The sequence below is a fragment of the Poecilia reticulata genome, chromosome 2 (genome assembly GCF_904066995.2).
Source record: "Poecilia reticulata chromosome 2, P_reticulata-male-v2, whole genome shotgun sequence".
Classification (NCBI taxonomy): domain Eukaryota; kingdom Metazoa; phylum Chordata; class Actinopteri; order Cyprinodontiformes; family Poeciliidae; genus Poecilia; species Poecilia reticulata.
This window is the reverse complement of record NC_088831.1, coordinates 2832057-2976235: the sequence shown is the minus strand read 5'-3', so window position 1 is coordinate 2976235 and position 144179 is coordinate 2832057. Positions and strand designations below refer to the sequence as shown.

General features: G+C 38.9%; 4 protein-coding genes across 8 annotated transcripts in view; 3 read left to right on the top strand and 1 right to left on the bottom strand.

Annotated features, from left to right (window-relative positions):
* Window positions 1-5642, top strand: part of LOC103473381 (cyclic AMP-responsive element-binding protein 1-like) — a 6283-nt gene extending 641 nt beyond the window's left edge. For both annotated transcript variants that reach the window (XM_008423603.3, XM_008423594.3), the window contains 7 exons: window positions 2088-2174; window positions 2279-2425; window positions 2499-2596; window positions 2673-2812; window positions 2898-3080; window positions 3219-3372; window positions 3469-5642. In XM_008423603.3, the coding sequence (XP_008421825.1) occupies window positions 2088-2174; window positions 2279-2425; window positions 2499-2596; window positions 2673-2812; window positions 2898-3080; window positions 3219-3372; window positions 3469-3613 (954 nt within the window). In that variant the 3' untranslated portion in view covers window positions 3614-5642. The remainder of the gene's footprint in view (window positions 1-2087; window positions 2175-2278; window positions 2426-2498; window positions 2597-2672; window positions 2813-2897; window positions 3081-3218; window positions 3373-3468) is intronic.
* On the bottom strand, window positions 5611-6958 carry mettl21a (methyltransferase 21A, HSPA lysine). The gene is made up of 3 exons (XM_008423617.3): window positions 6575-6958; window positions 6381-6492; window positions 5611-6080 (listed from the first exon to the last, which is right to left on the bottom strand). The coding sequence occupies exons 1-3, from the start codon at window positions 6719-6721 to the stop codon at window positions 5683-5685; spliced, it is 657 nt and encodes a 218-aa protein (XP_008421839.2). The 5' UTR covers window positions 6722-6958; the 3' UTR covers window positions 5611-5682.
* A 469-nt stretch (window positions 6959-7427) lies between these two features.
* LOC103473380 (cyclin-Y-like protein 1) lies at window positions 7428-11251 on the top strand. The gene is made up of 10 exons (XM_008423578.3): window positions 7428-8279; window positions 8363-8437; window positions 8510-8544; window positions 9255-9355; window positions 9468-9503; window positions 9826-9877; window positions 9949-10068; window positions 10160-10326; window positions 10408-10570; window positions 10659-11251. Exons 1-10 carry the CDS (start codon window positions 8120-8122, stop codon window positions 10773-10775), a joined length of 1026 nt encoding a protein of 341 aa, XP_008421800.1. The 5' UTR covers window positions 7428-8119; the 3' UTR covers window positions 10776-11251.
* A 22736-nt stretch (window positions 11252-33987) lies between these two features.
* tns1a (tensin 1a) lies at window positions 33988-114091 on the top strand. 4 transcript variants are annotated; one of them, XM_017309996.2, is made up of 36 exons: window positions 33988-34444; window positions 34572-34786; window positions 55777-55891; window positions 59913-59950; window positions 78410-78448; window positions 79412-79453; window positions 81343-81392; window positions 82679-82841; window positions 82923-82973; window positions 83088-83210; window positions 84054-84118; window positions 84566-84649; window positions 86400-86512; window positions 86594-86654; window positions 86766-86841; window positions 86917-87046; window positions 88484-88549; window positions 88643-88768; window positions 98362-100032; window positions 101116-101196; window positions 101456-101619; window positions 102650-102731; window positions 103659-103733; window positions 104149-104175; window positions 104305-104386; window positions 105192-105730; window positions 105815-105901; window positions 106684-106812; window positions 106898-106993; window positions 107080-107157; window positions 107288-107359; window positions 107731-107757; window positions 108748-108916; window positions 109406-109474; window positions 109566-109595; window positions 109670-114091. In XM_017309996.2, the coding sequence occupies exons 2-36, from the start codon at window positions 34691-34693 to the stop codon at window positions 109797-109799; spliced, it is 5046 nt and encodes a 1681-aa protein (XP_017165485.2). In that variant the 5' UTR covers window positions 33988-34444; window positions 34572-34690; the 3' UTR covers window positions 109800-114091. The 4 variants fall into 4 exon arrangements, with proteins under 4 accessions (XP_017165485.2, XP_008421768.2, XP_008421755.2 ...); XM_008423533.3 differs by lacking the exons at window positions 33988-34444; window positions 34572-34786 and adding an exon at window positions 40332-40549; XM_008423546.3 differs by lacking the exon at window positions 101116-101196 and having other exon boundaries at window positions 33989-34786.
* The last annotated feature ends 30088 nt before the right edge of the window (window positions 114092-144179 follow it).

Here is a 144179-nt window from a genome sequence, read left to right as displayed (position 1 = left end):
GCAAGCTTCCAGCTAGCAAAATAGCGGTATCGGCTAACACGGCTTCAGGGAAAGCTACATTGAAACGATAACACCAGGCTCTAAACATTGAGATATAGATTAACATTAAGGCTAAGTAACTGGAGTATTAATGTATCATAAATGAACTTTTGCTAGACTCTAGCGTCATTCATTGCAGTGATGTTAGCCACATAGCATGCTAACATTAATAGCAATGCTATCCCAAGTTGTTCATTTAGCTGCAGGCTAGAAATAAAATAATGCATAGTTTTTAAAACGCCATTCAGCAGTTTTTGCCAAGTTTTCATGTAGCTCAGGTGAACTTTGGTGCAAATGTTTTAACTGTGTTTTTCTGCAGTCCGCAAAGCTAAACCACACCCTCCGTCAGAGCCAGAACTCAACATTTCCAAACTGCTGGGCAGTTTACTGTACAGTAGGACAGAGCAATGTGGACGCAACTTTATCACCGGGTTTTCCTGATTGTTTCAAGCTGTGTTGTGTTTATAAAAGCTTTGAGGGAAAATCCCAAATGCGCTAACGATTGTTCTTACTGCCGCCAACATAGAATGTTAAAATTGTAACACAGGTATCAATGACGTCATTGCTATTATGATTTTTGAACCGGACGAGATGGAAATATGTAATAAACACCCATCAAATGAAGTACCAGTTTTGGAGCGACTGAAAAGTGCAGAATTATTCAGGTTTTCAGCCTATTATTAGCCTTCTATTGTAGACGTGCTATTTATTTCTTGCCAATTGTAGTTTTATGTATATATTTAACCTTTTTAAGTTTTCACCACGACAAGATTTGTCCACCAGATGGCATCACATTTTTCCCGAGTAAAAGCATGCTCACAACTGGCTTTTTCACTTTTCCGCCTGCCTTACTTAAATATTGAGTCATGTTCTTACTTATTGTATATAAATAATGGATAGAGAAGGAGGAATCAACATATTGCAGCAAACCATTGGGCTATCTTAGTGCTTCATAGTAGCAATGAAACGACAATAAAAATAATACTAGCAAAATACTTTAAAATGATTATTGAAAAAGTAGGTCTATATGATCTGCCTGTAGAGTTTCTATAATTATATTAATTTTAATAATATTTTAGGCTAAAGTAGTTTTGGAAGATTTATTTGTGATTGTATAAAATAGTAATAGCAGCTTTTTTTGGAAGTTGATATTATGGTCTTGATATATTATGATCTTGTTAGCTTGTAGTGTGTGTCATAATGTGGGGAAAAATATGATTAAAAAGTATAAGTAATCATTCCTATATATATTTCATTGATGTTATTGACAGATTTCCTGATTAAAACTAAGCACTTGATTTCCTTAAAGATTTCAGGACGTTATGAATTAATGATAATATCTCAAATATCTCACTTAGTAATACATTGATGATTAAAACCCACGTACAGGATTGTTTTATTAATAATAATAATAATAATGTAAATACTTCAGTTATAGTGGCACCAATTGGCGTATTGTTGATTTTTCAAGCTTACCTTTTATTATTATTTACATTTTCTGTACAGCATATAACTCCACTAATAATATCAGCCGACTGTCCCAAAAGAGTTTTATTTTGAAGGGTCTGTGGAATATGCCAAACTTCTTTCAGTTTTAAAAAGATCTTGATTCGGTTTCAGAGCTGTACCGCCGTGAAACTGGACTTAAACCAAATTAAAATCAAGGTTTGTTGGTGGAAACACACCAGATTTATTCACGAACCCATAAATTTTCAGTTTGTGAAACAAACTGAAAATTCGCAGAAAATGTCTTTTCTGCCATTTTTCTGCTGAGGAGAATTCATAGTGAAGCAAAGCAGTCCCAGAGCACCACACTGCCACCACCATGTTGAATCCTCAGTAGTTTTCTTCTACCTGTAAGAGGGTGAATCATGGGGAGGTTTTGGTTTTGATCAGCAGTAGTTTGCATTTTAAACTCAGGTTGGTTTGGAGCGCTTCTTTCTCTGAACTCTTCCTGGTACACAAACCAAACATGTAAGGGGGGAGCGAATACTTTCTCACTGCTCTGTAGGACCTGATGTAATGTTTCTGTTCGCTGCTGATTCCAGATGAAGATGGAAGCCAGTTCAGAGGTGCAGCAGAGCGGCGAAGCAGCAGTCTCTGAGTCCGAGGCGCAACAGATCACCCTCGCCCAGGTAATCCCCTCCTGCCTTCCCTCTGTCCATCATGGCCGACTTCCAGACCACTGCTCTTGTTGGTTTGTTAAAGCCGAGCCGTTGGCATGCCACTCTGTCTGCAGGCGTCCATTACAGCAGGCCAGCTGACCTCCAGCAGCCCAGGGGTCACCATCGTGCAGCTCCCCAACGGTCAGACGGTGCAGGTACACGGCGTGATCCAGGCGGCTCAGCCCTCCGTCATCCAGTCGCCTCAAGTCCAGGCCGTTCAGGTACGCCGCTAACTCGCCTCGCCTCGCCACACCTGACCAGGCCTCTGCCACTCAAAGCCCTCTGCTCTTCCAGATCTCCACTGTGGAGAGCGAGGACTCCCAGGAGTCTGTGGACAGCGTCACGGATTCTCAGAAAAGGAGAGAGATTCTGTCCAGACGGCCGTCCTACAGGTCAGAGAGGAAGAGGAAGACTTCTCTGATGTTTCAGCACCAAACCTTCATCGTCTGCTCTGATCCTCCCAAACAGGAAGATTCTCAACGACCTGTCGTCTGACGCTCCCGCCGTGCCTCGCATCGAGGAGGAGAAATCTGAAGACGACTCCGGTCCAGCCATCACCACGGTTACCATGCCCACCCCCATCTATCAGACCAGCAGTGGGCAGTACAGTAAGTTTAATCGTGAGATGGTGGGGTGTGTGTGGGGTGGTTCAGGTGTGATCTGTGGAAGCTGAAGCGGTGGTTCCCCCTACAGTTGCCATCACGCAGGGAGGGGCCATCCAGCTGGCCAGCAACGGCACAGACGGGGTCCAGGGCCTGCAAACCCTCACCATGGCCAACGCCGCCGCCTCGCAGCCTGGCACCACCATCCTGCAGTACGCCCAGACTAGCGATGGCCAGCAGATCCTCGTCCCCAGCAACCAGGTCGTCGTTCAAGGTGAAACCAAGGACACCCTCTGCTAGTTTACCCAGCAACTTCACTGTGTTTCACTGACTCGATCCGTCGTCACGGCGCTGCGCCACTTCCTGTTTGTTTCAAACGTATCCAGCATGTCTGTCGGTTTCCTCCAATCAGCTGCTTCTGGTGACGTCCAGGCCTATCAGATCCGGACAGCTCCAACCAGCACCATCACGCCGGGCGTCGTCATGGCAGCGTCTCCTGCGTTGGGAACAGGAGGTGGTACAGAGGAAGTCACACGGAAAAGGGAGGTCCGGTTAATGAAAAACAGGTGCTGGTTACCGTTTTGAAGTGATAACATTTTTTTTTGTTTTGTTGTTTTTTTTTAAGTAATACAAAACTTTATTGGGCTGTGTGTGTGACACAGGGAGGCAGCCCGGGAGTGTCGCAGGAAGAAGAAGGAGTATGTGAAGTGTTTGGAGAACCGCGTGGCTGTACTGGAGAACCAGAACAAAACCCTCATCGAGGAGCTCAAAGCCCTCAAAGACTTGTACTGCCACAAATCAGAGTAGAGCGCCCCCCATGTACAGAGACTCCGCTCAGAGCCGCACCCAGAAGCCACTCCTCCTTTTCTACGTTTCCTGCTTTCTTACAAAAAAAAAAAAAACTGCTGATAAATCTGACAGTGGGAATTACTGAGACATAAAACACACCTGTCCCTCTTTACGCATTGCTTTTCCTTCATAAGAGGACAGGGAACGTTTCAGAGCTCATGGAAAGCATTCCAGTCACTGGGGCCCAATCAAGCTGGGCTGAATCACCAGCAAGGAGAAAGTGACATCAGCCACCTCCCAAAATGCCGGTCACTCGGATAACTCAGAGGTTACGTTTGTATTCCTAACTTGCATTAATCTGTTACCTAATCACGCTATGAACTGTAGGTGGGTCGTTTTGTCTCTGACTTGTATTTGTTTATTCTCAGTTTATTTGCTTCTGTGACGCCATGTTTTAATTTTTTTTTTCTACATATGCCTTTTTAGGACAAACAGCTAAATATGAACTGTAAAATGCAGCTTTAAAATTACAGTATTGAAATTGGGAAACATTTGAGACACCATTTGTCTTTTTTCTAGAACATAAAAATATTAAAGCTAAATCATTTTGATGATAGCGCAATGTTTTTTTTCTTTTTTGTTAAGTGAATTTAAAAAACTCATGAACATTTATTTTTAAAACTTTTAACTTTTTTTTTCACTTAAAAGACCTTTTGCAATAAAAATGAATATCTGCATATAGTAAAGTTAAAGGTACACCTGTAAATTAGTTTTTTTTTTCTGTATTCAGACATAATTGGTAGGGCTTTTTTTATCAGGTTCAAAAGTTATTTAAATTAATCTAATTTGAAAAAGTCATAATTTAATGCAGAAAAATGGATAAATAATGAGGAAATGTAGCCCAATGACAGTTCCGACAGGTGACCTCGCATGTCAGCAGGCCCAAATAATCACCCCTCCACCACCGTGCTTAACAGTTGGTGTACTTGGTTTTTAACTCAACTTTTAAAATTGGGCCCTAACTTTGATAAATGACATTGTTTTTTAAGTATATGACTATTAGGGTCAGTCTAAGAGAATACTTTTTTAATTACAAGAATAAACTCATAATATGAGAATAGACACAGTTAAAATGAAAAGTCATCTAACTTGCCAGTTTTTTTTCCTCTTCTACATAGACTGTTCAAAGTCCTGCTAATAATTTTATGCTTTTTAAAATGATGCAATTCCGTATTTGTTAAAAAGATACCAAAGCATAACTTCACAAAATGCTCAACATTCCTCATTTTAATACATATTTCATGTAGTTCTCAGATTTGCATCATCTTCCTAATATTACAGTTTTACCTTTATTTTTTTTTTTTGTAATTAAAAAGTTTACTTTTTCTGGTCTTAATCTGTATAAATACTATTAGAACCTGGTAAAAAAAATACCTGAAGATTTAGCGGGTGTACTTTATTCATAACTTTATTTGTAAGCTCCCTGGATAATCTGTTTGCTCGTTTTATAATGTACAACATGCCTGGTTCCTTATTTGGATAGTTTGGGAGGGAAGATGAGGCTCTGCAGTTTAACGTTCCATTTTATCCTGGACAGGAACTTTTTAATAAAGGCCCCCATGTCTCCCCCTCTCACCTGAGGGGTCTGTAAGAAAACAAAGCAGTGTGTGCACTTTCCTTGCTTTTACAATCCTGAGACATTTCAAAATAAAATTTGAAAGGCTCGGAGCTAACTGCTCCCTGAACCAAACGCAGATGGGTGTTTGGTTAAAGACGGGATTTGGTCCAAATTTCATGAAACCCTGAAAACGCAATGTAAAGTGAGACCAAATCAGAACAAAGCTGTTATTTTCATGAAACAGAATGCCATATTGTACTCTTATGTATGGTCATAAATTGTTTTTTTTATGTTGCTTTTAAATTTTTTTATTCACATTTTCTAAATGTTAACATTAACATGTATAACAGTGCGTTTATGTTAGAGCCATATAAATGAGAGTTTTGGCAGCTGAAAATAAATGTTCTTGCTCTTTTTTTTATTCTCTTAAACCCTCCTGGATTGCTTTGTAAAATATAAATTTGACTTGTCATAAATCCCTTCTTCTAGGGAGTCTGGACGCCTTGTACAGACGGATGTCCCTGTCTTTGTCGTAGTGGACCTCCTCCACAGTGAAGCTGTGCCTCAGCATGCTCAGGAAGCGCGCATCCCGTTCGTAGCGGATCTTGCAGGCCAGCAAAACAACGGTGCTGTCCGAGCATAAATGCTCCAGGGTCTGCAGCAGGGAGGAAAAGGTCTCCTCCAGGTAAATGATGTCCGCTCCCAGAACCACGTCAAATCCTCCTTCTGGGAAACGCTCCAGGCCCTGACCCCAGGTCAGCTCCGAGACCACCACCAAGTCACCGGCTGGTGGGGGAAGGTTGGCTGCAACGTTGGCGGACAGGAACTCCAGGGCAGGCTTCCTGTCTGTGATGGTCACATGAGCACCTGGGAAAAAATGGATGTTTTATGAATTATTAAGTCATTTTTTAATAATCATCAGACAAATGCTATGAGGTACACTTTAAATACCTTCATTTTTAAAAACATGAACACTGCCACAACCCCTAAGCAATTATCTTGTATTTGTATTCTAATATATATAGCAGCATTTTGAAAAATAATATTTATCTGCTTTTAAAGACATAACATAAGACTTTGTTAGGTGTAAACCTAAACTAACAAAGTGCTAAATATCGGCTTGGGTACTGGCATTGGAAAACGCCAATCAGTCAGCTATGAACTTGCCCAGCAGAGCTGCCACAATCCCCACCAGTCCAGTCCCAGCTCCCAGTTCAACGACCTTCTTCCCCTGTAGCTCCACTGCTCCCAGCTCCAGATACACACACATAACAACCGCCTGGAAGGGAGGAGAGGTGGGGGGGATATTATTGCAGATTTCTCCCGAACCCCATGGAGTTGCGGCGCAGTGAGTCACTTACTGCATCCCAGACAACTGCAGCCACCCCGAGCCTCTTCCAGTCCTGAGCCAGACGGAGCTCCTGGTTTGCAAAACGGAAATGTGCTGAGGAGTTATGGAGTTTGGAAAGTGCAGGAAGTGGGTTTTCTTCATAAGGAACAAGAGCCATGTTTCAAACAAATAACAAAGCCAGTGTGAAAACTCTTCTTCTCGCATCTTGATAGCTTACTGACTCAGTAGTGCCATCTTCTGTTACTTTTTAACATCAGCACCTGTCCACTTTTAGGTGTAAACTTGTTTAGTTTTACTGATGTTTCGGTACCGGTCCACTACAAATACGGACTTCGGTTCACACCGAACATATATCACAATAAAATGTCTCTTGTTAGATTAAACATGTACTATCACTGCACAAAGCCGTCCGAATGTAGTCCCATTGATGAACGAGTCGACCAATTACGTTACACCTTAAATAATATTATCCAATGAGACAGCGTGTTTTTCTGAAGGCCGTTCGAGAGGCGTGGTCTCTTCATTAAATCAAACATAAATCAATTAGCTTTGAAACGTTGTCGCTTCCGTTTCATTGACACTGCGTATTCAGAATAAAATCATAGTAATTAAGTCGATATAAGATGACTAAAGCTGAATATAGTGATTGATATTTTGTCAGACAGCAAGTTTTACCAAATTTCATGTTAAAGATTCATTCAAAAAGTGATTTTAATTCTGAAAGCATCACTTTTTTCTCATTGCTGATTCACAATGTGTGATATCCAGCTGCTTGCACATTGTATCTCCAATAAAATGACCTTTGAGTGAACACATTAGGCACACGGCATTTTATTTTGAAATCCAAAATTCGGAAGCTGCTTCTGAACGCAGCTGCTACGCTACCACCGCTGTGACGTAGAGGACGTGTCTCCTGCAAATGCGACGAGATGGACGTTCTGTGTATTATTAATAGGCGCTTCCTTCCTGTGCTCCCCGTTATGTTTGGATATTTTTCCAGCTGCTGAGTCCGTGTTCTCTTCCGGTGGATCAGCCCGGTACTGAGGCAGGTCCTGCGGCTGCAGCGGACATGGATTGATCCATTATTCCTGGGAAGGGGGAGCAGCCGAGCTGGGTAGAACTAAGCGTTAGCCGGATAGCCATGGAGGCAGACAGAAGTGCCTGGGACTGCTGTATCACTAGAAACTCCGCTTTGTTCAATCAGATTGTATTATAAATAGTTATTGTTGGGAAACTGGTGGTTTCATCCATGCAAATCCAGGGAAAAGCATGCAGACGCCCTGAATATGTCAGCTGTCTGTGCAGAAACCTTAGTGGTTCCATGCTCCCCATTCTGCAGCTAGAGAGTCAAATTTTCACTAAGCTGAATGTTTGGTGCCATGAAACTGATATAAAACCCATCTAAAGGTGTTATGTGTTTTTAAGCGACCCCCCTTCCTTCCTAAAAGGTTTAGGTTGAACTTTGAGCCCTGCAGTGCAACGTTGTCAGCAGGAGGCCCAGCTTTAGTTATATGGGAACCAGCTCTGGCTGCAGCAGGACAGCTGTAGGTCAGCAATGGGAGGCTCTGTGTCCTGCTGCTTCTCTCCAGGAGAGAGTCCAAAACTCCACCGGAGACATGTGGACCTGGACGAGTGTCCCATCACCACCACAGAGGACGTGAGTGAGGACACGGGCACCTACCTGCAGCACATCAGCGACAGGGAGCTCCCTGATGGTTGGTTTGGGTCGTGGGCAGGAGAATACCCTCTGATGTTAACGTGTCACCATTTGTTCAATGAAATGTTTTCTTTGCAACAGAATTGGCCCAGGAGGCGAACCCATCAGACCATCCCAGAGCCAGCACCCTCTTCCTCAACAAGTCCCAGACGGATGGTCGGTATTCCTCTGTGTATAGTGTTTGGTTATTATCTACTTGCCTGTCTGACTCGTTTTGTCTTATTCTAGTGCGGGAAAAAAGGAAAAGCAACTACATGAACCATGTAAGTGCATCAATTTAACCTTCGGAAACCCCCAAAATAAACCTGAGGCAAATTTTTTTATCAAATGTATAATTTCTTTCTTACCATAAGCATGATTCAAAAACTGATTTCAGTTGTTCGTCTTATGTCTAAATATTTCAGATGATCATAACATAACATCAAAATTGGGTGCACCGATTGCAGTGATTGGTCGATCACCAGATCTCTTGACCTGATGATTCAGATTTTGTCCGTTAATGATTTTTGCTTTTTTTTTTCTGAAAAATGACTAAATATAGCGACATAGTCTCTATGTTGGTAACAGTGGGGTGACTGCTATTAACCGTGCATGTGCAGGCATGACCCGCTGGGCGGGCATCTCAGTCGGCCCTCTCCCATGGTACAGCTGAAGGGGACTGTGGCTGATTTTCAGATATTTGCAGAGGTAGAAAAGATCGGTGGATAAGATCGGTTTGACATGCAGGTGGATCTCCCTAAATTCAGGACCATTTGAATTTTCTCCCCAACACAAATGGTAGCCCAGTTTTATCTAATGCTTAGGACTAGTTGATGTGCATTAAATCACAGTATCATCAGCATAAAGCAGAAAGTAAGCATTTGATAATGCTTGATGGAGATGTTTGGTAAAGGGAAATACGCATGTAAATAAGCTAGGACTTTGTCAACTTGAAAAATCCTTGTTTAAATGCTGATTGTTGTTAACGTTTCAGATGTCCCCAGGACTCCTGACTAAAAAATACAGCTCTTGTTCAACAATTTTTATCGACGACAGCACAGTCAGCCAGCCGAACCTTAAGAGCACCATCAGATGGTGAGCATTCTCACCCCTTTCGTTCAAAAAGTTACTAATAGATGCAGAGATATGATGGAAGCTTTTTTTTTTTCTCCTCATGTTTTATTTTTATTAATTCTGTCTTTTCCAGTGTTGCTTTGGCCATATACTATCACATCAAAAACAGGTAGGAAAAGTTTGGAATGCTGTCATGTATTCCTCTTCTTACAACAAGCTGAAAGCTAAAAATACTCCCACAAAATGCTACTTGACATGCTGGCGTTTGCAAAGCAGCCAATCCAGGAAGCACCGTATATTTTGCTTGGTGCTGATTGGCTAGGCAGTTATAAATATTCTTAGTGAGGATCTTTAACCACCACAAGTACAGTTGGTTTATGGTATTTCTTGTTTGTCCCATTTTTAAAGACAACTCTTGACATTTAAAAGTTTAGCTCTTTGTGGTTCTGGATATATTGTACCATTTAGTCATCATACTGCTGTTTCTGCAGAGATTCCAACCGCTCGCTGGATATATTCGATGAGAAGAAGCACCCTCTGTCGGTAAGTCTCTAACCAAATGTTAGTTTACTTGTTCAGTGGGATCTGATGAAAATGAGTCTCCCTCCCAACAGAGAGAAAAGGTTCCAGATGATTATTCTGTGGTTGATCCCGAACACAAACTCATCTACCGCTTCATCAGAACGCTCTTCAGCTCGGCGCAGCTCACCGCCGAGTGCGCCATTGTTACTCTGGTAAGCACGTCTTGTATTTCTATATGTAAGATGGAAGGTTTCACAGTTTGGGACAGTGATATTCCCATTTGGATGATTTGTCTCCTTTCAGGTGTACCTTGAAAGGCTTTTGACCTATGCTGAGATAGACATTTGTCCCTCCAACTGGAAGCGGATTGTTCTTGGCGCCATCTTGCTAGCATCCAAAGTCTGGGACGACCAGGCCGTCTGGAACGTCGATTATTGCCAGATCCTAAAGGATATCACAGTAGAGGACATGTGAGTGCTGCTCCTCATCTGGCTTTCTTTTAAGAAGGACTTTAGTTCTGAAACAACTGATGAGATCTTTGCGTTGGTCAGGAATGAGATGGAGCGTCACTTCTTGGAGCTGCTGCAGTTTAACATCAACGTTCCGGCTAGCGTCTATGCCAAGTATTACTTTGACCTGCGCTCTCTGGCCGATGACAACAACCTCAGCTTCCCTCTGGAGCCACTCAGCAACAAGCGAGCCCAGAAACTGGAGGTGTGTAAAGTGTTTCTTTTTTTTTCTTTGCTGTCCCTTTTGGCCTTGTTTCCGGGTACTGAAAGTTTTGTGCTTACACTTTCCGTAGGCCATATCCAGGCTGTGTGAAGACAAGTACAAGGACTTGAGCAAATCTTCCATGAGGAGGTCAATGAGTGCAGATAATATGATCGGTATCAAGAACTCTCAGGCGGTGCTTTCCTGAATCGGTCGATCATTGATCTTCCTAACTGGATGGAACTACTGAGAAACGATTTTAGAGAAGACAAACATCCTTGAGAGATTAATTGTTAATTTTAGAGGCTAAATATACAACACTATAACATTAATTAATCATGTCGTTGTGTTAATTAAAAAAAAACTTCAGTGGTTTTCTTTTCAAAGCATGACGATTTGGTGACGTATATTGGAGGACAACAGTATAAATGCTTCCTAAAGTCGCACAAGTTTCTTTGTATCTCCTTTTTCTTATTATTATTATTATGTAATGGGGAGCAATATCTGGCTGCTGCCATCATGTCCCCGGCAGTATTTATGCGACAAAAACTGTCACGGACTACCCTGTGGCGTAGTTCTGCATACGGACAACAAGACATTCTGCTTACTGTGTAGGCTCCTATAGCTGTGAAATGTACCAGACTTTATTTAATTCAAATAAATTTCACTCGCTGTTTCAAGTTAGGTGGAAAAGTGTGTTCAGGTGTTTTGGTTTTTTTTATATTCAAAACGTAGATGACTGAAAGAAGAGCCACAACAATGGATTGTGGATATATTGTGAAATTAATTTTACTTTAATAAGTAAATAAATTCTGCAATGTATGAAGTTTAAATTTTTTATAAATATTAATAACCTTGTCTTGAATAGTGTGTTGTAATTAGGTACAATTGACTAAAGTGTTTGCGTTCCCTAAGGATCCAGGTGGGTGCAGTTCTGCTAATGAGCTAATAGCAGAGTTACTTCTTTAGCAGTTTAGAATTTTTGCTAACTTTTAAAACATTTAGCACACTAAGTTAATTGTTCTGGATCAATTCCAAATCACTAGTTTTGCAAACTTTGAGCTGAATAAAGTTTGACATCTGTGTTGAAGTTTTATCAATTTCAAGTAGTCAGATGCTCTTAATTTGAAAGTTGAAGACGTTTACACAGAAGTTGCTTTTTTCTTTCTTTCTTTTTTGTACCCAGGAACTTTAAAACATACAGACAAAAGAAAGCAAGACATAAACATAAAGACAATATATTTTAGGGTGTTGTAAGACGTAACTTAAGTTAAAATTAATTTGTTGCTTTATTTTTCAAGGGCAGATATAATTTGAATGAAGCTAGCACTTTAGCATTAGGTTCTAAATACCTGAGTAGTAGGGCACCTTAGTGTTAGTGTAGCATTTCAAAGTTCTTCTCGGATTAGTACTTTAGGGTTAGCACAACTAACGTTTTAGCTAGAGGTGCCCATCATTGACAAAGGTAAATGAGATATTTTCTGGATCATCTGAGATTAACCTGTGTTATAAAGGAAAAAAGAAGACATGAATCGTTGACTCGAGGTCAGACATTCTTCTTGGTTCTGGTTCTGCGTTTGATGGTCATCAAGAAAAATAAATTCTACAATTTTTTTTCAAAACCTGCTTACATTTCAGGAAGAGAGGCAGCACCCAAGCAATCTGAAAAAGATGTAAGTGGTTGGGGGAGAAACATGCTTTAGTTTTTTGAATGTTTAAAACACCACAATGGGAGGTTAACAAATTAAATATTTACACATCAATTAAACATCAGAATCAACGGTTCATTTTTTTATCCTGTTGTGTGTGTTATTCTGGTCCAGATAGTTCCTAAAGTGCATTTTACCATTCGGATAAATACTTGACCGCAAAGCCAGGTAAGGTTGTAGTACATATGATCACCCACAGGGGGTCAGTGTTGTTCTGCAAAACCAGATGACCTGATCCCAGGCAGCAGATAAGTCCATGTGTTAATGCGACATCCTTCTGACTCGCTGAGATGTGGTGCAGCTCGCTTATATCATCACTGTACTCGCATTGCTAAAAGACATCCTCAAAATGTCGCTGAGGATGTTTTGTTTCTGACTTGACAATGACAAATGCATAGAACTGAAAGGATGTGTCGAGTTTTATCGGTGGAAGGAGAAAAAAGAAAACCCTTCTCGGATGTAAAATTGCTGAAGTGAGGTAGATGAGAGCTGTGATAATCTAGAATGAATAGTCCTTGTATGCCTGTGACTGTGTGTCCTGTAGGGATCACAGTGCCAGAGCAGCTTCATTAATCTCCTATCATCATGGGACTTGTCTGAACTCTAAAAAGAGGGCCAGGGAGAACAAGCATGACCCCCATCCTCCCCCCATCTCTGAGGGACTCTCTCCGTTTACCCTCCACACACTCGGGTCACTCCTCATATCACACACTGCTCAGCTTCACAATGTCAGACTGCTGCTGCTGATCTGGCACAGAATGAGTGTGATGTACCGCTGGCGCAGATTTTCAGATCTTTTACATTTTGACTTAGACACTGAATGTGTTGCGTCATTTCTATAAATTAGCAAAGGCAGAGGTGAGGAAAAACTGCACCATAAATATTGATTTCACTTCTGGAATCTTGAGGGAAGGAACTTTATAGACCCTTTATAAAATAATCTTAAGACGCAAAAAGTTAGTGTTGAGGTTGCTTGGAAAGCTACTTTTTGCAGACGATGTTATGTTTGATTGTTTAAAGGGGATACATCATGTAAAATCTACCTTTTTAGCCCTTAAATATATATTTTTTATACTATGAGTGTCAAGGAGTGGGGGAAAAAAGTTTTCTCTCCCGGTGCTGCGTAGATGTCTTTATGTTCTTTTCTATTATGGCGAATCACAAGTGCCGCCTACTGTACATGAGTTTGTAGCAACACTACATGCATTAAATTTTATTTCTTTTATTTGGTATTAATAAACTGCCTTTTTTGGGTTGTATTTTACAGTATATTATTTCTCTACTGCCTAAGTTTCCTTGGCTATGATATATCACCGCTGTAGAACATGACTCCTGGCTAACGAGTTTTGTGAATCCACCATTTTTTCTTCCTCACAGTAATTTTGTAGTCCAAGTTCAGTTATGCAGAAGTTACAAGTGGACAAGTCAAAATGTTCGGTTCCTTAAATGGCCCTCCGGCATCGGAGCCTCTTCGAAGTGTCTGGTTAAATGTTACTTCTCTCGGGAAGGTTCCCACATCACGGAGCGCTTTAAGGACATGTCTTCAGCAACCTCCACCAGTATCAAGAGACACTTTCCGAAAGACCAAATCTGGGCGAGGGTCAGTTCCTTTTCTCTATGGTAGCGGAGGAAATGGCAAAGCGGGAAGGTGCTAATAACGCTAAAATGACAGCAAAGCTAATTTTAGATATGAATTTTGTGTGTTGATAACATTTGACTAGAAAGGGGTAATGTACCCAGATAGCACAGAATGATTGAAACAACATTGAATCAATGTCAGCCAGAAACATTGAATCAACGTTGAACGCTGACATTCAAACAACATTAAAAGTGGTCGGTGACTTGTATGTCAATTTACATGCATATTTCTGTTGATTTTACATTGAATCTGGAATCAACATTGATTCAACCTTCATCTGAATGTGGATCTACATGCAGATTTGGGATGATTTCATATTGAATGAAAGCTAAGGATTTATGTACATTTTTAGGTCTGATAGGTCTACATAACATACCACTAAAAGTTTCTTCATTGGTGTTAAACACTATATTATTGGCAGATCATATCTAAACTGTGTACAAAAGTTTAAAAATGACAACATAGGTTTGATATAACATTTTATTTAAGAAAAGAGGGACAGATCTTTAAACATATTTGACTCCCTTTTGACTGTCAGAATAACAGTCTATTGTCCACAGAAGAACAGAGTCCACGAGGTTAAGCTTTGTACTGTATGAACCAGGGAAACGGTACAAGTTGTGGTAACCCCAGTTAAACTCTGGTTGGTGTCACTTTGATTCCTTGTGATGTCTTCCTCTCATTCTGGCGTGTAATGAAGCCACTTCTTAACAGTTTTACTGCAGTCCTCAAGAGTCAGCTTTCAGTCAAACTGCAGAGCAACGGCTGAAAAACAAAAATAAAAGTGAGGAAGGTGCCTGTTAGAAAGATGATAAACATTTAAAAAGTTCTGAAAGTCATTGAAAGATTAATGGTTACAGGTCTGAGAACAAATACTAACCATATAGTTCCCCATGTACACCCACTGTTAAGTTAATTTTTATCTTATTTGTTCATTAATATTTATCTTAATGTTTACATATACAACTACATTTACCTATCAAGCTGTAGTCTAGTGTAGGATTTATGATGCTGCACTCATGTTAAAATGAGGGAATCAATATTTAAAATAAAGGTTATTTATCAGAAAACCTAAAGATAAAACTCAGGGAGGATCAGGGTTTATTTAACACACCAGAGACAGATAAATAGAGCAAAAGGTGATTTATACTGTAGTTGGAAAAATTATAATTTATACAGAATAAACTTCCATCAAATAGCTGGTTTAATCTTCAATCAACTACAAATATTTCCAAATAAGTTTATTAAATTCATTACAAAATGTCCACATGCTGATAAAGATCCAACACCAGTAATAATAGACCAATTCAGTTTAACCAGTTACCAACCCAAGAATCAAAAGACTGAATCAGTCATTAGCAGGTTTAGTTCAGTGTTTCACCTGCCTTACATGTTTTAAGTGTTTCCTTTCTGTCTCACCTGGATTTAATCTGTGGATGATTAACAATCTTCTGCACTTCTTGATGGCTGCAGACTGTCATGCAATCATCTAACTCAGTTGTTCTGGAACAGAGACACATCTAAGCATGTCCCTAAGCACATCATAATAAAAAATGAAAAACAAGTGATTACTATCACAATGATTTAAAGCCCACCTGGAGCAGCCAGCCTCACTCTTCCTTGTCCACCACATGCTCTCCAAGACCAAACAATAGGCCCCGCCCTATTTTAAAAACTCAAATCTCACACAATCTTGCAGGATTTCATACTTAGGCCTGGAGCGGTGGGCAGGATGAAAATAGTACAAAATGAGACATGACCTCAATTATTAAAAATATCTGTTTTGCCCCAAAATAACCAGGATTACTATGGGCACAAAACAATGCCCTTATTTTTCAATAAACACATTTAATACCAAAGTAATATTGAAAAACTTACCATAAAACTGCTCAGAGGAGAATTCAACTCAGAAGCCAGTTGCAAACAAGCCAGCAGCAAAGTGGCTGTTTGGTTGGGACAAACCACTAGTGTAAAAACGGAGGAGTCAGACTGTACAACTAATAGTAGAGACTTGTAGATGTTTTTGTTTCAACACATTATGCACAGTCAGTAATCATATTTACAGACAAGTAAGAAAATGTACATAAAGGAATCACAACCCAATGTTCTCAACATGTAGTGCTTAATTTGAAACATGATTAACCCCCACTTAGTAATAAAATGTTCTGACCCAGAGCTCAAGGATGGGGGGAGGGAAGAAGGGAAGAGAGGGAGTAAAGAGGTGAAGGCTGGGAGGAGCAGGTGGGTGTGGGGAGTTTTGGGAGGGAGTAGGGGGAGATGAGGAGGTGATGAGGGGTGCAACAAACTGCACAGATTGCACACATGGAGGCCTTAGGGGTGGGCAATCCTGGTCCTTCTCGAACTTGGCAACCTTTGCTGCATGTCTTCCCCCTTTCTTGTCAATTAATTATCAAATAAAGGCCACTAGAGCCAAAAAATCTTTAACAAAATAAAATGTGAAAATTTAAAACCCTCACCTAAAATTAAAATTGTTTCACCTGGAGCCCAAGGAGGAGGGGAGGAGAGTGGAAAAGGAGAGGAGATTGAGGGGTAGATGGGCCCAGGTGAGGGGTGGGTAGTGGGGGGAAAGGGGTGTGTGTAGAGGGGTGTGAAGAACAGCTTACATTGATTGAACATTAAGATCACGAGTTCTTCCCCAAACCTTGTCCTCAAGGCAAACTGACCTGCGTGTTTTCATTTCAGCAAAATCTCGTTAATCAGACATCAATTAAAATCATGTGTGCTGAATTAGAGAAATGCCTAAAACTTGCAGAGCTTGGAGGACCAGTGCTGAAACACACTGGATTCACTTTGACTTTACTTGAAATAATTAAGTTCGATACCACATTTGTATCCCTCGTCTGACACAATGACTAAAGTTAACCAGGGACAGATTCCCTGGTAAGCCACCGTGGCTCTGTGGGTAGAGCAGTTGTCTTGTGATCAGAAGGTTGACGGTTCAATTCCAGCTCCCTCCTGCCACATGTCAATATGACCCCTGGGCACCTAACCCCAACTGATCTGTGCATTAAATAAATGTGTGAATGTGACTCTAGTGTAAAGCACTTTCAGTGGTCAAAATAACTGGAAAAGTGCTATGTAATACCATTTTTGAAGTAAACTAAATGATTTGAGTAAGACTGACTTAAATCTGTTATCTTAAACATACTTAATAAATTTGTTAAAAATAAATTAACAAATTCAGTTGGATGATTATAATATATTGAATTGGTTAAACTTAATAAATTAAGTTGGATAAATTAAATTCAGTTGGATAAACTTAATTGAATCGCTTGTTACCTACAGAAGCAATTCAATTAAGTTGGTTCAACTATTTTCTTTTTAGAGTGTGTTTTATAGTTGATCCACCGTCATTTGTCGACTTCAACCAAAAATCAACCATTAATCAGACCTCGGCATTTCAGTCATCAGATTTCAACCACAAAACAACATTGATTCAAGACACAGTTTCAACGGTTTGATTGGATGGTTGTTTGATGGTTGATCCACCGTCATTTGTCAACTTCAACCAAAAATCAACGATTCTAACTATTTTTCAACGTTGATTTAACATTGTGTGCTATCTGGGTAGTCCTGCTGTTGGTGAGTCTTTGACATCTTTGTGAATGGAGTGGAAGATTGAGATGGTGAACTTGTGTGAAAAAATAGCTGAGCCAAGCAAAGCTTTCTTTTTTTCTTCTTTACATCTTAAAGTTGGAGTATGCTCAAATCTATATCTGACCTTTTTTCTGATAAAAACATTTAATACGCTTTTTCTGTCATTCAACACAGCTTTCTGATCCAAACTTCCACTGACTCATGGCAATGCTTCCACCTCTACTCTGGCCTCTTCCTCCCTCTCCACTGCTGAGCCAACTTCTGATGGTTCATCTCTTCCCCAATGAGCGCAACGTACAATTTAAATCTTGCTTTGCGCCAGTGTCTTCCGGCACTGGAGAAAAAGCAAATACCAGGACGACCAATCTGTCACCACCACAAATGTCATTAGCCAGATGCCAACAGTCGGCCAGATCCAGAAAAATGCTAAATGGACCTGGGTCTGTATGGGAGCAGAAGGGAAGGTGAGGAGACTGTATGATTTCTCTGTTTTTACTTCGACGAATCAGAGTATCTGAGATGTAACAGGGGTCTGAACTATTGAAACGTCTCACGTGACTGCACTGCAGTGCTGTGCTGGCTGCTGAGAGTAAACAGTTCGTTTTACAACTGCTCTGTCATCACAAAACCACTAATCTATAGACATGTTTTCATGCGCACAGCAAATAAGAAATGTTGGCTGGGCTCTTTTGCTTTATATGTTGCCATAAAGACAGAATTCCCCCGTGCATTACCCTCTAGAGCATGCAGTGCGGCTTGTTGTGGTCACAGTTTGGTTTTTACATAGTTGAAGATCTATGAGGTCAAGTCAAAGTGGACAGAATTCATAAAGAGGCCCTTATTCCCTCAGGATCTGGGTTTAATGCTCCTCTGTGTGCTGGGATAAGCGGGTGCATTAAAGTGTTGATGACCTGCTGAGCTAAAAAAAAAAGAGGTTTTCTAGTGCTTATTTCTGCACAGTTCAACTGATTTCCTTTTTAAAGTATGTAAAGGAAAAAACTTCAGATTTCATTATTGTTTGGTGCAATTCTAGCAGCATGCTACAGCTTACCATGGCCTCCGAAGTTAGATTGTGAGTAGGGCTGCACTGATTGCGGTTCTCTGGCTGATTGAAAATTTCCGATCTTTTAACAGCTTGACCGGCCGAGTCTTTTGGCTAAATATAGCCAAAATCCACTAAGTCAGTAATAATGGGGTGACCACTGTTAACTGCAAAGGTTCAGACATGACCTGGTGGGGCATCTATCAGTCAAACCTTTCTCACAGGAGAGCAAAAGACGACAAGTGGTTGATTTTTAGACTTTTACTGAGGTAGAGAAGATCGGGAGGTAAGATCGACTTCACAGGTAAGTATTGACTGAACACAGTTCTCCCAAAATTAACTAAATCAGAGCCGATAAATCGGTGCACCCCTAATTGTGAGGACATCTCTTGCCCACAGCCATCTTGTCAACTGGTTTGAATCTTACATAAAGAACAGGGATTTCTTTGTTTCAATCGGAAACTTCTCATCAGAGAGATCAAAGGTCACATATGGGGTACCCCAAGGTTCAATCTTAGGACCCCTTCTTTTCAATATTTATATGCTCCCACTGGCTCAGGTTATAACAGGAAATAAGATTAGCTACCATAACTACGCGGATGATGCACAACTCTACATCACAATGTCACCAGGTGACTCTGAACCCAGATGCTTAGAACAGATAAATGTGTGGATGTGCCAAAACTTTCTCCAGCTGAACAGAAACAAAACTGAAGTTATTATCCTGGGACCTAAAGAGGAGCGAACTAGAATCAATGCACAGCTTCAGTTATTACAACTGAAAACCAGCGATCAGACACAAAACCTGGGAGTAGTGATGGACTCTGACCTGAACCTTCAGAGCCACATTAAGACAGTCTCAAAGTCGGCCTTCTATCACCTGAAGAACATCTCCAGGATTGGAGGACTTACGTCTCAGCACGATCTAGAGAAACTCATCCATGCGTTTATCTTTAACCGCATTGAATACTGCAACAGCATCTTCACAGGTCTGACTGTGAAGATGCAATCAAACAGTTGCAGCTGATCCAGAACGCTGCTGCTCATGTTCTCACTAAACCAGGAAGATACAGCACGTAACACCAGTTTTAAAGTCCCTACACTGGCTCCCTGTAGCTCAAAGAATAGACTTTAAAATACTGTTGTTAGTTTATAAATCACTGAACGGTTTAGCACCACAATATATTAAAGATCTGTTATTGCTGTACCAACCCTCTAGACCCCTCAGATCTTCTGGTTCTGGTCTGCTCTGCATCCCCAGAACCAGAACCAAACGAGGAGATGCAGCATTCAGCTTCTATGCACCACAAATTTGGAACAAACTGCCAGAAAACTGTAAAACAGCTGAAACACTGGGTGCCTTTAAATCTCAACTTAAAACCCACCTGTTTCAGTTACTTATGGCTAAATTAGGATTAGAGTGTGGGTTTTGATGTCTTCGATGTTTTTAATGTTTTTAAAACATTAAAAACATGTTTTAAAAACATGTTTTTAAACAAAAGTATGTTTTTATCTTTTTTAATCTTTTTTTTTAAATCTCTTTCTCTTTCTTACTGTTTATTCAATGTCACATGCTGTTTGTATTTTTTCTTTAATTATGTAAAGCACCTTGAAATGCATTGCTGCTGAAATGTGCTATACAAATAAAATGTGATTGATTGATTGATCTTCAGGTGAACAAACAGACTTTGGAGATGTGTGTCCAAAGTCTGTTTTATTCTATTAGAAAGAAAGTCTATTAGAAAGAATAGATAGAGAACCCATATCTATCCACCACAATGTTTCATTGCTGTGAATCCACCACATCCCTAAGTTCCTCAACTGGACTAGAATCTAGTGACCATGGAGACCTTTGGGGTACAGTGAATTCAAAGTCTTGTTCCAAAAACCAGTTACATTATTGTGCTGGAAGACGCCAGTAGAAGATGTGTATACTGGTGATCAGAGATGGTCAGAGAGTCATTGACTCCGCAACATGTTTTCATGAGACATTGTCAAATTTTGGTGAGAATTATCCTCAGTTCTTGTTCCTTGTGGTCTAAGTTCCTGTTGTTTTCCACTGGTGGGCATATTAACAAGTCATTTTCTGTTTCCGTAAACCTGAGAGATCCTTGTGCATCAAAATCTCAAAAGATTGTGAGGTTTCTGATTGTGAGTACTTGGTTTCTGATTGTGAGTACTCAGACCATTCTGATGCTGAGTTTGAACTTTGGCAATTTGCCTTCACAAAATCTAGATACATAGAACCACAGGGTTCCTGCCATGTAATATGCTTATGAGCTGCTTCTGTAAAGAAGCAATTGATCAGGTGTACCTAATGAAGTGGCTGGTGAGTGGATCTTTATGAGACCTAAACGCTCCATCGAGAACTCTCATCGTTCACGTCTGCCTCTACTTTAGTCATTTTGTTCCACTCCCACTCTCTCCCCTTTCATTCTGTATAATCCTCTTTTGTGTGACTCTTTTAAACACTCTGCTTGCTTACTGTAACAATCGGACCTGCATCTATGCCCTTCACAGAGGAAATAGCCAGATACTTTCATTTACCAATGCCTGTCATGAAAGAGGCTAAATGTGCAGGTTGTCTTTTCCTGACGTTGACGATGGTGAAGAGTTTGCTATAAGAGAGAAAAGCTGGGATGTCTTTCTTTTTGGCCTGTGTGTACACTTGTGCATCTCTGCAGCCTAAGTAACAGCTAACAGGATTAGACATGGCTTACATAAACGTCTCCCATGGCAACGGTGCACAGACACCAGGAAAAGATGAATTTGTTACCGGAAAGCGTCATCCTCACTTTTGGTCCGCTGACTAACGGTCAGTTTTCACACATCTGAAAATTTCTATCATTCTATCATCCCATAAGCAAAACGACTGTAATAAATATACATTGTTCATGCAGAAATTGAATGGAAAAGAGCTTGAATGTGTTCCTCCTAGCTCTGTGTGCAGCTTGTTTCTGCCTGCCTGTGTACACGAGTGTGTTGTGACACTCTGACAGTGCTGCCTCAGGTTCTGTCCCATTGGATAAACCAAGCGGTTAGAACGCTTCATTTACTAGAATTTCCTCAGGGAAGATGCATCGCTCACTGACTCTCCTAGGCTCAGTCTTTGAAGGACAATCTCTTTTCTCTTTCTTTTGATCACTTTCACTGTTACTGGTATCAAAGTCCCTGCTACTTTCTTTAAATTACAAAGTCTTCATTCATTCCCTTTAATATTTGGCAGAATCACTTTATTTAATGGCTTGGGTCAAATGTTTTAGGTATGGATTTAAAGGTTTTGTATTTGTATTTAAATAATTTAATATATATTTTTTGTTTAATTCAATGCTCAATTCAGATTTTTTTCCCCCCTGAAATTACATTGTTGTTCATACTACTAAATAAGTGTGGCCGCAATCAGACTTCATACTCAAAAGAGTGTAGAGGTCAGACACACACAGTCAGGCACACCGTTTACCGAAGGAATAGTGGATGGCGCTTTGTAATGATCAGTTTTAAAGTTGTTTAACACTAGAAATCACAAGATCATAAGATAAAGTTAGCTAAGAAAAAAAAATCACTGCTTGTTTAACCAGTTTGTGTCCAGATTTACTGGAGACAGATGCAGTAAATCTGGCTTCTTCATTGATGTCAGACTACTATCAGATATGTATTTGATTTAGTATGACATATGGAAGCACAAATCTGATTCTTCAGGGGATGTAAAGATTGGAATTGGGCCATGAAAAACTTGGATATGTGTCACAAATGGGCAAAAAAATTGGATATGGGTAGCATTTGCCTGGTGTGTGAACTTAGCCTTTAGTGTTAATTATTCACCTTCCCTCAACCTGCTCCCTTCCACAGCTATTAACAATCACCTGATTACCCTCAACTGTATCTAATGTAATTTTCCACTCATCCCTCCCATTATTGTCCTTGTTTTCCTTCACGGCAGCCTTGCATGTCTTTGTTTTTCTCAGTTATTCAGTACTCTCACTTCACCATCTGCCTGCATCTGGGGCCTTCTAAAACACCAATATGACATCCTCCTTTCTCTTCCACCTTGACAATTTTGCTATTCTTTCATTTTAGTTTCATCAAACCACAAGTTTATATCAGTAATTGTACCTTTAAAGTAACCATGTGGTCTTCAAGTATTAAAAGTGGGAAACAGCTCTTCTTGTGTCTGGTTCTCAAACTCCTTTAGAAAGGGAAATTAATATGTGCATAAGGGCCTCTATATATGGGAATAATGTTCATATTAAAATGGAATCTATCTGGTCAAATAGTTGTGCTTTTAGGAAAACCTAAAACCGTTATTACTGAGAGATTGTAAGGAAGTGTCTTGAGCTACGGAACATACACACTGAAAATGGAGATCAAACCAAAAATGTCATTGTAATGGTGATTGTAAACAGGAAAATTAAAACAAATTATCATTTTGTTGTTTTTAATGACTGAATTCCACCATAAAGGGGTCAAGGTGGGGCTTCGACAACTAACTGCCAAGCATGGTGCAGCAAAATCTGTCACAAATAATAACATCATCAGCACAAGTGACCAACCCAAGTTTGTGTCACACTGGTTGAGGGATTTCATCCCATAGTGTTGTGTGACCAAACTAGTGACCAGCTTAAGGACAATGTGTCAGGCTGTTTTGGTTGTGTACGGTTGTATACATACCACCGAGCCTCCTGTTTCTTAAATAAATAAATTATGATATTATAATATGTCTTTCTTCTTCTAACTTTCATCTCCTGATCCAATAAACAAAACCAAACGTTAGTCAGTAGCAGAATGAGCTGTTTGGCATTGGTAGAGCCAACGACTGAACTGTTCTACCACTTAAATGATGTGGCTATGTTTAAATAGCTTTCCAACAGAGTAAAACCTATTTTTCCTAAGAAGCAATCAACCAAACTCAAAATAAGTTCTTTATTTTTGTGTTCAGTTCTTCAGACCAAATAGTAAACACTTTAAAGAGCTCTCTACCGTCTCTCACAGAATCCTAAATACCAGCTTTTTGATTAACCAGAAGAAAATCAGTGCTGGCCAATGTTCTCTCCCTCTCTGGCTTTATGGGTATTTCCTCTAATCTTTATCTCCAGCACTGCAAATTGCCCTTATCCCGATATCACTCTGCTGAGTCTTTCTTTACGCATGAACTGCATTGCGCTGATCTGTCACTTTGCCTCACAGTATAACAGAGTCTCTGCATCCAGTATTCAAATACAAGGCTGTGATCGGTGATAAATGTGTATAATTACACAGAGTAAAAGCCTGTGGTCTTCCTATTGATTTCTTTGCTCATTTTGGGAATTAAGGAGTCTGAAAATTCCTAAGCACAGCAGACAGAGTCAGGGGATTTCAATGTAGAGTCTGTCTTTCAAGGTGCATTCCTACATACGACAGAAATTCTTTCTCTGATTGAAATGAGAATTCAGATTTATTACTCTAACTTTGGAAATGACGTTGAATGTTTCCTTTGTCCTTTCCCTCTCTGAATAAATCAACAGCAGCTGAAATGTGTCTCTCTGACATTGTCTTTCCTGTCCTGCTCAGTGTTGACAGTACCTCTGAAAGGGAAGTGTATGATCGGAGCACCGTGTTCACCTTGAGATGTCTCCCCTGGCACTAGTGTTTTTGTTGACCACAAGGGGGTCTTTAACCTACATAGGTAGCTACATTAGTGGGGCTAAAAGCATCCTGGATAACGGCCAAGTCAGCAGCGGGATGTGTGCTATGAGCTGAATCCTTTGACATGGAGGTGTGTGTGTGTATTTCTGTTGGTGGGTTGTAGAAAATCTTCCCTCAGGCTTTTTCCAATCTTGCTCCACATGGAAATGGCTTGGATTCAATGTCCTGCTTTGCTGCAGAAGGCTAACACCATGTGATGAACAGAAGGTCTGTAAGAATGCAGCATTTTAAGAATTCAGAGTTGTCTTTTGTTTCAGTCTCAGAACAATCGTGATAAGTTGCAACTACCCTGACATCTCCTGTAGTCTGAACAGTTACACCAACCTTCCCCAACTTGCTCAGCTGAAAACGGCAGAACATGGATCACTGAAAGACAGAGAGCTGAGACTCTGGTCAATTCTAATTTGGCTTTGGCCTGCAGCTGATGGCGACGATAACGGATCTGTTGAGTTGCATTGTGCTACTTTCGTCTGGCTGATACCTGATTGCTGCTTATCGGGGATGTTTGCATCGTTGATGACCACATAGGAAACACTGCTGAGCTAATATGGGTCGCCCTCTGATGAGGAAAAGGACTACAAGTAAGAAAAAAGAAGAAAGTTTCTTGTCAGAGCAGGACTGCTTTAGAAACTTTAACAATATCTATGTTAATAAGGCTATGACCATGTAGCATAACAAACTGTTATAAGTTGAAAAGAAAGTCTGGTTTTTACCTTTGTTGGAAATTATTTAGGGTGAAAAAGGATTACATAATTGAAGAGATTAAAAGGCAGCAATTATCGTCAGTATCTTGGGTTTGAGTTTGTTTTGGGATTTGTTAGTTATTAGTTCGGCCTTGTTTCTACTTTTAGTTCAGCCCCTTATTGATTTTAGTTATGTTTCTTTTTTCTTCTTTGTGGTCCTTTTCTTAGTAACTCTTGTTTTTATTATGTTTCTTATTTCTACTTATTTTGTTAGATTTGTTTTCTGGTCCCCAGTGTACTCTCCCTTGTTCCTATGTAACTTCCTCTCTCCTCACACCTGCAACCCATTAGCTAATCAAGCCAGGTCTTTCGTTCAGCCTCACAGTACTTAAGCACCTCATTATCAGTCACTCCTCCCTGGTTTCTCCCATTTTTTCCCCCTGATTCCCCTGCATTCTCCCTGTGTCTCCTTGCTGGCTTTTCATTGTTGATTACTTTTTGTTGAACTCTATCTTCCCATGTTTTTTGTAAGTTATTTTTTCCTTTTTAACTTTTCTTTAAATCTTCAAAACTACTTCCAGTTCCGTCTCTCTGCAGTTGGGTCCAACATCAGCCGTTGAGAACATGACAATTATAAAATGTGATCACCTTTGTTATTTCTGGTGATATTCAAAGCAAGTGCCAAGATGCCCATGTTTGGGAAATCCCACGTTTTAACAACCTAACCACAACTTAGCGACTGCCTCAGTATCCTCCATCATGCCTCAATACAAAAATTATGACGTAGTTCAAAGATCAAATGCTTGAGACTTTATCTGTAGTCAATGAACTCCATGTACCTTAGTATTAATACCTTATCAATGAATCCTCTAAGGCTAGTTTTGTTAGTTTGGTAGAAAATGTGGATTGGTGACAAAACAAGAGCAACATTTTATAGCAGAAGAATGCATTGTACTATCGCTCCATCTGTTGTTTATACAAACCAGCACCTCAAGGGTTGTGAGGTAAATTCAAGACCACAACCGATCCAGTACACTGAGATCAGCAGCTTACCTGCTAATGTTGAGACTTCCTGCGGTTTTGTATCTCTGGGTGATCCTGGAAAGGCTGGTAAGGGTCACGTGTGTGTATGTGTGTTGGTGGAGAGGGTAGGTGCGGGAGGGGAGTAGATGTTTCTAGATAACTGAGTTTCCTTTGGCAGCCAGCCCCAGAAGTGTCACCGCCCATAGACCTCCACTCTAAGTGCACTCAGGTGCCTCCCTGTCCCTCAGCATGATTTGCTCTCGCTAAAAATGAACCTGTCACCTGGAGGATTTTCCAAGAGCAGACCACAAAATAAGACTGTATGAGAACTGAAGACCCTAATCCTAGCCTTCTTTTTAATTATGAAAAATCATACTTACATGTAGGATATTATGATGATTTAGACAAACGTATAGTATCTGCTACTACAATGCTCATGTGCCACTGAGATTGACTGAATAGGGCACCTTCACTTAATAGACTGAGTCATTGATTACAGGCCAAAAAGGGGTCACCTCTGTCTCTGTGGTGCTTTTTGCTGGATTAGATCTAATGAAGCAAGACATTTCAGAAAAAAGTACCGTGTTATTTATATTATTATTATATATTTTTACACATGACCTGGGAGTCTGGACTGACTTCATTTTCATACAATGTTAAAGTAGGATGTTGAATTTGAGTTTGATCCTTTTATACACCAACTAGATACATTTTTAAAACCTAAATATAGTGATTCTGTATGACGAAGAAAAGTAGAAAAACTGCATATTTCTGAGCTTAGTCTGTGTTAGAGAGAAACCTGAAAAAAGGAGAGGAATGGAAAGCATATTAGTGTGCATGTTGGTGAATGATGAGGTGTGCAGTGGGGCCTAATCTGCTATCTGCCCTGTACAGTGCACACTCTGTGCACTGAATGTGAATGGGCTGCTGGTGCACAAAACTAAACCCTCCACCTCCTTCTGTCTCCTGTTTGTCTTGCAGCCACCATTCAAAGTTGCCTGGCTGTTTTCAGAAAACCTATACCTTCCAGTCTAAAATGAAACCTTTTTCATATCAGTTTTACTGTCAACATGGGTCAGTGCTATTCTTTACATTTAGAGATCTCACAGATTTCTGGAATAATCTTGTCTTTATATCTCATGGCTAATGCTAACAACAACACCTAGCCTAATTATTGGGATCGTTTTCTGAAGAGTTTTTGCAATGGTAATTTATTTTAAAAATGCTTGAGGTGAGATCTAAGATGATCATCTTTTCCTGAACTGGAACATTTGAAAAACTACCATGTGTATATATGTTAAGTTTATGCTTAGTTATTACTTATTTTTTCCTTTCTGCTATAAATTACATTTCTCTACCTACCTTTGTTTAAAAATGAAGATCTATGACACTGTCATGCAGATAAACGTAAAATCACCATAGATCTTTTACTAATTGTCAAAGATTTTGACTGTCAGACCTCTAAAACTGAATGCTGATGTTTTTATAGTTGATTTTATTGATTGCCAGAATTTTCCTAAATGCAATACTTGCTTTGCCAATTTAATGTGAAGTCACAGTACAGAATTGGGAGAATCATTGCTGTTAGAAGGTTTTATTGTGAGACTTTTCAAAAACACCTAAGCATAATTCTTCATCAGTTTGTCCCTTTCTACCTCAGTGTGTTTATGAATGACAGGCTCAAAACAAGCCACTCATCTGTGAACCTTCTGTAAATGTGGCTGAATTAAAACAATTCTGCACAGAAGAGTTGGCCAAAATCTCACACAGTGGAGACACTGATTAAAGAGCCACTGTAACCAGTTTGTTTAGGGCACAATTTTTTTTTTCCCATAGGCGCACTGTATGTGTTGCAACAATCATTATCCCATACTAGATGTGCTCTTGTAAGGTTTGCATGTAATGGAAAATTAAGTCGTCATTACACAGAAGACATTAATAATCACAATTAATAATAATATTAGGAGGTTTTAATCTGTGACCTGAAACTTAAATTAATGTCATAACAAATTTTGAAAAAAATAAAGGTAGAGCTCTTTTCTGCACTTGTTGGAAAATTCCCATGTTTCCAAAGATGACAATAAAAAGTCACTTAGATGGAGTACTGGCAACTGGCACTTTTTCACAGGCTTTCCAGTCAAAGGCATAGACAGCGTGACAAGCCAGTCAATAGAAGTCAGCAGTGATTATGCAAGTTGCTTATGCCTAATGGGTAAGGTCAGCACATTGCCAGAAATGGGACACATGCCCAGTCTCACATAGGGCAGAACATGTTCCTCGTTCATTCCTCCTGCAGAGAGAGAAACGGCACTGGTGAAAACAGAAAGGAGGTTTAGTTTGCATAACACCCGTGGAGACCAATCTTAGAAATATATTTTAATTTCAATACATGGCATAGGGTTTCATAGCTGTAGTTAAATATCACTTAACTTTTGCAAAGGAAGGTAAGTAGATTATCTGTCATCAAGGACATGACAATCGAAAGGCAAAGTAAAATAAGTTAACCATAGGCTGGGGTTTCCGGGATTGGACAATTGCACTTATAGGACTGTTAAGATCCCATAGGTCTCCATTAGTCGTTTGGGCGATTGCTACTTATGAAGGGCTTTCTAATGAGGACATCGTATGAGGTGGTACAGTCACATGTCGAAAGTGTGAATTGTTATGAAACCTCCCTGAGGAGAAATATCGAGGCTGTTTGATAGACACCTGAGGCCAGCTCCTCTCTTCCTGCACTGTAAAAAAGTCAGTAAATTTATGGTAACAAACGGTAAAAGACCAACAGTTTTTGACCGTCATATCCAAAAACATTTCATTACCGTAGAAATTACATGGAACTACCGTAAGTCGAAACTACAAAAAAAGTCAGTAAATTTACGGTAGAAAATTGTAAAATACCAACAGTTACTGACCATAATATCCAAAACATTTTGTTACCGTAGAAAATACATGGAATTATCATAACTCAATAAACATATATCCTAAGTAATTTTGACAGTCATGAATGTAGAAAATACAGTATATTGTAAAAATATAAGTAATTGTAAAGTTCATAAAAAAATATTGTAATATTGCCAGCAGTTAATTACCCTAAACTTAACAGTACTAATCAGCCAAAATTACAAATTTTGCTGATATTTATATCTACAATGTAAAACCGTAAACAAGACTGCAAAAGTAATTTTTACAAACAACAGAATGCTGGTGTGATACTTTGGTTTCTTTTTTAATAATGCCTTTAACTGAAGTTAGCTAACTTTAACCAACTGATAAAGAAATGTGTCATTTCTGAGCCATGCTGTTTATGTGCATGCACTGCAACTAGATATTTTTACTATATGGAACATTTAATTTTCTCAGATGCAACACTTCCATTAATGTTTCTGTAGGAACGACTGCATAGATTATATTTCTGGTCTACTTTAGACTGCATGTGCTTAAAGTTATTGTTAATGGCAAGAGCAACTTTTTCCAAGTTTGGTTCAGTAATTAATTTGAATTACTTTGAGTGTGAAATGTTCATGCATGCAAATTAAATCTGTGAAGCTTTTGTTTCAATACTTAGGTAATACTTGGAAGTATAAAGCTTGGCATCAGACTCAGAGCTAATATTTAATATTTTCCTTTAATATTTTCACACCCAAAATACTTGCACTAAAGTCACTGGGTCCATGACAATTGAAGAATTTTAAGACAAGCGAATTTAAATATTAATATTTTACAGTTTTTCTCAGTTTTGGTGCATTTCTCAGAACAGAATTGAAATTCTTAAAGCTACCTGAGTCAGAAGAAGCTGAGGACATCTTCCAGTTTCCATCAGTCCAACATCAGGATATGGTTTGCAACCCACAACATGATGCTGATGGAGGTTCTCCCACTCTACTGTTCATTCCTTAATCCCACCTTAACCCACCTTTGTCAGCATGACGATGGAAATTAAAATGTAATGTAATTTCTACAGCTCTGTACAGTTTTCCATGAGGAGATTGTCCTGTGGTTCCTTTTCTACTTTTTTTTGTTCTCTGCATTTCTGTCTTTCTTTCTGAATCACCATGGAATGGTCCATCAATAAATTACAGCAAAAGCGTAAATGTGAATTTTGTAGTCTCTTCCCATGATTAATCAATTTGACCGTCTTATCTGTACATAGAGAAACTATAACTTATTATTTTGAGTCACTGATATGTTAACTGACAGAATTTTGAGAGCTGAACTAAGGATTTTTCAAGCAAACAAATGATATTTTTGCTGTTTCTACAAATTGTTTTGAGAAATGCGCTTACTGTTTTGTAAATGCCAACAATGACTTGAGAAATGCACCAAAAGTGACTGAGAAAAACTAACATAGCATAAATCGTCTCAGGTGTATCTATTTGTTTGCCTGTATGAAAAGTGTACACATTTACAGCTTTGTTTCTGCTGGCTTGCAGGAATTGTAACTTACATAAATGTTTGAAGACAACTTATTGGCCCTCATGAGACTCAGATAAATGGTGAGTATCTATTTCATAAATTGCCTAAAACAGTTATATTTGTTTTTATTTATGTTTTTTGTTTGCGTATTTTGGGTATTTTGACTGGTGGCTGCACAGTGGCGCAGTTGGTAGAGCTGTTGCCTTGCAGCAAGAAGGTTCTGGGTTCAATTCCTGGCCTGGGGTCTTTCTGCATGGAGTTTGCATGTTCTCCCTGTGCATGCGTGGGTTTTCTCCGGGTACTCCGGTTTCCTCCCACAATCCAAAAACATGACTGTTAGGTTAATTGGTCTGTCTAAATTGCCCCTAGGTGTGAGTATGTGTGTGCATGGTTGTGTGTCCTATGTGTCTCTGTGTTGCCCTGCGACAGACTGGCGACCTGTCCAGGGTGACCCCGCCTCTCGCCTGGAACGTTAGCTGAAGATGGGCACCAGCACCCCTCCCGACCCCACTGAGATACAAGGGTGAAAGAAAATGGATGGATGGATGGATGGATGGGTATTTTGACTGACAACATGTGAGTCTCAATTTCAACCTGTGACTGGGAAGACTACAACCATCCTGAGCAAAATCTGAACTCGGTGTCTTGTTACTCCCAACCCAGAACAAGAATCCTTTTATCACCGGTTTTTCTTCTACAGTAAGTTATCTCTTATGTGGACACATGCTGTTTTTTTGTTTGTTTTGTTTTCCAGATCTCAGTAATACCGTGAGGAAACTGAACAGAAAATAGAATTGTTTCTTTTTTAACTAAATTTTTAAATAGAAATTGTTTCTTTAAGTGGATTACTCGTAATCTGTATTTTTGTTTAATTTGAATTTATTTTCTTTATAACTTTCTGTATAGAAATGCTGACAAGTTACACTTCCTTGTGTGTTGTACTATAATTTTTATGGTAAAATTCTGGTAAGAACAGTGACCAGTAATTTACCATATAAGGTTTTTGGTTTTCTTTACAATAAAATGTCAATATATCATACAGTCTGGCTGTGTTTTCACTTATGTAGATACTATGCCTCAGGGAGTATGACCATAATTACTACAGCAAAACCACATTTTAATTTTTTATTTAACATATTTTAGGAAATACGGTATTTTACCGTATTTGTGAAATACGGTAAAATACTGGCAGTTTTGGTTGCCAGAATTTTACCGTATTTTTAAAATACGGTAAAATATTGCCTTTCCAAAATACGGTAAAAAACTGGCAGTTTTGGTTGCCAGAATGTTACCGTATAAAGACGGTTAAATTCTGGCAACTCAGCTGCCAGTTTTTTACGGTAAATTGAGGCCGTTTTTTTTTAGTGTGGTTTATGGCCTCCTTAACTTTTCTTTTGAAACACTTGTCTTCCTTGTTTAGCAAGTCTGCATTACTGTTCCCAGAGGAGTGTCTGTCATTTTAGAGACCTAACCTGAATCACCTGAATCTAGACCTGATTAACTGGGCAAAGTTAATCTGCTACACCACAAAACCTGAATAACGGCCCGATGCTTAAGACCCCCTCTAAAAATGCTTATAACTGCCTATTTAAACAGTTCAAACATCAAATATACCTGAATATACTCCAAGTGGAAGTGGAAATCATCTTGTCACTTCCACAGAAGCCAGCATCTTCAGGCTTCCTTATCACCGCTCTTGGGTTACAGAGAGTCAGCAGCAAGGCGGTTCTCAGATCCTTGCACCTGGAGTGCATTGTAATAATTCCAGTAAAAACTTGGAAAAAACTAAAAAGAACAAAAGCATTGGTTGCATCCAGCAAGAAAGGACTTTTTTTTATTTATTTTTTTTACATTTTTATGTGTTTGCCCACAATGACTTGTATTGTTTCCAGAATGGAGCGCACTGCATCAGGAAATTGTACAAAGACCAAACTTGTTCTCTGTTTGATAATCAAAAATTGTTTGCAAAATCCTGGAAAAATAAGAACTCGTTTTGAATCTTTCTTAAAAGTTTACGTACATTTCCTTATTAGCTAGTGAATTGACTTTTAGACTGTATTATTCGGGTCAAGTGTTCTGGGTATTCTTTGATAAGAGCGAAGTAGAAATATGGCTCATTCCTAGTGTGTCAGGTTTGAACTTCACTTTGCTCGCATCTGTTTTGTGAAGTGCGCCACTTCCTCCTGTAGAAAACGTGATGCTGCCACCACCGTGCTCCCTAATTGGAACAGTGATATGGCTTGTAAGGTTACTTCCCAAGTGTAGTGATGGTCATTGTGATCAAAGACAAATTCTCCGACAGTGAAGGTATTTTTTTCTTATGTTTTCAAGCTATAATTGTCTTTTTATGTTGGTTATGAAATAATGGCTTCTTCCTCACTGAGCGACCTTTAAGCCCATTTTGGTACAGAACTCACTTCCCTGATGATAATGACACACTCCTACTGACTTCAGCCAATATCTTGTTTCTTTCAATTATGGTTTGAAAGAAACAAGATATTTCTTTCAAACAAGGTTTGAAAGAAATAAGATATTTCTTTCAAACCATAGTTTTGCAGATTTGCAGAGGCCACAGCTAGTAATGGTTCTGTTGAATGCTTCATCTACCTGAGCTGTAGGAGTCTGCAGCTCCTGCAGAGTTACCACTGGCCTCCTGGCTGCCTCTCTGATTAAATCTCCACACATTCATTAGGAGGCTTCTGCATTTCAGGATATTAGAGTAAAATCAAAAGGATTTTAACTTATTTTTCTAGGATCAAAGAAGGAACCATTTGTGTTCCCCCATCGACCCTGTAGGCTAAGCAAGCTTTGGTTGACAGAAAAGCCTCCTCTTCACAGTTTATCTCCTTTGCTCATTGCTTTGATGTGTTGTGATTGCATTAGTGTGGCAGTGGTGTGCTGCATGGAAAGGGGTTTGAAGATTGGATGGAGGGGGCGGGGGTGTAGCAGAGGAAAGCGTTCTGCAGTGAGAATGTGCTCCCACTGAAGCGTAGAGAGACTGCAGCAGAGTGAATGAGGCTGTGCACCACCTGCAGTAGTGTGTGTATGTGTGTGTGTGCGTGCGTGTGTGTGTATGGAAGAGAGAAAGTGGGAGAGATAGTGGGAAATAATCACCCAAGACACAATGATTCAACACCCTGCCCCTCTCCTCCGTCCTTTCTCCCTCTCCTTCTTTCTGCGACCCAGTTCTTCTCAGACTACAATCACCAACCTGCGCCTGCATCGCATCAGCTTCAGCTTTCATCCATCCGTCTGTGTGTGTGCTCAGTTTTCTAAAACACACTCCCCTCTCTTGCTTCTCTTCCAGCGACCTGCTGCTTCCCATTTTGTCATTCCCTTCCTTTCCTGTCCTCTCGCATTCATCTATATTTTCTCCTGTGAGCCGTTTTCCATCCCGTCCGTTGCTACTTGATGCACACTTTTGTTTATGTCATCATTTTTAACTCCAAAATATCCCTGCAAATGCGGGCAACCACCCCCCCCCCCCCCGCCCCTCGCCCCCTTGTAATCCATCCTTTCTTCCTTGCTCCCCATCATTCCCCCACCCCCCACCCCTCCTGACTCTTTTGCTCCCCTCCTCCCACTCTGACTGAGTAAATGCTGCAGCATCACTGCATGTATGTGTGTGAGAGCGTGTGCTGAGCAGCACGGAGCGAAAGAGATGGACAAGTGTGTGTAAGCCGAGTGTGTGAATGCGAAGCACCGGCGATCCTGAGCCTGGAGGGGTAGCCGTGTGATGAGAGAGGAGGAAGGGGCGGAGGGTGGGGGCTGTTCTGCCTGCGAACACATTTGCCAGGACAGCGTTGCATGCAGGCGAGCGTATGTATGTGTGTGTGAGGGGGAAAAGTGAGTGAGGGTATGCCAGCGTAGGTGTAGCAGTGTCGTCGATCAGCAGCGGGTTCTTCGCATTATGCACCCGACGGTACTGATCACACTTTGAGGACTGACTCATCCAGACTAGACTGAGAAGACGAATGGATGAACAGACAGGGAGACATTTTTTAGCTCAAGAAAGGCTCCAGGTCCTCCAAGATCGTTGAAAGGTCTAGTCCTTTTCGGGGATTGCTGGTAGCCCCTCTTGTTTCCTTACAAATTGGAATTGCAGACACACAGACATTCAAAATTTCCAAAACCTCCTGAAAGGAACATAAATCCTCAATCATTGTCTGACTCAGACACTTCATATTTGCTCCAGGGACTAGGACAAGAGGATCTCCTGTCTTTCCATAGTCTTGAGGACGGTTGTAGGATCCTTTCCCAGTGCCGGGAGTGGGAGATAAGAAGGCTGGCAGACAAGACGGGACAGACACAGGCATGGCTCGCCTCAACTGGTGCCTGGCTGCTGTCATTAGCTGGGGCAAGTTCCTCTTTGCCTGTTTCTTTCCTCTGCGAGGAGCCAAGCGAAACAAGGTAAGACCTCGATGAATGTGCAAGAAGGGTAGTAGGAAATGACTGACTATAAGGACTGTTCTCCAACTGCCTCTCTGCTGCTTTAGCATCTAATTGAACTAATCAATCTGCATGGAGTCTACTTCAGGATTGGTTCTGTTTTCAATCAAATTACCCAACCGTGACTTGCATTCAACTGGCCTTGCCTAAACCACCGAAATGACGTAGCTGCAAAATATGAGCTTGGCAATGGACCATTGTCTCTAGAAAACCATTGTCAAAGTGCTCCAAGTGTTGATTCAAGGTCAGTGTTATATGTTCAAGAGGTCTTCAGACGGCTAACTTTAGGTGAATGGAGAACTTTAGTGCTCGGATTTAAAGATTTGCCATTTAAACTTCTGGCCAATCCTGCTGCCAAGGAGGGTCACCTTGATTTGAAACCAGCAGAACTGAGATGCACCATTATGGGAGCATTTAATAGAAAATAACTTGCGGTATTCCCTCATTTTTATCCTGTTTAACCTGGTCTTAGTTGGTGATTGCAAGTCTGTCATGCTTACAACATACTTAATCAGTCATGTGTCGTATTTGTAAGGCCAAGCAGAATTTATTGAACTCTAACCAACAAGCCAACATGCTTTAGAGGCAGCTTAACTGGCAATCTATGCATTTTTCATTTATTTGATAAATCAGATAATCAGTCATGTAGCAACTATTGTTCTGGTAACTTTTCCAGTAACATCAAGAAGAGTGTGCCAGGTGTTACTCAGAAAAAAGGAATAAAATCACCATATTGCAAAACGCCCTTAGCAGAATATAATCACAAGCAAATCGTCAATTTTGGAAACTTTCCTATAGGATTCTGAACATGACGGTTTAAACTTGCTGTGATCCTCCCGTAGTGTCGTTACAAAGTCTGCTGGTGACGCTGTAGCTTGCAATGCTGCAGGCACACGTCTCTTCCAGCACCAGCACCAAGAGAAAACCCACTCCCCTCCGTGGCACCACCACCACCCTCACCCAATTGCCGCAGCTCCTTATCTTTTTGCCCGCACTCATTCCCACCACTCTGCCCCTCCTTTCGACGCATTCTTGTGTAGCGTTTGTGTGTGGAAATCCACTCATAGGTCCTTTTTTCCTCAGTTCAATTTCCATAATTTCCATGTTTTTACTTGCCTTGCAGTAATGACGCATAATTCAGCAAAAATGTTGATTGCTTTACTGAAAATACCATTGCATGTTCTCAAAAGCATAACCCTAACACTCCAATCTTTAGTCTTTTGAGAGAATATTCATGCAGCCTTCATGTTCTGTTTGCATGTCTGAACCCTTATATTGTTAAGTAAGGGCAGTGTGAGCTTCTGTCAGATGTATTGATATGTGATAGCTACTTTGTCAGTAAGAATTTGTTTTACTTAGAAAAAAATAATATAAATTAAACAGTTTATTAATAAGTTTGGGTCTCGGCAAGAGACTGCTTTATCTGGATATTTTTCTTCACCATAAATGCAGATGGATCAGGACACAACAGGTCCAAGGGTACAATGACCATTTCATCTCTAGTTTAGCTTCTCTCAACTTGTTTTGGGTTTTCATAAGTCTTGTTTGCATTTAAATCGACATTTTCCACATTTTCTTCATTTTCTTCATTTGTCTCCTGGTTGTAATTTAGTATTTAATTTACATGTAATTTTGGTCATTTTTTTTGTCAGCCAGTGTCTTTGTACTTCAAATTTATGTCTCCTTTGGGGTTCATTTATTAATTTTTGATCTTTTTGTGGTTCAGTTGTATGTCATTATCACATTCTTGAATTTTTTTTCTCAGTTTTAGTCATCATTTTTTTTGGTTATTTCACTTCCATCTAGTCCCTTCTGTGATATTTGACTTCCAGTTCAATACTCAAGCAAGTTGCTGCATGACAAATGGATTTCTGTAGCGTCTGCTGTTGCCCTGTTGAGCCGAAAAGCCGACTGGGAGGTGAAAGTGGAGAGGTATGGTGGCTCCACATCTTCCCTCTGAGGACTGCTGTGAGGTGTTCAGTTTCCATGGCAACGCGGCTCAAGCAGTCCCCACATGACGGGGCCGGGTTACTACAGGAGATGGGAATGCGTGTTTGGCCGTGGATGTGCGGTGGTTTTCTAAGAGGCAGACGAGGGGGTGGCGGGGTGGACGAGAGAGGGAAGTGGAAGTGATGCTGGGTGAAGCTTTCCTCCATATGTGTTACTAAGGCGACACTGCTGCAGCTTTATGAAGGAAGCTGCACAGAATGATGTCTTCTTCGACATCATTCTGTGGCGTTTTAAGCTTGTTTTTCCCTTCCCTTTCATATGCTCTTTAGCTTGATTTACTCAGTTTTTACCAGCATCTGTATTAGTTTAATAAATGCATCCTTGCCCTCTACAGTTTCTCCAGACAGCAGAAAGGGAATTTCCAGGCCCACAGAGCTTGATGGATTCTTTATTATTTTAGCATGAATGTTTAAAATGTGATGGATTCTTCAGCAACAGCAGGAGATTCCTTTACTCAAATAGATTTTTTTCTAACACATTTTTGGTTATTAATGAATCTATCCATGTATATGTATGCAAGCTTGAGTTTTCCCATGCTTTAAACAGGTAGCATAGATTGTTAATGACGTTTTCTGGGTCAGAATCGAGAGGAGAGTTGTGTTGGTTCAAATGCATTTGTAAAAGAAAGCTTACTCAGCAGCTTTGGAATCGGTGAGTTTTGCTGTTGAAGTATCCTTCATAGTGATTATATGAGGAATAAATATGGAAGCAAAAATGCAGTCAATCTGCTGTTGACTATTTGGAGGCCACTAGGGGCTGCTAGCAACCCAGTTTAGAGAAGGAAAAAAAAAAACATGGCTGTAATGCATCAAACATGCACCAAAAATCTATCTGAACAAAGCTTCCTAGCAGTTAAGTGACTTCTCCGGCATTTCCCTAATGCCGTCCTGTTATGTAAATACACAGGCAGAGGCCGCCTCGCTCATAAACACACACACAGAGATAATGTGTCAGGTGAGCCTATAGATTGAGGTAACTGTTACAGTGGAAGTGATGGAAAGCAGCGTGGATCAATAGGGGGTGTTTTCTCAAAATGAATTGGCTCTTAGCCCTTTATGGATCTGACTGTGGAGTGATGTAATGTCCCTGTGCAGCTGGGGTAATGTTGATTCAGTGCTGCGGTTTGTGCACACAAACACATGCATTCTGCAATTCTTTTCAATGTGCAATGCAGTATATGGATGAATATTTGGTGCTCTAGCCTTTCTGCAAGGATTTTAGCTGTTCTGTTTTAGTAATTATAAAGCCTGCAGAATGCTAACAGAGACTCAATATTCTGCATAAAAACTGATTTAAATGTGTTTTCAAACAGAGTAAGAAGGCATTGTTAAGTGCTCTGTAGTCGAGGAGTGACCCTGATCATCCACTGGGTTGGCACACTTCAGCAGATCAAATTATGTTCAACTTTGAAAAAAAAGCTGCTGAAAAACTATGAATAATTCACTAATTTAAATGACTATTCTAAAAGTTATATCTCTTATGGAATTTTATTCTTTTTAATACCTTCATGTTTTATAGTTTGATTTTGCAAAAAACAAAATCCCTAAAAATACATTACACGGCATAAAAGTTAAGGCTGACTTACATTTGTCATTTCAGCAGAAAGGCTCAGCTCCAGAAAAACAGTGTTAAGTGTGAAATTTGACAGGATTCTTTAGATGAAACAAAGTAGCACCTTCTATAATTTGTCAAAACTGAAATTGTAACATAAAAATGTTTCCTTTTAAGATAAATGTGAGATCTAAAATGGAAGTTTTCTTTCTCTTTTTTTAAACATCCTGTCCTGGCATTTCTAGAAAATCAGATATCAGTTCATATTATTCCAGTTCTTGTTGGTTCTTGTCATAATCTTGTGTAATAAAGATAGCACTTTGCAAATGTAGAATCCGTCCTTCATATCTAGTTTGATTAGTTATAAACATAGCTTAATATCACTCAATGAAGAACCAATTAAGAACCACCTGAAGAGCAGTTTCAGTTAGAAAAGGTTCTTGCACTTCTTCTTGTTCAATGTTTAGGGCTGCTGTGCATAGTCCTGGCCTATAGATCTTGCAGTAGATGGTGGTATAACAGGTTATACATGGTTGTGTATTCATTGACACATGGAATCCTGTCACCCAAGATGCATGATCATCTCTGAGCAGTTGTCTAACCTGCCTGTAATAGTGGACAATATCAGAAGTTCATCACTGAATTTTTGTCGTCTTATATATTTAAAAGAAACAATCACCTTTCATTGGTAGTTGCTTGTAAGGTTTGTTGAGGCAGTTGGCGGTCCTTGCTGTGACATCATCCTGACTCCCTACTGGGGACAAACCCTATCGAGTGCCAGAGTGGGAGCGGGAAGTCCAGAAGCCACATGAGTCCTGCATTGTTTGATGAATGAATGTCCTCTTTCATTAGAGGGCTGAATATTTTTAAAGGTTTGGACCAACCAACTCTGAGATCCTGAAGTCCAAAGCCTTTACTCTCGCAATTGCCATTCCTTTCCAGCTGGTGCATGAACAAAGAAAATCTGTCCATGTTTATTCTGGTTCGTGAATGTAGTTTGTGTTTACTGTCATAAGGGTTAAGAGTCAAGCTAACAGTAGGGTTTAGGAGTCGGGATGTTGGAGCAAATAATCAGGCAAACATATCAACCATAACAGAAAGAGAGTTTTGGGGCCCTTAGCACAACTGTCTCTATGGCTCTTTGTTTTGAGGGCTTGATGAAGGTTGAAGGAATGGATATGATGATGTGGTGATAAATTAACCGAAGCATGGCAACTCCTTTACACCACAGACTTGGTAGGATTTTTCTCCATATGCAAGAAATCCTAGTAAAGGTTTTTTTTACCTATAGTAGCATAACAATTCCTGGCATTACTGTAAAACATTTGTTAGTAATCTAATTTTAGACTCTTTGCACAATAATAACTAAATTCAAGATAAACAAAGGCATATAGGGGTATGATATCACATACAAATTCGCATATCTGTTGCAAGGAACTATTCTGATGTATTGTGTAGGCAATTGGACTCGGCCTTGGCAGAGTCACAGCAGCCAGTTTGTCCTGCAGATATTTCACAGGAGGAGAGACAATTTGGAAACAGGAAGGGGCTGCCGATGAAAAATTGAAGTGACATTAGCACAGACATGAGTGAGCATGCTTCCAGGAGAAAAATGGAGGGAAGGAGAGGTGAGGTATGCGATGCAAGAAAGCTAAAAGTGGGGGTGGAGGGTTGGTCAGTGAATAGAGTTTGTATGTGCATGTGTGTAAAGAGAGGGAAGGGGAAAGGAGGGGCTAACAAGGATCATTTGAGGAGAGGGAGTTTTTGGAGAGAAAAGTAAAGGTTAGCACTCACCTCCTTCCCCCCAAAAATGGAATAAAGTTACCACACTTCAAGAGGAAAGGACTGCCAGGCAGAAGTGAGCTAGAGAACAAGAGGGACAGCTTAAAGAAGTAGGAGAAGGGAGGGCGCTCACATGAGGGAGACTGACTAAAGCCAAGCAGCACTGGGTTTGTTACTCCTCTGTGCATCTGAAACGGCTGGCATGGATCTGTGTAACCAGGGTTTGGGTGGAAACGCTCCGAATTTTTGGGAACACTGTGGATTCTGGCTGTGAGCTTGGATAGGTCTTTTTTTTAAAGGATGCCTTCTGTCTCTCTGTCATTGCCCTCTGCTCTGGCCGGAAGGGCCAGGACCTGGGTCTGCCTCTCCTGCATGTTCTGGGTAAGAGATCTGCATTTTGTGTAAAACATTATCAGAAAGACAAACAAACCTACACTAGAAAGGGACAGTTGGCTTCCATGTTCAGTTAAGAGGGTGATTGTGTTTAAATGTAAACTCCGAGAAAGTGAACAGTTCAAGATGAAAAGTTGTTTTAGAAATCCCAACAGAGTGCCCACTGATGAGTTCACTTGAAGCATGAAAGTTTTTTTTTTCCCCCACAAATCTGGTTCCATATTTGCTTTGGAAGTTCAAGGACCCGTACATCCCTTCTCATTCATCCCATCGCACGTCAAATTTATAGTAGACTGCTCCGTTCGGTGGTCCGGGCAGCACTAATCCAGTTGACTGTTCCTGTGGCGACTTGCAATGCCGTGTTCTCGCATCTGGAGTCCACACGGCCTCGGCACTTGAGCTATTTCTGGGCTCTCCTGTATAATTTAATCTCCTTCTTCTATCTGGGACTGACTGAGTGCTTCAGGAACCGGGGGCTTTCCACAGAAACACGCCAAACAAACCCCTTGAAATTTATGATACACATGAACTTGGGCAAAAGACCTTTAACTCCTGTCTGTCTTTTTAGACCTTCTTTATGTTTTTGATTGCATTTTACAAGGTCAAGACTTTGCATCATCTCTTTACCTTAAGTGTCTACCAGTAGCTTTAGAGTTGAATTAATGGTTTCTTTAGATTGCAGAATGTGCACACACAGTATGCAATGACGGGACACACACATGTACATGAGGCATCTGCCCTACTTTTCTCCAGCTTGCAGTGGAGCACAGAGCTATTTAGATGCAAGTGGAAAGAGGCAGGGTGGAAGGAAAACACTCCCATGCAAAGCAGAGCATTGAGTCGTCCAGATGGAAGCCTTCAATAGCGCATCAAGAGCCTTTACACCGACAGCAGAAAGGAGTTGAACGCTGAGCAGGAAAGGGATGTTAGGAGTTGTGACATCATCAACAGAGAGGAAGAAGAGTGGAGAGGCTGAGTGACGTGTGAGAAGCTGCTTCTCAGAAAGCTCCTCAAATACATGCTATTAATAATTTATCAGCCCCACACACTGAGAGGGAATATTAGATTTGACAGAAGAAGCTACAAATGCCTGCTAGTTCCTACAGCGCTGGTCAAATACATCCGTGAGCTCATTACTGTTGTATAAAATGCAAAGCAGCTTAACAAAACTTACTTGACATGTGCTAAAGAATTTTGGGGAAAAAAACCCCAAAAACTACTCAACAGTTTGCTTCTCGTGTTCACCTGAGTTCAGTTTGCAGGAGTGGGTTTCTAAACCGGTCATCCTAGTAAATAAAATCTACTTATACCAAGAAAACAATGTAACATAATGTCAGACTTGGATTGATTGCAACATTTGTAGGTAGGTGATTAACTTGACTGAAATGACAACGAGGTGTACTCTATTTTTCTTTTTCAGGTGATTCACCAGGGAGTGAAATTTGTTAAACTTATGAAGTAATGTCACAGCTTTGAGAAGAAACTGTCCTTATAGTCCATTTGTTAACTTTATTGTGTCCTACTGAAATCTCCATTTTCCAATTTGTTTTCTGGAATTTTTTATTCATTATTAGAACACTAGAAAGTTGTCAAAGGGTACATAAAAGTATGGATTCTGCACTGGTTCTATTAAAACAGACCAAAATCAACTGTAGTTTCTGTGAGCCAATCATGCCAATTGTTAGCAGGCTAACCCTCCTGGCATTTCTCTAAATACCACATTCATCCAGCTACTTCTTTGCAAAATTATTTTAAGATCATCAGTAACTAACAAAATGGATTACTGGATAGCAAAATAATAAATAAAGAAGACCGCTGAATTTTCACTTTATTACTTCATTACCAATATCTGCTTTAGCACGTTAGTACTTCCATGCTAAAAACATATGTCTCCAAGTAATACATAAATATTACTGTACATATATGTTATGGATTTATCAGTTGACAGTGGTCATTATTAAAAAAGCTGCACAATAATTCAGCAAAATAGACCTGGCATAATGATAGCCTGCTTACATAAATGTTACCATGCTAATTCTAACATTACTCTGAATAATACATTGTCATAATGATGAAAGCAATTGTTTATGTTAATTCTAAAGTAATCAAGTAACATTGGCTGTTATCAAAGAACAAATTATGGAATATGAAAACACCAGCTTGAGCATTAAATACAACTACATAATCAACCACAATTGAGGAAACACTTGTGCTGAGCTCTGCAAAAAGAAGCTGAGTAAATGCTTGGATACCCACAGCTGAACAATTACAACTCTAATCACAACTATTCCAGACAGACATTTTAAGGAATAGGATTTTCTCTGTGACGTGCGGTGAGGTTCATTGCTGGTGAGGCACTGACTTGTCAAAGTCAGTGCCTCACCAGCAATGGATGGTGTCCATGTTATTGGATGGTGTCCAATCACATGGACACCATCCATGTGATTGGACCTACGGAAATTTCGCGCATGCATTCAACGCTAGGGGGCAAAAAGACAAATCTTTTACATGTCATCCATAGCCGCGTTAAACTCAGTGAAACTTATAAATGTAGGTATTAATTTCGTGCTATGATCCACAACAAAGTAATCTGTATTCGCCAAGCTACACAGACTCGTTGCCATAGCAACTGACAACAAAGCCACTTCATGTTTTAGGATTTAACCAAAAAATATTCAAGAATTTTGCACACGGAACATTTAGTTTTGTTGTAGTACGTTTTAGGCTTAATGTTTTATTAATAAATAATTGCTGTGGTAGATTAGCTACCGCTTCTACTTTACTGAATTATTTAAACATTAACTGTAGCCGACAAAACGCACATTTAATTAAAAAACTAAACAAAAACATCTTATTGCTGTCTTACCTTTACATATCAATGAAATCCATGCACCCCTAATTCTGCACAAAAATATCAGTTCATCCTCTGCATGTCTTTTCTACTTCGTTTGAGAATCATCAAACTGTCTTGAAGTAAAACTTTCAGCTCCGGTGTTGGTCTTCCTTTAGTTATTATCTCCTGCTTCAATTGAAAATCCACTTTAGAAAACCGTTTAAGTGTAGAAATGTAGTCTTTCATGTTGACGTCGGAAGATAGAAGAAAACAAATATATCGCTGTACTTTACTTATTTACTGTGTGGCTAGCTCCATGGCTAGCTCACTGCGTCTTACTCTGCAGTTGTGCAGTCACAACATCTGGGAACATGAGCGCCCCCAGCGGGCCTCACCTCGAGTCTGTTCTCTGCCGTTTCTTATCGCTCCTCTGCACACAAAACACGGTACACACACAGTGACAAAAAACACTGTACATTATATACATAAGCAAAATTATGGAAGATCAGTCCATATATGAAATGTTTCTTAGGCATTTTATTGCCGGCGTACAGACAGGACAAACATGCTGTGATATAATGGCAGCCAGTGCAGTTAGCGAGAGGTTTCGTAATCCCAGGTGAGGCTCAGCTCGCTGCTGCCTCACCGGCTTCACTTCTGAGCATTTGAATTGGAAAATGCGAAAATCAAGCGATTTTGTAGAAAAACTCATCAGAATTGGTTAAGCTAAGTAAAAAATAGATACTTTATAGTACATGAAAATAGCAATGTGAGGGTTCTTGCATAAACCAGCTAGAGAGACGCTGAATGGAATCCAAAAATAATCTTAATTTATTACAAAAAAGTTCAAAAATAATTAAACAATGAAGAACTGAGCCCAAAAACTGAGGTCAACATAACAAACTCCAACTCAGGTAGTAACACAAAGAACTCAAGCACAAAACTGACCTAACAAACAAGACATGAGGGGAGCTTAAATAGTGGCTGATCAGACCACAGCTGATACACAAGGGGTAATTTAAACATACAAAAACTTAAACAAATACTAATCAATACAACACCAAATCTTTAAATTTAACAAACATTGGACTGAAACTACCAAATAGAAGAGACATTAAAGAACTGGTCAAATTAAATGAAAGAAAACCAAATTTCCCCGTCCCCTGGCAAACAAATGGAACGGCCCGCTGAGGAGGTTTGCCAGCCATAAATGGATGTCAATTAGCTGGAGCTCTTCTGTGACCCTCCAGCAGCAGCTCCAAAGGAAACTGGTAACTCAAAACAAATAAATTAATTTGTTGCTTTTAACAAAAATATAAAGAACTGACAAATAAAGTTAACTAAATGTGTGCACTTCAAATAGTTAACTAAAAAGTCAAGCTAATGAAAATTTTCAAAAATAAAAATCAAAACTATTCACTAATTAATGTCTAAATTAATATTAAGGATGAACAAAACAAACAGTTACCATTCAGGTCTGTGTGACAGTAGGGTCGGCTGTCACAAGCAATATAAATGATTTTATATTATTTTTCCATGATGACAGGTGAGGCTCTGCCTCACCTGCCTCCCCTGACCGCACGTCACTGGATTTTCTCTTTTGAAATATCCTGGTTTAAGATTAGAAATGTTTTGTAAAGGTCCCGAACAAGCACCAAATCTAGGGAGTTTTATGAGGTAAGCTTTAGATAACCGCATAGCCATACAGGGCCCTAATTCCAGCATGTTATTTCAACCTTTACTGAGCTCCATGGTGGAACAGTTGTTAACACTGATCACTTCCAACAAGAAGGTTCTGGGTTCAAATCCCAGTCCTGGGACTCTCCAGGTGGACCTATGGATAGTTGGGTATGGATAATGAATGTAAGGATACTTTAATATTTAAAACATTTTCTGGGGTAACAAAATTAAACAAACTTTCAAATCCCCATTATATGAGCTTTTCCCTGAATGGACAGTAAGTTGTTACTTTTACATTGTGGTTTCTCCTCAATTCTTTTCACCTTCACTTAACTCAAGCCTCACAATTTCAAGGCAGCTCAAATAAATATTTCTATTCTCTGCTCTAGTCAAGTTCACAGCAGCTGCAATGCTGTCAGGCAAGACGTATGGCAGATCCATCATGTCCTGAGTTGTCTAACAGAGTCCCTTATTGACCGACCAGAATCCCCAGAGAGCTCTGAAAATCAATCAGGCTTTGATCGGACAGTTACTGCCTGCCATGCCTCTCCTTGTGACACCTCTGTTTGAGTTTGTGCACGTTATGTCTTCTAGAAATTCCATTTTCCTCTTGTAATCATGCTAGCCCTGCCTTGTAATCAGCTTGTGTTGAGTGAAGAGATTATTGATTGATAAATTTACTATGGATCCTCCTTGTGTGGCCGTGGGCGTAAGAGTTCCATAAAAATACCACAGAAACCACATTAATCATTTTCTTTTAAAGTTAAAAGGCAAAGCTTGGAGGTTTTCTGATGATGTTGTTCATCTATCAATCTATTGTGTTCTGCTTTCTAAGATAAAGTTGTAAACATAGTGGGTACAGGAGAAAATCCCAGACATTCCTCTCCGCAGTGTCACCCTGTTGCTTTGAAGGGATTTAGAGATCCTGCAATTCGGATCTGACCTGAAAGCCTTCAAGGAGGTTTCAGACACACAGCCACCTCGGCTGACTATCATCCTGCCTGCTTTACATTCAGTCACCAACATCTCCAATGAATGTTGAACATCATGGCTTGAAGGCGACAACAGAACCACATTATCCACAAAAAAGCAAAGGTGAGAACCTGAAGAGACCCTCCACTCCATGATCAATTTCAAATTTTGCTCATGAACACCATAAACAGTATCAGCTCTTGTTCTTGATAGCCTAAGAGGTAATCACATTTGACCTATTGATCAATTTGTCTTTTTCCAAACTTTTGGTGACACGTTATCTTGGCCATTGCCTTCTTATGTAGTTGCACTTGATTATCATCTCCCTTTAGTGCGCCATCCGGGATTTTTCCCATTGAACTGAATTTCTAAGGATCAATTTCAACTGAACCAGTCAATGAACTGTAGGAACAGTTGTGAACAGTTTTAGAACTGTAAAATACTTATAGTTTGACAATGGCAGCAGAGGAATTGAACAAAACCATTTAGTCCGCTTTTAGCCAAGCTTAAGAATAGTCAGTCGAATAAGAAAAATACTTACAGCATTTTATTGCTTGCAATGACATTGTGGCCTACTCTTCACAGAATTCAGCAAAAGTATTTTCAGTGGCTGATGGTTGTTTACAGCGTAGAACGAGGAGCTAGTTTTTACCAAGCTAGTCACGCATTGGTTCAGCCTATAGAGTTTGTTTGCACAGTTTCTGTTGCTCATTCTAATGATGTTATGAAGTTGACAGCTGAATGTTGGCTTTGTGATGCTGATGTCCTCTCAGTGACAGAATTGTACTCAGACCCAGTTCTGGTCATGAGCCTCCAATGGGACGTCATGTCCTGTCTTGGTTCCAGTTCTCACTAGAGCTTCTTCCTTGCTCCAGTTTTTTTTTATCTGTGTAACTGTGCATGAATGCATGGCCAACATGGAGTGAAGACTTTCCTCAGAGACTTTTTGCTGTCACTCTGGCTAAACAATGCTCTGTGTATTCATGACCAGATGATTTATATCCATTGTGACTGAACACCTCCCTCCAGACCCCCAGGCCACCATCAGCTAGCCCTCAACCCAGCTTTAGCACCCTTCCCGTGGGCACTGTGAGATGCTCTGCCCCCATTTCTCATACTGCAGTTTGAATTTCAGCCCACATACCTCAGTAGCTGCCAGATGAGATGGTTTCTCTTTGCCTTTAGAAGTCTTAAATGTCAAAAACTGTGAAGCTTTAACATGGGGATGACCACAGGAAATACACAGCTAGTAGATCAAGACAGAATCACTCTTCTGATCTGTATTTTCAGCGTTTTTCTTTCCAAAACAACTGTATTGCCTGTATGTTTTGAGAAGTACTCATAGAAGTTCCAAGCTAAATGCACATTCCCAAGGGGAAATATTTCATGAACTGTCATTGGCTGGAGCAATTAACCTGATTAATCTTGATGAATTAGTCTTTAAAATAATCACTAAGTACTTTAGTAATTGATTGTTAACTACAGTCTCAAAAAGGTCATTTGCTGATAAAAAAATGTTTTGATTTAAAAACTGAAGAAATCAGAAAGGGTTCATTTTTCATAACCTTAAATTATACTACACTTCAGATAGAACAAGGTAATTCTTCTACCGTCTCAGATAGGAATCAGTAGTGCACCAACAAGTTGATTTGTAAATGCCTGTTTAGAATAATACTCATTGTTTTAATCGATTTATTGCCACAGATTTCCTTAATTTTGGGAGATTGCATGTTGCATTAAAACACAAATTTTTATTTCAGACAGTGAAAATAAGTTTTTTTAAATATATGCAGTAATTACAAATATCTGCCTTCAACTGAATGTGACCCATGTATCCTTAAATCTTAACGAAGACATTTAAAAAGTTAGAAGTACCTGCTTCCCAAGATCAAACAATGTAAAAAGCTGCAGTGTGTGTTAGAACATCAGCTGTAACACTTCCTAATGAATAATTCAAACACTACATCTTTGTGTTCTTTTTAAAAGTTTCTCTCTTTTTTTTTCCTGAAACAAGAGTCAGAAACAGCAGAGCTCATTAGCCAGTATGCAAGTCCAGGTTCATTAGCTGCACAGCAATGATCATAAGCAGGCCAGACTTGATGATCACAGCACATTGATCTTTGGCTCTCTCTGTCTAAACCTGATATCGATCACACTGCACACATGCACAAACAGGACAAACAGCTGCAGTCAGGCTTTCACACTCAAAGGTAAGTGCTTTCATGTAAAATGACACTCAGCTGAGTAAAAAAAGCTTTCCAAAGCAATTTGGCCCAGTGTGAAAAAGTAATTACGCCCTTTAAATCATGAATTGTCTGTCCATCTAGAATTAAGTACTTAATGTCACAAGTTTGGACCCATTGAGATTACTTTATCTCATGCTATGCTATGCACACGCTCTGTCTGCACTGATGAACATTCACTCACCTTTGCAAAACTGAATGCTTGAAGTGGCTCAAACTGAGGGCATCCTAGCCTATTTTCTGATTAATTCACCTATTAATTATTTGACCACTTGGGGGCACTAACAAAATCACATAAATAAAGGAAGTAGGCTAAAGATCTGGGCGTGACTTTGTTTTGTGTACAACAGGAACAGCGCCATCAATATTTATCATCATGAAAAAGGTTTGGGATGTTAGTGAACCATGAGAGTCGATATCCAATATATAGAAACATGGAATAGTATCTCCCAAAATCAATGACAACTCATCCCAAAGGGATGCTGATGGTAGTGCTTCACTGTTTCAGTATTTGCAGGATTAGCTGTGATGAAGGGAACCATGAATTTAGCTCTCTAGCAGGAAGTCCTGGAAGTCAATCCCAAACACACTTGGGTTATGTGGCAGAACAGTGATGCCAAGTACCTCTGGAAGCAAAGAGCAGATGTCTGGAGTGGCTTTGTCAAAGTTTGAACTTTAGCTTGATGGAAACACCCTTTAATGGGCCATCCATTTAGAATAATTCTGCAAATATGATTGGGTTACGATTGGCAGCAGTCACTTAATGAAAGTTGTTCCTGTGACTAAGAAAGTTATCAGATTTCGAGGCTAGCTTACCTTAGATAGCATTTTATACTTGATTTTACATTGAACCTGATGATCTGAAACTTTTAATGTGACAATAAAACCTAAACAGAGGAGATCTGTAAGCGGTAGCCTGTGGTCCTTCTTAACTTACAGTAATGATGATGGGTAATTCTTTTACCCATCATTAATGTGTCATAATCACAATGAAGAAGGTCTCCTAAGGGCTTATAAACAGAATTATTAAGCTTTCCTTCTGTCTTTATGTTCTTGTTGAAAACGAGTAAGGATTCCCTGAATTGTTCCTTAGTGATTTTGGGATTCAAGTGTGTGTGGGTTTTTTTTTAAAGCTGGATCTTTAATTTGTGGCTTTGTTTCAGTAGAAATCTACTTTCTACTAGCTTCTGATGAGCTTTTCCTCCATGTCCCACAACTTATTTCTCAGCCGTCCAATTTCCTGATCACATGTCTAATTGCTGTCTAATCTTCCTGGATTAATCAGTAACCTCTCCAAAGTCTTTCAGTCTTGAATGTGCCTCTCCACATATAATTTGTTTTCCTTTCTTGATTGCTTGACCTGCCTGAAGTGCTAACTTTCCAGTTAAAGTCTCAGAAGCTCTTAGGAAACTGCACACGTTTCTTTCCGCTTTGGCTTCCTTTCAACAGCCAACTTAAGGCACAGAAACAAGCAGGGAAGGGACTCACACTCCCATGTTTTCTCTGCCATCTCATTTTTTCACAGCCTAACTTTTTAAAACTGTGATGAAGTTTTGTTGTCGCCATTTCCCAGATTAGACTTTAATGTCATGTTCTCTCGTCTTTCCGATTTTGAGGAGGAGAAAAACTGCTGTCCAGTTAGAGGGAAATATGCCTTAGATGTAAATTTGAAAATGAATGTATAAATGATTGGAATGCTTTTACATGTAAAGGAATGAAGAACAATGATTTTCGAAGATAAAATTGAGCAACAGCAGTGACATATTTATATGTATTTATGTAAAGAACTGTTCTACAATTGTTTACCCCGGTAGGCTACCTTTTATGAAATCTGGTTTCTTCATTCTCTCCTTCTAGTATCTCTCCATGGCTATTCCTGTTTTCTGCTGCTCGCTGTCTCACAAAGCCCAGCATTGTTCCCAATAGAATTTCAATTCGCTCCAAATTGAAAGCAGGTGTTGCGCTGCAGTTTCATCCAGTAAGAGGGGGTGACCGGCGGGTTGTGTGGGGTCCGGACTCCTCTCTTTTGGTGGCGTGTCCCTCATGCCATCATAATCTCCAGCCTTTTCTCTACACGACTCAACCATCCGCTAACAGTGACTCAAGTGACTGAAATTATCTCCTTTTTTTTTGTTGTTGCATTTTCTAGAGTTGAGTACAGCTGAACAGCCACACATGGCTCTGAAAAACATAATCAAGCTCAAACAAATCACTTCAGTGTCGTATTTTATTCTGAAATGTGCTTGATTTACAGCGCTCTGTTTGAGAATTCTGCTTGAGTGGTTGAAGGGCTGCACGGTTTGTGCCAAATGTGCTCATAATGCAAGACGATATGATATATCTTTACTTCAACATGTCCCGCATTGTGTGCTTAAGACCCATTCTCCCAGTTCATGCAGAAAGACTTCCCCATTACTGGGCAATAAACTGAACCATATGTGGAAGTCTTGGAATAGAAAAGGTTTGCCGGCTTTAAATATGGAAATGAAAATGGATGTGGGTTAGCTTGCGTTCATGGATGTACATTATTGTTGGGCATCAGGGATTTGGCTCCAGACGGAGCACCTCAAAGTGGTGCTCTTCTGGATGATGATGATTTACTGTCATGTTTACATCTTCCTCCAATGACAGCTTGCTTTATCTGAGGATGGAGTTTGGTTCAGCTCAAAATGAACAGAAAATAGATTTGAAAAAAAATTGACTAAACTGATATAATGTCAGACAGAAATAAGGAAAAAGGCTTTTTGCAGGGTTCATATCAGTCCGTGTCCAGGCAGAGGGACAGAAGCTTGCCTTTGAGACTTCCCTCCCGTCTCTTCGGCTCTAAGTGGGGTCGCGGTCGAGTTAGCGTAGCGATGCTTTTCATTAGCTAAGTGCAACTACACGAGAAGAGCAGCGAGCCTTGATTTACTGGTTCTTCTCTTTACGTGCACATACGTACACAATCATACTCTCTTCTTGTTCCGTCTTCCTCTCCTTCCTTTCCTTTAAACCATCTTTTTTTTTTTTTTCGTCATCTACATCCATTTCTGCCTCGGCTTCCTTGCCACTCAGCATGACTCTCCTGTACATTGTTCCTCCTGGGAATCTCCTGCAGCCTGCAGGGGAGAAGCGTATGGGTTTCCAGTTAAATTTGGAAACGTGAAATGACTTTTGCAGCAAGATTATTACTGGTAATTACAGGAAAAGAGTTGTAGTTTGCTTTTGTTAGTGGCTAAATTTAAGATAATCAGCTACATATTTACCTTCAGACAAAAGAAAAGTTTAACCCCTTCTCCCAACGCAACTCACTTCTATTGTTTTACTCTTTTTTTATTATTTATTTTATTTTTTTTACTGAAATCTAATCAACTCTTATTTAAACAGTGACAGTAAATTCCAGATGTGGCTTTGCCCACACACAGCTTCTATTTGTCCCCCGGTTTTCTCGATACTTCCTTGCCTGTGTGTGTCTGCAAACTTCTGGATGGTTTTGTTCTCCAGTTCTTCCCGTCACGCCTCATCCATTCTGGTGCGACAGGGCACGTTGACCCCGGTTGCCACAGCAGTCAGGTAACCATGGCACCTGGCTGTGACACAGCTGGCTGCGTGTGATTGGTTCAGCTTTCTGGTGGCTTTCTGCCAGGTCATCTTTAACATCGGGGCTGTGGAGTGGCATCGAGGAACTTTGAGTTCTATTTATAAACCCGGACTGGACCTGCACTGTAAAAACACTCTGTGTGGACGAGTTGGTAAAAGCACTTGGATATTTATTATTCATTTTTAACAATATCGACTAATTTGAAGGATATGAAGAAACAATAAAGCCTGAAGAAAAAACTTTTAAAATTTCTGTAAAATAGAAGACGAAGAAGGGAGTTTCTGGTGTGAGACACCCAGAATTATTCCTATCTAGAATTTCTACAATGTCACAGTCATGTTAAATGAAGTTCTCAGAATTAGATGAAGATTAATATAGTTTAAAGTGAGATTGTTTTATTGGTTTATGTGTCAATTGTGAAGATTTAAAGCAAATCTAATGAAGGATTGTTAAAGGTGGAACTCCAAAATTTTTCGCCATACTTCGTTTGTAAGATGAACAAAGTTCTTTCTCTTGGCTAGAAATATTTATTTTTAATTCAGACACTTAGGGGGTTTTCATTTCTGGTAGGCGGATTCAGTTTGATTGAACATTTGTTCCATTTTCAGCTGCTGTGGTTCACTTTCACACTGCACTGTGTCAAACTAATCAAACTAATTGAAGAACCTCTTCACCTCCATGCCTGTGGTGGTGCTACACCAAAACCTACTGAAGGGAAACGCATGAAAACCTCTGAAGAAGACCAGTGGAACTTCATTCAAAATGTAAACAAAAATGGAGTGGCATAAGATAATGTCATTGCTCAGATGAATAGAAATGAATAGAAAAGAAAAATAGTTTATTTTTTGAAAAATGTTGGATTCATGAAGAGAATGTGAGGCCAGAAAATGATGAGTAGTAAAATCCAAGAGATAGCAGTAGTGCAACATTGATGGATGCAAGCTGCCATTAAAAACTAAAAAAGAAAAAGAAGTAGTGTCAGATTTTAGAGGATTTTGGAGGATTTCTCTTTTGTCTCTGGTAAAAAGTACTGAGCTTGTGCTTTTATATTGCTTGTATTTATCCAGAATGCCCTGCGATGTATCCGGTTCCTGCTTTTGTAGCCGCATCCTCATGCATTCGAAACATATCAGAGTTCACTTCAACTGAACCGACACCGAGTTTTCTTAGAGGGAACCAGAGTTCATATTTTTGGTCCACATTACAGTTCGATTACACATTCACACCTCCCCAAACAAACCGGGCTTTCTAGACAAACATGGAGTCATCTTCATCAATCAATCAAAAAAAAATTTTTTTTATTAATTTTGCAATCCCTAAAGTTTTTACTGGCCTTGTTTAGCCACCCCTATGAAAAGGGTCAGGGGGAGATATTGACTTAGGACAATATGTACGGCATGAATAACAGAGGACCGTAAAATGGTTCCCTGAGGAAAAGATGAAAGAAAAACTTTACTTTCATCTAAATTTTAGTCAAAAAGACCCTAACCTTATCCTTTCTTACTGCACGTTTCGTTTACTTGCCAGTTTAAGTCCTTCAGTTTTCACAAGAGACAACAGTCAGCTCTGATTGTTCAAAAACAGCTCAAAATCACCAATAATTAAAGATGAATTTCTTCTAGCATGCTGTTTTCTTTAACATGCTCTGTCCAACTCAATGTAGCCAAAGTCAGGATTTCTCTCCGGAGCTTTGGTGAGAGTGTCACAGTGTGACAAAACCCATTAAGATGTGGGCAGATAAGCAAGTAAAACGATGAGAAGCAGATTTTTGAAGAAAAAAAAAAAAGAAGCTTTGAGCCAAATTAGATGTGGGACATGGAGGGGGGAAAACATAAAAGGCTAAAAGGAAAATGAGCTCAAATATGATGGCGCAATAACTTTTATCAAGAAGTGCGCTTGCTGAAGAGTTTCAGCTGTTTTCTCAACGGTAAAGATGATGTGGATGAAGAATAATGGTGCATACTGTAGCAATGGGTGAATTTAAGCTGGAAACAGAGCTGAGTATTTTTTATGAGTGTTTTCAAAGGCAAAGTGCTAATAGTATTGAAGACTGAAACTCTTCCTTCATCTTTATGAGTGTATAACTTGGGCAAAAAGCGAAATACACAATAGAAAGTTTTAAATCAACTTGATTTAAAATGAAATGGACGACCTCAGAATTTTGAGTTTAAAGTCAGAATTTAAAAAATCTCATTTAGACAATCCAATTGTTGGTCAGAAATCCTAGAAGTGATATCTATAGACCTTCAGTATCCATTCAGCTTTAATATTTAATGAACCTTGTAATGGTTAGCTTGTTGTTGTCTGAGGCCATTTAACACTTGGAGGAAGTACAAATATTGCTTCTTCATGTTTCCAAAACCCTTGTCAGTGTTTCCTGTAAGGTTACGGTATTTATTAGAATATGTAGCTTTAGTCCTTTATATTTAACATTAGTTTGTTTCAGTGAAGCAGTAGTTAGTTTTTCATTCAGCTGAACGCAAAAGGCGCGAGTCTATTTGAGGTTTAGATCTATCTTAAATTCTGGAGGTTTACTCCCCTAAATATGATCAGCTGTTAACTCCTGCTGTTTGGTAACTTTAAATCATGGAATCTGCTGAAAGAGAAGCTGGAGTCACCGCTGACTGACCACATGTTACATATCCCAGCTTTTCTCCCCGTCAGCAGTGGCTCACTGAATCAGTTTGGCTTGCGCATGGAGGGAATCCTTCCTTCATTTAACCTGTCAAGGTGACAGCTGGAACAAGATGCTGGCTCCTAGAGCCCAGAGCGGCACAGCTGCACAAATACACACAGGAAATGGCATCATTACTATGAGTCATGAGAAGGCTGCTCAGACACAAGAGAAGAGAGAAGGAGATCTAAACGGGTTGAATGTGCTCTGATTTTTTTGTTGAGGAACGAAACACTTTGAACAAATCAGAGCAGATTAATATGCAGCTGTTTGGCAGGAAGGACTACACTTTAAAACAGTTCTTCTTTGATAGTGAATGAGATAAGTCATGGAATGGACTTGTTTAGTGTCTCTGGGGGATTCTCTCTGATGGATAAAAAGAAAAACACCAAACACACCACAGCTGCAGTCACCACCTCCGTTTGTGTCAGCGTTATTGTCTTTTATTGCCAGATTGCCTCTGAAGCTGGCATCCTCTGGTTGCACTGCAAGCACTTATTGGGAGTATAAAGATGCAAAGCATGTTTCCATTTTTTTTTGAGTATTTTTCAATGAATCCTGCGACAAAGTTCCCTCTGAAGTCCTCATCCTGAATCAGTCGTTCAATTCGACGAATAAAATCCAATGTAAGACTCCCGGTTCACTTTTTAAAAATTATTTATTAGATTCAGTTGTACTTAAAACAACAAAAATAATCATTTTTAATGAAAAAAATTCCACAAAAATGTGTTTCTTTGTCATTGTCATGAAATCCTTTTAAAATTTGATCAGTAGCAGTAGATTATCAGTAAACAATAAGTTATGGAATAATCTGACTATTTCATCTATTTCATTTTCAAATTGTGTTAATTTACTTGTTGACAATGACAACAAGCATGTTTGAGTAGACATTGGAATAACTCTAAGGTGAGTTATCGCTTCCTAAGAGACAGTTAGCCAAAGATTAGCATGGTGTAAGTGTGGAAATCCTAAAAATCACTGTTGTTGTTTGCTGTAGCATCATTCCACTTAAGAAAATGCATCATTTAAAGCCTAAAATCAATGAGAATGTGTGCATGTAAATCCTCTCTGTCAAATGCTACATTAGTGACAGTAGAGATCTGGTTCACTGGAATCCAGCGACGTCAAAGGCCCAATCCGTCCAGTGAATAAATGCGTGAAATTATCAGTGAATTTCTTGTTCCGTTTTGTAGACTGAATTCTGATATTTTCCTTTTTGTTGTTTTCCTGCAGCCCGACGAGTTGGAGGGCGTCCACACACACACCTTCAAGCTGAAGCCGTTCAAGAAGGCAAAGAGTTGTGATATTTGCAAGCAGGCTATCACCAAGGAGGGTCTCATCTGTAAAGGTGAGTGTCTGGGATTCAGCCAATTTATTTTGTCTGTCACTTTTTGGCAACAACTCTTGAAACTGTTTAGAGTCCTGTGTTGTTTGATTTAGGACTTCCAGACAGGTTTGGGGCCAAAACATTTCATGGTAACACTTTATTTGAAGGGGTTGAATAAGACTGTCATGACACTTTCATAAACATGACATAACATATGTCATGAACATGAATAAGTCTTCATGAATATTTATGACTGTTGTCGTAAAGCGTCATTCTGTAAATTATGACACTTTTAATACAAAGTTGACATTATTCAAAATGTCTTTATGACAACTTGACATTAACCAAGAAATCATTACTATTTAAACTTTACCTTTAATAACATAAAGTTACCTAATTTTTAAAGTGCAATCAGTAATACTTTTATAACAAATTTATATCAGTAATTTATTGGTAATTTACTGAATGACACTTTATGACAACAGTCATAAATATTCATGAAGGCTTATTCATGTTCATGACAGGTGTTTATGACAGTGTCATGTCAGTCTTATTCACCCCCCTTCAAATAAAGTGTTACCCATTTCATTCCTTCATCTATGTTGACAAAAACCTCACATCCATCTGAAGAAAAATAACCTCAAATCACGAAGCTGCCACCACCATGTTACACAGAGGACAGCATGTTCTTTTAGTGACATTGATTTGAATTTAGAATTAAAAAGGAGACTTTCAGTAAGTTTTGGTTTTTAGCGGTTGCTTACACAAAAAAATCAATGATTAACATTTATATACTTCATGAGTTAGTAAGATTAGTAAGATGCAATCAAATATTGAGTTGTGGAGAAGTTTCTTGTTTCATTATTAGTAAGCATGGAGAAAATGCCCCACTATAACGTGATTAGGTGACATAGTTGCAAGGGATCAATATCAAAGTCAGTCAGCCGAAATGGTTCAGGGATCTGATTAAGTTTCTTCTGTCCTGGGAACACCTTAAAATCACCTAGCATACTTTTATAGAGACACCAAGCAGAAAGATATGCTGGCTGGCTGGCTGGCTGGCTGGCTGGCTGGCAACATCCTACTAGAACAGCTGATCTTGACTAACCTGAATCAATAGGTTCTCCGATGATCTATTTTTCCTAATCTTTACATCAGACACTTTGACTGTTTGGAAGCCAGTGTATGTGTCAAATTTAAACAAAGTTTTAGCTAATATTGCTTCTCTGAACAAGCAGAAATAGGACTAAACTCCTGCATGCAAGTGTTACCAACATGCTTTGATAACCCACATTTTTCATTGTCCCTCCAAGAGAAATATTTGCCTTCCTCATTTTCTCCCTTTATCGCCTTTCACACATCTTAAGTCGATCTCTCTGTCACTTTCCAACGGCGTCACAAAGACAGCGGCTTTAACTGAGGCTGAGATGAAGAGTGTAGAGAAAGGAGAAAGAGGATGGGGCTTGTGAAGGGCTTTGGCTGAGGATTTGGTGTTTAAAATTAGCATGGCTGCTGCTGCATTAGCCTAGATAAGAGGCAAAAGAGAGGGAAAAAGGGGGTGATGGGTGGGGTGTGGGGCAGAGGCAGGCAAAGGAGCTAAAAAATGGGGAGAAGAGAGGAAATAAGGAGTTAGACCTGGAAGAGCAAAAGAAAATGAGGGCACAAGAGAATTATGTTCTCTTTCATCTTCTTTTTTTAATCATTATGCACCCTAAAATGTAGAAAAAAACAAGCTAAAACCCAACATAAACTGAATCCAGAAAGTAGCAGGTAGCTTGGAGATTTTACCTCCTGCATGTTGTATGCATAGGTTTTCCATTCAAGATGACAAAAAGAGCGAGAAAAACGTTGTTACATTCAACTTCCAGATATTTTATTGTTAATTGACTGATTTTGTTCTTTTGTTGGCTAAACTTGTGGCAATAAAATTCGCTCTTCAAAACCAAACAGCTTTTAGTGTAGGCAGTGTGATGGAGTGGGGCAGGAAAAGCGAGGCTTATGATGACTGGATGCAGTGAGGTCGTTTGAGGGTCAGCAGGGGCAAAGCAGAACTAAGAAACAGCTAGCCAAAAAACTAGCTATGCTAGCCATAAAGCACGGATCATAACCATTAGTTAGAGCACATAACACCAGTTTTAAAGTCTTTACACTGGCTCCCTCAAAGAACAGACTTTAAAATACTGTTGTTAGTTTATAAATCACTGAACGGTTTAGCACCACAATACATTAAAGATCTGTTGTTGTTGTATCAACCTTCCAGACCCCTTAGGTCTTCTGGTTCTGGTCTGTTCTGCATCCCCAGAACCAGAACCAGAACCAAACGAGGAAAAGCAGCATTCAGCTTCTATGCACCACAGATTTTTAACAAACTTCAAGAAAACTGTAAAACAGCTGAAACACTGACTTCCTTTAAATCTCGACTAAAACCCAGCTGTTTAGAGTTGTATTTGAAACATAATCAATTACGAATTTCATGATGGCACTTGACTTAATGTAATGTTTTGATTGTTGAGTGGTGTTTTTGTGTTTGTTATGATGTAAAGCACTTTGAAATGCCTTGCTGCTGAAATGTACTATACAAATAAAATTTGATTTGCTTGATTGATTAGTTTGATTAATGCTAGTGCGCTAATTTCAACCATGTTGATACCCAACGTGCCACTAACATGTGTTACGACATGTATCATGTATCGCCCTTTCACTCATGCTATCAGTTTTATAGATGTTGATGTCATTGCTAACTCTGTTGCTAATTTTGCCTACTTGACCATGATAGAGTTTTTGTCAAAAAGGCTAATTTTAAATAGTTTACTGTAATTCTACAGCAGTGCATTGTGGGTACAGAATGAATGTCTATTGTTGCTCAGCATCACGGATGGAAAGTGAGAGGGGAGGAAATGAAACTGCTCGGTTAAGTTTTCATCCACTTCAAAATAAGAGCATGAATTTAGACCTCTAATCATTTGAAGGATTCTTAACAGATGTCAATACAGCTGTCGAACTTCTTTCAACTGAAAGTTCACATAACAGTAAATTACCGCATTAGAATTTATTTTAGGGGAAGCTAAGTGAGATAAACATTTTCAAAGCTAGCATAGACACTAAGCAAAAATTTATCTACACTATTAGCACATTAGTGGATTAGCGGGAGTGTGCCCCCTACTGGAAATACCAGATTAAAAAAAAAAGACTTATATGTCATTTTTGCTCTTAGAAGTTTTTCTTCCAACATTTAGTAGCAACAAACATTCATGCAAACATCACATGAATGCCCAAGGCACCATTCATGCAAAGTTTGGAGGAAAATACTGGAACTAGTCCCATATCTCCACTCTTAGGAACCACTTTGATGACCTTTTTCTCTTTTGAATGCTTGTGTCACCTGAAACAATTGCACCCTGGGTGACAGCCATATCAAAAACAACTTTATATACACAGCTGCATTCCTTCTCGGTTTGGAAGTCAAACAGTGCTTTTGAAACTATTTTCTAGATCCAAGAGGATGTAAAAGAAAAGTGAAGTCACATCAAAACGTCAACAGAGCCGAGCTAAACGTTTCCTCTCTGCTTTGCCTTTCTGATTGAAATAATTAGCAGGCAGCGCTTCACTAGCACCGCTTTCAAGTAATTCATTCATCATCATGACACACATTTACCTAATTTAACCTGGGAGTGTTTTCCTACTACTCAGGCAACCAGAAACCTCTCTCAGCCATGTAGAGCGTCTTCCTGCTCATAAAGACCACCAGAACCGGGACAGAGCTCCTAGCCTCCATCAAATGATTTTTATATCACATGAAATGTGAAAAAAAATCACTATAAAATCTCTAAATATAAAAAAACTAATTTAAAGACAAAGAAAGTGGTTGATTGCTTTTTTGACCACTTGAGGGCAGCACTGTAGCATTCTACTCTCAAAACTATTCAGTTATTCAGAATTAAAAATGATTATGTTTTTACACCATGCACATGTTTGTGTTTTTGTTGTTTTTTGATTTTAAGCAACTCAATATTCAATTAATAACCTACCTCTGTTGTTTCAGCATGCCGCCTGTCCTGCCATAAGAAATGTGAAGTGAAGGTAAGACCCTGAGCCTGCTACGCTCTTCCACCCTGACCACTTCACATTATGAAGAAAGATTGCAGCTAATTCTTTCATATTTAATGTCTAAGTTTATTTTTGTTCAAACTTTTGTGAGTAAATAAGGAACTGCAAGTTAATTTTTTTAAAGATGATTAAAAAAAAGTATCATTATTTTTGTTTATAAAATTATTTCAATTAAATGTTTTATATTTATTTTTAATTACCCTGATTTTTTTATATGCATTTTGGATTGTCACTATTATTTATTAGTTTTCTGTAATTTTTATGTATTTATTTATGTTTTCACTTTTTGTTATATGCATTAATTTATCTTTTGTCTAATTTGTTTAAGTTATTTTATTCTTTTATTTACATGTATTTATTGATCTCTTTATAGGAGTCAATTTATTTATTTATTGGACCAATTTTTTTTCATACTGCTATTTTCAGGGCGCACATTTCTCTATCTGAAACGTGCGTCCTGTGTGCGGCTAGATCTTCCACGGCCTGCATCAGGTCAACCTGTGGGCGACTTTTGTTCCTGCCAATCTCTCACTAAACTCCACCAAAATGAGCAGTTATACCAAGCTCAGGCTTTGATGCATTGCAATCTGTTGTGATCAGCAAAGCCTTCAACTATCTAATCAGCCATAGAGTACTGTCTAACAACAAGAGCTACGCTGCAAATATTCCAACATTTATTTTTTCTGAAGCGAGCTGGCATCCTGAGTGCTGTAAGGACTAAAAACAGAGGAATGTTCGTCATACAAGAGGAAAAATAAACCCATGTGGGGAAAAGTTTCTGCTTCTCCGATTTCTACGTCCCAACAATCAACCGCACCACAAATAGGGAATGCCTGACGAGAACCCATCAAAACGAAAGCAGCAGAGGCATGACGGACAGAGAAAGGAGGGAGCCAATCAGCCAAGGGAATGAGTGTAACTGAGTGTTTGTGTGTTTTTTTTTATTGGGACTGAATGGGAGAATTTAAAAAAAGTCTAAAATTATTTTTTTCTTCTCTTCCTGAAACCATCCTTACACCGACATATCACTAGATTAACAAAAACTGTGTATGCAAAGCATTCGAGGAGAAGAATCTGCGAAATACCTCAGAAACCGAGCGAGGCCGTTTGTGGCGTTAGCGTGGGTAATTATCAGATGACAGACAGTGGACAAGAAAATATTTCCAACAGAACAAAATGACATATCTTTGTTTGAAAATGTTGGATAAAAAATGAATTTCAATTTTTATTTTATTAAATCTAGTTGACTCAAATAAAATGTGTTGGAATTTTAATAGGGACCCATATGACAAAATGGGACTGTTTTCAGTATCTGATAGAGCCAATACATCATCCATCCCTAACTTTTAGGCAACAAAGAAATTTCTGTCTAATTATAACTTTCGCTCCATGTCGTTGATTCTCAAAGATCACTCTGGAGTACGCACTTTAAACCAATAATTCAGATTTTTTTGCAAAGAAGAGTGAAAAGATTGTCAACAGTCTAATTTACCTGCAGTGGATCACTCTGGAACAACATCAGCATAGAGAAACTACATTAAATCTGATGATACTTGTGTAAGAATTTGAAAATGATGAAACTTTTTGATACGAATTGATCAAAAAATTTCCATATAACCATAAAATTATTTTTCTGGTGTTTGCGAGAATTGTGAGAGTTTTGGACTGGAAGTTGTTTCAACTTGGCAGAAATCCACTTCGTCTGACTTGCTACTAGCTCTAACGTCCGGTGAATGTTACATTCTTCTCCACAGAATATCAGTTCAGATTTTTGCCTTGAATTTCTTCACAATTCCATCTGTTTTTGGACTCATTTCAGCTTAGGTGAACAATGCTGAAGTGCCGAGATTGCTTCACTTGATTTCAATAATTAATTTCCCTGGTTTTATTCAATGTTGCCTTTTCTTTCTTATTTATCTTGTAGATCTTGGCCTGACACAAACTTGGCACTAACACAACCAAACTATGCAAGTAGATCCTCCAAACAGCATGCCATTAAATACCCAGAGTGCACTGCCTCTGTTTTATCTCCCTAAGCATCAGTCGGTCACATCCTCTCTTTTCTCTCCTGCCCTCTATGGAGATCCGTTCTCATTATTCCTCCTGATTTATCCCAGCCACGTCCCGGACAAGCCTCCAGGAATGCTGTTCCCTTGGTTTGTCGTGTTCGCTGGGCTGGTGGGTTGGAATACTCAAGCGAGGTTTGGCAGGGAAGCTTAGGGAGAGGGAGGAATGATGGGAAGAGGTTGGATGAAAACCAGCGAGAATGCATGAAGTTTAAATATTTGTCATGTACACAACAATGCCAGAGATTAATTTGTCTCAAAATGACTTCTTTTATCTTTTTTTGCTAAGATCCAATTATTGTATGTTTATGTTTCTAGCTAAATGAATGCGGTTGTCTCTGACATTTTGCACGTTTTAATGCTCCCATTCCACCTCGGCCACAGAACAAATTTCCACGTCTTACAGTCGTATATTTCAGAGAATGAACAGTATGAAACACGGCGGTTACAAAGTGACCGCAATTCATGAATAGAATGTTAAAAAGGGAGCTATAAATGCATAATGTCCAAACTGATACGTTTGGCTTTACACTGACACATAAAAGTAAATAAAAAACAAAAATGTATTGCTCAAATTAAAATTTGCAGTATTGGTGAGTTCAAATTTAATGTGCATCTAAACTTTATGAAGTGTGGACGGATCCACCAACCAAGACACCATCTCACAACACAATTTTTATTGTCAAAAATAAAAGATAATACAGATGATTAGAATTTTCTTGCATGACCCATAAACAGCTGCGTCCCACACTCTTAAGAAATAATCCTGTAAATTTACAGTAACATACTGTACTAGCAGCTATAGACGCCAGTTTACTGTAAATGCACACAGTAGCTGTACCGTAATTAATCATGACAGTAGGTTACCGTCAATGCAAGTACGATATAGATACTGTGAAAGAACTGTAAACTTCTGGCGTCTATAGCTGCTAGATTACCATTTTTTCGAAAGAACGGTAAAATACTGGCGTCTGTAGCTGCCAGTAGTTTACCGTTTTTTAAAAGAACGGTAAAATACTGGCGTCTGTAGCTGCCAGTAGTTTACCGTTTTTTAAAAGAACGGTAAAATACTGGCATCTGTAGCTGCCAGTAGTTTACCGTTTTTTAAAAGAACGGTAAAATACTGGCGTCTGTAGCTGCCAGTAGTTTACCGTTTTTTAAAAGAACGGTAAAATACTGGCGTCTGTAGCTGCCAGTAGTTTACCGTTTTTTAAAAGAACGGTAAAATACTGATGTCTGTAGCTGCCAGTAGTTTACTGTTTTTTAAAAGAACGGTAAAATACTGGCATCTATAGCTGCCAGTAGTTTACCGTTATTTCGAAAGAACGGTACTCTGTTTTTTCTGAAAGAACGATCAAAAATTTTCTGGTAGCTACAGACGACAGGTTTTTTTGGGTTTTTTTACCGTTCTTTCAGAAAAACGGTGGAAAAAAAAAAAAAGCTGGCGTTTGTAGATACCAGTATTTTATTGGACATTTACCTTTTCAATCATGTAATTACCTTTTAAAGTGGTGTACTGTAAGTAAATACTGTAATGACGCCAACACACCGCAGATGTAGTACCTCCAACAGGGTTTATTAGAAATAAGGGCGAGCTGCTATTCTTTAGGCAGCAGCTCGCACCTCTAACAAATCGTTACACTCAAACTTGATACATGTGAAGTAATGAAATTTATGTAAAATACATTAAAATTAATTAATTGCACATTTAAGTGAGATTTGACAACAATTTCACTGAAAGTCACAAAAACTCTGATGGAGTTGACATCTGACGGAGTTGACAAAATGCCAAACTACCTCAATTTATATTATGTTATTCTGAAGGAGAGCATATTGTAGCTCATCAGGTCTATGAAATCTTTACATTATACCAAAATTAAGCTTTTATTTCACAAAATTTCATCAAAGTTTTGTAAATTGTCAGTTATAGTGTTGACACATCATGGTTATGACAAACAACTTGGGAATAAAAAGAAGATAAAATTTAAGAATAAGATATGCTAACCAGAGCTAACTAGCCCTCTTAGCAAAGGAAGAGAAAGGAAGAGATCATGGGGTCCTCAGAAGTTCTGGTGCCCCCCAATAATGCCAGATTTTTTTTACCTTCTTTTCATGTCTGACGGTGTTGACAAAAACTAGGGACAAATTTCAATGGAGTTGGAAAATATATAAAAATTATTTTTCATTCAATATATTGATACTTTTATAATTATTTATATGACTACTTATACTTAATTGTCATAATATATAATTTTAGTATTTCTTTAATTGTTTTAAACTATTATAATGTGTTGAGTTCTACTCCTGGACAAGGGCTTTTACAGGCATCATCCACCGACTACAATGTTTAAAATAAAAAAATATTCAGGAAACACCAGGAAAATATACATTGTTGTGCTCACATGACCCAGGTTAGTTTAGTCAGATATTTGAAAAACTAATATTTTGTGTAATTTTATTCAAATTTTGTGCTTTATCCATAGGGCCTGTTTTGTCCCTATTCTCAAGAATCACTGAAATACATTAAAGAAAGAACAAAAAGAGCATGTTTTAATAGCTTTAGGGAACTTACCTTGTTATGATAAGCTCCAGACAAGACGCTATACTGCTGTCTCCAGAGCAAACACGTGACGTCACAGATACGTTGCGATTGTGGGAGCAACTCTTTATCAAACACCTTCTCTTTAGGGAAACTGACAAACTGATCTTTGAATTTGACTAAACAAGTGTTTAATTAACATTGTATTTTTAACATATAACACCAACACTGGTATTCTAACATTTTTGATTATGCTCTCTAGATTTCGATTCATTCCCTAAAAGATTTATTATGGAAAGTATTTTTTTCCTTCCGTTTAATATTGTCTTTAAATGCTGCTTCTCTAAGATGCAATACAATTATTTTGCGGTAGTTTACTGCCAGTCGTCAGTCTTGATTGTGACAAGAGAAGAAGACATCAAATCAACTAGCCTACCATATTTTGGAATAACAGTATGTTACTGCTGAAATTCCGCCGTAAATTTACAGCCATTTCTAAGAGTGCAGTTTTAAGGTTAGACTGGGAGTCTAAAACTGTGAAACCCTGAGGTCAACAGTTTGTAATCTAAGCATCCTGACATTTTCATCCACGCTTGTGTGATGTGTGGAAACTGGGAGAGGCCTTTAATTAGATGTTTTGGAAATGATATGCTCTATAAAGTGGCGTTAGGGGACACATAGCTGGAACACTTTGGGCCGTTTAAAGCACCCTTTGTCTTGTCTTTATTCTCAAAAAGCTAAAATCGAGCTGGAGAACAGATAATTATACAATGTTGATTGACACTAAAACAATACCATTCTACTTTACTACAGCTGTTATTTTAATTCACATAGTATGTAATACAAACTTATGACAAAACTGTATCTTTGATTCAGAATTGTACAGAACATTAGCATGACTGAAATGATACAGAACTTTATTAGTCATACCAAACACTCAAAACTCTTGTAATAGCACAATCAAAACCAAAAAAACGCGATTATTGTCTTTTTTAAATCAGTTTTGTAAGAAACGCCTCTGAGTTTCATTCACAGGATTGTACACAACCCAAACCAGAGCACACCAGCAATTTGCCTTTTAATTTCCAAAGCCTTTAATTTTTTTTTTTGCTCCACCCTTGACGTATATGACACTGAATATTGAACACCCTAACATAAAATTCTTGTAGAAAAAGTCTGCAGTTAAGTAAAGGAGAAGCACATTTAAGCAGTAAAAACTTATCTTAGGTTTAGTTTTCCCACAAGCTGGCAGCTAATGTTGTTGCTGAGCAATGAGGGGGTTTTATTGAGCCTACACTTCCACCTAACACAGCATAAAGTAGCAAAAATCAGTATCTAGAGAAAGGCGGCTGGTTTAGCAATACAAATGCAAATAATTTGTAACAAATTTTTACCTTAAGATGCAGAAAGGACTATTTTTCCCATATTATTTAGGGTGCTTCTAGCTTGTTGATTAGCACACACTATAAATAGGATCAATATCTAAGTAGCCAGTTGGGACGTATAACAAATAGCGTGGAGCTGTTAAAACTTTAGACAGTAATTATTTGTAAGCCAAGAGATACAAAAAGATTTAGATAGAAGGACTACTTTGCCTTTAGATCTGAATTCAAGAATTGATATTATTAAAATGAATGTGCAAGCAAAACTATTATATTTGTTTCAGGCATTACCAATATAGGTTCCTCAAAACCATTTTGCTATCTGGGACAAGATCATATCAAGATTCTTTTGGGCTGGCAAAAAACCTAGAGTTAAATATGAAACTCTTCAACTACAGAAAGATAAGGGGGGTATGGGTCTCCCAAATTTAAGACAGTACTTCTGTGCAGCCCAACTCAGGCATATTATATGCTGCTGCTCACCAGACTATATAGCTAAGTGGAAAGATATGGAAAAAGAGTTTGGAGGATACCCAATTCAAAGTGTTATTGGGGATGAAGATAGATATGAAAAAATCAAGAAATACATGGACTCAATCGCAATGTTTACACTGGATTTATGGTTCAAAACATTAAAAGAATACAAGATAAAAAAAGAAATGAAAGTGCTCAGATGGGTAGCATATGATCGTGATTTCAAACCAACTATATATGATAAAGGGTTTAAACAAGGGATAAAAAAGGGGGTCACAGGATGGTACACACTTCAAACGTTTTCAAAAAATGAAGGATAAGTATAACTTAGATAAACATGAATTTTACAGGTACCTGCAATTAAGAGATTATTATAGAACAGAAATTAGGTGGGATCCCTCTGTGGAAGTGAATGGTGTGATTCAAATTGTCATAAATTCACTCAGTGGAAAAAAAATTAAAATCATTTCTACTCTATATCAAAAACTGATAATGAATAAACATTTGACTAAATACATAAAAGAAAAATGGGAATCACAGCTTAACGTGACAATTTCAGATGACTATTGGTTAGATATGTGAAAAACACATCAAACATCCACCAAATCACGGATATGGAGGGAAAACAATAGATAGTCAAGAAATAGATATAGCATAGAAATAGATATAACGTCAAGAATAGATATAGCAGCATAAACTTGGGATGTTGGGTGAATTGTGGATCAGTGAAAGCCGACCATGCACACATATTTTGGAGCTGTCCTAAAATTGTCCAATTTTGGAAAAATGTGCATGAAACTGTGAAGAAGATTCTGGGTTATGATATTCCTATGAGCAGCATGGTACTGTATCTTTCCAATTTTAACAATATCAATGTAAGGGTGAAAGACAGGTATCTGATTAAGATAATGTTAATAGCTTGCAAGAAAGCTATTAGAGGGAATTGGGGAAAGACAGACCCCCCTTGTCAAGAACAATGGACTTGAATAATAAAAGAAATCTACATTATGGAAAAACTGACACATCGATTGAGACTTCAGCAAACACAAATAGAAGAAAAGTGGATGAAATGGACAACATTCAAGATAAAGACATTCAAAAGACGGCGAGAACAAATAGAGGAAAAACTAGATATACCAGATAGGACAAAAAGCAAATAGAGGACCGGCTCCCAAGCAAACGTTTTGTGTTGTGAGATGTTTAAAGTGGAATGTTCAGATATGTAAACAAATTTGAAAAATTTCAATAAACAGTTAAATGAAAAAAAAGACAGTAATTATTTGTTATGGACATTGTTCTGAATTTATAAGGAGAAAACTTGACATAAAGCTAAAGTGCTATCCTGTGTTCAAACTGGTTATGCTAAGTTACTTATCACCAGGCCAACATGGCGGACATTATCACCAACGATAGTTTGTTTAGATAGTGGGTTGTGCAGCTGCTTCCCAACAATTATTAAATAGCAAGTGTCATTATGAGCTTAAAGGGTATATTTTTCATAACTTTGTTATTATGTCAAGAACATTTATAGATTCTGCAATTACTGATCCCAAAATCCCCTCTTCAGATTTACCCCTGAACAGGCACTCATAACTTATTTTTAGTAATGTTTGAATCTTTTCTCCATCTATGGTTCTTATTTTGATCAAATTTATCTTCTAAAATAGAGAAGTGGGGCGAGACCAAAAACTACACTAAGAACTCTACAGGGATGAGGAAGGTTCAGGAATGTTGGCATGGGAAAAAAAAGAAGGAAAAAAAAAAGTATCTATCCAAGCATGAAAGTAAAAAAGGTACGACAGTGAGGGAGAAACAGAAACGACAGGATATACACACATGCACACACTGAGAACAACCCGTGCAACACAGAAGGAACTCTGTTTCCCCGGTACAGACACGTCACTTCAAAGGGCCGCCGTCGCATACTTCCATAGCAACACCCTTCAGCAGTACAAACGTAACCCAGTAGCTGAGAGATAGTGTTGGCAGACAAATGGTATAAACGTTATAATAACCAGGCGCTAGCTGATGACTGATGGGCTAATTTACCTCCGTCATCATCTGGAGGTCAAGAACTAAGTTCACTTAAAGAGTTGAAAAACCCAGAGGGTGGCGACTACATAAATCATCCATCTGTCTTTTAAAAAGGAGAACGTCCTGGTGGTCTTTGCAACACGTATTTATGACTTTTGAATGCGTTTAAAAAAATACAACTGTTTTATTTTCACAACATGAATATTTCATTGTCAAACAGGCAATAAAGATATTAGGAGAAAAAAATTTAGCCTCTGAATTGTTGTGACCAAAACAAAAAAACTGATGTAAAAGATTAGCAATATGTTTACAAATACAACAATATGCACTATGGTGCAGATATGTTGTACACCCTTTTTATGTACCACAGTGGTGGCATCATGGTATGGGTCGGTTCTGTTTTGCTTGTATTCTTTGGTGGGTACATGGTCTCTTGTTTTTCTAGAGAAAGTGTTTTTTTGTGCTTGGTGAGTTTATATAATCATCTATCTTTGTTTTTTGGCAAGCAAACTGGCCTTGATACAGTCCTTCACTTTTCAGTCGGATAACATTTCTGATTAAAAATCATCTTTTATCTCTAGTTTTCTGAGAAACTAAATTGTGAATCTTCATTTGCAGTTTGCTATAAACTAGCCTGGCCATTGTCTTCAGTCCACACCTCCTTGGAGCAATTGTTTCTGAGGGTCCAGATTCTATGGACGGAGTAAAGCATAGAATAAGGACTAGCCTCGAGCCGCAGTGTTATCTGCTAGTGCATCCAAACGTTTGCCAGAACAGTAAGGGAAAAACCCAAATCCAGCATGACCAACTGCCTTGTGGCCAATCATGGCTCACCTGTCAGAAATGTTTGGGTTCAGCTTGGACATCAAATCTGACCCAACACAGCCCTCTGGTTGCTGAGAGTTGGACAAACTGCAGCGTCCATCTAGACCTAATCTGGAATCAGCATTTTGCTGACCTCATGATCTTTTTAACATTCCATCAAATTCATTATCAATTCAGTGAGTCTATATTTAGCCTGATTTGCTAAACTGAAACAACAACAGAAGAGTTGTAGGCTTTGCCTTTCCCCCTTCTCTGTAGCAGCTTCCAAAGAGACCTACGAAAGAAAGAAGGGAGGAGAGTGTGTTAGCAGAAGGAGGAATACAGAGGGATACAGTTACTGCCCCTGAACGACTTTTGCTCTCTCATTTTTTGTACCGTAGTCTTAAGGAGCCCCTAGCCACTTTCTTGGCCTTATATAGCGTCTTTTGAAATTTCTTGGCAGTTGTCGGGAGGAACCAAAGCCAGCAGTAAAACGAGTGCATCCTGGTCCAGTCCAGAGGCTGAGCAGACAAGCCCGCATTCACGCAGACTCAAGTTCAGTAGCTCTACTGGCATGCGTTTGAGATTACTGCTGTTGTTTGGAGTAAGGGGGAGGAGGAGGACCATCTCTCCATTACAGTACTCGCTTTCTTGCCTTGACTCTCTTAGAAGGGGTGTGAAGGCAGGGAGTATGTAAAGGTAGCAGCAAGGCAGAACGGGACGGCGCACAGCAGGCGTGCAGGTAAGAGTGTTTATGGAAAGTATTGTCAGCTTTGACAAAAGGTTTTCTGTGGGGTTTTTATATAAAATAGGTAAAATAGGCGAGAAAGCTGTATAGCATCGACCACGAGAGGCTCCTGGATATAAACAACCGCAGAAGCTTCCTTTTTTCCTCGGGATGTTTTGAATGTGGGCTGCTCTGACTCAGCCATGGGAAAGTTTCTCCCATGGGAACGAGGCAGACTGAGTTCACAGGAGTTGCTGTTGGAGGCCGGGGGGAGCCTTTCGTGACCTGACGAGCGGTGATTTGTGGCAGCAGAGTCAGCAAGAGACTGGGAGCAACTGGTCAACACAGCAGGCAAACATGTGTTTTACCTTCTCCCGGGAAAATCTGCTGTCGCATTGCTGAGGAGGAATTTCATTCCCACTCTTTTCTTTGACGTCTCTTCTCATGCTTCTCTTCTTTTGAGAGAGGATGCTGGCGGTCAGTCACCTTTGACCTCAATCTAATAAAGGCATGGCAATAAAATATGATTGATTTCACTGAAAGGGCCAAAAGTTGAGAGAGACAGTTGTAACTCTAATCCTATCCTAATTCTTTGGCCAATGTTTTTTACTTAACCTCATCCTGATGCTGCACTTTTTCATTTGCCAAATCTCAAGGGCATTTGTTGCTTCACTTTAACTCCCCCAGAGATTTATATCATAACAGTTCCCTGCAAAGACTGAACAGCTTCATAAAAAGTGAAACATTAACAAAATTCGGTTAAAACTGCAAGCTCCTCTGGCTTGCAAAATATATGCTGAAAAACTGTTATGTAAGCATTTATGCTTAACTGCTGATTCACATCTGTCAATAAGTGAAGAATTTTTTTCTGTAACTTAACATATTCTGGTATATTTTTCTAAAGGCGGTCAGATCAAATGTAAACGTACACGTCAGGTTCTCAGCTCTTGTTGTTTTATTGAGTTTTTTGTAGCTTTGATGTTGGCTTGGAGTCGTTTCCCCTTCCTTCACCGTGTAATTAGTGGTCAGGCGAGAAATGGCATCCTGCCGTCGTCCCTAATTAAACCGGAACTGATGAGCTGTCCGAGACATGCCTATCAGCGCCTTCCAGTAATGACCAAAACATGCGCCGGTCCACAGAAGCCCGGCTGTTAAAAGTTTGACAAATTTGCAGACGTTTTTATTTCCCCACAAAGGAAATAGGAATCAGGTAGATTTCTGTCAGCTTGGTGCTAAATACTAGAAGTCTCCCATGACTGAATCACAGATCAAATGTCCTATGATTATATGTCGTCATGTTCGTCTTGCGTGAAATTTCGAGGCAGCCATTCAGATTTGGTGGTTTTCAACCTGTATCCAAAGTGAGCCACAATCACACATCTGATATTCATCATTTCCTTGTTTATTGGAGTGTTTTGTCATCTATCTAGTGATTTAAGCTGTAAACAGGGCTAAAACAGCCAAGCCAGAGCCAGCTCAGGGCTCACTTGATGATCAAATAGCTGCCTTCTCCATGATCTGCAGTTTTTGGCCTCTCGCGTGCCCACTACAGAAAGCCGCACTCGGCTCTCAAACCAAACAATGGCATGTCGGTTTGGAGGTGGAACAGTGTCAGTGCCTTTTGTTGGACGCAACACCGAGCTTCATAATAGCTGCACTACCATGGCAATTCGCTGCGATGAATCACGTTGTAAATAACTGCCTGTGAGCTGTGGCGAAGTTTGTCTGAACCGTTTAGAGGAGACGCGAACACTGCTTGTCACCAATTTCCATGCTTGCTTATGTAGTGTTAGCCATGTGGTAGTCATTTAGTTCTCATTTCAAAAACAAATCCCCGCTGGTGACATCCAAGAGCTTGACAATGGATTTGTGAAACAGACAATTTTGATGTGAAAAGAAAGAAAGCAGCCAAAGAGAGTTAGACCATGACCACACTAATGAGCGGGCCACCTCTGCAGCCCCTGTATGTCTAAATGTGTGAGGATTTGTGAGAAAAGATTTTTTACAAGCTTTTTGTAGTTTTCTGTTGTATCTGTCTGACTGTTGACACTCCATGTATGGCCTTCATCAAGGCCATTAGCGCTGGTCATTCTGACTTTTTACCAGCTTCTCATGCGTCTGGAGTTTTGGCCTTTTTCTGGTAGAACTTTTTAAATATCAGGAGATGTTTTGACAACTAACATTTTAAATTCATTTTATATAATTTAGTCTTAGCACACTGAGTTATGTTTGTTTGATCGAATCAGACTTAAGGTTGTGTATTGACTATAAGTATGTCATATGGGACTGAGTTACAGATGTAGTGGTAGAGGAAAATATGCTTTTCAAATGTATTCACGAATAGACTAATTTGGAGTCATATCCTGGAGAAAAATTCTCAAACAGGTGAATATTAGTGTTGCTGTCAATTCTTTGGTTAGTTTTTTGAAACATGATGTAGGTCTCAAAACAAAAAACAGATGAGATTTATGCCCACAATTTAACTACTTACTGGTCTAAATTTCCTGATCAATCATCTAAAACATGGACAGTTATGGAGAAAATATATGCATTTATACAAAAATCCAGTGTATTTATTGCCCAGTCATTACATAATGTTAGTAGACAATGAACACTTGTTATACCAACCAATTAGACAAAACAAAGACTCATGTTTTTGACTTTAAGTTAGTGCAATAACTCATTTCAAAACTTTCTCTTTTGAGATAGCTCTATCAGCATTAATTGAGTATTTTGCTCCTAGATTGAGGAAAATCAAATCTATAAGCAATCTCTGAAACTGCCTTTTTCTGTAACAATATCTCAAACATGTATTGCATGTTTGACATCATGTCAAGATGGAAAAGAACACGCACTCTGCCAATTTGCAAAGACCTCCAAGTAAAACAGAAACCCAGTCAATGTATAAATCCCTGCGCAGCGGACCCGGTTGAGCTTCAGTCCTTATTTGGCCCCGCGTTTAGAAAGAGAAGAATTTTCTTCCTTGGGCTCGCCGCCATCAGTGTGGTAGCAGCTCTTGTGTGGGCAGAAAGGAGCGCCTGAGGAATTCTTAGTGCGGTCGGACCAACGGCGGGCTTATTTAGTGGAACCCGTGAGATGATTTATGCACAGTGGCAAACGTATGCTTTTTCCCATCAGCTAGGGTCATGTTGATGTGCTAAGATCAGAGTATCGGTTGAGAAGGTCAAGGGGGCAAGAAATGTCTTGGAACACCACAGCTTTGGAGTTAAAACCTAAATATTAGGTAGAAAATATCAGTTAGAAAACTCCAAATGAAGACAAATGTTGTTGAAACGCACAGAGTAGATTGTCCTTTCTGAAATCATTTAAACTCTTGGAGATCCTGTATGAAAAGCACTAAAGTAGAAAGAATCTCACCTGAGAGACTTGACCTTTAGCGTTGAACAATGACCGGCCTTAACTCTCCTCTGTTTGGCCCCTAATGGGGCCTCTTATCCAGTCTAAGATTCCAGAAGCCCCCCTTGGGTCTTTCCTTTGACCTCTTGTTTTATTCCTTCTCAGACGCCCCTGTGGCCCAATGAGAGTATAAGCTCCCTGTTTGTGGTCTGCTAGTCACTATGCACTCCTGACTGGCTGGGAAGTAATTATGGAAAGTCCTCACAGTCCTTAAAGTGACAGAGTTTAGTGTTCTGTCTGCTCAGGTTATGACATGACATGTACAAGTTTTTTTTTTTTTTACATCTGAAACAGAAAAGAATGTTGTCTTACTTACAAGATGTTCACAAGAAGATAGAAAATTCTAGAAAATATTTAGTTTAAAATATCAAAGTAAGATTCAGTCAGAGCTTCACAACCCATATAAGACACCGTACAGCAGTGGTCCCCAACCTTTTTATTACCGCGGACCGGTCAAGACTTGGAAAATTTTACTGCGGCCGGGGGTGGGGAGGTTCGTTGAGGCGGTGTTGGTGTTCCCTCTAAATCCTGAATATACCCAATTTGGGTTGTCTTGGAGTTTTTATCGCAACCTGTGGGGTTTTTCCTGTCTGGGAACGAGAATACGACCTGCTGAATGTGACAGGTAGCCAATCAAAAAGCGCGGTTATGTAAGAGCAGAGGGGAATCCCAAACAGCTGACATATCGCGCAACTGGGTCCGGTGGATATCGGAGATGATATGTGGAAATGTTTATTATTAAATCTAAAGGTCATTATTATGTTTATTCAGTTAAAAATGTTAACTATGAAAAAACAGTCACGCTTGTTTCTCTGCAATGAGACGGTCCCATCTGGGAGTGATGGGAGACAATGACACCCAAAGTGTTGCTTAGATCCACAGCCTGCTTGGTCTCCACGTGGCGAAGCAGCTTGAAGCTTCATTGCCTCATTAGCAGCCGGTCGCCACATGTTACGCAGAGCGGCTTGTAATGTGGGACTCACCTACCCGTCTGGGATAAATCCATTCTGCTTTCTCTTCTCTGGACCTTTTCCCCTTCGCAAAGAAACTTTCCAAAGACACCTGATCTGTTTCTTACTCATGTTGATGTTTGTGGGCTAAATGTTGGCTCGCAAGTAACCGAGAGAATCCGGTTAAAGGATTTTCAAAATAAAAGATCCTCCAGACTCAAATAATACATAAAACGGAAATATTTCACTATTTCTTGCGCGGCCCAGTGCCAATTGGTCCACGGACCGGTACCGGTCCACGGACCGGGGGTTGGGGAACACTGCCGTACAGGTCCAATCCTGTTTGGGCTGAAATACCCTTCATGAGAAGCTCCTGTTCCCATCTACCAGTGTCTGACATCAGTCTGAAACGTCTCACCTTCAGCTGTCAGAGATTTGAGGGGTTCCCAGGTATATTTTAGTCGCTTACCATGTTGCAAGCGACTTTTTCCTTTCTTTTTTCTTAACCAACTTCTGGCACACTAAATAATTGTGGTTTCTATGGTGGTGTTCAGCTCAGCCAGGTCGAGCTGAAGGAAATCATCCCCAAACCATGACACTTTCAGCTTCATGCCTCACAGGCACTATACGGTTCTTGTCCTGGAAGATAGTAGCTGCTTTATACCAAACCTAACCTCTGTAATGGTTTACAGATCATTCAGTTTTACTCTTATCTGTCCAAGGAATTTTATTCCAGTCCTGATCTTTGTCTGCTTTCTCTCTGGCAAACTTTAGCCTGACCGCCACATCCTATGAAGAGACCAAAGGTTTCCTCCTAACAAGCGTCCTTAGAAAAAGTTAAACATATCCTGTCGCCGGTAGTGAAATTCCTTGGACAACCAGGACTGAGCACGCTGCCGCATGTTTTATATGTCCCCACCTGTAGACTTACATTTTCTTAATAGTTCAATATTGTAGTAAGTGATATTAATTATGAATATGTTCAAATCTGTTAAAACACACAGACACTCATTAGGTGCCATGATTCACATGAGTGCACCTTTCTGCAGTCTCCTTGAAAAACACTACAGTTCCCTCCGCTCTTGTTTGGACATCTGGTAAAGATGTGGGAAAAAAAGTCTCAAATTATTTTAGCACTGGACCTTTGACCTTTGACCTTTGCTTGTTGCTTTTTGCACAGTCTGTCTGGATAGTCCAGAGTCTTGGGAACTCTCTTTTGCCCTCTTTGATTTCTTCCAAAGGTTTTCTGTACAGTTTACATCCTCAGGTAGAGACAGACCCACAGCATCACAGATCACCCACCATACTAAGTAGTGGACATAAATTGCTTTTTCGTACATCCAGCAGTTGTTTCAGGTCAGACTCTCCTGGAGTGTTTGTGGCTGAAAAACTCCAGGTTACCATTGCTCTGATTGCAGATAGAACCAGGTTTTGTCAAGTAGCAGAAATCTGTAGAAAGGTTCCGCTCTTTCCTTGGATCCCTTTCATCTTCGTCACCTTCTTGTACTGTTTCCGATATTTGTTCCTTTAGAGCAAGCTGCACACCAGCGACGACTTGTCGACCGACTCTTGAGTTTTGCACGTTGGCATGCTATGGGTGTGATTACTTCTTATCCAGCAACTGGTACTGTTGATAACTTTGATTGCAAAGTCAAAGTCAATGAGCTCTTTGTTTTCCCACAGTAAATAATTACGGCAGCTTCCTTCCTGGCTGTGCCTGCTATCCGTTGATAGCGCACTCTCATCCCTGTGGTTGTAAATTGCCGTCAGCTCACAGCATGTTGGGATACCAGGTGTTATAGGCTCCTACTTAACTCTGTTTCTCTTATGAACTTCCCCTGTGCGTGTTTATCTGTACACACTTAAGTAAATACAATCAGATGGTAGCTATAAGTTGCCATAGAATACTTGTTTGTGCTCTATAATCAGTGATTTTAGGCACAGGGGGAGATCCAGACTATTAGGAGCCACTTACTTACCGTGGGTAATATAAGAAAACTTTTCTGACATCCAAATGGGCTGGTGATGGCCAGGCTGCTATTAAAAGATGCGTCATGTTGCATTGCAACATCAGGAAATCAACACCCTGCTAATTTAGAGGTGACAGTAAAATTAGGGTGCAAGTGATACTTTTCCTAGCAACAGGAACTGGCTTGTGACTTCACACAGTGGTGTGTGTGCGGGGGTGCGTGTGTGTGTGTGTGTGTGTGTGCGTGTGCGCGTGTGTGCGCGTGTGTGGGGGTGTGTGTGCGTGCGTGCGTGTGTGTGTCATTTAACCTCTTTTGTTGGGACCCTACACTGCTGTTTACAAAAAACTTGCTATGCAGCAAAACATAGCGGAGAAAGGACAGTGGTTGCAAAAAAGAGAGCAAAACACACAAGAGTACACCGCAAAAAGAGCAGCTGTTGGAGAAGGATGCAGACCAGGGGGACCAAGAAAGGCTTTGCTTTAAAAATGTTTTTGTATCTTTGGTATTTATAAGCTTTAAGTTTTTATATAGTCTGTCCTTTAAATATTGGCTTTATATCACTTACTGTTAAACATATGGTGTTGGCTACTAATCAGCAGTATTAAAGTTATGACTCTAAATATTATAATTATCTCTCAGATAATTTTCCAGATGACAGAAATCAATAAAAAGGCCTAAACTAATTCTAATTTTGTCGCACAAGAGTTTTAAACTCTTATCATACCGCCCTAGCAAATTAGCTTGCTTGCTAGTGCTAGCTTGTACAATGAACGAAGGGAAACGCACTCAAAACCCCCATTTTTGTGTATTGGATGTGCGATACTGCATGGGTTGGGTGTGCTTTACATATTCTTTGTGAGGTACCTACATACTTACTAACAGACACATATTATACCTAGCAACCAGTAGAGTACCATGTACCCAACACCTTCATTCCAGCTTTCTTTGTTTTTTAAGCATGTTAGAGATAAATCTTTCACTGACAGGAAGAAGGAAGAGCTTCCTGTCTGCCAGTTGAACTCACTCCCACTTTCCGCTGGACTCAAAATCTGTGGCGGACAGCAAATTGTTTTGACAAGAACCATAATCGTGGAGTACCACAGGGTTCAGTGCTTAGGCCAATTCTTTTTACTATATATGCTTCCAGATGGCATGGGATTATTTCCACAGTTGTGCTGACTATATCAAATCCATAAGTCCCAATGTCTTGAAGAAATAAAAGCCTGGATGAATCAAAAATGTTCTGCATTTAAATTCTGAGACAGGAGTTGTCATCTTGGGATCAGACGTGTTTTTTAAAGTGAAATTTGTCGCTGACCTCACCAGTCTGACTCTCCTCGCTCATATTTTCACTTGTTTTTGTGACTCCACAGTAGTGCCACACCACACTGTGAACTAGGTAACTCTCTGCAGGAGTGAGGCTTTTAGGTCAAAATATTTGATTAATCTGCATTATGTAGTATTAATGTGTTAAACTTTTTAGATTAATATCATTAATGTTGACAGCCTTAAATGTAGCTACAGGCAATTAGCTACATTGCCTGTAGCTAATGTTACTCTCTTCATCTACAGATTCTTTGTTAATAAAGGCTTTTCCGTATCCAGAGCATCATTACCTGCTTCCATTTGGGTCTGGAAAGAAAAAAAAGATAACATTCCATATAAAATAAATGAAACCAACACAGTAAAATTGACAGATTTAAAGCCATAAAGTGACCTAATAATTAGTGCGAAACAGATTGAAGCAACAAAGTTGACATATGGAGGCTTGTTTTAGAGATCTGTAGGCAGCTGGTTTTGCTTTAGCCCCGTTTGTTTTCCTCAAAATAATAGCTTCTAAAGTGAGGCTGGAAGCCCCCTCTAAAGGGCACAGATGGGGGGGCCGTGGAAAATCAAGGCAGGATTATAGAGTAAAATTAAAGCAAATTAATGTGATTTTTGTTGAGAAAATAAACAGAAATGTCCACTGGTGCTGTTGTGTTGAGCTTATGTTTTCACTGTTGGCTGTTTCTGTGACTTGTCTTTACGCTCCTGCTCTCCTCACTCATCAGCTATCTTTTCATCTTCAGGTCACTACATCATGTCAGACAGCGACCAGCTGTGAGCCGGTGAGTACGAAGCCCCAGCACAAGTTCATCACCAATCCTGAGATCTTTGAGGAAATATTCAGACAGTTACTGGTCTCGAAATCCTAATCCAGGAAAGGACTTTCTGGAATTGTAGTTCAAATGGGTCAAAGGTCGGCGTCTATAAGCTTGAGCGCTTCCTCCTGTCTGCTCAGACTGAAGCGTACAAAGTGTGTTCAGCTTAAGAGGTGATGAAAGTGGTCGGGATGTGGGCAAAGATGAATATGAAGATATTGGGATGATTATGATCTATAATTTTGACACATAAGGTCTGTCATACCTACTAAAACTTAGATATAAAAAACTTTAAAGACCAGTTGATAGTCATCTACGATGAAAACAGATTTAGTCCACCAATTATGATAAAGACCTTCATATTTGAAAGAGTGGAGGCTTTTTAAACTGGTCATATGGGTAGATGCTCAGGGCAGCAATAGAGGGGGCAAACTCTTCTCTAAAAAGACACATCCTTAGTTCCAAGTGTCTGAAGGAACTTCAACACCAATCTACAGGAGGAGAAAGATGAGCTTCAGCCAGAGCAAATTGTTTTTCTGTTTCCTAAGGGTTGCAGAAAATGATTTATGCTTTGTGGCGCAAAGACTTGACTCATTTTCATTTTAATGAGCTGGAAATTGAAGTTTTCCTTCTCTTCCATGAAAAATGTAAGCTCACCAAATGGTGGACAGTGAATGGAAGACCAGCAGATTCATCAATCTTCCAATTTCTAGGCTTTTGGCATGAAAAGTTGTGTTTTCTGTTCTTTATCTTTAACATTAGCTAGGAATTGGATGACCAAAGTAGAAGTTCAGCGACAAGAAATTTGAATTTTTTATTCCAATTCCATTAATTTTTTTGTCTTCTTTTCTTTTTTAACCTGAACATGTTGTCTGTTCCTTGTGGTGAAATAAAGTCGGTGATCTGCTGACCCTTCCTCTGTCTCTGCAGCCTCCCACTCCACAGCTGCCGCTAAAGCATGTAGATACTCCGGTAAGTCTTTTCATTCATTAATGCTCCTGCTGTTAGTGCAACTCTGATCTGTGGAACAAGTATTATGCAAAACTTGTGTTTATTTGAACACATGGCTTGAATGATTGGCATCCGTCCTTCCATCCAGTTCCTCTGGTCTGACCTAAGTCTTCCTGTTGGAGTAATTTATCATGTTTAAAACTCATTTAAATCTATCCAGATATTAAATAAATACTAATTTCTGACATGATCTGAGGTGTTTTCCTGATCTTTGTTTCCATGAGAAGTGCTGCTAATGTGGAAGGAAAACTGTTTATTTAAAGCAGAAGGCAGAAAAAACGGAACATTTGTTAAAACACAATTTTCTTCCCTTTTTTTTCTCCAGAGTAGAGCAAACAGACATGAAAGTGGCGCTGATGTCTCGCATCCCTTGCTTTCTCTGCCTTCGTTTCTCATGAGTCAGCGTTTGTGTCAGATGTTACCCGAATAATTAGATCAACAATGACTCAGAGCAGCAATATAAACACAGATGGTTCAGAGTTCCTATAAAAGCTGTTCACCAGCTTTTATAGGAACTCACACAAAACTCTGCAGAATAATAATAATAACAATAAAAAAAGACTCCGTAATTATCTTCTTTCTTTCATTCTCAGCAACAGGAATTTACAAATGGTGACTTTCATTTTCTCTCAAAAAGAAGCTCAAATTAATTTATTTTGATATTTCCTCCGAGATATGCTCAGTTTTTCATTCAAAGTATCAGATCATTCCTCGGGGGGATGGGGTTGGTATGTCTGTGGAGAAGGTGGAGGTTTTGCAGGATGTGTCCATGGCGGTTTGGTGCTGAAACGGCCCGTCGTGACCATGACGGCTCCACTGAGGCCAGATGACCCAGACTTTAATTCCAGACGCTGTCGACCAAAACGAAACTCGTCAGACAGGGAAAACATCGGGACGCTGGTTTTTCCTCTCACATTCTCCGCATTCTTAATCAGTTTCTCCACACTGAGGCGTAATTCAGATGGAATATGGAGTTGAAGGGGAATATCTACAAAAAAGGAGGGAAGAAAAGTTCAAATAAATGCAAAGCAAAGACAGAGAAGGCAGGAGACGAAATGCAGCATGATGTATCAAATTATCACTAATCAAGATGGGCTGAATCAGTGGCGGTTCTGGCAGGGCCGTGCAGAGACCACTAAAGGGGCAGGTGCTCAAAAAAAAAAACTTATTTCCAATTTGGGCCCATATTAAGATCAGGAAAGAGCTGGTTGCACCAAAATGTATTGATAAAACAACTGCAAAGATATTAATAAATAGCTGTGTCTGCATAAAATCTGAAAAGTGATCTTTGACTTTTCTCAGGTTATGTTTGATTATTCTAAACATTAGGTGGCAAATACTTTTGCATAGCAGCATTTTCTTTTTTTTTTTTCGCTTGTATTTTGTTCCGTATATTTTTAACATTGTGAGTAATACTCTAACCCTACCCATGTTTCTATATTTGCTTCTGATGCCTGTTTTGTCTCTATTTATTGTAGTTCACTTAAAATATATGAGCTTGTATTAATGGCATTTGTACAGCGTTTGCATACAGTTTTAAACGGAAAAAAAAATTGTGATATTATTATTATTATTAAACACATTTCCTAATTGTTCAAATTTCAGGGATTTTTTCATTTTTTGTCAGCTGGATATTTTATTTTATTTTATTTTTTCAAACAATTTCCTCCATCTTTACATTTAGTGCTTAATATTTCTGAGACTTCATGTTTTCATGCTTCTTTGTTCCAGTTTTGACTCTTTATTGACTCTCACCTACCAACCAGGCTGTTAGTACATATAATCACCAGGTGACACAACATGATGTTTGCAGATGAATATTTTCTCTCCTGTCCTTCTGTTTCCCTTAGGGATCTACGAGGTCCTGCAAAAGTGTGGAGATTCGGAGAAAGCAGTCAGGGTAAATATTCTATATTCATGTTATCCAGCATATTCCAGTGCCTGCTTCTAACAATTTTTCAACATTTAATAATTAACTGCACTTTTTCCTCCCTGTGGTGTAAATATGACATAAGACTATTTGTAGAGTAGGCTTTCCGTTCTCTTCAAATAGGAAATACTGAGAGCATGGTAATTATGCAAGGCAGCTGTGTGTTTATCTTCAGGAAATTAGAACAAAACTCACCTAAACGTGCCCTCATCATAGTCAGAGTAATAAAACTACTGGAACTATGGCAAATAAATATAGCATATTAACAGGAAAGGTGGTAATAGGGAGATTGTTTCACCAAATTCCCATAGCAACCACTGAACTTTGAACAAGGAAAGGTTGAGACCAGCTTTAACAAAAAAAAGTGGGAATAATAATAAATCATTTGCAACATATTTTGTTAAATTTGAAATAAAAATCTGAAAAAGAAATCTGAAATGATACCATACCCAAACCTAATGGTCAAATGTGGATACATTTTTTAAAAATCTAATTTTAGTCGGCGAGAGCTCAAGATTCGACACGTTCAAATGACAAACTCAACTGTTGATGAACTGAGCGACGCTGTGAGCTCTGGAGGATCCACGCTGCACAACATGGTCCAAGAGGCCTGCACCTAGAAATAACATAAAAACCACCTGATTTTAATTGGAGAAAGTGTGGATAAATCCCAATCACCACAGGTCGGAATTGACATGTTTCCATTTAGCAGATTTATTTTTGTAATTCAAATTTGCGCTATTTTATAAGCAATTGCAACACAGTTACTAGCAATATCTGCATGCTAACTGGTAAGCATGGCGGAGTATCTGTGCTGCTGTGGGTCTGTTTCTTTTCTAAAAGCTTTTGTTAGAAAGACTCTGAAGTATCCAAACATTTTTTGCAAAATCTGATTATCTCTCTGTGAAAACTGAAAAAGCGTTGTTATGCGTTTCAGCAGGACTTGGGGCTAAACAGGCAGGGATCTTCCACCACCATGGTCTAGCTAGGATGCCTCCCGGATGTTTCTTCTCATGCCCACCGGTCATTAAAGCATTTGTGCTCAGTGGAAGAAGCTGCATGTTATCAGCAGTGGTCGTGTCAACAGTCAGTGTAGGAATGTAAACCGTAGCCTTTCCAAGAAGCACATGGCTGAGCTGTGGGAGTTTAGATTTGATCAAGTGGATGTTTGACATCCATTCCCAAGAGGAATGGAGGATTTTCCTCAAAGATGTCACAGCAACTGAGATTTAGATGTCTGTGTCTCCGCCGCACAGTGTGCTTCAGGCCATGGAGGAGAGCTATGAGGTGGACCTGGTCTACATCACTGAGAGGATCATCTCCCTCTCCTTCCCCGCCGCGGCCGACGAGCGCAGCTACACCAACAACCTCAAAGAGGTGGCCACCATGCTGCGGTCCAAGCACGGCGAACACTACCTGGTGAGACGAGTTCAAGCCCAGAACCCGTTCTCTGCCGAGCTGACCCGCTTTAATGTGTCGTTCTTGTCTCATTCACTTCAGGTGCTCAACCTGAGCGAGCAGCGGAACGACTTAACCAAGTTAAACCACAAGGTACGAACACGGTTTGGTGGAAGCAGAAGCCGTGCGTTTGAGAGGAGTGAAGTGAAATGTGAAAAGTGAAACTGGCTCTTGCTTTCTGAATGATTTCTGATTGATCCGGCTCAGGTACTGGAGTTCGGCTGGCCAGATCATCATGCTCCGGCGCTGGACAAGATCTGCAGCATGTGCAAAGCCATGGACACGTGGCTGAGCGGAGACCAACGCAACGTCGTGCTGCTGCACAACAAGGTGACCAAACACTCAGGGGTTAGAATAGGAAGAAAACACTGTGAAAATACAAGGAAGCTAGAAAATAAATTCATAAAAACATTTTTTATGAATGTTTACATTCATAAAACATTATGAATACATATTTTTTTTAAATTCAAACATTTTCATGAATTTATTATTACATATAGCCTTGCATATCCCATTAGAACTAATTTTACTTAACTTACATAAACTCCAGACTTTATTTTCCTGACATTAAATCAGAATAACTTTCAAACAATGTTTAGATTATTGAAAATAAAACACTAATTTAAAAAATTTATTTGTTTTAAACCATTTTTGAGATCTGAATAAACTTCTGTTTTAGATCAGCTACAATTAAAGAAGTGTTTATTGTTTTATTAGTCTGGATGATCAGAGTTGTCTTATTGCTTTCTAAGATAACTAAGTGATTTGGGAACTGGCTTTGAAAGCTTCTAATTGGTTAATTGAAAACATCAAACAGAAATGGAGGTACACCTGTAGATGTACTTTAAGTCAACTCCTCAAACACACTGCTTCCTGCCTGGTGTGACATCATCAAGTTTCCTGCCGAGTCCATTTTCTACACTGCAGATTTTTGGGGGGAACAAACTCTGTCATACCTTTAACACTACACAAAGATATTTCCCTTGACTTTCAGTCGGTGTGTCTGGATGCGTTCTAAGATTTATAGTTTTCCTCTAAGTCCCCTCAGAGTGCAGAAAACTCACACACTCTCTCTCATTCACGTTCATTGTAATCCTTCTCTGAACCTTCAGGAAGTTGTTCCAGTATTTCCAACATGAACTCCGTCTTCTTGTGTGTTCTGTGGTTTTGCAGGGAAATCGAGGTCGAACAGGTGTAGTGGTGGCTGCGTATATGCACTACAGCAACATATCTGCAAGGTACGCAACATGTTATCACTGCACCTGTGTTACTTTCTAAGCTTCTGTGTAAAGTTCACAATGCTACGGTAAAAGATTTAAGGCTGTTGCTTTTTGAAAAACTGTCATTTGAGTACTTTCATCTTCCAAACCCCCTTTTTTCCAGGTGATGTGAGGACAGGAGTAACAATCCATCAAACGAAGGTCTTGAATATTAAACACCGATGTGATATTTTAGCTTAGCAGTCCGTCCTAGCTAGTTTATTTTCCTGGCATTGTGAAGGAAAAATGTCATCCATGTTTAATACAACCAGATGTTATAAAATGGGCCCCAGCCAGGAGGACTTACAGCCAAGGGGTATTTTTTATAAAGTTGTGAAAAGATTTTTGCTTGTCTTATAGAACAAAAAGGATGATTTTGAATTTAAATCAGGAATAATAACATCTATGTGATTTCATGCCATGCAGTGCTGACCAGGCGCTCGACCGGTTCGCCATGAGGCGATTCTATGAGGACAAAGCTCTTCCTGTTGGTCAGCCGTCACAGAGAAGGTAAATTATTAACTCCCTTCCTTTTCTATAACTACTTTTTATAATTAATTCCACTGAAGACTTAACATGAAGACTCTCTTAGATCAGCAGAATGAGACATCCTGCACATTCTGAAAGGCAGTTTAAATTCTTTTGTTTCACTGAAGAAACAACCAAGAAAAAATTATTTCACCACTTTTAGCACTTTTTATATTTAAATGTTTTTCTTCCTCAATGAAATGTTGTTTTCATACCAAGATAACCTGAGTAAACTGAGGAATTGTGAAATCAAATATATTTTTACTGTTTATGTAATTTTATTACATGACAAATTTTCTTTTACTTTTTCTTTTTAGATAATTTTAATGCAAACATAAACCTAAAAAATAAACCTTACATGATTCATGTTCATCAGTGGAATAAAGCTAATTTATTTTAATTACATACTCCTTAGGTTTATGCATTTAGTGTTATTAAAGCATAGTTATATTAAATTAATAAAGAATTAATAAAGAGTGTATTTCTTTCAAATACATAAAGTATATTATTTGAATTGCATAGCAATCAAATTGCCTATGCAAATAAAATTGCATACATTTCTTCAACTTAGAAAGTTCTTTCAGAGGGAACCACAAAGAGAACCAATTAACCAGACAAAAAGTTAGCTGTGCTAACCCTAAAGCACTAATCATAACTATTAGTTCCACTAATGCCAAAAGTGCTACATGGTATTTGGTGGAAGCTCATACTAAAGCACTGAAAGTTAAATTCATGTTGATAACCTGCCTGTGTCACTGTCACAGCATGTGTTATGACATAGTATATTGCTCTCAATGTTTTCAAAGTTAGCAAAAATGCTAACGCGCTAAATGAAGAATTAGTGCCACTATTAGCGCATTCGCAGAAGTCTACCCACCATTGATGAGAACCATTATCCTCTAATGGAGAAAGAACACAGAACAGTGGTGAATCTGCCCAGGAGTGATCAACCTACAAAAATTATCCTAAAGAAAAAACAAGAAAGGTAGACTTTTTTCTGCTCTCTTCCAGAAAAGTCCACCTTTTCTGGAAAAGAGCATTGAATTTGCTCGATGATCCATAAATATCTAAATTGCATCTTTGTTTCACCAATATTTTGGGTAAAAATTAATAGCCATCATATTATAGCTGTGGCTCCTTCACTCTTCGTCTTGCTGCTTCCATGACATCTCGGGTCAGGCTAATTGAACTTCCCAGAAACCAAAACATCTGGTCACTGACAGGAGAACAAGGAGAATGTGTGTACATGCAGACCTGGAGGTCAAGGTTACCTTTGATGCAATCATTATTAGCATCGTTAACAATCAAACTATACTAACTCAACAGACACCTAGCAGCCCACCGTACACATCCATCTATTCCATCGGATCCTAAAGAGGATAAAGCTACGTTATACTGAGACTGAAACCGGGTTAGAATTTAAAAGGTAATCCAACTGATATAGGGAAGAACCCTAAAACATGGAGGGAAGATAGTTAATATACGAAAATTGTGTTTTTGCCTCTGAGCCAACGAGACAATGGTGTTTCTAAAGTCTTGAGTCCAATTTTGTTTGTTTTTCTTATATATTTGCACATTTTTACTGGAATATATAAAATTGGTTTCTTAATGTTGCCCTGGGCAGCTGCCTATAAAACTGACCCCATTTAAAACTACCGCCTACTGTGAGTGGAGAAGGGGGAGCTGTGTGGAGCCTTGGGGCAGACTGAGGAAGCCTATGGTATGTCTGCAGGTATGTGCAGTACTTCAACGGCCTCCTGTCTGGACACATCAAGATCAACAACAAGCCGCTCTTCCTGCATCATGTCATCATGCACGGCATACCCAACTTTGAATCCAAAGGCGGTGAGTTTCCCAGCCAAAGGTCTGCAGGAGAGACGCAGCTTGTCACCATGTCTCATTCGTCTTGTTGCCGTTTCCTGACAGGATGCCGGCCGTTCCTGAAGATCTACCAGGCGATGCAGCCAGTCTACACATCCGGAATCTAGTATGGAAACTTTTCTTCCAGTTCAGTGTGGTTTGGCTTTGAGTCTGCAGAGAAACTAACACTTGATGTGATTCCCAACTGAAAGAGCTTTACTGTCTTTGGCTTTGGCAGCAATGTACAGGGAGACAGCAACACCAGTATCTGCATCACCATAGAACCTGGGCTGCTTCTGAAAGGAGACATCCTTGTAGGACTGCAATCTTTTTATACTTATATTGTTCTATTCCATATGTTGTAACAATTCATATTCTGTTCTTTGTAGCTGAAATGTTACCATAAGAGGTACAGGAACCCAACCAGAGACGTGGTGTTCAGGGTCCAGTTCCACACCTGTGCCATCCACGACCTTGGGGTCGTTTTTGGGAAGGCCGAGCTTGATGAGACCTTCAAAGGTGTTATTATCTGTTATTAATAGTGAAATTATATGCATGAGTCATAAAACAATTTCTCTTTGCATGTTAAAAAAAGACACTTGGACATAAAGATCAAAGTCAAAGGCTTAATTTTGTCTGACTGCAGAAGACAGGATGCCTGGAGTTTCATAATCAACAGTGCCCTCTGCTGGTCAAACTGTACTATTGAAAAGCTAATTGTTCCATAAAGTATAAGTGATTTTATTTGGCTTTACAATTTTCATTAAAATTATGCAATGCTATATATTTATGTATAATAAATTTTAAATTAAAATTATTCCAATTTAGTTTGAAATAAATTATTAAGATATGTATTTTTTACATTCTTTCTCAAATGTATTGACATTTCTTCTTACGTTTTCAATAAAAATAATTTAGATATGCAATTTTAATCAAATTTTACATATAACATTTATAAAACCTATTTCTATATATCGATATGATAATTGTCTGTAATGAACAATAGCTTCAAATTAAGATAACATTAGCAAAACATGGACATTATAATGCTAATTGTTTTTTAGGACAAAATAAAATAAGGATCTTATGAGGACACATGTTTTTTTCTTCTGTATTTAAGATTTATTAGGATTTTAATGGAACCAAACAAAATACTGTTCTTTCGAATAAAGAAATCATAAAGATGAAGATTAAAAGAATGGTTATGCAATTATAGCTTATGTTTTTCCCCTTCAGTGCAGCTAAATTAAATGACAACCTTTAATTCTAATTGTATATTTATATGAAGAGGAAAAGCAGTCATTTTCTGCCATGCCACATTTTATATCTCACAATCAAATTATCTACCATGTCGTTAATAATGGGAGGATTCCTTTATGTTTCTGCCGTGTCATCCAACATCTACTTCCTGTTTATGACAGCCATGGGTAGCATCAGCATCTGATGAAATTCCACTGTTCATAGCCTGACTGATTCACTCTAAACTAGTAGATGGTTAACACCTAATTTGAATTTTTTGTGACATTTCAACAGTTTGCTCAAAATTCGTGTGACTATTTGATGGAAACGTAGCTAATGAATATTTTATATCACAAGGTGGAAATTTAGCCAACTTTTATTTAAATAATTGTCTATATTGAGCCACATTTGATTTGAGTTTTTGATCACAGATTTAAGATCCGTCTTTAAATAGGACACTCCATTAGGCCAAGAGATTCAGGTCGTGAAGCAGCAGACCAGACCAGACCAGACCAGACCAGACCAGTGCACCTCTACCAACATGTCTGACTGAACTCAGACCTAAAATGTCCACAGAACATTTGATGACGAGAAGCGTTTGGCTCTTTATGTCCCAACATGTTCTGAATCAATTATGGTCATACCTCACCAGTGTTATTAGCTTTCATGCAGTTCTAGACAAAGATGCATGTTGCCTTCTGCTGTGTGTTTGGACAGATGAAAGGTTCCCAGAGTATGGGAAGGTGGAGTTTGTTTTCTCCTACGGACCAGAAAAAATCAGAGGTACTCCAACTTTTTAACCACTTTGAATAAATACCTGGTTCACCCATCAGGAGATAATTCAACTAAAAATGCTTTTTAAATTTCGTACACTAGGTCTGGACCACTTGGAGAATGGGCCAAGTGTTTCTGTGGACTACAACACCCAGGACCCCCTGATCCGCTGGGACTCATACGAGAGCTTCAGCCATCCCAGTGAGGACGCAGCGGACACAGGGAACGGTATGTCCTCACACACTTCATACTTGGACATTTTCTGTCTCAGAAAGTCCTCAGCTTTATTATTCAATTTAATTATTAGTTTCCATAAGATAATAGATCATGTATATATTTTAGCAAATACTTGAAACCAAAGGTTTGTCAATTCAGAATCTTGCCTGAAAGTTTCATTTAGCCCCCTAAGAAGGGAGTAGATAAGTGCCTAAAACCAAAATTATTATTATAATTAAAACTAAAAAGCAAAAACTTATCACAATGAAAAGAAGCAACAGAAACCAGCTCCAGATTTTTGTTGCCTGTGAAGCTTCACACCCCCTGCTTGTCCTCCTCTGTCCTGTCATTGAGCTCTTTAAATAGCCACTGCAGAAATAGGGGGCGTCAGTCACCCTGCAACAAGCTAACCCCCCGGGTGGGGGGGACTGTTGTAAACTGAAACACCTACTAGGATCAACTCCAACGAGCTGCTGAGCTCACGGCTAATGTTACCGTCGGGAGTTTGAGAATTTAAATAGAAGCTAAATATGTTGGAGAAAAAGTTGATGATATACCTGGAAGCTCCATGTGGCTCTGAGTTCTGCAACTTCTTCATGAACAGAGCCCTCTAGTGGCAAACCAGATATAGAACAGAATAGAATAGAAACATATTTCATTGTCTCACATTTGGGAAGTTCAGGTGAAGTAGCAGCATCAAGGTATGTAGAGTCACACAAAAAAATCAAAAAGTTTTAAAAATGTATATAAAACAAGGTTTGAAATAATAATATAATTAATAATATGTAATATTAAAAATACCATGCAGTCATCAGAAAGGGCTTACTCGAGATCTGCAACTGAGCAGATCTGCAACTTAAATATTTATTTTGATATTTAGATAAATATCAAAATATAAATATTTTCCATTTGAGTATTAAAAAACAGACTATTAACAATATATGAAAAATACAAAAGGTGCAAAAAACAAATGTGCAGCGACAGAAGAAATGGTATTTAAAAGTATTTACAGGGATGTAAATACTTATTGATGGTTCTACAGTGGGAGGAAGGGTCTGCTGTAACGCTCTGTTGTGTACTTAGGATACAGCAGTTTGTCATTGAAAGAGTTGATATATTAAATAAAAATTGTTCTAGTTCAACCCATTTCTTCACCATGAAACTGAAAACTCCAGTGTATCTAAAAATGTTTCTGTGTTTGAGTATGTTTATGTTTGATTTTGCATGTAAAATATCGTGTGACAGAACAACCATACTAGACGACATGGGATAGAGATAGAGATGGAGAAATCATTGTCCACAAATGCTCTCCGTATTACAGAAGTTGAGTTTATTTGCGAAGCTGGTAGAAAACCTGCCGCGGTGACGGCAGCTAAAAGCATGACTTTTTATTCTTAACGTTGGCAGAAATGGCCTTCCATAGATTTCAGCTGAATAATGCAATATAAAGAAGACTTTCCTGCCATCACTTAGCATGTGATGATCTCACCAGGTCCCTGGGCTCCTTTCAGTGATGATGAGCTCCATGATTACTGCCATAAAAACCGGCTCAGACAGGAGGACTTGTGAGTCTCAGCAGAGCTGGACTTGGCAGCCTTTCCCAACCTTCCTGCACCACGTTCCCCTTCTTTATGAAGGCACTATTTGTTTCATTTTCAGCAGCTTTCAAAGAGCCGATTCATTTTTATGCATGTCCCCAGAGAGCCGTTGAGGTTGCTGCCATGTTGCAAAGAAAGTTATTGGGAATCGCCAGGATTCCCAGTTCGGTCCCAGTAGAGGGGGCTGCAGTGTTCTCAGAAATAACTAAGCTCTTCATGAGTTTAGTTATTTTTCTAGTTGGATATTTTTTTCTGCTATGCTGGGCTAACGAACAGAGAGGCCTATTTTTACAAGCTACCGCTCAGAGGACAGCTATCAGGCTTCACTTACAGAATCTACACCTGTTTATTTGTGCAGGTGCTAAATGCATGTTTCATCCCGGCACGGTTCTATATGAAAGGACCCTGAAAGATGAGGAACTTTAACGTGTCTGCATGGTTGGAGAGCAACCATACAGACACCATGCAGCTGGAAAGTCAGCTCAGTGGACTTTCCGGGATTACATTATAACTGCTGTTGAATTTTGAGGAGAAATCCATTTTTCCGTGTTAGCTTTAGCATTAACATTAGCATTAGCATTACTAACGTCTTGGAGTCAGAGTGGTTTCTAAAGCACACAGAGTTTTTGTCTTGTTATAGATATCTTCTGTTTTGTCACATTTCAATGTTTCAACTCATCAAACTAATCTAAATCCAAAAAGGCAGTTTTAAAAATATTATTTTATTTATTAGGGTAAATAACTTGAATCATAATCTTCCAGAGTGACTGATTTTTTAAACAATTCCACAGCAGTGATGGAAAACAATCTTTCCCAGTTGATAAATTTAATCACTTATCTTTTGAAGTGATTTCCTGTTGAAGTGTGTGTGCATGCAATGCAGTTTGTGTGTTTTCATCGCTTCATAGGCAGTCCTGTAGTTTGGCAGCAGCTGCCAGCCTGGAGTTTCAGCGGGGTCAGAAGGTCACTGCTTACGCCTCAGAGGGGCTTGTTTACTACCAACACCAGCAAATCAGCTTCAAAACAGACAAACTGGGTCATCCTCTGGAAGGAGCACAAGGCTGGTCTAAAGTCCTCCCATTGGCTCCCTGCAGCTCAGAGAACAGACTTTAAAATATGTAAATCTGTTGGTTTATAAATCACTGAACAGCGTAAAAATCTGCTGTTGTTGGATCAACCTTCCAGATCTCTCAGGTCTTCTGGTTCTGGTTCTGCTCTGCATCCAGAACCAGAATCAAACATGGAGAATCAGCATTCAGCTTCTATAAACCACAAACTTCTGAAAAACTGTAAAACAGATGAAACAGTGACTTCCTTTAAGAACGATTTGGATGTGGCCTTGGTCTCCATCCTGATCTGTACTAATTTTAGGGTAAGAGGTAAAATTTAGATTTATGATATGAATCATATTTAACTTAAAGTTACTGGTAATGGTTAGGGTTATGTGTAAATGCAGTTGCAGAAATGAACGGATGTCAATTCAAGGTCCCGATACAAACTTGTGTGTAATGTACAGTAGATCAGTGACGGTGCAGGCAGATTGTGCCTCCTTGTTTACCGCCCTCCGCCCATATTTGGCCGGGGCTGAGCCCTCAAACATGTCTGGAATAACTGCCCAGAGACAGTCAGAGACAGACAGACAGAGAGGGACGAGGGACAGAGAGGCTCCAAGGGGAAAACGTGTCACTATTCCGAATTTTTGTCTTGTAAGTGAGGACATTGTTTTAATGTGACATTGAAGTTTTGGGATATTTTTCAATAAATACAAGTTGGAAGAAATCATAAAGTGGCGCTCAACAGCAGGACTTTCTGGTGAGTGTAAAATAACTTATATTTTTGGAATTTAATTGGCTGCTTACATAAACATGCAATAAAATTCTGTAAAATAAAAAGTTAGATGATGTTTTTAAAAAGAAATACTGCATTTCAACTTTCAGCTCAGTCTGGAGCCTGCATGTCTGTTTATCATGTTTCCTTGGCAACGCTGCATCCTGTGTGTTTGGCACACATACAGTACCAAATGAGTCATGGAGCAAGCAATTTGAGTGTGGAACATTTTATGAGCAGCCTGCAATTTGGGTACGCCAAAACTATTAGTAGTGCTGATTGGTGCGTGCAGAGACCTTGGGCATCAGGACAGGGAGAGCGGCGATGAGCTGAGTCTGTGGAAGAGCAGCGAAAAATGTGTGATGCAGTGCAGAGCGACTGAGTCTATTGCAAGGAAATGACGTGTCTGTATTTAATCAGCAAAGGTCTATTTATTAAGTTGCGTTTATCCATAAAACCGAGTCCATAATGTTTCTAGTTGGAGCTCCTGCTGGCAGCACTGGGAGTTCCAGCTACAGGTTCATATCAACCCCACAAATCCTGCCAACTTCCTCCTTGTCATTACTGCATGTCTGCATCCCGCCGCGCTGCCCTGTTGCCGCGCTGCCCTGCTGCCGCGCTGCCCTGTTGCCGCGCTGCCCTGCTGCCGCTCTGCCCTGTTGCCGCGCTGCCCTGTTGCCGCGCTGCCCTGTTGCCGCGCTGCCCTGTTGCCGCGCTGCCCTACTGCCCTGCTGCCCTGCTGCCCTGCTGCCCTGTTGCCGCTCTGTTTGTCATTTTGTCCCATGAAGTTGTGTTGGAAAGCATTGGATGTCACATCTAATAGATACATTCCGTATATTTTCCATTTTCTGCAATCATGATAGTTTGTGGTGGAAAAATGGAAGAGATTTTTATCGGAACCACTGAGCTATTTTTTTTATTGTTGTTTTTGACAAGGCTTACGATCCACATAAATTGGTTCTAGTTCAGCACCAGAAATGTGGACATGTTTTAGTAGAGCTTGCTTAAAGCAAACTTATTGTTAAATGAAAATAATGCATAACCTCCAACATGTTCTGGTTCCGCCTGGTAAAACTGGCAGAAACCATCACTAGTCCCCAGTGATGTTACTTTTTTTTTTTTGAAAAAATTTGAAAAGAAAATATTGTTTTGACTGTGCATCCACATAGACCCAGCGTTTGTTCCAATTACAGTTTCTTTTTTAACCATTTATTTGCTGCTTCAAAATCTGAAATATTGCTCTAACTATAGATATGTGAAATAAATACTTGCCTAATCAGAATGAACACAAATCTTTCTGTCTTTCCCATTTTGGAGAGAGATGAACAGATCTGGCACAAGTATTTATCTTAAAGTATTAAAGACAAAAAAGTACTTCAGTTGCACATTTATCTTATGTCTTATTTATTTATTTATTTTAGAAGAATAATTGGGGTCCTAAAAAAATGTGACACCAGCTGTAAACTAAAACAAGAAAATATAAAATCATTTTAAAGCTTTTTACACATCAAGAATTGTTTTTCAGTGTCTTTGTTAATGGAAGGTGAAAGGGTTAAATGATGTCCAAACATAGACACAGATACGAGCGTCCAGATGAGCTGCATACAGATGAAACAATGAGTGACGTCTAAATAAGGTTCATGTATTGACTATAGTTACAAATAAAGTTACATTTAACGATAAATTTAATTGCTTCTGGTGTATTCTTAAGTAATTCTATCCTAATTTATGTATTTTTTCCTGTAAAATGTAAATCTTATTCAGATAATCAGATTTCTACCTGGAGGAAGCTGCAGGGTACATTTGGTGTTCCCTATAGCTATTTTTACCAGGTGTTGAATACCTAAAGAGGGCAGAAGAAGTCTTTCTCTTCTGGGTAAATTTGGTTCTTCAAAGCTCCCAGAGAATTCGACATGTAGGTAGACAGCAAGCAGATGCAGTGTTTTGACAGGCGACTGATCCTTGCGAGTGAAAGACAGATGAATGGATGGACAGATGCATGGGGGAAAAAATGACTCCAGTCGGGAGCCAGCAGAACCTACAGGGGGCAGACATGCAGACCAAATACCCTCACATGATCCCGTCTGACTCCATTTAGCCTTTTATCATAAGTTTCATGCACATTTTTCTCTAAAATTCATTGCATCTCATGATTTTCTGGGAATCCAACATGGCTAGAAGTCACAGTTAGTGACAGTTAGTGACAGAGGGATAGGTTTACTATGACACCCACTCAGGTGACAGACAGACAGGCGGATGGAGAGACAGATAGATGACATCATCCTGAAAGCAATCTCGGAGACAGACTCAGACAGAGTCACATCACGTCACTGCATACCGTGACAGCTGGACGGTGACAGATGCACTGAGAGGCAGACATTGCAAATATAAAACTGCAGAAGTTGTCCTTGTGCGAGTCACCGATACGGCAGCCATGACACCTTTTTTATTGATGTGCTGTCACCGCATCCTTCACAGGAATGTCTCTTTCTGGTTGTGCCAACAAAAATAAGGAATTATTAGTAGCTTTTTTGTACATATATATATATATATATATATATATAGATTTTTTTTTTTTAAGGTAAGGTCTTTGCTCAGATTACCGAAATTGATTTATGTATCATGTTTACAGGAATCGACTGAGGTATTTCTCAGAACTGAAGTCAACTGAAGTGATCCAGTGATATGGCAGCAATAATGGACAATGATGAGCAAATATTAAGAGAAAAAACACATTTCTTCTCTTAAACCAAAGAAGCTAGTTAACACTTGACTGATTACAATGTGACTCACTCGCACGTTAATCATTTTATCAATCATTAATGCCTCATATCAAGTTTTTTTTTATCACTATAGTGAACAATTAAAAATTACCAATGATAACAAGCAATATAAAAAAAACAGAAAATTTCTCACATTTTTATTGAAGAGGTATTGCTCACTCGAGGCTAATTAGCATGTGGTTAACTAGCAAAAAGGTGAAACATAGCATGATACCAAACTTACCATGGCACATAATTATAGAACAGTATTTGAGCAAATATGAACTAACAAGAAAAAAAAAAATTATTAGTCATAAACCAAAGAGGCTAGTTAGCAAATGGCTAATTACAATGTAACTAATAAGCACATCAATACAGATGCAGATTAACAAACTGTTTTAGACAGCTATTGTAAATCATTGCATATATTTTTTTCAGAAGAATGTAGAACACACACAGGTGTGCATGTTAATGAAAATGGGATACTGACAAAGCCATAATTAAATTATTCTTTTTTTTTTTTCCTAAACATACTGAATTGTAAAATGTGCATTGGTACATGTAGCTCTTTTCTCTGAAGCACAAAGATGCTGTAGACGTTGCACTCATTCTCTAGAAAAGGAAGCAAGTTGTTAGCTATCTGTGCTGTGAGTCAAACGATCTAATTTGAGCTGAGCTTCAGTTATTTACTGACATCAGAGGAAAGGTATTTGTCCTATTCTAATAGAGCACTGTTTGTTTGTCATTTATAATCAGAGTCATTACATAGAATAGCTGGCAGTCGTGCCATCTGGCTTTAACATTACATTTTAAAAATTGGGAGCAATGATGTGTTGCCGTTCACAAAGTGAACAATCTTTTAATTCCCATTACAGTGTTCAGATTGGAGTTGACTAGTCAGCTCTACCTGACTTTCTATACTAATACGAAATGTGGTTACATTTATAAAATATTTAATATATTTTCAAGAGCAATAATTGTCTTAAAATCAACAGATTCCATTTATTGCTAATATATTTATTAATTTACAGTGAGACAGGTTTCCAGGTCAAATCCCAATTCATCCAATTCCATTTTTCAGAGAGAAATGCGTGATATAAAAATAATGAATGATCTCTTAAGTCTCAAAAGTCAACATAGGCATTATTAGGGTTTTTTCCACAATATATCTTTATCAAAGGTATTTTGTAGAGATAATTTACATTAAGACTGGGCTTAAAGGGCAGTATTATGTAAAATTATCTTTTTTGCACTTTACAATATGGAATAACAATATGTTATAATGTTATTCCTTCATTTAAGAAATCCTTTAATCTCCCCTGGTAGCCATTCTAGATGCAGAAACAAATGGGGTAACTACACATCATGCAAACCATGTTGTGATGAAGTGGTGTTAATTTGTGAAGTCATATACCTTTTAAGTCATGTTATAAATATATATATATATATATATATATATATATATATATATATATATATATATATATATATATATATATATATATATATATATATATATATATATATATATATATATATTTTTTTTTTAAATCACCCACTTATTCCAGTCAGGTGAGCAAAACACTGTTTTAAGCCATGACAAAACATGCTTCCCACACACTAACCTTTGCAGAACAGATAAACCAGAAGATAACTTCTTACCTGTCTTTCCTGAATTGTAAACATACATATAACTATAATAAAAAAATATAATTATGGCTTCATTGCACCATCTCTACTCAACAGAGTTTCTATTCCCGGCTCTCATTCTGTTGTGACATTTTTTGTTGCGTTTCTTGATCTGCCCAACCCTAGTTAAGTTGAGTCATTTTTTTGCCACAAAGTTTTTAAAGATCATTTTCTATAAACAAGAACAAGGACACTGCCTCTCCTGTTAAAGTACAGAAGCAGCTGGAGACAGAGCCAAAGAGGTTGCATAGTGGAGAATACAGCTTACACATAAATTAAACAAAATACCAAACTTTTATGTCTTGAAAAATATTTTAAATGTAAAGGAAAAAGGCAAGCATTAAATGAGTAGGATTTTATTGACACGTGGTACAGGGAACCCCCAATGACATTGCTGTTCCTACTGTTTGTCCGAAACAGCATATCTTCCCAGACAGCTGGGTAATGTTGGATGTGGTTACAGTGGTGGAGTCCCCTCCCCAGCTGCCGGGAACAGTTAGAAATCATCCGAGTGCCAGCTCACCCCTCCTGGCAGCTTGAGTGGTAGAGTTCCACCTCACTCCAGTGGAGCACATGTTAGACAATGTTAGGTTGTGACTCAGGACGGAGGGAGAAAGTCTTGTTCATCTGAGCCGAATGATCGACTAATGTACAGTCTGCCTCAAGATGAGGAAATATTCTTGGATTATACATTGATCTAAAAATTCTCCTGGTGCAGGTAAGAAGGAGGTTTCTGTTGAGTTTATTACAATGGCATAGCATTGTTGTGATTTAGTTTTTACATTCTAAAAGTACTGCTTTTTATAATGAAGGAGTGTTTGTTCTGGTTGTAATTAGTGCTTTATCTGGTGGACCAAACCCGACTATTCCTAGAGAAATTGTAATCTAAACCTACGTTTATACTTTCATAATGTGTTAACATGTAGAGCAACCATAGGGACAAACTGTGTTTACAGCCTCCTCTCGTGCTGCTTATTCTTGTTGCTACTGCATCCAAGAACTTGTTGTTGACATGGGTTTTGAAATAGCTACAGTCCGAGCTATCCACCATCTGGCCCCAGAGGGGGTCACTCAATCTGGAACATCCCACATATGAGCCAGTGTCATTAATATTTTCTATCACTTTGTAAATGCAACTTGTATTATTGAAGCCAACTTTGGTTTAGTGTTTAATTATATCAATATGGTTCTTTAAGTTAACAGTAATATGGAATTTCGGATAAACTGAGTTTTACCTTTTGGAAGTGTAACCTAGATCAAAAATACCTTTGGTAATTGGTCTGTATTCCCAAGCCAATAACTAGTCTAATGCAGCAGAAAGTAAAACATTCTCCAAAATGTTTGTAGCAGTTTGACATAACTAACATATTTTAGCAGCCAGAAGTCAACCTGAGGAAGATTGCTTCTCCTCTCCAAGTTCATCTCCAGGCATTCAAGCTGGCACTGTTTAAAATGTTTCCATTTGTAGGGCAGGACCCTAGCTGTTTCATGTTGGCCCCTATGGGCCTGTGCTGACACAACATGACAGGAGCTTTAGAACTACAAATTGGCTATTAATAGAGCTGAAGAGTTTGTGTTGCTGGTAGAGATGACACATGCAGAACCTTTGGATTACAAAAGTTGGATGCACTATGCTTCTGGTTAGAGCAAATGTATCACTTCTTGAATAAAGTTGTATTTGTCCTTGATGTCTACTTTACATATGATTTTCTCCTTTTTGTCCTTTCAGACGTTGGTCATACTCAAGGTCCACTTGATGGAAGCCTTTATGCCCGGGTCCGAAAGAAAGACTCCCTGGAGGGAGTTGTTACCATTAATGGCCTTCCAGTCCGTGAAAACCCCTTGACAAATACAGAGGGCTCATTGCAGCAATCTAACCATCACCTCCAAAAGACTGAGCAGTCCCTTCCAGTGGCTGGCCACACCTCCCTTCCTGCCGTAGATCATACCCTTTCTGTTAGCAGTGACTCAGGCAACTCTACTGCATCAATCAAGACTGATCGCACTGACGAGCACAGCCATTCTCTGCACACAGCTGCAGGTCACAGCAACTCAACAACAGCCCACCCAACACTTAGCCCCCAGGAGAAACGAGAACTAGACCAGCTTCTTAGTGGCCTTGAGCCACAAACTCAGCGCCAGGCTTATTTGTCCACATCTACCAGTCCAGGGGGAGGGGTTCGACACCTGGTTCCAGCGCAGGTACATGTCAACGGGGGCCATACCAGGATTCTTAGGGCACCCTCAACAGAGGAGCGTGAAACTGATATCCTTGACGACGAGCTTCCTAATAGTCAAGAGGGCAACAGCGTTGATAGCTTGGGTACACTCTCATCTTTAGAGGGTCAGGCAACACCAGCGAGCCTTTACTACCAATCACAGACACCTGTTGGTGGCCAGAACGACGGGCCATACCTTGAGAGAAACGTTCTTGGGGAAAAGCTGGACGAAATGCCTGTGCATGGAGTGCGAACCCCTACAACAATGCAGGAGAGGTCTGTAGATTCACCATCACCGCAGGTGGGGTACAACAACTACCAAAATGGAGGAGGAATGTACCGTTCACAGTCCTTTGGTAATCAGCCACCCAGTAGCCCTGAGACCAACCCTAAAATGATGCCCAAAGCCCCTGAGAGGAGTACCAGTAGTCGAGAGGCAGTTCAAAGAGGTCTTAACCACTGGCACCAGCATAGTCTTCCAGACGATCCCTTTGGGCCTCCTCCTCAGTCAACCCACAGCCTCCCTCATTTCCCAACCTCTGCCTCACAGCGAGACATTGAACAGTCCATAGAAGCACTAAACATGCTAATGCTTGATCTAGATCCAATCAACTCACACATGTGTAAGTCCCACAGTGCACCACCTGGAGATAACACCCTCAGTTCATCCCAGATACCATTCTCCCAGACCCTGGCTAGGCCATCCTACCAAGGGGACTCTGCCATCCATGGCTACAACAACCCAGGGTCAATGAACAGCACCTGTCATCAACGGCAACCTGGGAGGGTCCCAGCAGTGCCAAACCAGAGTCCCGTCACGGAGTCTCCAACGTACTCATCCCAAAGGTCCAACACTGGTTACCCATACCAGAACACCACCCCCACACACACTCCTGAGCCTTACCTCCATACACGCCAAGCAACCCATCACTATCCCATTGATACTTCTGCTAATGTCAACCAGCAGTCTCTCCAGAAACTAATGAACTCAACAAGCAGAGTTTCACACTCCCCAGACCTACAGGGGCCATCTCCTTACCCAGGATACAGCACCTCTTCTTCTCCTCTTCCGGCACTCACACCACAACCCAAGGAAATGTCTTCTTCTCCCTTGCCAAGAGAGCAAGATGCAGAGGAGGAGACTCTGAACTTGGAAGGCCTGGTTGCTCACCGTATCGCTGGTAAGGCATTCAGGTTTTATGTTAGTTGTTGAAATGATCAATTCACTACAAATGGAGTGATTTATTTTAAGTGTTTATTTCTGTTTATTTTCTGATGATTACAGTAGTTATATGATACAACTAAAGGAAAGACAGAACATTGTGATTATTCCCTAAAACCCATTAAAAAAGTTTTCTTTTTACAGAAAATTGTTTCAGTTCATTTTGATGTACTGAAACAATTTTGATGTTCAGAGAAACTTAAATATGGGTTTTTACTAAGTCTAAACCCTAGGGAATAAAAAAAACACTTAAAATATATAACTTTGTGTGTACTTTGTTTTAGTTTTGATTGACATGACTGAAACACCTTAACTTTCTTATGATATTGTAAAATATGGAGAATTTTACAAATCAGGATTCAGTCTTACAGTTTATTTATCTTTCCTTCTTAGAGTTTACCTGAGGTCTTTACAATGTACTTACGCTGATGTTTTAGTGTATAAATGGGAGCTTCTGTGTTGTAAGATGTTTTTCTTTATGTTTACTTGTAAAAACAGTTGATAATCCTAAAAACAGGACCTAGGAACAGTGCAGGACTGCGCATTATGTCACTAAAATGATACAACTGTTACCTGACTGCTTCCAAAGTGCTGACAGAGACTTAAAGAAGACTCATGTTGTGTGTACCAGAACGTAAGCAGTGCAGCTTTCAGCAGTTTGTATTAGAGATCCACGGTGGAGTTCTGTACCGCAGTTCTGACCTGGCCACATAAAATTAGCTCTGTAGCTGAAACGAAGTAAAGCTGGTGACAGCAGAGATGGGAAGAAGAGTAAGAATAGCCAAGCATGCAAGAACTTCCATTCATTATCTACATTCAGAATGCACTCTCATTTAAATAAGCTCTCTGGTGCCTCCTAGTGGAGGAAGGGTTTCCAAGCTTATTTCCATATTTGATTTCTTTTTTTTTGTTTTGTTTTGTTTAATCCATCTTCGTGGAAAACCTTTTGCTGTCATTGCATCTTCCTCTGCACCTTCCTCACACTCTTCCTCCTCCACCTGCTGCTTCCCCTCCATCACCTGACTTTCCTCCCCTGGAACAGAGTACAACGCTCGTATTCGGGGCATCAGTGAAAGCATGACATCCCAACAATCTGACCGCCATCGCTCCTATTCCTTCTCTGGTTTGTCCATTTTTCCCTCACTTTTAATTTTCTCATGTAGTTGATGTATTTTTCCTGCCTCGCTTATTTATTTTTCCCAATCATGTAGTTTTACTTTCAACTCCCTTCTTTTTGCCCATTAAAATTTTAATCAAGAATTTGAGCTTGGTTCTACCAGAGTTAGGTGTGGATTGTTTGCTTGTGGCTTAGCAAGTTGCAAAAAAAGGTTTTCTAGAAAGCATGTCCTGAGTTCTGCAGTGAATATCTTGGTGGGTTTCAGGAGTTCGTTCCAGGGGAATGACCCCGGAGGTGACGCAAGAGACAGGCAGGCGCCGGACCACGAGCGAGGGACACTACCAGTGCGGTCATGATAACGTCTCTGCATCTCATTCGCCGGACTTTGCCAACAATCTGGCTCTGAATCCAGGTGGAAGACCCAGAGAGGTACAGACAGACACCTGATCTTTGGGTAAAGCTCAGCATAGTTCAGCAGAGCAGACTGTAACTGTAAAATAAACATAATCTCTTCATGCAGTATGGACAGAGAAAGTATATGATGTATTTTCCGCACTATAAGGCGCACCTTCAATAAATGGCCTATTTTAAAACTTTTTTCATATATAAAGCATACGCATTATAAGGCGCGTGGAATAGACTTCTTCAGTTTGGGTTGCCAATTTGTTCCGTACTCTATTATTACACATCCACATTTGTAAAGAAGTGTTCCCCGAGTACTTTATATATATATATATATATATATATATATATATATATATATATATAATTTTGCCAAAAATATTTGCTTACCTGCGATCATACCACTGTTATACATCGTTGCCTCTGAAACATTCTTTTGGGAATCCATACTGTGATTCTGTCTACACATTCTTGAGCTAAATTGAAGGCCACATGAAGTTTGGAGATCTTTAGGTATTGACTCTATATTCTATGAGCCCCACATCCTTTGTCGTCATGCGGTCCATGTTGACGTTTTTCCCAATTGAAACCAACAAACAGTTGACTTTGGAGTATATAGCAGGGATAACATTTCAGGATTTACAGGATGACATAATACGTTTAGCAAACTGGTATACAGTAAACCGCTGCCTATTTGCTGTTTAGTGTTAGCAGATTTTTCCGTGGAACATAACTCCAAATTATTTGCAGAACATTTCCTGTCTGCAACTATTTTTGTAGACCACATCTGAAATAATCAAAAGTAAATTCAGTACTTGGGAAGCTGGTGTTTGCAAAGCAGCCAAACCAGCAGGACCATTTTTGATTTTTTTTGGCAATAATTGTCTGTATCCCCAAGAGTGGATTTAAGGAAGACGTTGGATGTTAGCATCTGTGATAGCGCTACACGGGTTTCCAGTGTGTGTATTAATACACATTAAGCACACTATACAGTTGGTATTTTTTCAGATTATAATGACTGTTGAGAAGTTCTGTCTGACAATACTTTATTCTTCAGGGTCTTATGCACAGTTACCGGGAAGCATTTGAGGATGAGGAGACTTGTTGCCATGGCAATAGTTCCTCTTTTGAAAGCAGTGGTAAGAATTCTTTTGACTCTTTTGATTAGGATTTTGAACTTGATTCCTCTTTATTTATTTTTTAAAAAATGAAAAAAATATAAAAAGACAATGCATCAAAAATTACACTTGGCTGCTGGAGAACAAAGTTTAATAAAATTGTTGCAAATAAGATTAGTTTAACATTTATGCAACTAAAATTCCTTCATGCAGCGAAATATAAACTATGAAAAACCCTAGAGTTCAAATTTAACCTGGATCATAGGGCAAAATATCTAACCAATTACACCAAGACTGCTTTTGTGTCATTACACATTACATCATACATATAAACCAAGAAATATGGACAGAGAATTACAGAACTCAATTAGATTTATTCATAAAATTAACTTCAGGTCAGTAGCAAATAAAATGCAATTCTCTGCACAATCTTGAGCATCTCATACAAGATCAATTGAAGTGCCTCCAGATTCTCCAGAATTCAACAGAATTACTACCAAATTCTCCTGAAGTACTTCCAGATTCACATGGTGTAACTCCAGCACCACCAGAGTCCTTCACCCTCAAGCCTGCACGCTCCGTATTGTCCTTTGGACACTCTGGCTTCCCTCCTGGACCCTACACCTCATAATCCAGTTTTCACAATTATAATTTATGTCCAACATTTAAAATGTGCATTCAAGGAATTTTCGCATTCTCATTTAATGTTGTCAACTTTCTTTTTGGGCAGGAAATAAGCAACATTTTTAGAATTTATTGTAAAAACTCAAAAGCTCAGCGTAAATTACTGAAATTATTCAAATATATCTGATTCTTGTGCATGCGTGCGTGCGTGCCTGCATGCGTAACAAACTTTATTTTAATAGATTAATGTTGCTGGTAGTTGGGCAGAAACAGAACCTTTTGCTGCAGTAACAGTGGTTTGAATCTGTTTTTTGTTTTTTTTAGCTCGATCTACTCCAGGTTTGACAAAGACACCTCTGTCAGCTCTGGGACTAAAACCTCATCAACCAGGTGGATCAGGTCAGTGTTCTAAAGATCAACTCTATAGATTTTTCTTTTCTGTAGCTGATCATCAAACAAATGTTGATTTCAGACACAGATAACTGAAGTACATTCAAATAGCAGCAGATTTTATTTACTTAGGGCCTCCATGTGAGAGTTACATTGCTAAAATGACTGGTGATCAAAAGGAACAAAAGTGACTGTCGTATATTTGCAAAAAAAATCTTGAAGATCCCAAAGAAATACATTTTTGCTTTCGTACTCAAAAACCCCTCAAATTAACTGACTTAATAAACTTCAAGATTCCTCCACATTGATGTGAAAATGCTGAGAAAGTTGTTTAAATTTATACCTACTCCTGGACATGCTTCTACTTTCCTGTTTTGAGCTCCTGTCTTCTTTTTTTGTCCTTTTTGACTTGCATTGCTGCCAGACTCTGATTGTAATAATGCACCGCAAGGTAGGGACACTTCTGCTTCGAAATAGTTTCACAGTCTCCAGAACATTTCTTTTTAACAACCTTGTATTTTATTGCAACTACATGTTTTCTTTTTCAGTTCACCTTTTTTGTATTTCCTGTGCTTCTCAGATAATCGCAGCGCTGGGGACTCGAGACCACAACCATTTACAGCTCCTCTGCCCGTCAGCAGTCCTGTCCACGCCGCTGACGGGTGAGTTTTTCCACTCTGACCTCCCACAATTTAGTAAACATAAGCATTTTCAGTAGGTTAGTATTGCTCAACCAACTTCCATGCACTGTCTTGTAGAAATATACAGTTCATTCTATTTTTCTTACACTCATTTTTTGCTTTTGCTTTATGACGTACCACTGCCATTTGTCATGTAGGAGTGTTGGATTACTTAATGATTGTATTTATAAATATAATAAAAGAAAACAAAAGACAGACATTCAAATATGATGTAAATTTGCAACACTTAACCCAGTTTCTGACATTTAGATTTTACTGAAGAAGATTTTTAAACTGATTTTCAAGATGGACCATAACTAGACCGATGGACTGTAACTGTGGACCAGATTTGTGTGATCCGATCCATAGTTAAAGTACTTCAGATACAACCTGGTTCTGTAAACTAATTGCTAGACAGACTCTGGCTTCTAGATGGCAGAAAAGTGCCTGCAACACCATTCTCCTTCAACTTGGCTGCATAAAGATTAGTGATGATAGCCTAAAGAGAGGCTTCTTGCAAATTTGTGCTACACTGTCATAAGTCTAATATACTTGGAATAACCAATTGAGCATACCTTACTATTTGATAACTAGGAATGTGTACTATAATTATTCACTACTTTGATTTGGTCGGTAGCATAAAATCCCAATAAGATACTATATACTGGGGTTGTAGCAAAAAAAAAACAATTTGAAGGGGTGTTAACATGTTTGGAAGGCACTGTATATAAAATAATTTTGTAAATTTGAATATTGAGGAAATCAAATACTTGTTTTTATGTTTCAGAAGGAGGACTGGTTCTTCAGACAGTGCCCCCCACAGTCCCGCCTCCCCTTACACCAACAGACCCGCATCCCCTGAGGGCTCCCAGGTCAACATCATGGGTGTCCACACAGTCCCCGGCAGTCCGAACACCCTCCACCGCACAGTGGCCACCAACACGCCCCCCAGCCCCGCCCTTCAAAGACGCCTAGGTCAAGCAAGCCCCTCCCTGACTAGACACCAGCCCCCATCCAGCCCTCTGATAGGTCGAAATCCTAAAACTGCAACCGCAACCATCCCCCCCAGTCCACTAATGGGGCGGCGCGCGGGGTCGAGCGGCTGCAGCACACCCGACGAGCTGGGGGCTGCCTCTCGTCAGGGGAGCGCCCAGCCGCCTCCCACCCCCGCCTTCCCCGTCTCCCCACAGCTTCCAGAGAAGAGACACATGTCCAGCGGAGATGCAGAGAGGACAGACAACAGGAACCTGACGCCAGCCAGCGGTGGCAGCACGCCAAACCTTTCCAGCACACATACCCTCCCAGACGTCTCCAAGTCCATCTATGGTGAGACAAGGGACGGGTTGTGTTAGCTCGCCGCTGGCTTGTGTACGCAGTAATCATCTTTCCTGTTCATTTTCTTTTAAACAGATGGTTATCCAGACATTCAGATGAATGTTAAGTTTGTCCAGGACACTTCTAGGTTCTGGTACAAGCCAGATATCTCCAGAGAACAAGGTGAGGGCTCTAAATATAGCTAAACCCAAAGATTTACAAATACTGTGCAGAAAAAAACACAAGGCTTTTTCCCACTGTCTGACATTTAATCTTACAAACTTTTTCTGTTTAGATTAGAATTACTAAAAATATTTTTGATTTGCTAAATGCCAGAATTTGCACAGATAATTGTTTCATGATTGAAAATTTAAAAAAAAATACCCAAAGTAATCAAAAGTAATCAATAGAAGATCTATGGACTTTGGTAAGACTGGTTCATCCTTGGATACAATTTCCAGTTGCCTGAAGGTGGCACCTCATCTGTTGGAAGTATAAACAGCTTGGAAATATTCAACCATTACATGGTTCAGGAAGGAGACAGGTTGGTGTGAAATGTCCATATGAACCCCAAAACTTAAGATGCTAGCTGAAACTATAGAGAAAGTGTCATTATCAGCAGTGAAAACAAGTCCAGGGCCGAAAGGCCGCTCAGAAAGCCAGATGCCATTACTCCAAATTCATGAAAGACAAACAAATGTTTGTCAGCTTCTAAATTTGAAGATAAAATCTGCCTTCATAAAATCTCTCTCACTATTCTGCCTTTTAGATCATTTTATTGACCATAAGGGCCTTAAAAACTGCTAACAATTCAGTCTGATTTAACATCAGACAGTGGAAAAAAATATATTACGGCATTTTTTACAGTGTAAGTGAAGATCTTGTCTCAGCTGTATCTAGTGGTTTACACTAGTGTTTATCCAGTATTTTCCTTTGTATTCTGACTTCCTACATCCTCTTTTCAGCCATTAGTCTGTTAAAGGACAGGGAGCCAGGGGCGTTCATCATACGGGACAGCCACTCTTTCCGTGGAGCCTACGGTCTGGCCATGAAGGTGGCCTGTCCTCCACCAACTGTCCAGCAAAACAAAAAAGGTAAACTCAGTGACATATTCAGCACTTTTATGAAGTTTGTGGCCTGTTTTACTCACTTGAGTCATATATTGTGATTCTTTGGTAGTTGCCGACATGACCAATGAGCTGGTGAGGCACTTCCTGATTGAGACCAGCCCCAAAGGCGTTCGCCTGAAAGGTTGCCCCAATGAACCCTATTTTGGTGGGTATCTGACCTTTTGCCTGTGGTAAGAGCTCTTGAATCCGGCGGTCCAGTTTCACACAAAGATTTTTTTTGTGTATTTGCAGGATGTCTCTCTGCTCTGGTGTACCAACATGCAATGACTCCTCTGGCTCTGCCCTGCAAGCTGATGATCCCCACCAAAGGTCAGCAACATCCTAACGCTGTCTGATTCTCATGACTTTTAGAAGACTGAAGAAGTGATTGTTGCCTTCATTCTGTGATGTACTTAGGATTTGTTTTCTGATAATAACTATTTAATCTCCCGACCTAAAGATCCAAATGAAGAGGCGCTGGAACTTGCTACACCTACTGATCCAGTTGCTGAGCTTCTCAAACAGGGAGCAGGTAAGGATTCATGGAACTTAAGAGTAGAAATTTAGTTCTTATTAGCCTGTCTGAGTTATTCTGCAGCTTTATGTACTAGTACTTTATGTGCTTTTAGTACTAGTCTTTTTTTAACCAGCCATTACATTGGGAGACATTCTGGAAACAAACCTTCAAACAAACAAGGCAGCAAGCACTGGTCAAAGTCTCAAGAAACTATTTATTATTATTATTATTATTATTATTATTATTATTATTATTATTATTATTATTATTATTATTATTATTATATTTGGCAAAGAAGACTTTACAGAAAGTGAAGCACATAAGGTAAAATTAGACATCTATTTTCTAGAAACATTGTCTTAAACATTGTTACTCTTATTTTACAGTTCAGAAGGTTCCTGAGGAAGCCTATGGTAAATACCGGTTTTGCATGGTTTTTGTAGTTATGAGCATGCTGTAAAGGAGATGGCTTTAAATTATTCCTGAAGATATTTACTATTGCATGGACAAGGCATGCATGCGAGTGACAGTAGAAGAATATCTGAGTGTAAAGCCTCCCAAATTCCTAAATAGAAAGCAAGTGACTTGTTGTTTATTGAAGGTTCAGATCTTCTAGTTCGCTCTGGGATCTTCTCAACTGCAAAACCTGTGTGATGGAAATTCACACTAAAAGGACAGTTAAAGGGAACATATCATGAAAAATCCACTTTTTTAGCCCTTGAATATAAATTCACTCTCTCTGTGTAGATATCTGTATGTTCTCTATGGGTTATAGCTGCTACCCATACTAGCAGACCTGATGTTGTTGTCTACCGAGTGGATATATTAAGTTAAAGTTTCCATTTCTTTGGCTTGGATCTTGACCCTTAGATCCACAAAGCTGAACCAGGGGCTAGATGCGGTTTCTTTTTTATGAGGTCAGTTTTTCCCTTGGTGATTTTATAACCATCAACCTTGAGACATGCGACTAAAACCAACAAGAACAAGCATTAGTAAGAAGCATTTTACAAGGGACAATGAGTCAAACATTGTCCCCAATCGTCAAATAGCCTGTTTGACAACAGGTTGACAATGGGTTAGTGGTTCATTGACCAATGGGTCAATGAACCACTGGGTCAATGGCTAATGTGACCTTAACAGTCCTATTAGTTTGATAATTCTGCCTACATCTCAGAAGCCTGATATTCCAAACCCACGAGGAAAACTGAAGAATCTTCAAGAAACAAGAAGTGCAATAGCTTTCTCTTGAAGCAGTTTGGATTGATATAACTGGGAAACGGCATAAAAATACTCACATTTGACTGTTGAATATGCATGATTGGCTCATCCAGTACATTCTGCAGTAAATGCTCTTCCAGTCATCCTCCATCAGCTGACACTGCTCCCATTTTGTTTATTCACAGCATGTAACGTTCTCTTCATCAACTCCGTGGACATGGAGTCACTCACGGGGCCTCAGGCCATTGCCAAGACCATTAGTCAGACACTGACAACCAATCCACTCCCAGCGGCCACCACTGTCCACTTCAAGGTGTCCATGCAGGGCATCACCCTCACTGACAGCCAGAGAAAGTAAGGAAACTACAATGACATCTAATAAATGCCACAATAATAGCATAAAGGCTCCCACAAAGGCGTACCTTAGATACTCTGCGAGCCGCACAGCCTCTGCACACAATGCCCATAGATGGTTGGGATTTCATAGTCGAGATGCAGATTGCACAAATTTCTTCTGAAAAATGTGTTCATTTCCCATAATCTGAATGGATACCAGCAAGTGTGGTGAGCTAGTTGGGCCTCGTTTCTTCTCCACCACTGGCAATCTGGCAGTTGCTCGTACTTGCAACTGGTCGTACCAGCTCTCAACCTTATCATCTCGTCGTACACAAAAACAGTTTGATGTGAACATTTCCCTTAGTGTACTTGTAAAAATGAACCTTTGCGCGGGCGTCCATTTTGAGTTTGCCTCGAATACGTGCAGACCTCCGCAGCATGAAGAACGCCTGAGTATATGTGTACCTTAAGTCTCAGATAATAGGTTATTTATGTCTTTTGGTACAGAATTTTCTTCCGGCGACATTATCCCCTTAACACAGTTACGTACTGTGATTTGGACCCCCAAGACAGAAAGTAAGAATTATATTTCACAAAACTTAGCAGCATTTATGTTGACGACCACCAAATTGTAATACAGTATAAAATTTCTATTTTTGTTTGATAGATGGGTAAAAGACGAAGGTGGATCAGTAAAGTAAGTTCACATTTCAACAGTTGAGATTTTTGTTATACTTTACAGTTTAAGCTAAGATTTTTCTTCTCTTCCAGGCTTTTTGGGTTCGTTGCAAGGAAACAAGGAAGCACAACGGACAATGTCAGCCACCTGTTTGCTGAGCTGGACCCAGATCAGCCCGCCTCGGCCATCGTCAGCTTTGTCTCCAAGATGATGAAGCGGTGAAACCCTGAAACTTCAAATGGCAGTTACCAGGTTGCAATCTTCCATCATCGTTGGCGTCTTTTTTAAAAGGACACAACGTTGTCCTTCTTTCTTTTGTTTGTTTTCTTTGTTCTTGCCTTCTTTTTTTTCCTCTCTGCCTTCCTGGTGTGTCTTTCTTGAGAGCCGTCTCCACCCGGAGGCATTGGCATTGGCACAGAGCGGAGCTAGCGGACGTGTGGAGTGGAGCTGAGCACGTGACAGGAACGCAACATTGCAAAGTTGAGTGACGGGAACATGTAAGAACTTGTGGATTTTTTTTCTCGTTCATTTTATTGATTTACCAAAGGTAGTTGCAATACAAGTGCAAGAATGATGTAGCTAGTAAGCCATTAATAGTTTTCTCTTTTTAAAAGATGAAGTGAAACAAAAGAAAAAAAAACAAGATGAAAGAAATGTGGTTTCTCTTGAACTTTGATTCTTCAGGAAAAAAAAGGTGGAAAAAAAATCTTTCTGAAGACGTTATGCATGTTAGCTTGATCTTTAAGCTTGGTTCTTCTACTTTCCACAAAAAGTAAATGTGAACTACTTAGAGGTCATTTTATGGGTCTGCTGTGTGTTGGAAAGGGCTTTGCAGTGAAACAACTGATCTAAACTGTGCATAGCAGACCTCATCTACTAAAAAAAAACCTTTAGGGTCATTTTGTGTCGGTGCAAACCATGCTCGCATTCTTTCAGCATCCAATCCTTTTAAAAAAAAAAAAAGAATTGCTGAATAAACTCCAGCCTGAAATCATCAAATCACCTAAAGATGTGCAGACAGTCTGTCCACAAGATGGCGCCACTTATCCTCCCTTAGAGACTTCTTCCATGAGCACCTGCTTTGCAGTAACTGATCTGTTTGTAAGACGCTGCCACAGAAACACACTGGAAACCACCGGGAACTGGCCCAATGACCTGGACCTATGCACTGTTCTTTATGCATGTTATTGTCCCAAAATGCACCTCCATCATAGCTCCGTTTACCATCTCTGAGAACATTATTTGCCATGTGTGTACAATAAAAAAAAAAAGATAAAGAATTATCTACCTTTAGACAAGAGTTAAACTTGTCAAAAACTGCATGAAATAGACATTTTTTAGTCTTTTCAGAGTTCTAAAAAATTGACAGATTACTGAAGTAGCTATTATGATGGCAAGTTTATATATTTATTTTTTATTTAATTTTTTTTGTCTTGTTGTCAAAACTCCAGTTATTTATTTCCTGTTGTTATTGGTCCATTTAAGACCTAAGTTCTGATTTTTGTCTTTCACACAGTCCTCCCATGTTTAACTATTCAGGACCTTTTGAGACAAAGGGAAAGAAACATTTTTAAAAATTTAATACATTTTTGTCTGCTGAGAACAGAACTACCCTGAACTGTATGGACCCAGTACGATTTTGGGTTTCTTTTTTTAATTCACACTGCAAAATTTGACATTTTAGTACCTTATAGAACAAAACAAACAAAAAAACTAAATGAAATTATTCATTTTCTTTTCTTTCTTTGTAGTTATGTCTTTCTGATGATCACGGAATTCGACTTTTGCTCCTTTCGTAAATATTAATGTCATGTTTGTCATTTGAAGCAAAAAGGATGCTGACAAAAAAAGACAAAAAGTTAAGCAAATATTCAGATTTTCTCGAGTTGTTGTTTTTTCCAGGAGAGTTTTGGGTGTTTCAAAAAGTCTTACCCTCAGACTTTTTTGGATGAAATAGAAAAACTACACACAGAGTGCATGTTGAACATATGCTTAGACTTTCATAGTACAGTATTCATATGATAACATAAAAAAAAATTACAAATCAGTTCATGTTTTGTTTCCTTTTAGGTAAAGAGGTAAAAACGCACAAAGTGCTTAGTTCACAGGTTTTCTGAATGAGATAAAATGACATACAAATTACTTTTCCCCCCCTTGTATTAATAATCGAAAATGTTTCCTATTAAGAACCAGAGAGAGTTAGGATTTAGTTTTCCATTTATCGCGTTGTTATATTACCATGTAGGGAAAAATGTGGGGAAAAAAAGTATTTCACATGCTTATTGAGAATTTGCTCAACCATTCACAAAAAAAGTATGGAAACACTGCTGTTTGTTTCACAGTGTTGCTAAAAAAAGTTGTTTTTTGGTACATTTTAGGAAATAAGAAAAAACTGAGTGTTGAACTCATTTAAATTTTTCAGATTTGAGTAAATATACTCAAAAGTTGTTTTTTTTTAATGTTTTTCTGTTGGTGGTTCATTTTAGCTTCAATCCCTTCCTAGTGACAACCAGAGTTCAGGTTTCGTATCTTCAACTCTGGTGTTGTCACGTTATCCCATCAGCAAAAAGTGGAACAGGCTTGCTTGTTTTCAGTGCATCCGCTCTCTATTTAACGATAGAGAACGGATTTTGGCTCTTTTCATTTGTTTCACTGTGTGATACTAAGATTTCCTTTTTGAACAAAAGACAGAAAAAATACTGAATACATGTTTAATCATTGTTAATAACTTAAAAAGTGTCTTCTTTGTTTTCTTTTTGTGTTTTTGAGTCAAAATAGTTTTTCATTAGAACTTGTTCTATTTTTGCTATGTAACTTTACAGTGTTTTAGTAATTTAATTTCAATACTTTTTAGGACAAAGAGAGAAAAACTTACATCATAAAGAAACAAATGTTATTTTATTTTATTTGGTTTTCACCTATTTTTTAAACTTTAGAGTAAAAAGGAGGGTTACAAACTAGCTTAAAGCCTGCTCGTTGAGCACACATCAACTCAGTTGTCATTGATTTGAGTCAGATTTAATTTTGGTAAGAACCCTATAGTTCAAAGTGAGTTTTTTCACTTTTAAGTGTTGTCAGATTTCATGTCTAGCTACCTTCTGGAATGACAGAGGAAAAACAACACACTGTGCGCAATACCTGCTTGCTGACCACATGCATTCACAATAAGCTAATAAAAAAAATTGATACTGGTATAAATGTACATAGATATACTTCTTTGAAAGGTGACATAGCGAAAAAGTATTTATTTTTATTGCTTTGTTCCTTCATGATTACTAATATATACATATATTGTACAGTCTCGATAAAGATAAAATGGGTTGAGAAAAAAAAAACTTATTTTGGCTAATGATTTCAAAGTCTGAGGATTTTGAGATGTGTTTGAATATATGGTGTACATTACTTTGTACATGTATGTTTCTTTTTCGGCTCATTGTATTATTTTTTTTCCGTTTTGCTTTCTCTCAGAAAAGAGGCAGGGCATGAATGAGCTAAAGTTGCATGGACAGAAACCGATGAGTGTTTTCTTGCGTGCAAATGCATTGTAGAGTTTAGATATTTTTGGGGGTTTTTTCAAAAAAGGAAGTTCAGAAGCCAAACCTTAATGCAATATGCACTCATGCTGGTTACATTTATCATTTTGCCAAAGATTCTCTCACATTGCATCTTTTTGTGCTGCATTTTTTTTATACCAAATCGCTTTTCTGTTTCCAATTTCTTCATTTAAATTTGCGGACGTTTCTCAACAGAAGAGGACACACACAAGTGTTATGGGATGTACAGTTTACTCACTCTGCTACAATTTTTGATTTTTTTTTCTTTATTTGTTTGTACTGAGGTCTCAGCGCTCCAAAAATGTGTCTGCCTCCATTGCCTGTTGAGGAAAAAACAAGCCTGCTGTGCATTGGAGAAGCACAAACAAAGCACTTATGTCCACAATAGAGAGCAGTGACATAAATTTCGTATGGGTGTCAGTGCTGGAGGTAAATAAAGTCCGACATGTCTCACAGCGATGCTAAAAGCTCCACAGCTGCAGCTTTGTCCGACTGCCAAAGGTCTCTTTTGAGAGTCAGCGGATTATTTATTCTTATTTATTCTTTTAGTTCACATTTGTGTCACTTTCTTTTTGAAACGTTTGCGATTTTCGGAATGTACAATGGCGCTTTATTGAAAGCAAGGAGGGTACACTGGGCTTGATTTGAGAACTAACAAGCTTCTTCCCATCTGTAGCCATTTGGAAAGAAAAAAAATGCCATAATTAAATGTTGCCTAAATGAATATTTATACTGAATTGCATTGTACCTGTTGGCTTTGAGTCAAGAGTTACCATATGTAATTAAAAAAAAAAGATTGTTTGACCTCTTGTACAGATGGCATTTGTCTATTGTATGAATGTGTTGCCGAGGATGTACAAAAGAGTCTCAGATTTTGTTGCTCTTATCATTTACATTATACTGTCATGGCTTACCTGTTCCTAAGGAGAAAAAAGACATTAAAGCAATACAGATCAGTTACATTGGAGCTATCTGTGTGCTTTTCTTTGTTTATTTGTGACTTTTTTATTCTTTGTTTTTCTTTACTGTGTTCTGATTTCAGCTTTTACAGTATGGAAGCCCTGAAAGGCCAAACGTTTGAAAATGGAGGTTGGAGCTAAAAACCTAATCAGTCACTGAGAAGAGATTTTAGCTCATTATGGTAGTCAAATAAGCTTTTCCCTCCTGGTAAGGATCTATTTTAGCTCATTCATGTTATTCCTGATTTGTTTTTGCATCTTACATATATTTAAGAGAAGAAAACCTGCATTTCAGAAGCTTCATAGTTTGACCCCAGAAACCAATCTCAAATATGATTATTCTTCATCTGTTAGGTTTCATATCTGAAATTATCTTTCTGAATTTAATATGTGAATTCAGCATATCTTTAGCCACTGAGCAGGCAATAAAAACATAAAGGTTTACAAAATCTGCAGTTGGACGTCAAAATTATTTGAACACAGTACTCTCCACAAACTAGAATAAGAATAAAGACATATAACAAGAATAAAATAGTAGTATTATGTATTATGTGAGAAATGCACAAGAACAAAGTCACAATATTCCAAGAAGTTTATCAAACTAATATGAAAATAAAGTCATAATCTTACCAGCATAAAGTCAGAATAGGAAAATCGAGTAATTTTATAAGAACTTCTACACAAAAGCTCAACATTAATCTGAAACGATGAATGTTTAGCAAAGTTCTACTTTGATATCAATTTTACAACTAAAGAAATATTCATCTTTTAACACATCGCCATCAAATATTTATCAGTAGAAGGACTTTGAAACGATTGTCACTGTTTCAACAAACAAAACGAACTGAGTTTTTCACTTCAGAGCTCCATGACGCTATCAAAGCTGTTTCTCATTACAATGACTTTTACCACTTTCTTCTGGTAATGTTCTGACTGTATTCTCATAACATTATGAATTTATTCTTGCAATTAAAAGTAATAATTCTCCCAGTCTGGCCTTAATAATCTGTCATAGGAAACAATGGTATGTAAAGTTAATGGCAAATAAATTGAGAACTGAGCAACTTTTCAAATGGATTTTTACAAATAACTAAAAACAAAATTCAGAGCAGCAACGTCATAACGGACTGACATATTTCTGAATCTATCCAAACCTCAGAGCCACTGAACAGAAATTCCCCTTCATTGAAGTGAATAAGCTCTAAAGTGGTGGCCTGGGTTTAAAGCTTGAGTCTCGTCTTACTTAACTAGAGCCCAGAGAAATGAGGGAAGGCGGTCGTAAATATAAAACACGAAGAAAATGTTAGCTTTCTCATGGCTGCAGACGGTGTTCAAACTCCAAAATATGCATGACACATTTTCCCTCTGACAGATGGCGTAGGCGCCGTCGCTCTCATTTCACCGTGTCACATTAGGAGCTGGAAGGGAGGAAATCACTGGCTGAGATCACTGATGTACGCAGAACACGCCACCTTTCAGACAGAACGGAGGGAGGTGTCACAGCCACTCATAGCTGGTCATAAGTGATTCAAGTTGACCGTGAATTTAACAGTGAACTCTGCTTGACTGTCATTTATACTCTCTATTTCCAGCAGGTTCCCTTGTTTGGAAATGTAGAAATCTGTAGTTTGGTTAAACAAAGCAACAATTCCTCATAAAAACCTACTTGAGGGATGAAAACATGACTTTTATATCTGAGGTGACAAGCTGTTCACCTCAGCTATTGCATAGTTACAGCCAAAGAAATAATCATAAAGCTTGAAATAACTGAATGTGACAGGGATGAAAGATGCCTCTAATGCCTCTACTTGAAATCTTATTACAATAAAATTAATAAAAAGATCATGTTGGGATTATTAAAACCACTAGACTCTACATGCAGGAGCTTTCTGACTCATCAAGACTTTGAGGGAAAAGCAACTCTTAAATACATTTTTGATTCTGATGCTGGAAAATTGAGAATATAATTCCAAAACAAATATCCAAATAGATGGGATTTGTTGTCTAGACAGCAAAAAAATAATGTTCTTCCTTGGCCATCACAGCCCCCAAACCTAAATCTGTGGGGTAATCTAAAGATTAGAGCCAGAAGACGTGGTCAAAAGTCATGCTTTAAAGTTCTAAAATATTTAGACAAAATTTTTTGTTGAATGATATACAACAGAATTAAAATAACCATTTCTGTGAGGCGTTTTACACATACCAGAGGTTCCAGCAGTAGCTGTATCAAGACTTGTTGGGATACTGTATACCAGATGTTGGGAATGTCCGTCCTCAGGTGTTATATGTGACTTCCTCCAACACCTGATGCTAATAATTGCATTTTCTTTTCAGCCTATCACTACATGGGTAAGACCTTACAAATAAATGTCCAAGAAGTTAGACATCTTCAAGATGCAACATGCTAGTTGGTCCTCAACAAACTAGAGTTGTCCGAGCAACTCAGACACCTAGTTAGGCGCATTGGGATGTTAAATAAGAGGTTTTGGAATCGACCCTTACGCGAGAAATTATGTTTGGACCAATATGGTGGCTTCCAAATCTTCAACAATAAAAGTTAGAGCAAGAGGAATCCTTAAGACATTTTATTGCTGGCAAAGATGACAGCTCAGCACTTCTATATCATTTCCAACACACACGACTTCCGGTAAGCTTCATAACGTAGCTTCCTTCGCACATTCCATCTGTAACAGCCTCGTTAATGATTGGGTAAAAAAATTCTAATGTTTAAAACTTCAATAGAGCACATGCATCCAGGAAGCGATTATTTTTCCATAACTGAGAGTCCAGATCATCTGGACGAAGCAAAGTGAACGAGATAGGATAGACTAAGCCTGGTAAAAACATTTTAATTGTGCAGTTGTCTGTTTTCATAAAAATCTAGGAATGCATTTTCTTAAAATCTCCCTTTCTCCACTTTTACTGAAGTTCACGATCCACTCACTTTGTGAACGCACTTTTATAGAATACACAAGGTCAGATTTGTTCCCTGTTTCGTAAAACATCTATTGAACCATGACAGATTCTGTCATGGTTCATCGGAGCCGAACAGTCTGCCAGAGGTCTCACCCAGGTATAACCTTCCCACACAGAGCAGACTCCTTTGTTTTGGAAAAACCTGACCCCTGAACATTCAGATGTCACTGGACTGTAAATATTCAAACACGGGGAAAATTCCCTTTGTCTGCTTATCAAATGGAAAATCAACCTGCTTGTTTAGGTTTGTGCTCCATCTCCGTCACTAACTTCCCAAAGAGACCTGACTATGTATTTGTTCAATAGATAGGAGTTACAGATGTAATCTCTCAGAGCAGAACAGAAGGTGCTGAACATTTGTGAACCTTGATACTTTTTTCACACCTACAGAGATTGTTGGTATTCTGATTTTTGTCTGTGCACTCTTGATGTTAAACAGAAGTCTTTTAGGAAATTATTAAAAGTTAATTAGTGATGTAACTGGGCTGTTTGAGCCAGAGATAATCTTCTCAGGAGAAGCCCTGATTTAGCCCATTTGCTTTGAAAAACACTCCCACCTTCTGTCACATCCGCTCTCTGACCAACTCACAACTCCTGAGGGTTTCCTTAGGATAACAGAGCCGGGGTCAGGTTTGTTATGGGTGGAAACTGGGCTTCTCCTACACCCGGCTTTTGCTTCACATCCACATGTCGGTCAGGAAGAAGCCGTCGACTCCTCGGCCCTGAGACGAGCCAGCTGCTCTCCAGCCAAAACAGGCTCTGCGAGGCTCGCCCAGTCCGTGCAACAGCTCACTGACTCCCTTTTACCTTCACGCTCGTGTGAAATCTCTCCACAACAGTGAATGTGTATTGGAGTCTCATCAGCTTTTTTGTGTGTGAGTCTGCTTGTCCAGACACATTTTCAGTTTGACATGCAGAGATTCAGATCTGATCCTAGATCCAGTAGGACCAGGTTAGTGAGCCTTAGCGGAGTCCCTGAGATTTCCCAGTCAAGTAAAGACTTGGAGCTGGAAGGAAACGTTCAGGTTTCATTGCACCTCAACCCACAACAGTTGCAACAGCAAGCTCTCTAACTTGAATGTGAGTTTGTATGATGAAGATTTTTATACCATTTGTCTAGTGACGAAAAAGAAGTAAGGAGAAACATCTGAAAATGTTTCTCCTTACACAGGAGACCTAGCAGACTAGCACCCCACTCAGGGATTTTAAAGCACTCTGAAACAGGTCAGCATTCAGGTAGATGTTGTCATATCGTCTATGTGTGCTCTGAAGTTTTCTTTTTTGTGTTTGTAAATGGTAAGGTAGGCACCAGGCTTGTAATAGTTTTATTTTATTTTTTTTATTATAGTTTAGTTTTATTTTATTGTGATTTTTTTGTTTATCAAACTCAGTTGGTTTTAGTTTTTAGAGTGGGTTTTTATTAGATATTATTAGTTAAATATTTGTACCTTAAATTTAAAATTTACTGTTAAAATTGAGAAAGTGTTTGATTATTAGTCAATAACCAGTGACATTGGTGGATAAAGATGAGGTCTTAATGGCTCATTTAACAATTATTCATGTAATGATGAGAACATGAATGTCTCTCCAAATGAACTGCGTATTAAATGACTGGATTATTTAATAAACAAAATAAACGTTAGCTCACCTCTGACGTTTTCTCATTGTTAAGTTAGCTGCAGCATTACAAAGACACTTCCAGCCAAAAATATCAGAATAAAAGTACTTCCTATCCAGTTCATTCAAAGTTTAATACTTTACTTCCTCCATGTTGTCTCTCTCATCATGGTGGAATGTATATCTTAAATCTGAACATCTTTGCTATTTAGAACTGAAAACAAAAGTTTAAAATTGAATTTAGAAATGATCTCCCAATGTTGTTAAATGCATTGTTTGATGACTTAGATTTTTTTCCACTTCCAGAAAACTGGGAAAGAAAATGAAGCTTGGGAAGCTGAACTAGCTTGACGTATTGCTACTTTACGCTGTTGGTTTATGTTCCCAAAGCAACCGATCAAGGCACACCACATACGATTTCTGTAGCGCAAAGAAGCTTGCATCAGCAAATATTTCTGAACTTTAACGACAATTCACAATTCACTTACAGACAAAAATCCCAATTTTCACACCATGGCCACTAGTGTTCAAGGATTTGACTGCATGTCTGTATCTCTTATTCTTGTTCTCAATCTTTGAGCAATCATGGCATGAGATACCCCTTGTCTTTGAATCATAGCTTAAGGTATATTTGGTATTTGAACAAAGACAGGTATCATTGTTTTAAGAGGAGGTCTGTCCACTGTTTGCTAGATGTTTGATCTATGATTATTATTAGCTCACAGAAATTGTCAGAAATTTTAAAATTTTAGTCATTCTGGGGCAAATATTTTCCTTTTTACAGCCTGAGGCAGGTAAAGATCACAATTTAATTCTCTTCAGATGCTTGTAATAACTTCCTTTTAGAGATGAAATCCTTGTGGCAAGTATATGCTGTACTTTTTATCCTTTAAATAATTTTCCACGACATGATTTGTAAAAATCCTTCCAACACATCAAGAATAAAAGAAAACCATTCGCTCAAACATTCAAGTGGACGGAAACTATTGTTTGAAGCAAAAACATGGACATGAACCCGGACTAACCTCACTTCAGAGTCGAGTTGGTGAGTACACCTGACAAGCACGAGCGGTCATAATTTTGGATCATCGCAACACAGTCTCTGTATTGTATTTCCAAAGTTAATAATTACTTTTCTTTGAAACGGGATTTGCTGGGGTTTTTTCTTGAATAAAGGCAGAGATAATTACCATCATGAATGAATATGACCACCACATTTAGTCTCTCTGTTTAAGGCAGCCCAGATTCCATTACACAATCATTATTTAGTCTGCGAATTTTGCCAACGGCAATAAAAATCGAGACGATCTCATCCGAGGGTGGAACAAACACTTCTCGTTGCAATCACAGGGAAATGATGATGCCAGAGAATTGCGAACTGTCTGTCTTAACACACCTCCAGTTCTCCTCCGATTTCTGCCAATTTAAAGGAATGTTTTTGAAATTAAAACCAGCTATCCCAATTTTTTATCATTTATTCCTGTTGCCTTACTCAGATTTTTCAAAACAAATGACAATCTCTAAATCTTTTCATTTTAGAGAAACTGTCTTGCATAGGGCATGATATTTTTATTCATAATAAATATAACCTTTGCCTAATTTTATCCTTTGCCAATTACATTTTTCACCTATTTGAACAGTTTCTTTCCTTATCCGTAACTAAAACAACACAAATCTGAAAAAGGTACAAGCATGAACATTTCAGCAATATAGAAAACTAAGGGGGAAGCTAAAAATTAATTCAGATTTAAAGGCGGCATTTCGAACAATAACTGCCATCTAGTGGTCAATTTGGAAATGTCAATGCCTTTAATGGCAAGGTCTCCTAAATATTTGCCAGATTTTTCCAACCTCAAAAGTTTTCGGGTCTTTTTACAAATTTCTAAAAAAAATAGATAGACCTTAAAAATTTATGTCAGGAATATCAACACTAGTCGGAGTGAGCTGAGCTATGATGTCACATGCCAAAAGTCAATAGCCTCCTGCTACAATGATGTAGCCCAGTTGGGTGTTCAATTATCTTAATTTTGGCTCTAATGCACTGCCATAGAATTTCAGTTTGATACCCAATTTGTGGTCTAAACTTGCAGATACAGGGTTCATTCATTAAGCATGTTACATTACGCAATGAAAATCACTTTTTTTTTGGAAAAGCTTCCGCTAAAAAAACTTGCAAAAGATCTTCAAGCCAGCGATTTCAGCAACTGCCAAAGTCCCAGATGAATCAGAGCCGTTCGTCATCAACCCTGTCGGCGATACAAACTCCTGCCGTGGCATGGAAGCCAAACACACTCCCAGAGGCTTGCGTCTGCAAAAATCAACACACTCACGCCCCAACTAGGCTTGAAAAGGAGACATATATGTATATATAAAAAAAGCATAATTCAACTTTTCTCTCAACAGCAACTGTCAAGACATCCCCTTGAGGGAAATACTCAACCAACAACTGCACCTACAGCGTTGCTCAGGTGTCAACACTGAAAGAGTTTTATTCAGTAGCTCCCTGCTGTGGAAGATAATAAGCAGAAAGATGTGAGAGGGGGAGGCACATTTTTTTAAGCTGCTGGAGAAAAAGGAAAAATACAGTTGTACCATTTGGATCCTAGTGGGTTAAAACTTGGAAAAGCCAAACATTGGAGGAAGATGGCTCAGTCAGCTTAAAGTAAGAGCAGATGTAGCTTCTACAAAGCGAATAAAAACAGTGAGAGAACCTGAGGTTGAATGCTGAAATAACAGAAAATAACGCAAAATTGGATAGTAGTTGAATGTGGCATTGTGAGGAAAAGTGGACAGTACATCCTCTCCAGGCTGCAGAAGTAGAATTATTAGATAATCCAAAAACACAAAATCTTACCAAGTATTTTTGGTCTAGTTTCTGGTATAAATATCTTAGGAGAGTTGAAATAATACAAAACTAACTAAGAACTTTTCAGGAAGATATAGGGAATTGCTTAAAGTCTATAATTCTTTAATATTGGGTCATCTTGGTAATATTAGTACCTTAATGCCAGTGGATATTGTACTTTTTTGTCAATGTTAAGCAATTATTGACTGAAAACAGGCTGCATTTTATAAATGTCTGATGAATTAAATTTTTGGATTATATTTTTTCTACACTATTTTGGTGGAAGCTTTATATGAGTCTATTGGGCTTTTGCCTCTTCCTGTACTGTTATTATTTTTTAAATAACCTGTTTCACAGATATTTACTAAATGCCTTTGTATTGCTGAACATTTTCTTATGTTTATTTTGTCTTATTTCAAATGTATTTAGATATTTTCCCATAAACTGGACCAAAAATACTTGGTAAGATTTTGTGTTTTTCTCATGACTTTCTGTATTTTGGTTATTTATTAAAGAAAGTCATAAAAAAAATACAAAATAGAAAAAACTGAATCCATACAATGGATTAAACATTGAAGTAAAGATGTGAACATGGAAATATGAATATGAACCAAATGGTGGTTCAGATGGAGATTGAAAGCATTGATTTGTCGAGATGTGGCCTCAAATTTAGTTCATATCTTCTTTATTTCTGCTCCGTTCCACGTTGATTTAGCCGGTGATGATGCTCAGACTAGCTTGGTCATGTAGTGGCCAATTCTGCAAAGTCACTTACGCACATAGTCTGTCTGCAATGTAAGCAAAGAAATCCGGTGTAAATACAGGAGTCTGATACATCTCCCCATGGAAGAGCTGGTATAAACAGGAGGTCAACACAATAAGACATGAGAAAAAAATTCTGGCTTAAGGGACACATTTGTTCTAAGAGCAGGCCAGGCGGAAAAGATTTGGAACCAATTTAAAGTTTGTCATAATTTCCCAGGAATGTTCAGGGTGTCCAGTAAGCATCGTGTGAGGCGGGGGATGAGGGGGTTGGGGATAGGGGGTGAAAATCACAGGTTTCAACGCATCAGCAGCTCCCTGACGGCTGGGTGGGAATGCTTGTTTTTGTCTTCTCCAGAAGCATTTGGATAAAGTGGCTGCTGATGGAGACGTTGATGACAGCGTTGCACTCGGCGCATAGGTATACACATTTTGGTGGCCTTCTTTAAAGTTCGACTGAAAAGTGTTTATGGTGGACATGAAAAGTCTACACACCACTGTTAAATTAGAAGGTTTTTTTTATATGTAAAAAAAATGCAACCAGCACAATGTCAGGGTCTTCGGTTGTTTGAATTGTTTTGGGGTTTGTTTGTTATTTCTGTGTTCCTTAGTTTCTTTAATTAGATCATCCATGTCTCTGTTTTACCTTAGTTCAGTCCTTTGTTTACTTTAGCTTTATTATGTTTTGTATGTCTAGTTTTTTTGTTAATGTTAAATAAACTATTTGCCCATTTTGTGTACTCTGCCTTGCCCGCTGTGCTGTTCTCTCTCTCCCTTATCACCTGCAAACCGTTTCAAATCATCTATCTGTTCCTTGTTCAATAATTAGCCTCCCCAGTGTCTATATATGCAACTCTTTGCATAGTGACTCTTGTTTGTCCCTGTTATGTTCTTGTCTTTATGTTCACCTGGCTCTTTTTTCCATTAAACCTTCACCATCATGTGGGTTCACTTCAACATGACACATAAATAGTTTTTAGCTTTTCTACTATTCAAATATCCTTTTTACAGCTCCTTCAGCTCACTATCATTAATCCTGTAGCTTAGTTTAGTGAAACAGACTAAACTGAATTTACCCACATGGAATAGTTGTCTTGGTATTTATTGTCGTGACTCCATTCGCTTCCTATTCCAACAAGTTTGTCTGTTCTTACTTTTGTTTCCTCAGTGGTTACGTTACCCTGAAATTTTCTTATGAAAATAAACATTGTATTTGAATTTTGTACCTTTGTAGTGAGAGCGCTGATGTTTTATCTTGGTGGTTGCAGTTTCCATTTCCCTTCCCAGGGTTTTTTTCTTTTTGACAGGTTGATATGCATGTTTTCATACTTGCAACCCTCCCACTCAACCATCTGCTATCGTGCAGCACATTGGAAAGTATTTCTCATGCACAAGAGTTCGAAAAACTCTGGGATTGTGAATGTTGCAAAATACAATGGTGAATGCAACAAAATGTTTTGCACACTACATTTTATTTTGTTTAGTCGCCTTAAAGTGAAAATGATATGGGGAATTATGGAGCTGTACCAGGCATGATAACAAACATCTCGTCTTTCCGCTCTCTGATCTGCTCTAATGGGATCTGTGGGCCTGTATTTGGCATGACAGTTGTACAAAGCACACAGAGCATCTGTTTGCTTTGGATACTGGCGTTGGTGCAAACCTTTAGCAAAAGGATAATATTTCCTTGTAATTAATTGTAGCTCGCTCTACCACTCACCGGAGGAAGGAAGCTCGTTGGAGAGCAGAAAGTAGTGGAAACTCTGCTTCACTGGCCTGGTTGAGTGGAATCAGCTGGATGGATTTGTCAGGAAGAGCACCATGTGTTAGTGAGAGTTTGCGCCACTATAAAGATGCTTATGCAAAAGGAAACCGCCATAAATCCACAGTATTTAAAAAATTCTGCTGATGTTCTGTTCTGGACTGCACAATCCCAGTGCAGAACCCAAAACAATCAGATTTCCAGTTATATTGATTGTTTAAGATTAACAACTTTAAATATCAGACAATGAGTAATTTTTTAAAGTGGTCTCGGTAGATTTCAGAAAAAGAAAATTAGCCAAAGAGATCGGTTCTATGTGAAAAAAAACACACAAAAAAATAGAAAATTCCTGCAGAATTTTATGGGGCTTGCCAAAGTGTGCCCGACGGTTGGAACCCAGCATTCTGATGCTTAAAATAATCATTAGTGCTAAGCTTAGCTAAATTGTAGTCAATAACCTGTGGAGAGGCAGAAGTATGTTGACTAATGTTAAATGCTGGCAGTAGCATGTGGAGCAACACGACCATGTTGTTTTAATTTTACTTGCTCCATTCAGTATACTAAACATGTCTAATTAGAAAATCAGCTAATAGCTAACTTTAGGTAAAAGGCTAGTGCACTAGTCAAGGGCAGTGAAATGCTAATATTTGTGCTAATGTTAATGCCTTGCTAAGCAAGGCAGTTCATTATCCTGAGAAATAAAATAAAAAAATCATAAAAAAGGCTAATATTATTACACCGCCTACGGCGGTGCACTAACGTGAGAGGAATATGCAGACTTTTATTTTGAAACTTTCAGTAAGCTTCATTTTAACTACCACACCAATTCAATGTGTAACAGTAGCTTGTTTAAACCAGTCACATAAAACCCAGAAGAGCAATTACCTGATGTGAAATATGTCAAGGCTTTTATTTTGAAATTTTCAGTAAGACACATTGGATTAATGGCCACATTAATCCAACATGTAACAGTCCAGCTATATAATGCCCAAAACAGCAAGTAGTTCTAAATGCCTGCTCAGCCCTAATGTGTGGGATCTGAGAGTTCCGCCATGTTGTAGTTCTGACCTTCAGTCATTGTAGTTCTAAAGAGCAGCTCAACTATCATGTGAGTGAGACACACAGGGAGAGATTGAATTCTAACTGTTTGAAGCAGTTAGTTTTTCTGAACAAAGCAGTCCAAACAACTCCTTCCTGTTCAGGATCCGCAAGAGTGATCCCAAAACCATTTGAGGCATATACGAGGCCAATTTCTTATCTCCGATAGTACTGCAATTTATATCTGTAGCTCTCTCTGAATTAACCTGAGAGAAAAACATAATAAAGGCCTGAGAGAAATATACAGGCTTTTATTTTGAAATTTTCAGTAAGCTTAATGTTAAATTGCCACACTAATCCAATGTGTAACAGTGGTTGAGTTAAACCAGTTATATAATACCCAGAAAATTCTGCCCTGTCTGTAGTAATAACATTCTGTTCACCCTCCTTCTGTAGTAACTCAGAGTTCCACCTTTATGTAGTTTTTATATGCCAACTCAGCCCTCCTCTGTAATATTTGAGTGTTCCACCATGTTGTAGTTCGGACCTTCTTCTCTGGCCTCTGTATTAAAGTGTTCCGCCATGTTTAGAACTACAGAGTCTTTGTAGTCCAAAAAAGCAGCTCTGCCTTTCTCTGTATTCTGTTGCTATAGTGATTAATCCTCAGCCAACTGCTGTGTGTGTGAGATATAAAGGCAGAGAAGGAATTCTATCTTTATGAGACAACCAGTCAGTTTTAATGAAAAAAGCAGTATGAAAAACTCCTTCCCATTCAGGATCCGTAAGGCCAATCCAAGTCAGTCACTGCTCTTCTCTATGCATTGCTATGGCATGCCCCTAATAATAAAGATAAATTCTATTGGGTGTAGAACAATAGGTGCCTGCCATGCAATGCATGGAGGCAGTGACTGACTTCATTGCTCTCCCTATGCATTGCTAATGGCATGCCCCAATAAAATTGTTTTAATTCCACAACATTGGAGGAGAGACAACAGCGCCTGGTTTGGATGTTAGTCCAAAAACTAAGCTACTCCAAAACCTGGACTTTTCATTTCTTTCTTTTCTCTAGCCAGCCTGATAAAAACCACCCCGCTGTCTGACGCTTTGCTCCGTTCAGAGAGTCTGGACTCCTGGATGTTGGAAAAACAACTTGTTGACATTTGAAATGTTTTCGATGCGATCTTAAGCAATCGCTAATGTTTAGCCGTGATGTATGTAATGTGCTAGCTTAACTGTGAAGAAGGCTATTTTGTTAGCTGCAAATGAAGTGCCGAGCTGAACATCATCTTTGCCAGTAATAAAATATCTGAAATATTCCTCCTGCTCTGACTTTAACTGATTGTTGTAAATGCTGAAAAATATCAAAGACTGAATGTCTTTGCCAAACTACAATAGAAAATGTATGCTGTTGTTCACGACTACGGTTCAGTCTAAATTCACCCTGAAATATGAAGCACAGTGGTAGAAATCGATGTACCGGTTATAATTGTACTCAGCTGTCCAGAAAATTTTGAGTTTGATCATTGATTTAAGCAGGGCGCTAAAGCATTTTGTACACGATTACAAGAGTTATGCTGCCGTACGTTCTGTAATCCTCTCCTATTGTCAGAGGGTTGAATAATCCAACATCCTTTCCACGGTCTAGTGCACCACTCGAATTGGCCTTAAAAATAGTACAAGCAGCATAATCCCTGAGATATTACAGTGCTGAAAGCTGTAATCCCGGAAAGCTTTAAGGCTATTGCTTTCACATGTACAAAAACAGAAAAGATTAAAGTTTGACTCGAAGTGACTCTAAAGCAAAACTGCAAACGTTCAAGTATCTCTGTATAGCACTCGCCTTATGCAGGCCTAAAACCAGAGTCTGTGTTCAAGCTGCAGCCATTTCTGTCAACTCCTGAGTATGATTAGAAGAGCTTCCTCTCTGTCAAGAAGTGTGGCTCAGAACCAACGTGTGGCGTGTTAAATTCCACAAGGACTGTTGTGGGTAATAAGACATGCCAGCGACAGCTTTGTGAAAGGTTCCAGTTCACCTTAGGAAAGAGGTTGATTGTAACCTCTAACTTTGTTTTTAAGAGTACTTGAAATATTATGTTTAACACATGCTAATCCTGGTCTTTGGTACTGTGTTTGTGACTTTTTAGCAGTCAAAATCACCAATTTTTGTGGTGCTATTTTAGAGATATTTGTAAGGAATTTTGCAATATTTTTCTCCCAGGTTCTTCTGGCTCTAATGGCATTTATTTGAAAGTGCTATGACAGGAAACGGGTAATGAGAGAGAGGGAAGACATGCAGCAAAGGTCACCAGGTCGGGTCACCTGTCACAGCCGCTTCAAAGACTAAGGCCTCCATATGTGGATTGTGCTTAACCCCTTTAACACCACAGCACCCCTGATTTTGTGATTTTTTTTCTCTCATTAAAACCACTTCAAATTTGCATATAAAAGAAAAAGCATGAGGGGGGGATAACAAGCAGATGGTTAGGACATGAACTTTTATAAAAATTTTAATATTTTGATTTTTTTTTTCTTTAACTCGCCATATTGATCAGACAATAACGCAAGAAATACCGCCACCTGAAGTTAGAAGAAGGAGTTGGAAGTCACTTTTTTTTAACACATATGAATGTAGATGTAAATATAGTTTGGTTAGCTTCAATGAAAGCAAAAAGATTACTTTATTCAATAGTACCTCATCCAAGCAGCTTGTTAATTTTGGTTAATAGAGACGACTTGAATAGAATAATGTGCCTTTATCTTTTAAAACAAACTTCTTGTTAATAGTGTTTGACCCAATGTGAGCTCTTCAAAATGAATAAATAAATACATTGGATTTGGGGTTGGAAGTGGATATCAACATTAACTTTATTTTTTAGGTTAGGTTCTGTTTTGTAAATGCCAGAATGAGACCATTTTTATTTCCTAAAACATTATTTGAAGTCAGACACCATGTTCTCCGTATTTGGTAGATTTCACATGTTAATTGTATGATTCTTTGGTGTGAATGCGTTATGTACGGAAGAAACAAAAAGCTTGAGGTTGAAATTCCAGCCAAATGTGGATCAATAAACTAAGCATGGTCTGATTTAACTTCAGAAAAATTGCTATGGCAGAGGTATAGATCAATCTCCAAACCTTAATCAGCAAAGTGATTAAAAAAAAGCAGTTATTTCAACATTTCTAAAGCTTCTTTATAACAACCAACCACATTAATGTTTTTACTCTAGGTAAGACCATTTCCTCCATTCTCCCACTGCAATTTCATGTTGCTGAAATGTGCTTTACAAGTAAAACTGCCTTGCCTCATGTAGTGCTCATGCTTCCTCACACAGCTAATGCCAATACTGCAAGAACAAAGTTCCTTCTATCCAGGACATTTGATGCCTCACAAGAAATCTAGAGCAGAGCTTCTTCCAAGTCTGCATTTGTCTGAGAACTAACCACGCCCACTTTGAAGTTCTGACCAATCGCACAAAAAGTTGTTGGATCCCACACAAGAAAAACGTTCTGCCCAGATGATGATGTCAGGAACAATCTGCAAGAACAAGATGATCATTCTGTTGTTTCAGGCATGACGGAGAGAGAGAGAATGTCTTTCAGCATCAAGTTTCAATACATAGCAACTACTATAGCAGTAGTTACTATAGAAATTTCTTCTTGATAATCACAACATTATCATTGTAAACATTGAAATTGCTCCAACTTAGAATCTGAGGCAAGTCCGCTGACACCATCCATCCAATTTGACTGAAGTTGATGGGCAAATGGGCAGCTCGCTTTTGGGTTATATACAGGGGGGAAAGTAGTTTTAAATTCTTGGGGGTACTATGACAAATATATATATATATATATGCCTGACTTATATATATATATATATATATATATATATATATATATATATATATATATATATATATATATATATATATATAAATTCCCTTCTCACCCTCCGTGGGTGGTCTGTTTCATCCTCTGAGCTCGGGTCCGTATATATATATATATATATATATATATATATATATATATATATATAGCTCTGGGTAGCTCTTAAATAAAGCTGTATTTCCCTCAGCCCACTGGCTGCAATGTTGACACCTTGAGATGCAATGAGACCTAAATTCTGAACATCATGGCATGGAGTACAGCCCAGCTTTCCATGTCTGGCATATAACCATTCATTTTAGCTTTTAAACTGGTTCTATTGATCCTGTGTCCAGACAGAGGGATAATCAGTAGCCTAGCATCATGACCCATTTGTTCTGAAGATCCTGCAGCTTCCACTTCTCTTCCTAACATGGCGCCTCCTCACCCTGACTCTCATACTGATGGGAGGAACCACAGAGCTATGTTAAGTTAAAAGCACATCTTCTCAAGTTGGGATATTTTTCCTCCAACAGATTCCAGAGGAATCACCTCAAACCAGATGTTGGACTGGATTTTATTTCAATGTCATTTGTGAATGTTAGAGCCTAATTTTCAACAGTGGAGCTATAAAGGTTGAAAAAGGTTATCATTTTGGAGAAAGTCTCATCAACATCAATATTTCCACTAAATAAGAGGCATAAAAAAATTGTTTGATAAAGGAAAAGCCTCTCAGACTCTGAGCCCGACAGCACCAAACTATTTTTTATATCAGACAATTCATTTAATTTCACACAATTATCGCGGTAGAAGCCATTTGTTTGTTAAATACTTAATGAAACATATTTACCGTGTTTGATGTTTGTTGTGATTGACGTATAGTCACAAAGAAAAAGGTCCAAGTTTGTCGTTTATTGAATGTTCAGAAACTACAGCGGCTGTGATGCGCCAAGACAAAGGTAAAACAACCCAAACAGATGATCAACTCTAAACCACTCCACATTTTTACTCTCAGTCTCTCTCTGTCATTTAAGCACACCCGTTGCCATGGCAACCTCCTGCGCTCCACAAGCCGACAAGAGATTATGTTATAAACATTCAGTCCGTTACAATGTTAGGTTTGCAGGCTTGATATTTAGTTTTGCGATTATTAATAAGCCTCCCTGAACACAGCGGTGGTTGATTAGTTAATTTTAAACTCCTGATCTGCTAATTATTTTGGCATGGAAGCAAAACGCACAGAATTGCGCAACACCTTGTTGAAACAATAATCACTGAGATTATTGCTGTTGGGTCATTAATATGAACACGGTTTGTTGATTTTTTTGTTGTTGTTCTTTAATAAAGTTACGAACGTTTTAAGCGAGCCAGAGGAGGACGTGCTGGTCTCAGCGTCCTGGCGACGTTCAGTTTGTCTCCTAATGCTGAGATCGACTCAAAACCTTCCGCGATCGACGTATTGCAGCCCTGCTCTAGCAAAGCACGAACAGTTCAGAAACAATATGAAATGGGAAACAAGTTATTTATTAACTGATTAAGTCCTGTTTTAGATCGTTCTTGAAAAACTAATCAGTCACGGCTAATTAGTGGGCGCACTTCCAGCTGCACAGTGAACTCACTGATGTTTGTTTTTTTTACAGCAGACAGCCGCTCCCCTCTCTTGCAGGTACTGCGTACCCCCGCTAAATCTTTTAGGGGTACGTAGTACCCTGCCATACCCCCTTACTTTCACCCCTGGTTATATATGAGGGGTCAAACAGACACAAAGAGAGCAACATGTTTCTTTTGTTTTCAGAGGTGACTGTAGTCATTTTGCACAATTGGAAGAATGTCATCAGGGCACAATCTCCGCATCTTGACGCCCAAAATATGCAGAAGTGATGATCTCTGCATTTCTGATAGGAATCTGCAACGTTGGTGGAAACTTTTCCATTCGCCCGCTTGTTGTGTTGCCCTTGGTTTCTCCTCTTCAAGGACAATAAGTGACGCAAATAGCTTTAGTTTGTGCTACCATCGCTTTTTCTATTACAGTCGGTCACAGTATCGTATAAAACCTTAAAGACGGGGTGCAAAACAAGAACTGGTGTTTATACAAGTTCGTACAAGAGAGTGAATGTAACATAATTGATGCTGGAAGACATGAAAAGGAAAGCTTGAAGGGTTTTTAGGAGATATTAGAGGCGCGTGTGCATCTGTCATGATGAGTTGGGGCAAAGTCTTGGCTTTATTTGCATCTTCAGCAAAACAATTTCCCTTTGGGGCAGATTCTGTTCTCTGCGTAAACAAAATGAAACCCCTCATTTAGTGTTACACTACGTTACAAAACGTTCAAAAGTATCAAAAAGTGACATATCTACAGCTTGATTAAAAGTTTCAGAGAGGTGTGTGAGCATGATTTCAGCGAATGATTTTGACCTAGATTACAAAGGTTTAATTTGGATAAGAACAAAACTGACTGATCCCCTTATATGGTTGTTTTATTGCTCTACAGCTCTGAGATCAAAAGTCAGAATTCTGGGGGATAAATGTGAGAATTCTGCAAGAAAATAAAACATTCTGAGAAAATAAAAAATTTGAGAAAAGATAAAAATTCTGAAAAAATCAATTCTGAGAAAAAAAAACTGTCAAAATCCTGGGAAAAAAAATTAAATTCTTGGAACAGTCAAAAAATTCTCACTTTTGCTGTCAGGAAATTTTAGTCAAGATTTTTCTTTTTTTTCAGTGGTCATAATCTTCTTCCGCATTCTGCCAAATTCTATCAATGTGGAATGATCTGCATAATTATTTAAATAACTACAGCAGCCACTGTAACCCACTCCTACAGTAGAGTGCCACTCCTGTCTGCTAAGAACAGGAAACCGAGGATACAATTTGCACAGGCTCACCAAAATTGGACAATAGAAGATTGGAAAAACGTTGCCTAGTCTGATGAGTCTCGATTTCTGCTGCAACATTCGGATGGTAGGGTCAGAATTTGGCATCAACAATATGAAAGCATGGATACATCCTGCCTTGTATCAACAGATCAGGCTGCCAGTAGTGCATTGGTGTGGGGGATATTTTCCTGGCACACTTTGGGCCCATTAGTACCAATGGAGCATTGTGTCAATATCACAGCCTACCTGAATATTGTTGGTGACCATGTCCATCCCATATGACTACAATGGATGGATACACATCTGCATCTTTTGGATGGACACACCATCCATCCGTAGCTGGATGGCTACTTCCAGCAGGATAACCAGCCATGTCATAAAGCATGAATAATCTCAGACTGGTTTCTTGAACACAATAATGAGTTCACTGTACTTGAATGGCCTCCAGTCACCAGATCTTAATCCAATAGAGCTCCTTTGGGATGTGGTGGAATGGCAGATTCGCATCATGGATGTGATTCTTTCACTGTTTGATTCTGTTGGTTCCCCTGACCTGACATGACCTGGCTGCTCTACGTTGCCCTGATTAGTTATCAATCCTCCCATTAGTTTTAAATCTGCCAGTTTCTTCTCCTCTCCAACAGATTCTTCTGTGTTTTATAACTAACTTATTGGTGATTACTTGTATTTAAACTCAAGTCAGAATTTCATGTAACTTTTCTTTGTATTAATATAATCTTAGACCAGAGAAAGAGAGCACAGATGTACATTCAAGGTCTTCCCACTATCAGTACGTCTGTTGCAATTAGTCACACGCCTGAAACAAAACACATACACACTTATGTATCACATTTCGATGACTTCATGTGTACAGAAGTTTCTGTAATACTAATACTGTGGGTCAGCCAGCTGGCTGACCCACAGTATTAGCTTAAGACCCACTAGATTGCAGTGTGTCCTGCCTGATGCTCGGGGTGAACATGTCCAAAAATATAAAAATGTCATGTTCCTCTTTCTGTAGTGTTTACACTGCAGGAAAGAGTCCAGCTCTTTGTATGCGGTGAAGAATAAATTGATCTTTGGATAAAGAATGACTCCAGTTATTTTCATTGGGCTGCCAACAAAAGAACTGGTTGTCTGTTACGTTTTGTGATTTCTCCATACTGGTTACCAGAGGTGGGCTAAACTTAACAGTTAGCTGTGCTATCCCTAAAGCACTACTATAAGCATTAGTTATTCTAGTGTACTAAACCAACATGCTATTTCGCAGACACTGATGCTAAAGCACTAATCACCATGTGATATATCATACTCAACACCTTCAAATTAGTTATTGCACACTTTTCAGGAAATAACTCTTTGGAACAGACATTTCACTCATGGCTTCAATTAGAGTTGTTGAGCTTTGCTAACTCTGTTGCTGATTTTGCCTAATTGACCATAGTAGCCTGGTTAAAAATGATATTTCCTGCTCTCAGCTATTGAGAACGGTTTGCCTCCTGGAGGTGTAGACTGTGTTGGGATTTTAAATGTTACCCAATTGCTAATTGCTAACATCTGTGACATGTAATGCTTCAGTTCAACACTATGAAGTTTATCTGTGCCGTAAACAACCATCCTTCACTGCGAAGAGAGGCGAGCTGTATCAAACAAAATGGCTGTTGATGTCAGTTTAATATTTGAAGGTGTTGTTACGGAGTGAAGCTTCTTCAAACAAAACGGAGGCTCGCATGTCTTTTACTGAACCTTTCTGTTCAGTTCTTTATTGAAGAGAGAAAACGGCGACAGCTGATAACGGCAACAGCTGTTCGTAACCAAGACAACCAAAATATCAACAAAGCAAGATAGTGACAAAACAGAACCAGATACTTAAGCATTCTTCAAAATAAAAGACTTCTTCTATTCAAATAAATCATGTCTTGCACTTAAATATATTTCACTTCATCCTTGTAATTATATACAATCATGTTCAATTCAATTAATAATAATCATGTAATTTATGCTTAACATATAATTGTAAATCAGTCACTTATCATACTGAACAACATATAAGTGTAAAAAAGTCACAACAGGTGTAGTCAACATGAACTGAATGGCTTTCTTAATTTCCTCCACTGCCATCACTAAAACTGCAGGCAGATTACAATTCTAAAACAAAGCAGAAAATAAATGTCATTTACAACTTCTCCTTCTGTTCGTTGATTGGCCCGATTAGAAACTCTACCAGAGAGAATTAGAGTAAAGATTCCATCTGTGCTGGAAGAGAGATTTGAATCGAACGTAATAGCACAGGAAGCTAATGGCCAGGCTAGCACAGTAGGGATTTGTCAGAAATAACGCAGGACATAAACGACTGTGGTTCAGGATAAAAGTTATTTACGCAAAAGACTCTCAGAACATCATATGTCAATTTTAAAAATTTGTTTAATAAACACCCCTGGTTTGTTCATGTAAGTGTTGCAATCTTTAAAACAATCATCTGTTCACTTGTTGTGTACTTACCATGAAGGATACAACCAACGAAGGTTCAGGCTTTCTTTCAAAAAGATTTTTCTTGAAAAACAATGAGGAGAGGAAACGGAACTGCTGTGGAAATAATCCCACTAACGGTCATACTGCATAAAGAATAACCAAAACTTCAACACAGACATTGAACTTTATTCAAATTAAAGCTAACAAAACACTCAAGTAAATTAGTGCTTTCGAATTTATCAGGAAGAATTGTTTAGGAGACAATGAAGGTGCTAAATATTTTCAAAGTTTGCTATTAGCTGATAAGCAGAAAAATGGCCACTTCTGCTGTTTACCGTTTGCTCCAGTTGTTTCACCTTTTCCTGACATTATGTCTTTGATTTTGTGTGTGTGTGTGTGTGTGTGCGTGTGCGCGTGTCGGTGTGTGTGCGTGTGCGTGTGTGTGTGTGTGTGTGTGGGTGTGGGTGTGTGTGTGTGTGTGTGTGTGTGTGTTTGGATACAAAGCAATCCCACTTCTTTGAGTCTTGAAACCCTCAAAGTTCTAAAAGATCATGTGGAAGAAAAGTAGAATGACTTAAGCTGGTTTAAGTTATTTTTACATGAGGGTTGGTATGAAAACTGTCAGGAAGAGAAAAACACACACAGGACGACTAAATGAGGGTTTTTCTTTCAGCCTGGTGGCAAGAAACTCTAAAACATTCACATTCCATAAGTTTTCAAATTTAAATCTTTGCAGTAATATTTTTGTATCTACAGGTGTGTATTTATGATCCATTAGTGGGGATTATTATTATTTTATTTTTATTTTTTTCAGAAGTAAAGGAGAGGGAGAATATCTCTGTAGTTATGCAAATGAAGGAGTTAGTTTAGTTTGTTGGAGTCACAGTAGCCCCAAATACCACAGCGGGACTTATTCTAGGAAAGACCCTTTACAGAAGCTTAACCATCACTTATTGCATTGTGCTGCGACGCCAGCTGGACCGAAACAAAAGGGAAGCAGCTTAACCTCAGCTTCGGCGTGTCCGGGCCCCGGATGAGGGCCCGAAGGCTCGTGACTGTAAATCAGAGCGATTCCTCAGAGAGTGTCCCCCGTGCCATATTCATCCATCGTTCCTCTGGAGATGTTCTGCATGCCGATCTCATACGAGCAGAAACCACAGATTCTGAGAAAGCATTTTCGCATGAGTGATGACGGCGTTGCTGCTGCCAGCTCTTGTTTTCCTGGAAATGTTTTTTGCTGTTTTCCAGCATAGCGCTCTAGAAGAGCCACAGTGGAGTTAGGGATTACTTTAGAAAGAGTCTGATTTTTATTTTTTATGTTTTTGTAGTCGACATTTATCAATCACTGTACGCGTTGAAATGCAACCACAAATGTAATTATTTTTGGATTTGGGATCCTTGAAATGTAGGAATTCAATTCCTGATGGGAGTTGGTGTAAACCCTCTCAAGGAAAGTTCAGGCTTTCTTTCAAATAGGAGCTAAATCTGTCTGACTGAGAGATACCATTCTTTTTCATAAAAACTCAGTTATCGCCTCATGAGTTGAGCTGTTTTGTTTTTTTACTTATTTTAATATTTTGGATCTACAGAAACATAAAAAATGATAGAATCATCATAGCAAAGGAACGCCACAGCTTGTTCAGCATCTGATTGATCAGGATTCCTTCCTGTAAAGTCAGTAAAAGTCTCAAATGTATTTGTTTTCCAGGTTTTCAGAAATTTGTGTCCTCCTATCCTTCATTGTGTCCTGTTTGTGCTCTTCTAGCTTTCCTTACATGTCCTCCTTTCTCGCCTTCTTCCTTATTGTGTCCCTTCATCCTTCCGTCTTCACTTCCTCCCTTCCTTCCTTTCATCCTTCACCATTTTCTTCCTCAGATCTTTCATTTCTTCCTTAAGTTACCTGCCTTTCCTTCTTGCCTCCCTTCCTTGTGTTCCTCCTTTCATTTTTCCATATCTCCTTTCATTCTTCCATCTTTCATTCACTCCTTCCTCATTCGTCATTGTCTCTTTCCTTTTGTTCATTCTGTCAACATCCTCCTTGTGTATTTTTTCATCACTTTCTCTTACTCCTTGTACCCTTCTCTCCTTCCTTCTGTCCTTCCTTCTTTCCTTCTGTTAGGGCAGTCAATGTGTTTTTTTTTTTGTTCTGTTTACACGGTTTCATATTTAAAGTGTAAAGTCATTGTAATTTAAATTCATAGTCAGTTTTTATTTTCATTTTTATTATAAAATGAAGTGAACATAATGAAAAAAATAAGAGAAATTCAGAAATGTAAGTCTGGAAAATTCTGGAATTTTGCCTTGTACTCCTGGGTTTTGTCAGGGCCACACAGATCCTAACCAACATGGCATGTCACATTCTGCTTCCTGTAATCCCTCCACCACTCCCCACTATTCCCCCCTATCATTAAATGCATCATTTGCTGCAGTTTTTCCAACCCTCATCTTCCTCTGTAGTTCTTTATGCAAATCCAGGTTCCCTGTTGATTTGCGGCTTCACATTTCCCAAACACGAATCACCTCCATGTGCAATTTGGTATTTGTGACTGCAGTTTCTGTGTTGTGGAAATAAAAGTGCAGTTTCATCTTAGCAACTTGGTGAATCAGACGAACCGCAGCCAGATGGTCTCGAGTAATGGGGGCGTTTCGGTGGAAGAAGTTCTGTCTGACAAATGATTTGCTGCCTATCTTTACTGTAACCTGTGCACAATAACATCATTGATGTTGTACAGCCATTCATCTGCTTTAATAGTACTTCACTTCCCGAACATACAGTAGAAATCTAGTGGTCTGGTCATGACCCATGAAATCCTTTTTTTTCCCTGGGAATTTCCCTAAAAGAGCCTTTGCTTCTGCAGGTGGACATCAGCTCCTGAGATTTACCCACTTCTACTATTAACTAAAACCAAGCATGTAATGCATCAGCTGCTAGCTAGCAGACGGCATGCTACCATAAAGAGTCAAACTAGCAAAAGTTTTCCATCTCTTTTTACTTTTTTACGAGTCAAAACCACAGAATTCTACATGTTGTTCCATCCCGTAGAATCACTGTAAAATATATTGAAGTTTATGTGGGACTGTAAGACAAAAATCTCAGTGATTTTGCCCTTAAGTGTGAGAAAAAGTTAACATATTTATTTCAGTCGTCACCAAAACAGACATTCTTGGATTACTCAGAAACTCAGTTAGTCTGTCCCGGCTGTGCTCCCTTAAATCCGACTGCATTCTGGGAATTGATTTTTATCTCCAAATTAATGAGTCTGTTGGGGGAGGGTAAAACCTGCTGCATCAGCACATTTTCAGCAGTTTGCTTGTCTTTGCTGCTTACAGTAAGCTCTGACTGTGCCATGAGCGCATCAGTCATCAAAAGGCCTACAATCAAGTCCATACACATTTATTAAGAATCGGGGATTCTTGGGGCTTTTACTGTAAATCCACCCATGATAGATTTGACACATAAAAAGTGGAGAATCTGAATCCAGTTTGATCTTCAGTGCCTGAGTCAATACCTTTTAGAAGCATCTTTCAATGTCGTTACACATGCAGGTCTTCTATTGTATGTCTCTACTGGCAACGCGGAGCTAAAGAAAGTCCAAGATTTCAATTTTGACTTCCTGTGGCTTTCTTTCTGCTGTTCTTCCACAAAACGTAGATTTATGGACTTGTCGGGTCTATAAATTCTCCCACCTGAGTCATGAATTTCTGCAGCTCCTCCAGAGTTCCTGCTCTCTTAGCTCCACAGCCATGGACTGGCAGGTTTGCAGTTGGGTCACACTTTGTGTTGGTTTATCAAATGAAGCATGTGAGTTTGTGGTTGCCACAAAATGTGAAAAAGTTCACCGGGAATGAAAAATGGCACAAGAGTGACATTTTACTAGGCTCTAAAAGACATTAGACTTGCATCATGTAGAGCCTAGTAGTGAGGGTGTACTTTATTTACTACTTTGTTGCTATTTTTCTACTGTTTTGATACGTTTTGTTATGATTTAGTAAAAATATAGTAGCAAATATAATTGTCAAGTCTGGTGTAAAATTTACTCCACAATTCATCCATCCATCCATTTTCTGTACACCCTTGTCCCTTAGTGGGGTCAGGAAGGTTGCTGGTGCTTATCTCCAGCTAACATTCCGGGTGAGAGGCGGGGTTCACCCTGGACAGGTTGCCAGTCTGTCACATACACCACAATTCAGAAATATAAAATTATTGCTTTAGAGCATTAGCTTTCACTAATTGCCATGTTGGTATAACTGTTTAGCATTAGCGGATTCACGCTAACTCCTTTTGCCTTTAGAACTGTCTTAATCCTAGTGTGCATAGGGTTAGCGGATAGGGCAGCTAACTTTTAGTTAGCGGCGCTTAACACTGTGGACAACCATGGAGTCTGCTTTCTACCATTAATGTCTGCCAGCTCAGGTCCACTTCAAAATGGCTCAAAAAAACTAAAGGTAGGTTTTGGAAGTGGTCTAGTCAAAGTTTTGATTGAAGTGTTCTGGGATGATCTTAAACAAGCCCTTAGACCTCTCAGTATGGCTGTGTTTTAACATAGCCATACTATAGCCATAGCTGGCATACATCTGATGTGAGAATGTTGGACTGGCCCTTTAAGGACAATTCTTCAAAGAACTGTTTGATATCACATTCACATTTCCCAACTCCCTGTTGGCTGGAAGTGCATAAAAGCAATATAAAAAAGTTAGATATGTATTTTTAATTTGCATTCTCCCCCTTCGTAATGCTGCTCTGGGCAACAGCCCATATTCCCCACAGCAACTATCAGTTTTTCACATAGCGCCAGGCTGGTTTGGAGAATGTTTCTCATTTAATAAACACAATCATAATCTCAAAAGGTTTTATGTTGTTTTTATTACGGTCATATTATCAAAATGTGTGACATGAAAACAAAATTAGGAGTCCCTAAGAGGGAAAACAAACATCTTCATATCTATGAAATATTGACGTTCAGAACATGTGATGATCTTTGGTGTCCAATAATTAGACATTCCTAGAATTTTGGTCTGCTAAAATTCCTCGAAGTCGTTGTACTGGACAGAGGTAGAGTTCTCAGAAATACTTCCTGAAGGAAACAGATTCACATTTTTAAATTATTGTTCAAACTTGAGTTATATTGGAAGTCAAAATATGATCATAATTGCAATGTAGTTGCAAATTTTATTGGAAAGTACAAGAGTTTTAAATCAGAAGGTCCTAATCTAACAAGATAATGTATTACTTCCAACATAGAACATGTATGGTTCTGATTGGTAAACCTGTGTACAACTTAATCTTCTCAGATATTCTCTTCACAAGGCCTATTTCCATGTCTGGATTACATTTCCCGTCATCTCTTCTCTTATAATGTAGCACGTTGGCCCAACATCCAAGCAAATCAGAGAAATATGACACTTCTGAGCCGTTTCCCATAGATCGTATCGGTCCACTGAAGCATTTTTGTGCTGAGCTTGCATCTCTTCTCTGCTTTTGATTAGCTGCACTGCTCAGATGCCATCCAAGTCGACTCAAGCTCCATTTCTCTTGCTGTGCAATTGTGACAGCAGCTTTAGCGTCTTTTGACAGATAATAAAGTAGGTCAGGAAATGAAAGCCAAGCTGCAGATAGAACAATGTCGGAGAACAGGGAGGGAATCAAAGACGAGAGGGCCGAGAGATTAAGGACTTGAAGATTATTGTTGGCATTAGAGCTCAGAGAAGAAAGTTTCCCATAAGAGTTTTTGAAACTTGATACAAATGCTGTTTTTATAGATTTGGATATTTCTCCCTGGAGACCTTTACTCTTCCTAAAACCCTGAGACTCTGACTGACTTTTCAAGCAATCAGCTGAAACTTGACGTCTCTCACCCCATCACATACATTCCATGTTTTTTTCTGGTGCCACCGAAGCTGAAACTGGCTCAGCCCCTGCAGGGTGGGGAGCATGCAAGAAGCAGCAACATGACATCACTTGGCTGCTGGAAGTGTGTTTTAATTCACACTTTATTTCCTAGCTGTAAATCTTCTAACACTCTCCGCAGTTTATGGTGTTTACCTCAATAGTCCGGGGGAGTCGTGGCCATAATCAAAGAAGTTCTTGGAGTATTTCCGGTAGTTGCTTGAGTTGTCAATGTCAGTAATACTGGTAACATTTCATTTTCCTTTTCTTTTTTCTTTTTTTTAACAGTGTTGGAGGGACTTTCAAGAGACAGCAACTAAAACATGACTTAGCAAGTGTTGTAAAGGCGAATCTTACTCTTAAGGAGAGGAATTGTACAGTAAATGTACAATTTACTGTACATAATTGTACAGTAAATGTACAATTTACTGTACATAATTGTACAGTAAATGTACAATTTACTGTACAAAAGTCTGTCCTTTTTTCAAAGTATTTTGCCTAGTTTTTGCATTAATGTGGAAATGGTAATCTTAGGTTCTAAATTTTGAGGATTATTTTCAATCCTGTTTAGCCAATGTCACCAAAGATTAAAGCTTTACTGAAGGCAAACTCAAAGTCTGGGAGTTCATACAAGTTTATGAGGTTGATGATCAAACTTCATAATCTATGAAGATTATGTGTGTTTCAGGCAGACAATAGCATACATCTGATGTGAGAATGTTGGACTGGCCCCGAAAGGACTGGAATGTTTGCTTGCCTGGGATGGAAGAGTTGAGACTTTCCTTGGACCTGCCCTTCAGATCTTTAAGAATTGACTCATACTTCAGGAAAGTTGAGTTAAAAGTTTGTTATGACTTGGACATCAGAAAAGAACATACCTGTACTCACCACTTGACTTTGACTTGTTGTGACCCATTAATGAAATCAAGCTTAACTGAATTTTTAGCTTCAAATAAATATTAACAATGAGTAAATGGTTCAGATATGTCTTGGCAAAATTTGGCATATATTTAGCTAAAAAGTACATTTGTTTTAACTGTAAAATGAATTTTTAGACATTAAGTAGAAATTTAAATGTAGACCTGTTTCAGCCAATATTGACAAAGATTTAATAAAATAGACCGTACCATCTCTACAGGTTTAGCGATCATGCTAACACACATCATCCTGCACAAATATTACAGAGTCCAGACATGGCTTTAAGATATTGCTATGGAAATAAATATTAGGTCTTTTTTGGCACATGGATTTGAACATAATGACTGAAAATATTGCTGAAGTTTGTTTAGTCATGACAAATAAAATCAAGTTATATAAACAAGACAAGACAGTTTTTCTTCATCTAAGCTTTGGGAAAATATCAACGTATGAACCCGGTCCAGTCTTTCACTCTGTGAGTTCTTAGTTATTTTAATGAGACTTAAAATTATACATAATGTTAGCATGCTAATGCTAGCAATGAAATTAGTTTGCTCAGCTGAGTGAGTCTAGAGAGCATTTTTGGCTATTTTTTACAAATTCACTGGACATCCGTTTGCTTCTTTTTATATATTCTCAACATATGGTGGACACATAGTTACAGTTATAAAGCATATTCGCAGCATAACTATAAATATGACTGTGAAGTTCACTTTATAATGAATCTGTGGACAATGGACTGGGGGCCTCTTACCATAAGACCACTGGAGACGAGTTCCTGCCTCCATCTGGCCCTGAAGAACATGTACAGTAGACCAATGGTGCCCAAAGTCGGTCCTGGAGGGCCGGTATCCTGCATGTTTTAGTTCTCTCCTTGGTGTAACTCACCTGAATTAAATGATGGCTCACTAGAGGCCTAATAAGAACAGTGACATGCTGAAATGGTTGTTACTACCACCAGGGAAAGAACTAAAACATGCAGGATGCCGGCCCTCCAGGACTGACTTTGGGCACCACTGCAGTAGATTGTTGGATGAATCAGACCCATGCAGACAGGCAGACCAAGTGTTTGACTGGAACGAAGCTGATCCTGGGTCAGCCCGCTACCTGAACCACACTACTGATCTGAACCCTTCACTGCACATCTTACACTGCATGGAAGAAAGAAAGGAAGACAGGAAGAAGGGAAGAAAGAAAGAGTTACCTTCTCTGGTTATAGTGGGGTATTAAGGTACAAAAAAAGAAGAAAGCATCCCTGAACTAAGGTTGAGCTCAGGTAACATTGGATTAAAATCCAGCTTGTGTTCAGAAGCGAAGATATTGGGTAACATTTCAACCCTGCAGCTACATATTAAATCTTAAGCTTGACTGCGGCAGAAATCCAAACCTTCCACACCTGCCTAGAGCAGCTTCCAGTACTGAGCTGCATCTCTTCTGCTGGATGTAGTTAAAATATTTAGACCATGAATTCTCACAGCAGCCGAGTTCCAGATTACAAGTCCTGTTTGGTTTTGTTTCCAAGCTTTCTGAAGGCCTTTAAAAAAAATGTTCGTACTTTGACTGTTTTATGAGTTTTTCCTCACCTTAATCTTGGTCTTTTAAAGTTTTGTTATAATTGAATCTCGTCTCATTTTTAATTGGTACACATGAGAGTCGTGTAAAGATCAGGTGTTAAACACCAAGCTTTTTTTTTTCTTCGCCGCCTGTGACGTCCCTCGACACCCGATATGGCGTAAAGGTCAACACCAAAGGCAAACAAGAGTTGAATGATCCAAAGAGAATTTGCCAACAAAATTTCAAAGAGGAAGCGAGAAAGAAAGAGGAAGCGAAACTTGAGTAGACAAAGGAATAAAAGCTTTAGCTTTGAAAGGTCAGTTTCAGTGCTAATTGAAGTTGCAAACACTGACTTTGGATTTATACACCAAGGTTAATTTACACAGCGATACAGGGAGTAGAACAATGTAAACAAACACAATTATATGACAATTCTTTGTAGCAGAGTTAAGGACAGGTTCTAGATGGCCTGGGTCAACAGTTGAAGAAATGTGTTTTGGTCCATGTAGAGACTGTTTGTTCGCAACACAAACATGCTCATCATCTGAACCCCTCATATCTGCCAAAACACCAAGTGAATTACGAGCTCTCTCATGAGAGTGCACCACTTATCTCACTGGACCTCACCAAGTCATAAAACCAGGTCAGTCTGAGTGCAGCTTGTGAGCTCGATCTGAAACTCCGAGCATATCTTTAGAGAGTTCATTTGTTATCGTTGAGCTGGAATGTCTCAATGTTTAAAGCAGGAATACTTTGGCAGAACAGCGAACCAAATAATATCTGAGGGGAATTATAAAGAGCTCTCGTTTCCCAGGCAGGAACTCGCCCTCAATTCTAGAAGACACTGAACATTTTTTTGTGATCCTTTGAGTTAACCTTTACCAAACTGTAAGGACTGTTTTTTTATGTCCATATAGTAGCCCACTGGAGAAAACCATCACAGGTGATATCAAGACTAATACCAAACTGCATATTTTGAGGGCAAAGACTTGTGAATATTGAGCTACAATAAAAGAAATATCTTCGAGGAGTTGAGGTGGCCGTCTGGCTGAGGAACTTTCACCTCAAGTGTTCACCTTCAGTAAGCTGCAGTAGCTAATCAGCCAATCTGCTTATGCACTAATAGTTTAGTTAAATATTTAGCTTTTCCTTAACTGTCTTTTCTGTATACATTCTAAAGCACTAATTTACTTGGCTATGTTGTAGACTTAAGCTGCATGAATTTTGACATCTGTGTTTATGTTTTGGTTATCGACTGTTAAGAATTCTACAAGTAGTCAGATGGATTCTTTCATACTCATATATTTCCTAACATATATAGAAAGGTCCTATGAATGTAGACCTACGCATTCTGCTCTGCACTATTTTCCTTGTTAAAATAGGCGGAGCTAAAATGGCAAAAATGGCACAAAGATTAGAGTAGAGCTGAAGCAGATGAGCATATTTTATTATCTTTTTGTGAATGAACCCAAATTGTGAGTTTTTATGATGGAAGCCCAGAAGCTTCTCCTGATTGAGATG

Excerpts from the sequence above, each read along its gene's own strand:
- mettl21a (XM_008423617.3), bottom strand. The coding sequence starts at position 6,721 with ATGGCTCTTGTTCCTTATGAAGAAAACCCACTTCCTGCACTTTCCAAA. Across the intron at positions 6,493-6,574 it reads CTGCAGTTGTCTGGGATGCA|GCGGTTGTTATGTGTGTGTA; the intron begins GTAAGTGACTCA and ends CCTCCCTTCCAG. Across the intron at positions 6,081-6,380 it reads GATTGTGGCAGCTCTGCTGG|GTGCTCATGTGACCATCACA; the intron begins GCAAGTTCATAG and ends ATTTTTTCCCAG.
- LOC103473380 (XM_008423578.3), top strand. The coding sequence starts at position 8,120 with ATGGGAGGCTCTGTGTCCTGCTGCTTCTCTCCAGGAGAGAGTCCAAAA. Across the intron at positions 8,438-8,509 it reads CAACAAGTCCCAGACGGATG|TGCGGGAAAAAAGGAAAAGC; the intron begins GTCGGTATTCCT and ends GTCTTATTCTAG. Across the intron at positions 9,356-9,467 it reads CTTAAGAGCACCATCAGATG|TGTTGCTTTGGCCATATACT; the intron begins GTGAGCATTCTC and ends TGTCTTTTCCAG.
- tns1a (XM_017309996.2), top strand. The coding sequence starts at position 34,691 with ATGGCTCGCCTCAACTGGTGCCTGGCTGCTGTCATTAGCTGGGGCAAG. Across the intron at positions 101,620-102,649 it reads CAGGTGGAAGACCCAGAGAG|GGTCTTATGCACAGTTACCG; the intron begins GTACAGACAGAC and ends TTTATTCTTCAG. Across the intron at positions 107,360-107,730 it reads GCTTCTCAAACAGGGAGCAG|TTCAGAAGGTTCCTGAGGAA; the intron begins GTAAGGATTCAT and ends CTTATTTTACAG.